General features: G+C 42.9%; 4 protein-coding genes across 6 annotated transcripts in view; all 4 read left to right on the plus strand.

Moving 5' to 3' along the window:
• The first annotated feature begins 6,405 nt into the window (after positions 1 to 6,405).
• On the plus strand, positions 6,406 to 28,867 carry LOC138953348 (neogenin-like). The gene is made up of 5 exons (XM_070325147.1): positions 6,406 to 6,604; positions 22,624 to 22,771; positions 25,594 to 25,769; positions 28,091 to 28,222; positions 28,689 to 28,867. The coding sequence occupies exons 1-5, from the start codon at positions 6,406 to 6,408 to the stop codon at positions 28,865 to 28,867; spliced, it is 834 nt and encodes a 277-aa protein (XP_070181248.1).
• A 6,747-nt stretch (positions 28,868 to 35,614) lies between these two features.
• LOC138952596 (protogenin-like) lies at positions 35,615 to 75,706 on the plus strand. The gene is made up of 15 exons (XM_070324287.1): positions 35,615 to 35,714; positions 38,221 to 38,372; positions 40,957 to 41,080; positions 42,275 to 42,403; positions 49,675 to 49,827; positions 50,741 to 50,926; positions 59,915 to 60,019; positions 61,646 to 61,865; positions 63,202 to 63,329; positions 63,749 to 63,961; positions 67,166 to 67,285; positions 70,222 to 70,342; positions 70,835 to 70,895; positions 71,227 to 71,400; positions 75,632 to 75,706. Exons 1-15 carry the CDS (start codon positions 35,615 to 35,617, stop codon positions 75,704 to 75,706), a joined length of 2,061 nt encoding a protein of 686 aa, XP_070180388.1.
• Positions 75,707 to 102,634: 26,928 nt separating this feature from the next.
• On the plus strand, positions 102,635 to 139,142 carry LOC138952035 (GDP-D-glucose phosphorylase 1-like). Of its 2 annotated transcripts, none has more exons than XM_070323611.1 (12): positions 102,635 to 102,944; positions 103,217 to 103,303; positions 104,182 to 104,298; positions 104,877 to 105,056; positions 108,193 to 108,312; positions 108,713 to 108,823; positions 109,381 to 109,439; positions 110,884 to 110,986; positions 111,717 to 111,817; positions 112,929 to 113,074; positions 134,738 to 134,803; positions 135,553 to 139,142. In XM_070323611.1, exons 1-12 carry the CDS (start codon positions 102,798 to 102,800, stop codon positions 135,693 to 135,695), a joined length of 1,380 nt encoding a protein of 459 aa, XP_070179712.1. In that variant the 5' UTR covers positions 102,635 to 102,797; the 3' UTR covers positions 135,696 to 139,142. The 2 variants fall into 2 exon arrangements, with proteins under 2 accessions (XP_070179712.1, XP_070179713.1); XM_070323612.1 differs by having other exon boundaries at positions 102,803 to 102,955.
• A 640-nt stretch (positions 139,143 to 139,782) lies between these two features.
• LOC138952037 (thyroid receptor-interacting protein 11-like) overlaps positions 139,783 to 144,179 on the plus strand; it is a 77,397-nt gene continuing 73,000 nt past the window's right edge. The window contains exon 1 of one of the 2 annotated variants that reach the window (XM_070323613.1): positions 139,783 to 140,056. In XM_070323613.1, coding sequence (XP_070179714.1) covers positions 139,951 to 140,056 — 106 coding nt within the window. In that variant the 5' untranslated portion in view covers positions 139,783 to 139,950. The remainder of the gene's footprint in view (positions 140,057 to 144,179) is intronic. The other variant, XM_070323614.1, reaches the window with a different exon arrangement.

Consider the following 144,179-nt stretch of genomic DNA (forward strand, 5'->3'; position numbering starts at 1 on the left):
AAAATACAGGTGAATGAGCAAGAAGGCAGAAAAAAGAAAGGAATTCATGAAGAAAAAGAGAGCATGACAGGAAAGAGGAACCAAAAATCTACCTAACAGCAAACTAGAAAGCTCCTGCGGTTCCAAAAACAGGAGGGGCTTTTAATTTCATAACCGCAGTGCCCCACTGCGGGAAATTAAATCAATTGTTTGCAAATCAAATAAAACTTTTTATTTACTGCTGCTTACAACTTTCGGTTGCGATAATGACGTTCGTAGATTCGAAAATCGAGGGACGTATCGTGAGTTCGCTGGAGACACAGGGAGTTACGATCGCTATGGACGTTTTTGACGTCAAATTTTGCCAATAAACATCTTTTTTTTCGTAGACATTATCTTTTCGTGGTAATTTAGGGTACATTTATCAATATTATGGGCACTGTTTCTAACTTGCCGACGGAGATTTCTGGACCGCGGACGAACAAAACACCAAGTACGGAATGTCCCACTTTTAAGTCGCCGGATTTGCTCGCTTCGGCTAACATTTTAATTTTTTTCATGTAGGTGTAATGCATGCAAGCTTCTGAAACTGTCTTTGCTATGTCTTTAACATACATGCTTTCAAACTGTTCAGTGCTTTTTGCGATTGAAAGTGCGGTTGATGAGCAGTAATGCATGAATATGTCGGCTCTTTCGGCAGACCACGTTTTGGCACAGGCTCATATATATGTCGGAGTCAGTTATTCGCTGCGATCACGTGTTTCCTGTTTGTACTAGGTAAGGGGCGCATTTAACTCTTCCACAAGGCTTGTAAATCCAGACAGAGTTATTTCCGGAAAACGTCTGTTAATGTAGGAATTCAAACTGGCACTGTAACTAGTAGCAGAGAATGTGGTATTGCACAAGTGCATTTTTAAACACATTAGAAAGAGGATACTCCTGTGGGAAATGTAAGACTCTTAAAACAATTAAAAACAACTAAGGAAATAAAATTAAAAAAATAAAGAAAAGGATCAAAGAAACAAAAAGTATAGTAGATACCCTTTTAAAATGTAAGAATCACCCTCCCCCCCCCCCCCCAACTATCTAAGACACTGCTTTCTCAGATTTTCTCTGTTTAAATACCTGATTTTCCCCAGATTTTTAGGTCTTAAAATGGGTTTTTTGAGCAGTTGCCTTCATCTCTAGTTTCTAGCAGCACGTGCACCAGGGCCGAGGTACACAAAAAAGTTACTAACCAGGTAGGACCCAGCCGCGGTGTTGGATTGGTTGAAATTGAGATTTGTTGTGATTTCAACTAATCAGACCCCGAGATTTTTTCTCACCCGTTCGGGTGGCACCCACTTTTGCTTCATGAGCCCCTGGAGGTAATCTTGAGTAAGCTTGCACATAAAAAAAAAAATTTTTTTAAAAATTTAAAACTGTATTAAGTTTCAATTCAAATCTATCACATTTGTTTCAACAGAGAGGAGGAATGTAAAAAACGCTGGCGCTGGATCCGAGTACGCTCCCCCAGTATGAAAGTTTTTGTCTTGTGCACGTGGATTAAAAAAAATAAAAATAAAAATATTTATTTTACACAATTAAAAAAATTATTAGAGTAAAACAAGAATTAAAAAAAATAAATAAATAAATAGACCGCCCATGCCGGGAATCGAACCCGGATCACTTGGATTAAAAAAAAAATATATATATTATTTATTTATTTTACACAATTAAAAAAAAACTATTACAGTAAAATAAAACATTAAAACGTTCATAATAAACAAAAGTAAACAAGAATTAAAAAATTGTAAAAAAATAGACCGCCCATGCCGGGAATCGAACCCGGATCACTTTGGTCACTGTGTGTCCCTGTCGCTCTCTCTCGTGCTCTCTTGTCTCTCTTTCAGTCTCACCGAGACAAACACTGCATTGTTGTTTCTTTGCCGAGACCAAAATATCCCCGCACCCGCTGGCTGGCTTGTAAATCACGCTTTTCTCGTCACTCCGTGACGTGTTCGGCTGAGGCTGTTCGCAAAGCGACCAGCCTCCCACCGTTAAGAGTGGCTTTTGTGTTTTTTGGGGCATTTAGGTCCCAGGTAACATTATGAAGTTTTAATACGATCAATCGGACCTATTATCAAGTTAGTGTATCAACTTTTGAACGAACTGCGCCCAGTACGTTTCCCAGCAATAAGCTGTTAAGTCGAGACGAACAGACAGACAGACACACAATTAAAGTCTGCAGGACCCTAGTACTGCGTACTCGGGGATAACTGATAATTTCAAGTGGCTATCAGTTGCAGGAAGCAGAAAATGTCAAGAGGTTTTTGAATCCGCTAAAACAATGATGTCAAGAATGAATTATCTAAAATACCGACTGTCAGTCAGAAGGCTACTATTTCATTTATACGCATTCGTTATTCTCCTCCGATTCATTCCAACAATAAAAGAAAATACGTGGAGCTCAATATGTTTATATAGCTCACTGGTAAAGCATGTACATATATATATCAAACGTTCAGGATTCACACACACATATACACAATACGCCCAGGGTTCTAGATGAGTAAATTAATGTGTTACCCCACCACCAGAACAGCGTAGTGTAGTTCATCTGTTTCTCCATCACCCAGCCGACGCGGCGACTCCTGGCGTGGTCCATTATAGTCCGGTTAAGATCACGTCGCTCTGCTTCGTGCATCTTCATCTCTTCATGCGTCTGCTTGAATGGTCAAACAAGCTCTCGCGAATTCCGTCTTCTGTCTCTGGGAAGACTCCTGTGAAAGTAATTCTTGAGTCAGTATTTCCATAGGCATAACACACACAGCAATTCACTCATCATTCACCCTGGGCTGTAATTACACTCTACATTCAACCACACGCACACGAATTCTTAAATAACTACTGTCAATACTAATATCAATTCCCATCCATGTCCGAGTTATTTATCCACACATTAACAACTATTCAGAATATCCAGATTAAGAACTAGTACAATGAACACTTAAGTTAACATAACAGCGAATATTAAGAATGATTATTCATAAACATACTAATGTTCCTTAGCGAAAACATATGAAAAATAGTTTACCTGAGCACGCGAGCAAAGAATCTTCCCCGACTTGCCGCTTACATGTTCAATGGGCAAGTGAAGCCAACAGCTTAGGTGACTGGCGACACAAGTCTAACAGCTCACCTTACAAAAAAAATGGACATTCAGGTTTTTCACCTGTTGCACGTGAGTGCGTGGAGACTCGGCTCTACAGGTAACAGTACAGGCCCCATAATCATGGTCCAACAGGCATGCGAATCAATAATAATGTCTTTCGCGATACGAATCTACTTCTGTCAATTAATGCATACTAATAACAGCATCATTTCATCATTAATTAAGTACTCATATTACATACATGTTCATACATAAAACCCATAAATGTCATATCTGACAGAGGATATTCACATAGTCATAGATGTTTTGTAGGAGACAAATCGGGTTTGATCCCTATGCTATGAATAACTTCGTGATAATTATGATGCTTTGCTGATCCCTCTCTCTTTCTCTTTTTCTTCCCCCCCCCCCCCTCTCTCTCTCTCTCTTTCTCTCTTTCTCTCTCTCTCTCTCTCTCTCTCTCTCTCTCTCTCTCTCTCTCTCTCTCTCTCTCTCTCTCTCTCGGTGGTCTGCCCTTACCACCAGAGAAGGACGCAAATTTCGGAGCTCCGCAACATTTGATAAGTATCTTCTCCTAAGCTACTATTGCCGACCAAAAATGTCACAAACGGGACTGCCACATCGCCTGGAACAGTTCCTGATCAACTTAGTGGACGAAGTTGGGCTATCTTCTTGGAAAATCCAGGGGGAAGGTGACAGTACAACAGTTGTTTTGAGGTTTGCTGGGCCGCCATCAGACCAAGCCAACATAGCTCACTACAGGAAGAAAAGCAGGTCACAAGTAAAGCGTGATGAAACAAGAAGAAAGAACTTCGTGCAACGCAAAGCAGCTGAAGCGGAACAGAACACAGCGTCATCCGCGGTAGAGGCCCCTGTCAACAATAGCCGTGCTTCTTCTACCCAGCACGTGCAGGATGTGCAAACCAGTGTCACTCACGCACCTGCCCACTGTGACACTGCAAGCTCAACCACGTGCGAGAATGTCAACCCTTTGGTGTGTAGTGCTGTGACGTCACAGACAGCAGACGACGGAACCACTACAGCTGAACTGGCAGCAACGGACCGTGAGTTTGAACCAGATGATGTCTACGACTTAGCCTCACACTGCTCAAAGAACGTGCGACTTAGAGAGAAACTGTTAAACAGAAAGAGGAACCGCACTCTCACAAAAGTAGTGTGCGAAAGAAAAGGTGGAAAGAAGACGCTGTTTGCAAGGGGAGACGACTACGTCCTGACATACGACTGCGAAACAGCACAGACAACGTCATTCCGAGAAGAGGAGGAAACGCCCCCGTGTGTCCGGCGTCTGCCCCAAGTCGACCGCAACGTCTTTAGAGAAGAAATCGACCATCTCACTACTGACCTTCATGTCGTGTCTACACTGGTACAGTGCTACCTCCGTGCCATGCCAGACTGACTGTTGTCGCTAAACTACAGGGCACACATATTTCATGTGTGTTTGTGACAAACCGCGATCAATATGGAACAATACCGCGATCGATATGGAACAATACCGCGATCGATATGGAACAATACCGCGATCGATATGGAACAATACCGTGTTCGAAACGGAAAAGTTATTTCCCGACTTGGATTACAAGTTGGATGCTTCGGACCGAATCACGATGCATTGTTTTTGTGTAACCAATATGTACACTGATGTTCGTGGATCGTTCGATTACCCAACCCCCCAGCACCCTTTTGCTATAAACAATATGAGTTTTCGCAAATAAACATTCTGATTCTGATTCTGATTCTCTCTCTCTCTCTCTCTCTCTCTCTCTCTCTCTCTCTCTCTCTCTCTCTCTCTCTCAAGCCAATCAAATGCAGAAATACCCTGAAGATTCTGGAAGAATACCAGTAGATTCCACTGGCTAAAAAATCAGTTATTGCGTATGTGGTAGGCATTTTCTTCCGGGTATCTTGAATAGCCAATGACGGAGCTTTCTGCTCCGTAAAAAAAAAACCACTGGTATCTCAAGCTCCCATTGGCCCAGTTTATAAATGTACTGTTATTGTCAAGAGAGCAAACTGAGTGAAGATTCTACAGTTTTGTCGTTCCATTTGTATCTGTGTGTCGCTTGTCTCTCTCTATTTCTCTGTCTCTGTCTCTCTCTGTCTCTCTGTCTCTCTCTCTCTCTTTCTCTCTCTCTCTGATCTGTCTATAAAATATTAATTAATTTATGTTTACTCTGACAATGCCCTCGGAATGAAAGAAAATCGGTTTATGTTTTTAAATTAGGTTTTATGTTGGCATACTTTGCTGAGACCAGCTCGGCGAGCCAGGATATTGACGTCTCGACGAAGACTGATCCCAGGGCCGAGGTGCACGAGACAGGTACCAACCGGGTGGGAACCAGCTGCGTTGTTGGATTGGTTTAAAATTGAAATTTGTTGTGAATTCAATGAATCACACCTTGCTGTTTGTTCTCACCCAGTTGTGTGGCACCCATTTTTGCTTAGTGCACCCCAGCCCAGGTTGTCAGTGTAGATCTTTTAGGTTCAGGCTGACAGACGGACTAAATGTTTATCTGATATTGCTTGACGCGACTTGTTCTTTCTTTCTGCAGATGAGTTTGGTTCAGGAGATGGTTGCTGTAATGATGACTATGCTGATGACCTTGACCCTGGGTTCGGTCTTCTGGCAGAGCCCCGTGTAGTGGTGACGATGCGAAGGTCATCTCTGTCTCTCAATTGCCCTGTGTCTGCTGAGCCGCAGTTCGGCAACCTCACCTACACATGGAGGAAAGATGACGAGGAAATTAGATCCAGGTAAAGTTTTCCTTATCCTTATCCTAAAGATGACGAGGAAATTAGATCCAGGTACAGTTGAAAACTTTGTGTTGCCAGATTCACACTAGGCTAATCTTCTTCTTCTTTTTCTTCTTCTTCAGCGTTCATGGGCTGAAACTCCTATGCACACTCATGTTGTTTTTGGCACAAGCGGGTTTTTACGTGTGTTACCGTTTTTACCCCGCCATTTTGACAGCCATATGCCGCTTTTGGGGGAGGCATGCTGGGTATTTTCGTGTTTCTATAAACCACCGAACTCTGACATGGATTACAGGATCTTTTTTGTGCGCACTTGGTCTTGTGCTTTCGTGTACACACGAAGGGGGATAAGTCACTAGCAGGTCTGCACATAAGTTGACCTGGGAGATCAGAAAAATCTCCACTCTTAACCCACTAGGCGCGGCTGGGATTCAAACCCACGACCTTCCGCTTTGTAGGCTGATGTCTTATCCTCTAGGCCACTGCACCAGTCTTGTATAATGAAGTGTCCGTTTTCCATTACTGCCAGGTCACCCCGAGGGCGACGCTACGTCTTCCAGAACGGCACGCTCCACATCCGCAAGGTTGTGCATCGCTCACGAGGAGCGACCCGAGTGTCCGACGATGGGATCTACGAGTGTTACATCGCCAACTCCTTGGGCACGGTTCTGGCGCAGAGAATACAGCTCGTCATTGCCAGTGAGTCTATATTACATACGCTATATGACATTTTACGCAGATCAAAACAGTCAGTGTTTCTCCGAGAGTGCATGGTCCAGGTGAACAATGATATCGTCAAGATCTGTGTAAAATTTAACATTTTGAATTTGATCAAAAATATAAATAACATTTATTTATCGATCGATTTTTGTTCGAATTTCATTTTTTCCGATTGAATGTACTACACAAACATGCACTCTTTTGTAGTCTCGGCGAAGTGCCTAAATATGAGTTTTTATCAGACGTCACATGGCTCAAATAAGAACAAGTCGCGTAAGGCGAAAATACAATATTTAGTCAAGTAGCTGTCGAACTCACAGAATGAAACTGAACGCAATGCCATTTTTCAGCAAGACCGTATACTCGTAGCATCGTCAGTCCACCGCTCATGGCAAAGGCAGTGAAATTGACAAGAAGAGCGGGGTAGTAGTTGCGTTAAGAAGGATAGCACGCTTTTCTGTACCTCTCTTTGTTTTAACTTTCTGAGCGTGTTTTTAATCCAAACATATCATATCTATATGTTTTTGGAATCAGGAACCGACAAGGAATAAGATAATAATAATAATAATAAAGATAGCTTATATAGCGCCGCTTCACAAATTTAACTATGCTCTTAGCGCTGTACATCGAGATATAACAATTTCAATAATATAAATACAAAGATGATATTATAATAATACACATTTACAAATATCACTCACGTGCATACATCCTCGTGCACACCACGCGCATACACACTCCCACTCATTAACAAGTGCTTCCATCCCCCTGCCACTGAGATGTTCATATACCCCCCTGGACAAGCTCACACCATGTCCGTCTCCTCTCTGGACTGTACATACACTCAGCAAGAAAAAAAAAGACTAAATGCAAATTTCATACAGAACCCTATAGCTCAATCAAAGCTGAAGCAACTATACAAAAAAGACACATTCAAACAACAAATCTAACTTCACCTCTAACAGTCTATAAAGATGGCAAGGACAATTTACAAGGATTCGCGAAAAAGGTGCGTTTTAAGGGAACTGCGGAAAGAGTCCTTAGAAGCAGAATGGCGAACGGAGGAAGGGAGAGAATTCCAGACAATGGCAGCCGCAGAAGCAAACGAGCGATTTCCAAAAGAAGGCAAGCTTCGCTCGAGAGTTTCCAGTTTGCGACTGTCAGATGAAAGTGTTTTTAAATTGATTTGGACAATTTAATTTTGATAATAATTTTTATATATTTAATTTTCAGAGCTTGTTTTTAATCCGAATATAACATATTTATATGTTTTTGGAATCAGCAAATGATGGAGAATAAGATAAACGTAAATTTGGATCGTTTTATAAATTTTTATTTTTTTTACAATTTTCTGATTTTTAATGACCAAAGTCATTAATTAATTTTTAAGCCACCAAGCTGAAATGCAATACCGAACCCCGGGCTTCGTCGAAGATTACTTGACCAAAATTTGAACCAATTTGGTTGAAAAATGAGGGCGTGACAGTGCCGCCTCAACTTTCACGAAAAGCCGGATATGACGTCATGAAAGACATTTATCAAAAAAATGAAAAAAACGTTCGGGGATTTCATACCCAGGAACTCTCATGTCAAATTTCATAAAGATCGGTCCAGTAGTTTAGTCTGAATCGCTCTACACAGACACACACACACACGCACACACGCACACACACACGCACATACACCACGACCCTCGTTTCGATTCCCCCTCGATGTTAAAATATTAAGTCAAAACTTGACTAAATATAAAAATGATTCGATGTTTATTTGATACAGACCTATTCATGCTCCTCCTCTCTGCCAGTTTTATTGGAAAGCCACAACTGACTTTTTGCCGGGTGAAATCTTCCGGTATCCTAGAAAGCTAACGGTTATCTCTGCACTCTATTGGCGCTCTCAACAAAGTTGGTTTAAATTGGGCCAATGGTAGCCTGAGATACTCTGTAGTTTTTTTTAACCAAGCGGAAATCTCCATCATTGGCTGATCAAGATACCCATAAGAAAATGCCCCCTCGTGCGCCAAAACTGATATTCTCCTGCAATTATTCGGGTATTTCTGCTTTTGACTGGCTTGTGGGAGAGAGATCTGATACCTGGTAGATTGCAGAAGGATACCAGTAGCAGGGGCGGATCTGGGTTTTGAAAGGGGGGGGTGCAAAGTTCTTTCTTTTTTTTTTGTATCTTATCAGCGAAGGCGCGAAGCGCCGAACCGATGGCGCGAAGCGCCAAGCATGCTAGGGGGGTCCGGGGGCATGCGCCCCCGGAATTTTTTTTTAAAAAGGAAGCAAAATTGTGCAATCTGGTGCAATCTGAGCCTGTAAAGTGCTATTTTCAGGTGATACATTTTTCTTCTTTTTTTTTCTTCTTTTTTTGTTTGTTTTTGTTTTGGTCCCGCTGGGGGGGGGGTGCAATTGCACCCATTGCACCCCCCCCCCCCCCAGATCCGCCCCTGCAGTAGATTCTACCAGGTCAAAAGTCAGTTCTGGGATACCATAAGCTTTTATCCCTCTCTATCTCTCCCTTGCTCTTTTATATCTCTCTCATGCTCTGAGCCTTTGCTCTCTCTCTCTCTCTCTCTCTCTCTCTCTCTCTCTCTCTCTCTCTCTCTCTCTCTCTCTCTCGATCTTAACTTTCTCTCCATTATTTGTCTCTGTGATAACTTTCTTTCTCTCTTTCTCTCTCTCTCTCTGTCTCTCTCTCTCTCTCTCTGTCTCGGTGTCACTCTCTCGCTCTCTCTCTCTCTCTCTCTTTGTTGATACTACAATTCATTCTAGTCACAAAGATCTAAGTGAGCTAGCAAGAGTCCTCCAAGAAAACATTGATCGATTGCTGGAATGGTCAGAACTAAACCATATGTCACTGAACCCAAATAAAACTAAATGCATGCTTCTAACCACTAGACAAAAACGACAAAATCTATCATCAAAATTTCCTAAACTACAAATACAAAATCAAGATGTAACTGAAGTTGATAACCATAAGGTTTTGGGAATAACCATTGATAATAATCTGTCTTGGTCAAAACATTTAGATACACTTTGTAAAAATACTTCTAAAAAAATATATCAGTTATCAAAAATTAAACACTTTCTAGACCTACGCACACGGAAACTGTTTTTTCAGGCATATATTCAATCAACTATTGATTATGCGTCCACAGTGTGGGACTCTGCATGTGCATACACTTTGAAACACTTGTGCTCTTTACATAGACGAGCTGTAAAATTAATTCTTTTAAAAAATGCATCTCTCTCTATGTCTGATTATAAAAAATTAAAGATTCTTCCTATCAAATCACGATTCATCTATAACAAAGGTGTAATGATGCATAGAATTATGTCAGGGAATGCACCTACATTCATTGCCTCAGATTTCAAACTGAATAATTCAATAAAACTAAACAAATGAATTACCCCAACCCCTAGAATTGACCTTTACAAATCAAGTCTTTCTTATTCTGGCGCCTTATTGTGGAACTCCATTCCTGATTTAATTAAAATGCAATTCAGTGAAACTTCCTTCAAAGAAATGTATATGCTGTTTCTCTTGGAAACAAGTAAATAATTATGTGATAATAATACATCATTGCTTGATATTCATAATGCATTTTGAATGTCTTTTTAACTGTTTGACATGTTAATTATATACATTGTATTGTAATTAACTTAACTTCTATTTCTTCTTGTTATTAATCGAGTTACCCTCAATGGGCGAGGGCCGGACGAAAAAAAGCATGTATATTTTGCTTATTCTGTTACCCTCGATAAATAAATAAAGTTCAAAGTTCAAAGTTCTCTCTCTATTTTTTTCTCTCTCTCTCTCTGTCACTCTCTCTCTCTCTCTTTCTCTCTCCGTTTGTGTGTGTGTGTGTGTGTCTCTCTCTTTGTCTCTCTCTCTCTCTCTCTCTCTCTCTCTCTCTCTCTCTCTCTCTCTCTCTCTCTCTCTCTCTCTCTGTCTCTGTGTGTGTGCGTGAGTGTGTGTCTCTCTCTCTCTTTCTGTGTGTGTGTGTGTCTCTCTCTCTCTCTCTCTCTCTCTCTCTCTCTCTCTCTCTCTCTCTCTCTCTCTCTCTCTCTTGTCACTTGATTCAAATGGATGATAAACGACTTCCGAAACAGGCATACAATCTGCTTTTAACTTTGGACATTAACCGAAAGGAGTGTTGGGTATCTGATATTCGATTGATATTGTCAAAAAACATGTTTTTATTTCGTCTGGTTTCAATACGGTGTTATGGGCGGGGATGTAGCTCAGTCGGTAGCGCGCTGGATTTGTATCCAGTTGGCCGCTGTCAGCATGAATTCGTCCCCACGTTCGGCGAGAGATTTAATGCTCAGAGTCAACTTTGTGTGCAGACTCTCCTCGGTGTCCGAACACCCCCGTGTGTACACGCAAGCACAAGACCAAGTGCGCACGAAAAAGATCCTGTAATCCATGTCAGAGTTCGGTGGGTTATAGAAACACAAAAATACCCAGCATGCTTCCTCCGAAAACGGCGTATGGCTGCCTAAATGGCGGGGTAAAAAAACCGGTCATACACGTAACATTCCACTCGTGCAAAAAAAAAACACGAGTGTACGTGGGGGTTACAGCCCACGAACGCAGAAGCAGAAGAAGAAATAGGGTGTTGAAAACATAAACATGTTTTTGCGCGTATTTAAGTAAAATTAATGGATATATATGTTTAAGCAGGAGTGGGCCGAAACATGAGTTTGTTTAAAAGATGGTCATAGTTTTTATTGTATATTTAAGGATATGTTGTGAGTTGAATTGTATATATTTCAAATGTTATTATTTATTGTTTTTGAGTTTCGCTAGCCTAGTTTAGATAATGGAAATTTGAAAAGGGACAGCAATTGTGTTACAGCTCGTGATTGCATTTTTGCGGCAATGTGGAAGAGAACAAACACCGCTTTTTATTACATTGTCCATTGTATTCTGATTTGAGAATGAGATTTCTTTATAGTTTTGGAAATATGCCACTTTCTTCAGTTGTAAAATGGAGAGACTCCATACGGTGTAGATCCCTTGCAAAATGTATGTATTAATATGTGATCAGACGAATACATTTGTTTTCATAGGTTGAATATGTTGATGTTTAATGTTTCCTAAGTACAAGTATGTATCAGCAAATTTTTTCCACATATATTTCATGTTTCTGGGTGTTTTTTCCTCGTGTTTAACAAAAAAATTCTTCCCCCTAAATTTTCAATCTCCCGTCCCCCTCGGTTTTTATATGAGTCTGTGGCCTTTGTACATTAAACCATTCTGAGTTCTGAGAGTTCTCTGTTATCCCTGTAACCTTCCTCTGTCTGTCTCTGTCACCATTGCAAAATCTAGACATCTCCGCGCTAAGAAAAGGAGGACTGCTAAACAGGTTCATGTTTTATGAATTAGTGTTAGGAAACGCTGCCGTTGCTGAACTTTGGTTCAGTTTTGTGTGTTGCATGACAGTTGACTTATTTGTACTTTGTGGGAAAGTACCGATATTATATTTTGTAAACACAATATTTATGTTTGGACGAGAATGCAGGTGAACTTTCTAATCCTGTCAAAACAAGTTGTTTACCACGTTGTTTTGAGTCGTGGGTTTGTGACGTTCGCTCGGATTAAGTGCGTCGGCGCTTTTGATGTACGTCACAGAGAATGTCACTATTCTAGTCCATGGACAGTTCATCTAATTGTTTATATAGCATTGAAAAGTTAAAGTAGAAAGTAATCTGATACCAATTAAAATGATCGGAAGAATCTCCTCTAGTGTAATCCGATACGCACATTTTGATAATGACCGTAACAGCTCGGGACCAGACTTTTTCAAAACCAATTTATTGTGAAATTCCACAGTTCATATGGAGGCTTATAAACTCTAGCTCCAAAGTTAAGCAATCTTTTGTTTAAATGAACACATTTATGACTGTGTGTAATAAATGAGCTTTATCTCATATTCTAAGCATGTCCAACTGGTTTTCAATGAGTACATAATCACGATTTCCAAAGGGGGTTGTCACTTAGGCAAAACACACATTTTGGTAATTGATTTTTGTCAATGGTATGGTATGGAGAAGAAAAAAACTGATTCACTGAGGTGGTAGATGGTTGGAACTGCATTTGTAAGGCAGTTACAGATTGGCGTGTTTGTGTAACTGCATGCTGCTGACATCTTACAAAACAACTGTAACGTACAATATTCGGCTGGATGCTTCGTACGGATGTTCAACAATCTGAAAATAGTAACGTCATTAGGTGACATTATTCAGTGTGTAGGAGGCTTAGTTTGCACACCAACATCCACCCTAAAGGTTGTTTAAGGCCACATTAATGTCAGCAAGTGTAAGGATGGAGTCCCGCGTACCCTCATCGTGCTTCTTCTTCTTCTTCTGCGTTCGTGGGCTGAAACTCCCTCGTACACTCGTGTTTTTGCACGCATGGATTTAACGTGTATGACTGTATTTTACCCCGCCATTTTGTCCCGCAGTGGGGTACTGCGGTTATGAAATTAAAGGCCCCTCCTGTTTTTGGAACCGCAGGAGCTTTCTAGTTTGCTGTTAGGTAGATTTTTGGTTCCTCTTTCCTGTCATGCTCTCTTTTTCTTCATGAATTCTTTTCTTTTTTCTGCCTTCTTGCTCATTCACCTGTATTTTTTCCAAAAATCTCTTCTCTTGCCGCTTGTCTCGCGATTCATGTATAGTTTAATCTGTTAGTGTTCTGATGTAAGTCCAGCAGTAGATAGGTTAAGCCTATTTTAACATACTGGAAACTGGTAATCTTCCAGTAGGTATTAATTTAGTTTTACTAAAGCCTGCTGGGACACAAGTAATGGGTTAGTGCATTTGTAAACAGGAATCGCTTGACAAGTGGCCCCCTTCATCCCCCCTTCCTCGTCCTGATATGGCTCTGCGTAGTCGGCTGGACGTTAAGCAACAAATAAACAAACAAACCCCGCCATTTTGGAAGCCATACACCGCTTTCGGAGGAAGCATGCTGGGTATTTTTGTGTTTTTATAACCCACTGAACTCTGACATGGATTACAGGATCTTTTCAGTGTGCACTTGGTCTTGTGCTTGCGTGTACACACGAAGGGGGATAAGGCACTAGTAGGTCTGCACAAAAGTTGACCTGGGAGATCGGAAAAATCTCCACCTTAACCCACCAGGCGCGGCCAGGATTCGAACCAACAACCTCCCGCTTTGGAGGCCGGCGTCTTACCACCAAACCATTGTGCCCGTCACATCATCGTGCAATTTCTAGGAAGGCTGCTTTGCCTTGGACTTTACAACTGCAGAGGATGGTGTCAAATATGATCATGCAAGAATCGTAACCTTTTGGCACAAGTTTATTTGCGCAAAGCAGAGATGATGAGCTATTATATTTCTTCCTGGGATTGGTTGCAAGCAGATATTATTATTCTCACCTTTCTACTCATGTTTACATTCTTACTGGCCAAAATTCTAGGTTTACAATATCTCAAAATACTGAAAATGAAATTAGTGCAGACAGTCATACAAACCCGTTGAAATTGGTTGTCTTGACCGACATAAGATTTAACACTATTGTGACTAGCACTGCCACGGCGTTAACGTCCTGCCTGCCCAAGCTTGCCACCAAGAAACTTCCCAAAAATCAGTAACTGTAAAGAAATCTGTCTAGCAAGCTTGAATTAAGTCCAATCACCACCAAATTTTGTGTACTAATTCAAAAATGGATGCCCAGTTCTGTCGTGCTATTTATAAGTTTGTCACGCGATTTGTTTTAGCAAAGGGGGGTGAAAGGGGGATAATTTGTGTTTTTTAACGTTTTTTTGTGTGTGTTTTATTTTCCACTGCTTTTTTTAAAAGTTATTTTTTAACAGAAAGTATTATAAATATTGTTATAACCAAACAAGGTGTAAAACCTATGAATTAGCTGAAATATTGTTAACATTGTACACAGAAATAAGGAGACAGTACAAAGAAAAAAACAAGCAAATCACGCATTCACTCACAGCATCCTGACTCAAATGAAACAAAACTGTAACACTCACCAAATGATGTCTAGGTAATCCATATGGAATATAAGTCACATTTTCACAACAAAGTACCAACTGTACACCTATGAACAATTCCAAAAGGATTTGAAGGCTCCAGCCATCCATTGTTATCAGTGCTGCCACGCCCCCATAGCTCCTGCACGATTCGATATATATGTTCGTCTAGCAGTATCACCGCCTACCACGTGTAGTTTGCCGACTCGTACTAGCAACAACGGGACTGTTTCTTCCTCAATATCACTGCTATTATCGCTTTCTTGAGGCTAAAACGACACGATGTATCATGATCTACAGGATCCTCAAGATCCAACATCCGGAGAATCTCCTCCCGTGACAAGGCTCGCCTTCGATTCATTTTTTTTTGTTCGAAAACACCACGCAAATCTGCACTAATTTGATCAAGCCGGAAGAGAAAACCACGTGTATCAAGGGAAACAACTCAATTTATTGCAATCTTCAAAAACCGGGAAGCAATCACGAGTCTTGTACCTTGTATGACTGGTACTGAAAAATGCGCGTCCCGTCCATGTGCGTGTCAGCGCGGTTACTGATTTATCAGTGTCCCGTCGCGAAAGTGTCATGTGTTTTAGACTTGTTTTCCGGCTTTGCACTTTTTTTGTGTCTATATGTTCTGAAAGTGCTTTTATGTGATTTTATTTCGTACACGAGCCAAAAGAAACATTTCTGTTTCTTGCACTCAGATAATCAAGTTTTATTGAATTGAATTGCATAGAATTTTTTTGAACAGACTGACAGTTTTCTGTGAGAGCGAGGATTCGCACTGGCAGAGAAATGGGGATTGTAATTTAATACAGATGGCACTACTGCTGGTTAATACTACATGCAGCAATTTGTTTTAATCATTCTGAGTTGAGTAAAAGGGATAGAGAGAGAGAGAGGGGAGGGGAGTGTTGATGGACTGAGGTCCATTTCCGTATCCAGGTTTTAGACTTGTGTTTTGCATATACACATGGGAGGCTACGCTGAGCTAGCTCCTCCTCATTCATGAGTTGTGTCCCTTGTCGTCTTCGAGAGTAAAGATGTCGGAACTAGAAGCCTCGAGTCTGTCCTTTGTTTGTCTGTTCAAGACAAGTTAACATGGTGGCAGCGTAAATAACACCTGAAGTGAAAAGACAAGAGCAACCCACGAACTACGAGAAGATGGCCGAAGCGGTGAGTCCTTTTCGACAGCCCCCCTCTCTTGATCTGTCCGACGATAATCTGGCAGAATCATTTCGCACGTGGCGGCGGCAGATGGATTTTTACATGAGAGCTTCCGGTGCGTCGGAAAAGCCGAAAAAGACACAGACTGCCATTATTCTACACTGCGCTGGTCCCCAGGTTCAAGAAGTGTTTGAACATTTTGTATTTGATGAAAATGACGACAAGGAGGACCCCATCAAAGTGTTAGGCAAGCTACATGAGTTCTGTAGCCCTCAAACGAGTGAGGTCATTGAAACCCACCGATTTTGGAATGTCTCATACAGAGCACCTTTCGATGCGTTCCTCACTGACCTGCGCACCAGGGCAAAATTGTGCAATTTCGGTGCAATGAGAGACAGGATGATAAGGGACAAGATTGTGTTCTCCGTCACCGGCAAAGTGCAAGAGCTACTTCTTCGAGAAAGACAGCTAGATCTACAGAAAGCTGTTGACATTTGTCGGGTATTTGAACTGACAGCAAAGCAAACAAAAGAGATGTCAGAAGCCTCTGCACATGTAGACAAAGTGACAAAGGACAAAGACAATCTTCCAAACGAATCAAACACTGACTCACAGAGAAAAAGAGGGGGGGGATGACAGAGATAGCAGAGCGTTTGTGCAGGACTGCAATTTTTGTGGTCGATCACATGAGAGGAAGAAAACAAGTTGCCCAGCATGGGGGAAAGTCTGCAGCAAGTGTTCAAGGCGAAACCATTTCAGTATAAAATGCCGCAGCGTCAACGCCATTGAAGCAAACAGGTCTACAGAGACTGTGAACGAAGAAAGAGACCAGCAGTATCTGGCTGCTGTAACATCAAAGAACAAACAGAGAGTGACAGCCTTGATGCGTATCAACGACTGCGAAGTTCGTTTCCAGCTGGACAGCGCAGCAGATGTGAACACTATTTGTGCAAGATATGTGAAAAAGACGCAAGTATCACCAGTGAAACACAGTCTTACAATGTGGAACGGTACTGTTGTGCAGCCTTTGGGTGAGGCTGTGTTGGACATTGTGAATCCCAAGACAGGTGTCTCAGCCAGTGTGCGTTTCACTGTGGTGGAGAACAGTTTCAGCTGTTTGTTAGGTGTGTCGACCATACAGGAACTGGGACTGATAACAGTCAACCGTGGTGCATTCATTGCCAGTGTTACAGCAGACACGTTAGGTGACCTGGGAGAAGCATCACTGCGAGTCGACCCACAAGCAAAACCAAAAGTCCTGCCATGCCGCCGAATTCCATTGGCATTGCAAGAAGAAGTTCACCAGCAAATAAACAAGCTTGTCAAACGAGGGGTGCTGCTGCGCGTTGAGGAACCTACTGCCTGGGTCAGTCAAATGGCAGTTACTCGTAAAGACAGCGATGGCTCTCTTCGTATTTGCATTGACCCCCAGCCCTTGAACGCTGCGCTCATGAGAGAGCACTTCAAACTCCCAACGCTTGATGATGTCCTGCCCAGCCTGCAGAACGCAAAAGTGTTCACAAGACTTGATGTGAAGGAGGCATTTTGGCATGTGCGTCCGGACGAGCCGTCGAGTCTGTTGACGACCATGATCACACCTTTTGGCAGGTACCGATGGTCCAGACTGCCGTTTGGCCTCTCGGTAAGCAGCGAGATTTTCCAGAAGCGACTCACTGAGGCTTTGGATGGACTTGATGGAGTTGTCTGCGTAGCTGATGACATCGTCGTCGTGGGTCGTGGCGGCGACAAGAGTGAAGCTGGAAAGGACCATGACAAGAATCTTAACGATCTGCAAAAGAGACACATCAAGCTGAATGACAAGAAGGCTGAAGTCTGGAAAGACGAAATCACGTTCATGGGTCACCGTATTTCGTCAACAGGTAAATGATCCAACCAGATCGACAGCAGTAAAGATGGCCTTGGGGCAGCAATTCTGCAAGACGGCAGGCCCCTGGAGTACGCTTCAAGAGCTCTGAGTCCGGCTGAGAAGAACTGGGCCCAGATTGAAAAAGAGACACTCTCTTTAGTGTTTGGCTTGGAGCAGTTGACCAGTATACCTTTGGTCGCAAAGTTCGTGTCCAGAATGACCACAAACCGCTAGCAGCCATCCTCAGAAAGCCGCTGAGTCAAGCTTCGCGGAGGATACAAGCTCTCATGATGAGACTCCATCGATACGACATTGCCTTCAACTACGTACCTGGAAGTCAGCTCTTTATTGCTGATACACTGAGCAGGGCGTACCTTCCAGACCCTGGAACGGATGTGCGAGTTTTTGCCATCAACTCGCTAATGGACATGCCTGACAGAACAAGGGAAGAGGTGAGAGAAGCGACGCAGAATGACCCAGATCTTCAGACACTGCTACATGTCATCAGAAACGGATGGCCTGAGAGGAAAGAAGATGTTCCTGAGCCAATCAGACTGTATTTTGACATCCGTGACACCCTCGGAGAACAGCGTGGTATTCTTCTGAAAGGAGAGAGAGTCCTGATTCCCAGAGCCATGAGAGGAGAAATGAAGAGGAGATTACACGCAGCTCATTTGGGATATGACAGCATGCTGAGGCGGGCCCGGGAACTACTGTATTGGCCAGCCATGGCCAAGGACATCAAAGACGTGGCAGATCACTGTGAACCGTGCCAGCAGATGAAGCCAGAGAACCAAAAAGAGACGCTGACACAGCACAGTGACGGGAATGCACCATGGATGAAGATCGGGATAGACCTCTTTGATCTCGATGGACGTCAATATCTGGTGACAGTGGACTATTTCACTTCTTTCATCGAAGTGGATCAGCTGAAAGGTACCACTGCGAGTGATGTGATCGTGAAACTGAGAGTTTTGTTTGCACGTTACGGTATTCCAGCTGAACTGATATCTGACGGTGGTCCCCAGTTTACTGCTGCAGAATTTCAGTCCTTTGCCAGTCGTTGGGGCATTACTCATACAATGTCGTCGCCTCTATACCCTAAAGCAAACGGCAAAGCAGAAGCGGCAGTGAAGACGATCAAACACATGATGATGAAATGCCTTCAGGACAATACAAACGTCTACGATGCGCTTTTGGAGCTGCGCAACACCCCACAGCAGGACACGGAGCTGAGCCCTACTCAACTGATGTTTGGGCGGCTGACAAGGTCGAGACTGCCTGCAGCTACGAACAAGCCAGTAAGCAAGACGCAGACACGGAAGGCGAGGCAGAAGCGACAGAGGAGGCGTCGGTCAGTAAAGCAGAGCTACGATAGAGCTGCCAAGGATTTGACCCCGCTATCAAATGGACAGCCAATCTACTACAAGCATCGTGAAGGACAAAGATGGCAGAAAGAGACGGTACAACGCGAGCATTCGAATCGATCTTACATTGTTGAGAGTAGAAGTGGAGCAACTTACAGAAGAAACAGATCACACATTTGCCCTACAAAGATTCAGCCAGAGCCTGTACCTGAAGTGCAACAGAATGATGAAGAACACCAAGTGGTAACTGTCCCTGACAACACAGAAACAGCACTACAACCTACCCAGGATCTGAGACCTGTCGACGTTCCTGCAGAAGTGTCAACCATACCAGTGCGTCCTCAGCGAGCCCGCAAGAAACCATCCTGGATGATTGACTATGACACAACCTAAAGAGAACAATTCTGTGTTGCAAGTGCACAAGACAGTGATATTGAGAACAATTGAAAACAAAGGAGTGACATAAACACTGGGACAAATCAGAGTGATCTGTGTGTAGGAAGAAAACTGTTAGATGGAAGTTTTTAATTTTGTTCATGATTATTTAATCTTCTGTTTTCCTTTTGTTTTGTTTTGGTTTTTGTTGGTCCGTTCGTTGTAGTTTTTATCTCACAATCAGTAAATATTAATGATTTACTTTGCAAAATCAACATACTGTATTGACCATGAGAAAGGGGGATAGTGAGGTGAATTTGCATAAGTATGCAAACAGTTCTAATTTTACTTTGAGCATTGCGTTTTGCCAGACGTTTGTTTACGTATTGTTATTTGCAAGTTTGAATCTTGTTATGTTGGTAAAAGTACAGTAGGTCTTCAGCAAGGGCATGCTGATTCAGTGATTGAGTTTTTAATTTGCATTGTTTTTATTCTTCATTGTATTTTGTTTTGTTACCAAAGTAACTTGTTGAAAGTGAAGGGGATGTTGATGGACTGAGGTCCATTTCCGTATCCAGGTTTTAGACTTGTGTTTTGCATATACACATGGGAGGCTACGCTGAGCTAGCTCCTCCTCTATCATCAGTTGTTTCCCTTGTCGTCTTCGAGAGTAAAGATGTCGGAACTAGAAGCCTCGAGTCTGTCCTTTGTTTGTCTGTTCAAGACAAGTTAACAGGGAGGGAGATAGAGAGAGAGACTCAGACTCAGACTCAGAACTTTATTACAAAAAGATAAAGGTTTTAGGCAAAGCCTATTCTTCCAACATGTCCTTTATACAACACACAAAGACAGACGCACATAACAAATAAAAATTCAATCATATAAGATATAGAAATACATTGTATGTATTGCAAGAGAGGGGAGGGGAGGGAGATAGAGAGAGAGAGGGGAGGGGAGGGAGATAGAGAGAGAGAGGGGAGGGGAGGGAGATAGAGAGAGAGAGGGGAGGGGAGGGACAGAGAGAGAGAAAGATATTGTGTGTGTGTGTGCGTGCGTGCGTGTGTGTGCAAGCATGTGTGTGCATGCATGCATGCATGCGTGCGTGCATGCGTGTGTGTGTGTGCGCGTGCATGCATGTGTGTGTGTGTGTGTGCATGCGCGTATGTTTATGATATACAGATAAATTTCAGAGCGATTCTTAATTCTTAGTTAATGTGTTGCATTTTCCGTTTTAAACTTACCACCACTGTGTTCTTAGAATTTTTTCAATTAAGGATACAGTGACACCCCCCCCCCCCCCTGAATTAAGACTTCCCCCTTTTTAAGACCTTGATTTTTCAGATTTTCTGTTCATGATATCTGTAAATTTACCCTTATTTGAGGACTTTTTCACCCCCCGCGGGTTAGGGGGAAGGATTTACCCCTCCCTGGTCCCCCCGCGGGTTAGGGGGAAGAATTTACCCGATGCTCCCCAGCATGTCGTAAGAGGCGACTAACGGATTCTGTTTCTCCCCCCGCGGGTTAGGGGGAAGAATTTACCCGATGCTCCCCAGCATGTCGTAAGAGGCGACTAACGGATTCTGTTTCTCCCACCGCGGGTTAGGGGGAAGAATTTACCCGATGCTCCCCAGCATGTCGTAAGAGGCGACTAACGGATTCTGTTTCTCCCCCCGCGGGTTAGGGGGAAGAATTTACCCGATGCTCCCCAGCATGTCGTAAGAGGCGACTAACAGATTCTGTTTCTCCTTTTACCCTTGTTAAGTGTTTCTTGTATATAATAATTATAGTCAATTTTTTTAAAGATTTTTAGTCAAGCAGTATGTAAGAAATGTTAAGTCCTTTGTACTGGAAACTTGCATTCTCCCAGTAAGGTAATTAATACATTGTACTACGTTGCAAGCCCCTGGAGCAATTTTTTGATTAGTGCTTTTTGTGAACAAGAAACAATTGACAAGTGGCTCTATCCCATCTCCCCCCTTTCCCCGTCGCAATATAACCTTCGTGGTTGAAAACGACGTTAAACACCAAATAAAGAAAGAAAGAAACACCAAATAAAGAAAGCGGACTTTTTCCTTTTTCAGAACTGATTTTATGAGATTTTTGGAGGTCTTAAAAGGGGGTTTCACTGTAACGGAACTCTATCTGTGTTTTCATTGTAAATTAACTACAGTGGAACCCCTCTTTTAAGACTCCCTCCCTTTTAAGACCCTGTTTTCTTAGACTGTCTATTCATAACCTGTGTAAATCTACCTCCTTTTTATATTTAGTCAAGTTTTGACTAAATATTTTAACATCGAGGGGGAATCGAAACGAGGGTCGTGGTGTATGTGCGTGTGTCTGTCTGTGTGTGTGTGTGTGTAGAGCGATTCAGACTAAACTACTGGACCGATCTTTATGAAATTTGACATGAGAGTTCCTGGGTATGAAATCCCCGAACGTTTTTTTCCTTTTTTTGATAAATGTCTTTGATGACGTCATATCCGGTTTTTCGTGAAAGTTGAGGCGGCACTGTCACGCCCTCATTTTTCAACCAAATTGGTTGAAATTTTGGTCAAGTAATCTTCGACGAAGCCCGGACTTCGGTATTGCATTTCAGCTTGGTGGCTTAAAAATTAATTAATGACTTTGGTCATTAAAAATCTGAAAATTGTAAAAAAAAATAAAAATTTATAAAAACGATTCAAATTTACGTTTATCTTATTCTCCATCATTTGCTGATTCCAAAAACATATAAATATGTTATATTCGGATTAAAAACAAGCTCTGAAAATTAAATATATAAAAATTATTATCAAAATCAAATTGTCCAAATCAATTTAAAAACACTTTCATCTTATTCCTTGTCGGTTCCTGATTCCAAAACCATATAGATATGATATGTTTGGATTAAAAACACGCTCAGAAAGTTAAAACAAAGAGAGGTACAGAAAAGCGTGCTATCCTTCTTAGCGCAACTACTACCCCGCTCTTCTTGTCAATTTCACTGCCTTTGCCATGAGCGGTGGACTGACGATGCTACGATTATACGGTCTTGCTGAAAAATGGCATTGTGTTCAGTTTCATTCTGTGAGTTCGACAGCTACTTGACTAAATATTGTATTTTCGCCTTACGCGACTTGTTAAGACCTTGTTTTCTCAGATTTGTGGAGGTCGTAAAAGGGGGGGTTCCACTGTAACGTAACTCTTATCTGTGTTTTCCAGGTGTGGGAAAGACGTTTACCAAGGAGCCAAGTAACGGCAGCGTGGTGGTGGGGGAAACCTTCTACCTGCCCTGTCAGATTCACGCCTCTCCTCCAGATCTGATGGTCGTCTGGCAAAGGGGCGGGGCTCTGCTCAAAGTCGAAAACAAGTCAGTTAATTGCGTGTGTTGTTTGTTGATTTTACTGTGGGTATCTCTCTCTCTCTCTCTCTCTCTCTCTCTCTCTCTCTCTCTCTCTCTCTCTCTCTCTCTCTCTCCCTCTCTCTCCCTCTCTCTCTCTCCCTCCTCTCTCTCTCCCTCCTCTCTCTCTCTCTCTCTCTCTCTCCCTCTCCCTCCTCTCTCTCTCCTTCTCTCTCCCTCTCTCTCTCTCCCTCTCCTCTCTCTCTCTCTCTCTCTCCCTATCTCTCTCTCTCTCTCTCTCTCTCTCTCTCTCTCTCTCTCTCTCTCTCTCTCTTTTCTCTCATCTCCCAAGTTAACCAAGGACCGAAGGACGATACTACACTACAAAAGGAAACGCCATTTTAAGACCCTAAAAAATCTGAGAAAATCAGGTCTTAAACAGAAGGCCAGTCTTAAAATATGGGGTTTGTTTGTTTGTTCGTTCATGGGCTGAAACTCCCACGGCTTTTACGTGTATGACCGTTTTTACCCGACCATTTAGGCAGCCATACGCCGCTTTCGGAGGAAGCATGCTGGGTATTTTCGTGTTTCTATAACCCACCGAACTCTGACATTGATTACAGGATCTTTTTCGTGCACACTTGGTCTTGTGCTTGCGTGTACACACGGGGGTGTTCGGACACCGAGGAGAGTCTGCACACAAAGTTGACTCTGAGAAATAAATCTCTCGCCGAACGTGGGGACGAACTCACGCTGACAGCGGCCAACTGGATACAAATCCAGCGCGCTACCGACTGAGCTACATCCCCGCCCAAAATAGGGGGTAACTTTATAGAGGTTATAAACAGAAAATGTGAGAAAACAGGCTCTTGAAAGGGAGGGAGTCCCAAGTTAACCAAGAACCATACTACAGTATAGTGGAACCGCCATATTAAGACCCACAAAAATCTGAGAAAATCAGGTCTTAAACAGAAGACCAGTCTTAAAATAGGGGTTATGAAACAGACTGCTTAACCCCCCGCAGTTAGGGGGAAGAATTTACCCGATGCTCCCCAGCATGTCGTATCAGGCGACTAACGGATTCTGTTTCTCCTTTTACCCTTGTTAAGTGTTTCTTGTATAGAATATAGTCAATGTTTGTAAAGCTTTTAGTCAAGCAGTATGTAAGAAATGTTAAGTCCTTTGTGCTGGAGACTTGCATTCTCCCAGTAAGGTAATATATTGTACTACGTTGCAAGCCCCTGAAGCAATTTTTTTGATTAGTGCTATTGTGAACAAGTCGCTCTATCCCACCCACCCACCCCCCCCCCCCCTTTCCCCGTCGCGATATAACCTTTGTGGTTGAAAACGACGTTAAACACCAAATAAAGAAAGAAAGAACAGAGGTTTTGAACAGAAAATCTGCTTATGTCCAACATAGGTCAAACATACAATATGTAAATATATTGAGAAAAAAAAAGAAAAAAACAAGTCGCGTAAGGCGTAATTACTACATTTAGTCAAGCTGTGGAACTCACAGAATGAAACTGAACGTAGTCCGCCGCTAGTGCAAAAGGCAGTGAAAGTGACGAGCCTGTTTGGCGCGGTAGCGGTTGCGCTGTGCTTCATAGCACGCTTTACTGTACCTCTCTTCGTTTTAACTTTCTGAGCGTGTTTTTAATCCAAACATATCATATCTATATGTTTTTGGAATCAGGAACCGACAAGGAATAAGATGAAATAGTTTTTAAAACGATTTTGGAAATTTAATTTTGATCATAATTTTTATATTTTTAATTTTCAGAGCTTGTTTTTAATCCAAATATAACATATGTATATGTTTTTGGAATCAGAAAATGACGAAGAATAAGATGAAATTGTTTTTGGATCGTTTAATAAAAAAATAATTTTAATTACAAGTTTCCGATTTTTAATGACCAAACTCACTCATTAGTTTTTAAGCCACCAAGCTGAAATGCAATACCAAACCCCGGCCTTCGTCGAAGATTGCTTTGCCAAAATTTCAATCAATTTGATTGAAAAATGAGGGTGTGACAGTGCCGCCTCAACTTTTACAAAAAGCCGGATATGACGTCATCAAAGGTATTTATCGAAAAAAAGAAAAAAACGTCCGGGGATATCATACCCAGGAACTCTCATGTCAAATTTCATAAAGATCGGCTCAGTAGTTTAGTCTGAATCGCTCTACACACACACACAGACAGACAGACAGACACACACACACACACACATACACCACGACCCTCGTCTCGATTCCCCCCTCTATGTTAAAACATTTAGTCAAAACTTGACTAAATGTGAAAAGGAACAGCTAGGCTCTTAAAAGGGAGGAAGTCTGAAATCTGGGGGGGGGGGGGGGGTCTTCTTCTTCTCTTCTTCTTCTGCATTCGTGGGCTGAAACTCCCACGTACACTTGTGTTTTTTGCACGAGTGGAATTTTACGTGTATGACCGTTTTTTACCCCGCCATTTAGGCAGCCATACGCCGTTTTCGGAGGAAGCATGCTGGGTATTTTCGTGTTTCTATAACCCACCGAACTCGGACATGGATTACAGGATCTTTTTCGTGCGCACTTGGTCTTGTGCTTGCGTGTACACACGGGGGTGTTCGGACACCGAGGAGAGTCTGCACACAAAGTTGACTCTGATAAATAAATCTCTCGCCGAAAGTGGGGACGAACTCACGCTGACAGCGGCCAACTGGATACAAATCCAGCGCGCTACCGACTGAGCTACATCCCCGCCCTGGTGGGGGGGGGGGGGGGGGGGGGGGGGTTCCACTTCTTCTTTTTCTTCAGCGTTTGACAGTTAAAGAGGGGTTCCACTGTAACAGTATGATGTCCCGTGTTCCAGCCCCAGGTACGTGGTGACCAAAGACGGACTGCTGATCGTGGACGCCCAGGTGGAGGATCGTGGGACTTATCAGTGTCTGGTGACCAACAAGAACTTCTTCCCCTTCGTCAACGACAACAGCTCCTCTCCGCCGCAGTGGCGCATCAGTCGGCCTGCCACGCTGTATGTCACTGAAAGTGAGTATTTCAGAGCAAAATTCCATCATCATCGGGGGGGGGGGGGGGGGGGGGGGGGGGGGGGGGGGGTAGCTCAGTTGGTAGAGCAATGGACTTGTGATCATAAGGTTGCAGGTTCGAATCCGGGCCAGGCCGGACACGGGTCAGCTTTATGTGCAGACTCAGAGACGGTATCCATGTTCCACCTCTGTGTTACCACTGTGGCACGTAAAAAAACACCTCTGTCATTCTGCCTTAAGTGCAGGTGGCTGATTACACCTAAACTGGCATACACGTGGGTAGCGCGACTCTGTTGCTGCTAGCTTTCCACTGGAGGAAGCGACCCGAATTTCCCAGCAATCGGACAATACAGTCATGAAAATGAAATTTACAAAAATGAAAATCATCATCATCGCTCTCTTCCTTACTCCCCCCCCCCCCCTCCCCCCCAAGACTCTGTTCTTAGACTTTCTTTTTTAGTTGAATGTTCTAGGTGCTGTCTGTCCTCTTCTTCACACTGATTTCTCCTTTCTCTTTCTGTCATCTTTCCTTCAATGTATTTTGGGATTTTTTGGATGATGAAGACGTAACGTCGAAACTGCAGGTACGTGTGTGTTCCAGACCTGGGAACCCATATGATTTTGTACGGTTGATTGTGTAAAATACGATCAAGTGCGGTCGGTTGAAAAAAAATACGACGAGAACAATTCTTAACGCTGTTGTTTTTCTGTCTCTTTGATTGAAAATAACTTTATAACTCTGCATTTGATCAATAATTGCAGCTTTTTTCATTACACATTGAAAGAAGCATTTATTTTAAAGGTATTGGTGAACTTAGTTAAAGGTGCAACGGATGCTCGACAAGCATGTTTGAATCATCGTTGTTCAAATAAGAATAAGAATAAGAATACTTTATTATCTCATAGAGAAATTCATGCGTGGTACATAACAATAATACAAACAAGACATTGATTTTACATAAAACATATAGCACTATATAACACCTCCCACAAATGTTGTGTGGAGTACACTTATTTTTCCAAAAATATACCAAGTTTTTTTTTAGATTACTCCAAATGCAAAACAGGGGTTCCCAGGTCTGGTGTTCATTTTTTATTGTCCATGTTTCCATTGTTAAAGGTACTGAACTTGTCAAATCCAGGTGCACGGAGCCCCTGGGGCTTTTAGTCATACCTCAGGCAGCTATCCGTTAGAAGAACTACCAAGTTTCATTGACTTGCACCCAAAGAGTCAAGAACTGCGATTTTTTTACGAATTAATTTCGTACTCGGACCCGGCTGGTCTTGACCTATTTTTGGATCTAAATTTAGATCAGGTAGATCACCACATCATGCACAAAAAGACATGTCACTAGCAAACTATGTCAGACATCATCATGAGTTTGTGTAAAACAAAATGGAAGCCGGAATCACTCAGTTGAATCTAACTCCGACCAAACACCACGTAATAACTAGGTTAATTTATGCACTCGCGTGAACAAGAAACTGTCGAGCTTCACAGATGTCGTCGTTGGGTAGTTTTGGGTTTGTTTTACTACCATATGAGGATTTTTGAACTGTAAATGCACTCAGCTGCACCAAAAACGCAAAACGAAGGCTGTGAGCTGCACTGTGCCTTTAACAAAACGAAGGCTGTGAGCTGCACTGTGCCTTTAATGTTTTCTTGTTCTTGGTCTTCCCACCTGCAGTCTCTTGAATGTAGAAACCTAGCTGGTGGGAAGCGTTTGACATACGCAGGAGTTATGTACGACACTAAAATACAAGTTAAATAAATACTAATTAGAACAAAAATGTCGAATTTGTCATACAAAGTTTACGAATGAAAATTAAAAAAATTAAAAATTATGATCAAAATTAAATTTCCGAAATCGTTTTAAAAACACTTTCATCTTATTCCTTGTCGGTTCCTGATTCCAAAAACATATAGATATGATATGTTTGGATTAAAAACACGCTCAGAAAGTTAAAACGAAGAGAGGTACAGTAAAGCGTGCTATGAAGCACAGCGCAACCGCTACAGCGCCAAACAGGCTCGTCACTTTCACTGCCTTTTGCACTAGCGGCGGACTACGTTCAATTTCATTCTGTGAGTTCCACAGCTTGACTAAATATAGTAATTTCGCGTAGTATTTTCCATGTTTCCATTGTTAATGTTATCTTGTTCTTCTCACCTGCAGTCTCTTGTACCCATTCGATTTCAGGACTGCCAACTGCTGCATAGCATGCTTAGTTTTAAGACAATTTGTTTTTAATCAAAACATGGTACTGTTCAGTTAATATGTTCTTGTTATTTGAGCAACTTCCTTTGCTCTTCAATTTCAGGTGCCGCTGTGGGAGATGCTTATTTCCTGCTGACACCAGACAACATGACGGACGTACTACTGGGGGACGCTGCTGACATTCACTGTGTACCCAGCGTCTACACACCTGGCGTCATTAACTGGACACACATAGGTAAGTCAACCACTAATTGCAGCAAGTGTTGGAAAGTATTTTACATTTTGTATAAGCAACTTCCGTTTTCTTTTTTTTTCTTTTTTTTTACTGCTGTAAATGCTGGAGCCATCTTGAGTGTGTGTGTGTGTGTGTGTGCATGCTTCATATTCATCTGTCAAATTCTATCCTGGAATTTATTATGACTGTAAATGCTGGAGCAATCTCCTGTGTACGAGTGTGTGTGTGGATGTGTGTGTGTGCGTATGTGTGTGCATTGTTTATGCTTAATATTTAACATCTATCAAATCCTTTCATTCGTAAACTTTGTATGACAAATTCGACATTTTTGTTCTAATTAGTATTTATTTAACTTGTATTTTAGTGTCGTACATAACTCCTGCGTATGTCAAACGCTTCCCACCAGCTAGGTTTCTACATTCAAGGGTGTACCTGAATCTGTTTTCTTTTTCTTATTGGCTTGCAGCTGCGTCGAAAGCAGCCAGACCTGTAGCCGTACAGAATTCAAAACATATTTCCCTCCTACCTGGCGGCATTCTGCGTATCCACCAAGCCACCAGGGACCACGCTGGCCAGTACATCTGCACCCATAACTTGGTGTCATTGTCTGTGTCTGGGTATCTGCAGGTGCTGGGTGAGTGTTGATTTTCAAGATTAAAATATAAAGAGAAAAAAATTAGATTTCGACCAAACAAAAATATATGTTGGTTTCGGTAGGTAGGCTTTCTTTAAATTTTTGAGTCACTTGAGAAAAAGTGACTCTATGTAATCGGTCAGTGTTAGTCTGTCCGGCCGGCCGGCCGTCCGTAGACACCACCTTAACGTTGGACTTTTCTCGGAAACTATCAAAGCGATCGGGCTCATATTTTGTTTAGTCGTGACCTCCAATGACCTCTACACTTTAACGATGGTTTCGTTGACCTTTGACCTTTTTCAAGGTCACAGGTCAGCGTCAAAGGAAAAATTAGACATTTTATATCTTTTCTCGGAAACTATCAAAGCGATCGGGCTCATATTTTGTTTAGTCGTGACCTCCAATGACCTCTACACTTTAACGATGGTTTCGTTGACCTTTGACCTTTTTCAAGGTCACAGGTCAGCGTCAAAGGAAAAATTAGACATTTTATATCTTTGACAAAGTTCATCGGATGTGATTGAAACTTTGTAGGATTATTCTTTACATCAAAGTATTTACATCTGTAGCCTTTTACGAACGTTATCAGAAAAACAAGGGAGATAACTAGCCTTTTCTGTTCGGCAACACACAACTTAACGTTGGGCTTTTCTCGGAAACTATAAAAGTGACCGGGCTCAAATTTTATGTGAACGTGACTCATTGTGTTGTGAATAGCAATTTCTTCCTGTCCATCTGATGCCTCATATAATATTCAGAACTGCGAAAGTGACTCGATCGAGCGTTTGCTCTTCTTGTTTATTTTTTATTTTTAGTCTGGGTATGGTTTGCAAAATGTGCCAGAGGTATGTTTTTAACACACAAAAAATGAAAAATGAACAAAAAGTTTTAGAGTAGGCGGGAAAAAATAGGGTCGGTTGGGTTACTCTAAACCAACATATATTTTTGTTTGGCCTTAAAAAAAATAGGTTTAAAAAAAAAAGGAGGTAAATCAATGTAACTTTTCATGAAATACAATACTGAATACAACATGATATTCTTGATCTACGAGAGCTTACCTCTTATCAAACATCACACACCACAGACAAATAACAATAAGAAAATGAAACTGAACACTTAGCAACAGTTTTGGCTTTTTACATTTTTTTTTAGCAAGCACGCCTCTAGAAATTGTCTTTAGTAGAGGTGAGATTTTTTTAAATGTTGAAACTTGCAAACCATTAGTACTCTTTTTTGGGCAGTAGACGATCTTTGGAAATAACTCTTTCTGTTTTTTAATGGTTTGTGGGATAGTTGCTTCTCCTTGAAAATACTGGGTCAAACGAACCCACGTGGCATTGTGGTCCAATCACCTGCAAATGGTCTGGGTGGCCGAGTGGTCTTCTTCTTCTTCTTCTTCTTGGCGTTCGCAGAGGTTACACAATCAGTCCAGCACTGGTGATAAATGTTGTCGTTTTCTCCAACTCCTGTCGACTGCCGTATAGTTTGGTCTGCAAGGGAGTTGGTGACGGCCACACTTCTTTTGCATGACCTGAAAAGGTCGCTGCTGACTGGGTTTCTTCCCGGTTGTGGTGGTGCCAGTCACTTTCCTCCCGCGTCCCCTGGCGTGACAAGACGGACGGGAGGGACCTCCAGTAGTTGGGGCTGGGTCCCTTTGAGGCATGGGACCCGACGCTGCTCCACCCTGGGGGGTCCTCAATGGGCGAGCGCCATTTCCATCTGTGCTGGTTGATTGTGTCATCATTTGCGTAAGTGCGTGTACCCGTGGTTTGTTAGAATGCGCCGTGTGGCCCGGGTCCTCCGTCTTCAGCATTCGGGGTTTTCTGTCGGGGTTACCTCACCCTTAGCTCATGGCCCGTACGTCCTACCCTGAGAGCACAGGGGGGAGGATTTTACGGGAGCCAGTTTGGTCCGCGGCCGCAAGCGGCTGATCTCCATATCTGAAGACCGTTCCCCTATCCGCCACCCGGGGACGCGCTGGGTTGGGGGTGGTCGCCCCACTGAAAATCCCACACTGGGTTAAGAAAGATCAGCCTGTCCCAGGGCCGAGTGGTAACGCACTTGCGCTCGGAAGCGAGAGGTTGCGAGTTCGACCCTGGGTCAGGGCGTTAGCAATTTTCTCCCCCCTTTCCTAACCTAGGTGGTGGGTTCAAGTGCTAGTCTTTCGGATGAGACGAAAAACCGAGGTCCCTTCGTGTACACTACATTGGGGTGTGCACGTTAAAGATCCCACGATTGACAAAAGGGTCTTTCCTGGCAAAATTGTATAGGCATAGATAAAAACAAAGTCCACCAAAATACCCGTGTGACTTGGAATAATAGGCCGTGAAAAGTAGGATATGCGCCGAAATGGCTGCGATCTGCTGGTCGATGTGAATGCGTGATATATTGTGTAAAAAATTCCATCTCACACGGCATAAATAGATCCCTGCGCCTTGAGTCCGAGTCTGGAGATACGCGCGCGATATAAGAATTCATATAAAAATAAAAATGAAAACTCAACTTGGTATCTAACACTATTTCTGAACACTGTAATCACTTTAATCAATGTTTGTTGGTGTTCCATGCTTCAAATTGAGCTTCAAAATGGATACAAAAGGATTTTTTTCCAAATTTTTTCACAAGTAAAATCACTATGTTTAATGTTCTATTTTGCTTCCCTATTTCTCTTCTTCAGTTTGTGATCATCAGATGTTATTTTGTTTACATTTTCACAATACAATATTGCAACTTATTCAGTGGTGTTTGCGTGAAAAAATCTGATACCTATGCTTAAACATCAGTCGTTATCTTAAAATTTTGCCCGTTAAGCCCTTTATATTTTGTATTTTCCTGATAAAGCAAACATTGAACTAACAGAAAAAGTAACTTTTAAAACTACCTAATCACTTTGAAATTGGGCCTCCATAGTATACTCCAGCCTTAAGACTCCCTCCTTTTTAAGACTCTGTAATCTCAGATGTTCTGTTCATAACCTCTGTAAATTTACCCCCATTTTAAGACTCCCTCCTTGTTAAGGTGTAGTTTCCAGAAGAAAGTTAATTTAAACTAAGAGTGTATGTTGCTGTGTGCAGGAAGGGGAGGGGGGGGTGAGGGGTTGGGAGGGGGGGGGGGGGCGGGGGCGTAGCTGTGGTGCCACCGTGAGAAAGTTAATTGTGAGAGATAACAGATGTCGGTGTGTGGTCAGAGTGGTCTAGCACATGGGGAGGGGAGGGGAAGGGGGGAGGGCGGTGTTGAGGTAATAGGAGAATGAGCAACGAATAAAAGGGAGGGGGGAGGGGGGCTGTAGTGGAGGGTGAGAGGCAGAGATATAGGTTGGAAGGAACCGTATGGGTTCAGTCCGTTTCCCAACAGCAAGAGCGCAGCAGGACCCAGCAAAGTGAAACATTATGGCGTTTTCGTTTAGTGAATGGGCGGAGGAGGGCGAACTTTCTGAGGAAGTTTTAAATGTGCTGCAGACGGAAAATCTGCAGTCAAAAAGGGCGCTTGTGCTTGTCTATGAAGAGGACATAAAAGAACTAAAGCTGAAGAAAGGGGACCGTCTTCTCCTCACAGCGGCTGTGACTCCCTCCTTGTTAAGACCTTGTTTTCTCAGATTTATGAAGATCTTAAAAGGCGGGTTCCACTGTATTTGCAAGGAAATGTAGCTCTTACACAACCCATGCAGAATAATTGGTATTTTTTACATTTAGTCAAGTTTTGACTTAATGTTTTAACATAGAGGGGGAATCGAGACGAGGGTCTTGGTGTATGTGTGTGTGTGTGTGTGTGTGTGTGTGTGTGTGTGTGTGTAGAGCGATTCAGACTAAACTACTGGACCGATCTTTATGAAATTTGACATGAGAGTTCCTGGGTATGATATCCTCAGATGTTTTTTTCATTTTTTTGATAAATGTCTTTGATGACGTCATATCCGGCTTTTCGTGAAAGTTGAGGCGGCACTTTCACGCTCTCATTTTTCAACCAAATTGGTTGAAATTTTGGTCAAGTAATCTCCGACGAAGCCCGGACTTCGGTATTGCATTTCAGCTTGGTGGCTTAAAAATGTATTAATGACTTTGGTCATTAAAAATCTGAAAATTGTAAAAAAAAAAAAAAATTTTATAAAACGATCCAAATTTACGTTCATCTTATTCTCCATCATTTTCTGATTCCAAAAACATATAAATATGTTATATTTGGATTAAAAACAAGCTCTGAAAATTAAAAATATAAAAATTATGATCAAAATTAAATTTTCGAAATCAATTTAAAAACACTTTCATCTTATTCCTTGTCGGTTCCTGATTCCAAAAACATATAGATATGATATGTTTGGATTGAAAACACGCTCAGAAAGTTAAAACGAAGAGAGATACAGAAAAGTGTGCTATCCTTCTCAGCGCAACTACTACCCCGCTCTTCTTGTCAATTTCACTGCCTTTGCCATGAGCGGTGGACTGACGATGCTACGAGTATACGGTCTTGCTGCGTTGCATTGCGTTCAGTTTCATTCTGTGAGTTCGACAGCTACTTGACTAAATGTTGTATTTTCGCCTTACGCGACTTGTTTTATATTGTCAAGTATCTGGTTTTTTGACTCACATGCGAAGCAAAAGTGAGTCTATGTACTCACCCGAGTCGTCCGTCCGTCCGTCCGTCCGTCCGAAGTTTTTGAGATTGAATACCTCACCTATATATGATATATAGGGCAAAGTAAGCCCCATCTTTTGATACCAGTTTGGTTTACCTTGCTTCAAGGTCAAGGTCACAGGAGCTCTTCAAAGTTGGATTGTATACATATTTTGAAGTGACCTTGACCCTGAACTATGGAAGATAACTGTTTCAAACTTAAAAATTATGTGGGGCACATGTTATGCTTTCATCATGAGACACATTTGGTCACATATGATCAAGGTCAAGGTCACTTTGACCCTTATGAAATGTGACCAAAATAAGGTAGTGAACCACTAAAAGTGACCATATCTCATGGTAGAAAGAGCCAATAAGCACCATTGTACTTCCTATGTCTTGAATTAACAGCTTTGTGTTGCATGACCTTGGATGACCTTGACCTTGGGTCAAGGTCACATGTATTTTGGTAGGAAAAATGTGTAAAGCAGTTCTTAGTGTATGATGTCATTGCTAGGTTTAGTTGTTTGACCTTGACCCTGAAGGTCAAGGTCATATCAAGGTCAAGCATGTGAGTCGTATGGGCTTTGCCCTTCTTGTTTTTGTTTTTTTTTGACCTCAGTTGCATGCAGGCTGCTGCAACCCTTTTTTTTTGGGGGGGGGGGGGTCATGGATCTCTTTTTTTTTCTACTTCTTTCCGCTTATCCTTAATACCTAGCCTGGACATGTATTCATATGATGGACAGTTTTTTTTTCTTTTTTTTTCTTCATTACAGTTACTCTATCGTCACAGCTGTTTCATTCACCTTTGCTATGTCTAGTAGTTTGTGCGTTTGTTTGCGTGTATGTGCGTTTGTGTGTGTGTGTGTGTGTGTGTGTTGTTGTTGTTGTTCCCATATTTCTGTTAAATAATACCATTTTCAGCGGGACAATACATAACAAGTTAACTTATTAACTTGTCAAGTATCTGTTAACTCTTTTGTCATTTACAGTCGAACCTGTCTATATAACCACCGTCAAAGGGGCGGGGACGTAGCTCAGTCGGTAGCGCGCTGGATTTGTATCCAGTTGGCCGCTGTCAGCGTCAGTTCGTCCCCACGTTTGGCGAGAGATTTATTTCTCAGGGTCAACTTTGTGTGCAGACTCTCCTCGGTGGCCGAACACCCCCCCCCCCCCCCCCCCCCCCCCTCCGTGTGTACACGCAAGCACAAGACCAAGTGCGCACGAAAAAGATCCTGTAATCCATGTCAGAGTTCGGTGGGTTATAGAAACACGAAAATACCCAGCATGCTTCCTCCGAAAGCGGCGTATGGCTGCCTAAATGGCGGGGTAACAAACGGTCATACACGTAACATTCCACTCGTGTAAAAATCACGAGTGTACGTGGGAGTTTCAGCCCACGAACGCAGAAGAAGAACACCGTCAAAGGAACCAAACCTAAAGCGGACCTTTTATGATCATTATATAGACAGGTTTGATTAACTCTTCTCTGAATGCACAGAGCTGTTAACTCTTCTCTGATTGCACAGAGCTGTTAACTCTTTTGTGAATGCACAGAGCTGTTAACTCTTCTCTGATTGCACAGAGCTGTTAACTCTTTTGTGAATGCACAGAGCTGTTAACTCTTCTCTGAATGCACAGAGCTTGCACAGAGTTGTTAACTTTTCTCTGAATGCACTGAGCTGTTAACTCTTTTGTGATTGCACAGAGCTGTTAACTCTTTTGTGATTGCACAGAGCTGTTAACTCCTTTGTGATTGTACAGAGCTGTTAACCGTTTTGTGATTGCACAGATCTGTTAACTCTTTTGTGATTGCACAGGGCTGTTAACTCTCCTTCGATTGCACAGAGCTGTTAACTCTTCTCTGATTGCACAGAGGCGCTAACTCTTTTGCGACCCCCGTGGCGCAGTGGTTAGCGCATCGGGTTGCGGGCCGGGAGATCGTGGTTCGAATCCCATAAGGGGTGCGTGGGTTTTTTCGAGCTTCGATCGGCTCCTACCCAGAGTGGAAGTGCTAAAGTTCCAATGGGGAGGCTGGGATCACACAGCCGAGTGTCATTCACTTTACAAATGCGATTGACTCTGAAAGCGCGAAAAAAAAACCCAACTTGTCTAGATTCTTGTGACCCTTCCTGCTCAGGGCTCTCATGGTGACCTTGGTCCCAGTGTTCCTGTTCCAGCCATTCCTGAATATTCTGCTGCCAGCCTGGGATGCTCCAGGGGGGTTGACGGAGGGACGCAGTGGCGGTCTGCTCTCTGAGGAGACGCTCACTCAGTCTGGCTCCGCGACTTAACAGTCAGTGTCGTAAGTAGAGGGCTTAGTAGGTAGCGGTGCCTGTGTCCCTGGCCAGGAACAGGACCAATACTGAACACCGTCGAAGTGACTCAGCAGCAGTGCAGTGTCATTTTCCGAGGGTAGCCTACCGCAGCGGCCTGACATCCTTCCCTGGAGTGTCTGTAAAATTAGTGAGGGTGCCCTGGGCTGAGGTGCACGAAGATCGAAGCGGGTGACAACCATTGGGTGGTAACTTGGTGAGAGTTGTCACCTTCTTGGGGGCTAACCGACTTGGGTCTCTCCCTCCCACTTGGTCGCGGTGCACGAAGCCGTCTCGGTCATTTACCCTACTGTGTCGGAGGTTATAAATAGATTCGGGAAAGTGACTTCAGTGGCCTTAGTGCGCATGCGCTGATCATGGTGTTTACCGTGGAGCCATCGGGAATCCAACGGAAATAAAAGAAAACTTGACTATAATTATCAGAAAAGGGACGGGCAGTGACCAAAAATAAATGATACAATATTTGTAAATGTGGATAAGCACTGAGGCGAAAAACTAACGTGTGTCTGTTTTTGAGCGCTTTTAGGGCACATCAATTAGGGTTGGGGTTGGGTGAAGAGGGAGATGCACAAAAAAAAAATAAAAATACTGTGAATTTTGGTTATTTTTATCAAAATTCTCTTTGTTTTATAAAGTTATATCTGAGGTTTCACAGATTTTCAATGTGCACTGATACACTGGCCTCGAATGAATCCCTCGGTAATGCTTTTAGGTCTACGACCGAACCAAAATCATCCTGTTTCTTAATGTTTTGAGCAATGGGTCTTTTTTTTCTTTACATTTTAATTCAGCTTCATTCTACTCAGAAGAAATTCTTTCAATGTGATGACAAAAACATTAGATAGACGTTTGCTCGGAGAACGTTTGTCAACACAGCAACATTTAAAAAAAAAAAAGGAGGACGATATAGATTGTTAAATAAAAGGATCTGTGCTTTAGCATTCTGTCTCATCGTCATTGTTAACTGTTGCACTTCACACACACACACACACACACACACACACACACACACACACACACACACACACACACACACACACACACACACACTTTTGCTCCAGTTACAATCATGTACTTTGTAAGGCTTTATTCAAGTTTGTCTCTTGTTCTTAAACATCCGAATTCAAAGCACACGTCTGAGCTGAGAATATATACATGAATGTCTGCCGCCATTCAATGTGAAATAATGTTGATTTGTGATCCAAACACTTCCGAAAAATGCTGGATCGTGTGTCTTCAGTCAACCGGCGCCGCATCATCACAACTCCACCCCTGCCTGCCTGCAAAAATACAAACATAGATGGTGACACACACAAAATTCAACCCAATTTTTGTTTTTATAATTTCTACATCCGTTGACCGAATTAGTTATCATTTGGTGTTTATTAACTACAGCTTATGCATGACGAAGGTCAACAAAGTTGTGAGTTTACATGTTAAATGGAGGGGTACTTTGGAACACTTTTGAAAGAAGCTAAAGAATCGGACCATGAAACCTACAAACAGGAAACTTCGTGGAATGGTGATGAACAAAGTGAAATTCATGCACAGCAACCATGAAGATATTCGCCGAACACGATTGACTGGAAAAATGACCCCTTCATGGTAGAGTCACACTTGCGCAAAATTAACCGATGACAGGAACGCAATCCTCTATGGGGATGCCCTCCTCCTGCCTGTAATGGCTGTACTCAAGTCACTGATTGTCTAAGGTTGTTTATGGTATACTACGTCCTTCAAATAACCCCAAAAATATCAATCTTGAAGAATTAAATCGGGTTCGTTAGTCTACCGCTCCATTTTAAACCTCGAACTGTTGAGTCCATCCCCGAATTTGGATTCTTTTTCGAAAGACAACCAAAGTCAGACCATTTCACCTACAAAATAGCATCTTTCGGGACTAGTCATGCCGAAGCTGAAATTAATGTACACCAAGTATGAAGTATACGAAATACCCTTACTTTCTTGCAGACACCTCAGTTAGCTATCATGCATGCAACTGACTCAAGAAGTCTCACTGGGGAGTTGGAAACTGTGTCGTCTTCAGCCGATTAATAAATTACAATATATCAGTAAACACACACACACACACACACACACACACACACACACACACACACACACACACACACACACACACGCACACACACGCACACACACAGAATTACAGTCAGCATTGCAAAAAATAAAGATGAATTTTCTTATACATAATGCCAAAGAAGGCAAATTAGTCTGATTTTTGAATTTAAACGAATGATGCAAACAGAGCAGAAGGAACAAGCGTCGGGACAAGCAGAAAGAGGATAAAATAAAATAAAAGAAGAAAAAAAAATAATAAAAAAATCTTTTGTGAATGCACAAAGCAGTTAACTCTTCTCTGATTGCACAGGGCTGACATCTCTTTTATGATTGCACAGAGGAGCCGGTGATTGAGAACAGCTCCCCCAGTCGCTCCTATCCCCTGGCCAGCATTATCAAGTTCAGCTGTCATGTTGCCGGGCAACCACCCCCCACCCTCCGCTGGCTCAAGAACGGGCAAGAGATCACTCCGGTTCGCCACCGAGTAGAGGTCAGTGTGTGGGTCGTTAGTATAATGATAATGTCGTTAGTATAATGATAATGATAATGTCGTTAGTATAATGATAATGTTGTTAGTATAATGATAATGATAATGTCGTTAGTATAATGATAATGATAATGTCGTTAGTATAATGATAATGTCGTTAGTATAATGATAATGTCATTAGTATAATGATAATGATAATGTCGTTCGTATAATGATAATGTCGTTAGTATAATGATAATGATAATGTCGTTAGTATAATGATAATGATAATAATGAATGACTTTTTTTCTCACAAATAGCTCCAAGCACTAACCATTTCAATGCCAAAACATTAAAAAAAATAAAAATTTAATTCGACAACCGGCAAATAACCAACCAAACGAACTGTTGTGCAAAAGCATACAAATCACGGAATATATAAAAAAGCAAAATGAACTAACGGCACACTTAGTGTGAAACAAGATCCATCACATGGAAAAACAGCACACATTCAGGATTACAAAAACAAGTGAGAAAAAAACACATTCCTAGAAACACACGTAAGTAAAAACTGAAGTTTTCTCAGATGTTTTTGAAGCTAGAGCCTTGAAATTTCACACACTTGTAGGTTTTGATGATCACCAGACATGGCCAAAATTTGGCTTGTTTTTGTCACATTCGTCAGCATGAAAATAAAACTGCATCATAATTATTAAAGCCAGCGAAGATTTTAGGGAGATCTCGGATTCAGGATTGCATGAGGATTGTCATGATAGTGGTTTTATTTTGGAGACTTTAGTGTATGTGACATATGTGAGCCTCCACCACGAAATGAGTCGCATGTCACCTCGTTCGGTTCTGCGCTAGGCTTGATATAAGTCCGGGGAGTGTCTGGTAACAGTGTGAGGGTCACCTTAGTCACCTGCTTATAACTCAAACTCAAAGTTTTCGCTCTTTTCTCAAACGGTTTTCACCACTGGATAGAGCATAAAAAACTCTGTAGGAAAATGTAAAAATATGAAAATGCTGCTAAGGTGACATGCGACTCATATGTGCGATTTTGGAATGTTATAAAAAATGGTGGCTTTTACAAGAGGCTTGAAGCAACATAGGCTATTTGAGGAGACAATGTGATGTACTTATCAAAGCTAAATTGCAAGATTAACTTTCATGTACCTACCTATGGTAGGTCAACTTGCAGAGAGCACTGGACTTGTGATTCTCGGGTCACATGTTTAAAGGTGGTCGTCTACATTTTTGCTTTTTTTCAATAATCTTATGGTTAGATTTAGCTAAAACGTTATGACAGATGATGAATGAACCATGGGGAAAAAAGTTATAGAAAAAAAAAGATGGAAGTTTTTATTTTGGGAAAATGTTAGTAACACTTCCAATGTTTTATTTTCCATGTGCAGAGACCAAGTGCTTTGCCTATAAATATCGACTAATCAAATTCATGTCACTATACTGACAGCCACGCCCACACAATCTCAGCAACAGTTTGACACTGGGTATTGGAGCTCTGTCCACGACTTTTTTTAAACAAACGAAATGCACAGTATTCGAGAGGAGTTTTGCCATCGGCATTAGCCAAATAAGGATATCCTACTATGCTGGAATACTATAATGAATTTTCAAACGGCTAACCTGGCTTCGTCCTTCCTGATCGAAGGGGGGGTGTATTTTTGATATTTGCAGGGAATAGACTCAGTATTGTAATGGTCAAATGTCTATTTTTGTATAAACATGTAGAAAAGGAGCTTTAAATCCAAGCGGGGACAGACACAGGTCTACTTTTCACAATGGTATCCATGCCCCACCTATGCGTTACTGCTGTGGCGCATACAAACTCAAGAAACCTGTCATTTTGCCAAAAGTGCAGGTGACTGACTACACTTAAACAAGCACACACCTGGGTTGCTGCTAGCTTTCCAATATGACCAAGTGACCAAAATTTCTCAGTAAAGTCACATGAAATTAAATGTTTGTGCAGACTGAACAGAAAGCAGAGCTGCCAACTGTTGCGCTACGCTGTTGTGTCAAGTCTAGAATTGCCACGCTCAAACAAATAATCACAAGCATGCAACAGTTTGCTCTTTCTTGCTGAAAAGTGGCACCGCAGACACTCTATTGGTCATTATGTTTCTTTTTTCTAAATAAACTTTTTTAGAAATGTTAATATTTGTGCACAAAATAGCCTAGATGTGGATGTGCAAATTCATTTTTAGACAATGCTACACTAACATTTGCTTCGCTAAACATTTAAAAAAAAAAAGTAAATTGCTACACTTGAGTTTGTACAAGAGTTGGCAGGTCTGAGAATGCTTCAACCTTTTTTTAACAATTTTTTTTTTTTTTTATTAATTTATTTTTTTTTTTTTAACATAAACTTCTGTCTAATGTTTAACTCTAATTCCAATAAAATACGTAAGTCTAACTTCTTCCCATACTTAAATTTTCCTATGGTCATTTTTGTTATCAAAATACAATAATTTATAAAGTAAATTTGATCGTTTTTAAATTTTCATTCCAAAAACCAAATAATATATCTGTTTCATCCAAGGAAAATGCTTAAACCTAATTGCTTTCACTATTTTTCCTCCTACAGTTTCTGAAGGACATGATGTTTATCTACCAAGGCAACCAGGCTGACTCAGGGTACTACCAGTGTTTGGCAGAGAACCAAGTGGGCTGGGCCCTCAGCCTAGTTCGGGTCGTCATCAAACTGGAACGTAAGCTTTTTCAGTCTTTGTACTGTTTTGTTTGTTTGTTTCTTTGTTTTTGTAAGACCACCAGAAATCTGAGAAAACCAATGTCATGTCTTGAACATGATGGGGTCTTCTTCTTCTTCTTCTTCTTCTGCGTTCGTGGGCTGAAACTCCCACGTACACTCCTGTTTTGCACGAGTGGAATTTTACGTGTATGACCGTTTTTACCCCGCCATTTAGGCAGCCATACGCCGCTTTCGGAGGAAGCATGCTGGGTATTTTCATGTTTCTATAACCCACCGAACTCTGACATGGATTACAGAATCTTTTTCGTTGCGCACTTGGTCTTGTACTTGCGTGTACACACAGGGGTGTTCGGACACCGAGGAGAATCTGTACACAAAGTTGACTCTGAGAAATAAATCTCTCGCCGAACGTGGGGACGAACTCAAGCTGACAGCGGCCAACTGGATACAAATCCAGCGCGCTACCGACTGAGCTACATCCCCGCCCATGTTGGGGTCTGAAAATGGGGGGAAATGTACAGAGGTTCTGAACAGGGCGGGGTGGTGTGCTGTTCCACTGTTTTTGTTTTTGTCACTTTCTCTGTTACTCACTTTCACTCTCTCTCTGTATCTTTTCTTTTCTAACCGGCACGGTTGGCCTAGTGGTAAGGCGTCTGCCCCGTGATCGGGAGGTCGTGGGTTCGAACCCCGGCCGGGTCATACCTGAGACTTTAAAATTGGTAATCTAGTGGCTGCTCCACCTGGCGTCTGGCATTATGTTATGTTATGTTATATGAAGTCTTATATCGCGCGCGTATCTCCAGACTCGGACTCAAGGCGCAGGGATTTATTTGGGGTTAGTGCTAGGACTGGTTGGTCCGGTGTCAGAATAATGTGACTGGGTGAGACATGAAGCCTGTGCTGCGACTTCTGTCTTGTGTGTGGCGCACGTTAAATGTCAAAGCAGCACCTCCCTGATATGGCCCTTCGTGGTCGGTTTGGCGTTAAGCAAACAAACAAACAAACAATCTTTTCTTTTCTCCCCCCCCCCCCACCCCCTCTCCAAGTACAATGCTTTTACAGTGGGGACCCCCTTTTTAGGGCATCTCTATTTAAGACCTAAGAGATACTGTAAATGAATATAACTGTTTGTTTTGTCAACCATTAAACGTTCCAACAACCTACAATTCTTGTTTTTTGGTTGTGTTTTCAGTGGAGTCGCCATCACCGCCACACAACCTAACAGGGGAGGCCATCTCCAGTTCTCGCATCAAGGTGCTGTGGCAGTACGAACCCTCCCCCGACCTCATCGGCTTTACCGTGCACAAGGGTCTCGATCACGGTCAGTACCTTTTTTGACTCCAAGATATTTATTTTAAACCCACCATAGTCCTCATAAAGTAAGTTAAAGCCCATCCTTAAGTATACTTCGCGTTGTCGACTTCGCCTAGTTAAGGACAGGCTTAACGACTTCGCCTAGTTAAGGACAGGCTTAACGACTTCGCCTAGTTAAGGACAGGCTTAACGACTTTGCCTAGTTAAGGACAGGCTTAACGACTTCCAATAAAATCTTTATTCTCTGCCCCGTTTTGAAATACAGCTTTCCAATAACACCGATCGTATGTGCTCTTTGTTTTGCATGTATGTCTTGTGTTTTGTCTCCCCCCCCCCCCCCCCCCCCCGCGGGTTAGGGGGAAGAATTTACCCGATGCTCCCCAGCATGTTGTAAGAGGCGACTAACGGATTCTGTTTCTCCTTTTACCCTTGTTAAGTGTATCTTGTATAGAATATAGTCCATGTTTGTAAAGATTTTAGTCAAGCAGTATGTAAGAAATGTTAAGTCCTTTGTACTGGAAACTTGCATTCTCCCAGTAAGGTCATATATTGTACTACGTTGCAAGCCCCTGGAGCATTTTTTTTATTAGTGCTTTTGTGAACAAGAAACAATTAACAAGTGGCTCTATCCCATCTCCCCCCCCCCCCCCTTTCCCCATCGCAATATAACCTTCGTGGTTGAAAACGACGTTAAACACCAAATAAAGAAATTGTGTTTTGTCCCCCCACATAGGATATTGACTCTACCTGTCCAAATATAGGCCAATTGGTCCTTAGAGGACCTACTGATCAACTAGTCGGTTGACTATTAGGGTTTAACTGACTATTAGGGTTTAACGTCCTCTTAGACCAACTGGTCTATATTGGGACAGGTATTGGTAATACGTTGAAGATATGGTGTGATACTTTGATTCGAACAAGCCCTCTGTGGCTGTCTTCTTCGACACACCAGCATTGGGTTTGTCTCGTCAAAGTATCGAAATACGATCATGATAATCGGAGACGAGAGATGATGCATGCGTGTCTGCGTGTTTTCCAAGCCCTGAGACTTTCGCTGTGAATGTGGGATCTTTTTCGTGCGCATGTGTGCACACGGGGGTGTTCGGACACCGAAGAGAGTCTGCACAAAGTTGACTCCGAGAAATAAATCTCTCGCCGAACGTGGGGATCGAACCCACGCTGATAGCGACCAACTGGCTACAAAGCCAGCGCGCTACCAACTGAGCTACGTCCCCGCCCCCATCAGGGGAGTCTTAGTAATGAGCAGTATTGGGCCAGCTGTGCCTTGACAAACAAATGAATGTTGAGTTTTTCTCAGATGTTTTTGTAGCTAGAGCCTATACATTTTACACACTGGTAGGCTTTTGATGATCTTCAGACAACTTTGGCTCATTTTTGTCAAACTTGAAGGTCACAGCATTAAAGTGTTTGCTGGAGAAGATTTATTTTATCTATGGGATATTCGTGGGATGAAATAACTAAATGAATTGATGCAAGTTGCAAGGGAGTCAAGTTTGAATCAATGAGAAGAAAATCACCATTCTTTTGACCATTATTTTATGAAGTCAAGTACCACATTTTTGTTGTTGATTCATATAAAGTCATATACCGTCGAACCTGCCCTTAAAAGACCACCTGTCTAAGGAGACCACCTGTCTAAGGAGACCACCCCAAAGTATCCCCAAGGGTTTTTACTATATATACATGACCTGTGTAAAGAGACCACCTGCCTGTCGAGACCAAAGACCACCCAATTTCGGTCCCAAAACACAGTTTCAACCTGTCGTGGGAGACCACCCGACGTCTTTTCCAAAACAAACCCACTTGACATTACAGGGCAGAACATGAGGACAAGTATGGTCCATGACAGTTTAATGTTCTGACCTGATCTCATTGAGGCGTGACAGTCACTCCTCCACCCCCCTCCGCACATGGCTGAACAAGAAAGCAGCGAAGCAACAACTGTGACTTAATAATAATAATAATAATAATGGACATTTATTAATCGCCCCTTCTCACAAGAGCTCACGGCGATTTACATATTAATTTCTGCCGTGTGAGATGGAATTTTTTACACAATACATCACGCATTCACATCGGCCAGTAAATCTCAAGCCATTACGGCGAATATTTACTTTTTACGGCCTGTTATTCCAAGTCACACGGGTATTTGGTGGACAATTTTTATCTATGCCTATACAATTTTGCCAGGAGAGACCCTTTTGTCAATCGTGGGATCTTTAACGTGCACACCCCAATGTAGTGTACACGAAGGGACCTCGGTTTTTCGTCTCATCCGAAAGACTAGCACTTGAACCCACCACCTAGGTTAGGAAAGGGGGGAGAAAATAGCGGCCTGACCCAGGGTCGAACACGCAACCTCTCGATTCCGAGCGCAAGTGCGTTACCACTCGGCCACCCAGTGGACACAGAGGCGGTGAATCGCTGGCCTGTGACAGAGACAGAGGCGGTGAATCGCTGGCCTGTGACAGAGACAGAGGCGGTGAATCGCTGGCCTGTGACAAGACACAGAGGCGGTGAATGGCTGGCCTGTGACAGAGACAGAGAATCGCTGGCCTGTGACAGAGGCGGTGAAGCAAACTTGATCCATTGTTTGCAACCTGAACTCCTGATTAGCTTCAACAAAAGGTTACACCTCCACTTGTCCACCCCAAATAAACAGCAATTGTTCGGAGGACAAATGAGAGGATGTCGAAAATCTTTTAACTGCGCTGGCATAAAAACCAAGCCGATACCCGCCCGGAGGATAAAACAAGTCGCGTAAGGCGAAATTACTACATTTAGTCAAGCTGTGGAACTCACAGAATGAAACTGAACGTAGTCCGCTGCTAGTGCAAAAGGCAGTGAAAGTGACGAGCCTGTTTGGCGCGGTAGCGGTTGCGCTGTGCTTCATAGCACGCTTTACTGTACCTCTCTTCGTTTTAACTTTCTGAGCGTGTTTTTAATCCAAACATATCATATCTATATGTTTTTGGAATCAGGAACCGACAACGAATAAGATGAAATAGTTTTTAAAACGATTTCGGAAATTTAATTTTAATCATAATTTTTATATTTTTAATTTTCAGAGCTTGTTTTTAATCCGAATATAACATATTTATATGTTTTTGGAATCAGAACATGATGAAGAATAAAATAAAAGTAATTGTAATTACAATTTTCAGATTTTTAATGACCAAAGTCATTAATTAACTTGTAAGCCTCCATGCTGAAATGCAATACCGAAGTCCGGCCTTCGTCGAAGATTGCTTGGCCAAAATTTCAATCAATTTGATTGAAAATTGAGGGTGTGACAGTGCCGCCTCAACTTTTACAAAAAGACGGATATGACGTCATAAAAGACATTTATCGAAAAAATGAAAAAAAACGTCTGGGGATATCATACCCAGGAACTCTCATGTAAAATTTCATAAAGATCGGTCCAGTAGTTTACTCTGAATCGCTCTACACACACACACACACAGACACACACACACACACACACACACACACACACACACACACACACACACACACACACACATACACCACGACCCTCGTCTCGATTCCCCCTCTATGTTAAAACATTTAGTCAAAACTTGACTAAATGTAAAAAAGATAAAGAAAAAAACCAAACTTATACACTGAATAAAGAAAACTTTTCTTGCTTCAGTGTTTGCGTTCTCGTTTATTCTTTTGTGTGTTTTTGCTGTTTGTTCATGTGCCGATTAGAAATGTGAGTTAATTGTGATTGGGTAGACGTCATCTGTTTGAGTGAGATCATATAGAATCTAGTTAAGCACAAGGATGTGTTTCTGTGCAGTAGGATATAGCTCAGTTGGTAGCGCGCTGGATTTGTATTCAGTTGGCCGCTGTCAGCGTGAGTTCGATCCCAGGTTCGGCGGAAATTTATTTCAGAGTCAACTTTGTGTGCAGACTCTCTTCGGTGTCCGAACCCTCCCCCCGTGTACACTACATTGGGTGTGCACGTTAAAGATCCCACGATTGACAAAAGGGTCTTTCCTGGCAAAATTGCTTAGGCACAGTTAATAATTGTCTACCTATACCCGTGTGACTTGGAATAATAGGCCGTGAAAGGTAAATATGCGCCGAAATGGCTGCAATCTACTGGCCGTATAAAATTTCATCTCACACGGCATCACTGCAGAGCGCCTAGAACTGAACCCACGGAATATGCGCGATATAAGCGTCATTGATTGATTGATTGATTGAGTAGGAGATGTGTGTGTGTGTGACATACGTTCAAGTGTATCTGGGAAGATGGGAGTTTGCCAAATGGCGAACCTGTCTAAAAAGACCACCTGTCTAAAGAGACCACTTTTTCTCAGTCCCTTGGGTGGTCTCTTTAGACAGGTGGTCTCTTTAGACAGGTGGTCTCTTTAGACAGGTGGTCTCTTTAGACAGGTTCGACTGTAGTATGTCTGACAATAGGTGAGTCATATCAGCATTTGCTGTTCACGTGTGATGCATGGGAAGAATGGGATATGCGTGCATCAAACCTTGCAAACGTGTCTGGATTGATTTGAACAATTAGTGTTGGATTTTGGAGTATGTTAGTGTGGAAAATTCCAATCTGGTGTTAGTGATGATACAGTGATGATACAGTGATGATCCAGTGATGATACAGTGATGATCGATAGATTGAATCTGAATATACTTCCGTGCATGCGTGTGTGTGTGTGTTTGTGTTTGCTTGTGTCTGTGTTACCCCACAAATCATTTCAAGTTCCCGACAGCTTTAGGACTCAGCTTTTATTAAAGTTGTTTTTAAATCGGCGCAGCACAGAGGTTGTGGCATCGTGTGATTGGTTTTGTGTTTTAATTGGAACAAATATAATTAACTTTGTGGTAAAGTATTAAAAGAGATTGTAATTCAATCAAGTTGGCGTTTTAATGAAACAGATACTGTGATTGGTCAGAATGCTCTAACTAATTCAAAATTACCTGTCACTAATTGTCGATAACCACTCGCTAAAAAAGCCATTAGCTACCTGCTGGCAAGGCGCATTAATACAGCCTCAACTATAGTCTCGGTTAGCTTTGAGGGTCATTTTACAAGGAAATATGAAGGCCAGTGAAATACCAAGACCATAAGGTATGCGAAGTGATGTAAGTTGATGCATGAATTCTTCCTGACTACGTCAGTCAATTCCAAACATCGCTTTTGTGATGAAAAGAATTGTTTTGAGTTAGCTGTCCAGAAACCCGTCAAAAAATAAGGGAAAATGTATGTGAAAGAAAACAAAACAGGAGCAAAGTGATAAGATAGGAATACAGAGACATATTTCTTGGGACTTGACCCTTGCAGTTGCAGGTAGGTGGACTGAAAGTAGTGTGTGAACAGAACAGAACCAATTCTGTCTGTTTACCATCGCATTAAAGCAGGAAAGAGATCGTCATCAGATTGAATTACAACATAATCCCTCTGTCAGGCTTCAATTAGCTTTGGTCGGGCGTCAATCCACGATGACGACCTCTAAGTTTCAAATGGAAGCATGTTAATGTGTAATTATAAAACACTTAGACATAGAAATCTTCATTATTTGAAAAATGAAATAGCCTAGATGTTGTAACTTAGCACACGCCTCAACATATCTTCATATAATTAAAAAATGAAACATCACAAATTAAGATTATTTAATCCAAACGGAGACTTCTATTAAAAAGATAACTCATGACAATAAAAATCAAAACTTTACTAAATGTAAAAATACCTGATTTTTGTGTGTGTACTTGTTTGTATTTCTGTTCTTTCAGTCCTTCCCGATTCTCTCTACTGCACATTCAGTCAGAATGTGAAGAAAAACACTCCTTGTACTTTGATAATAAATCAGAACAGCCATTCTGAAAAAGACCCCCCACCCCACTCAAACATACACTCACATATTACAATAACTGTACATTTACACCTTCTGAAGATGGCATTTTTTCCCATTGCTGGTCAAAAAAAGGGGAGGGGTCCAAAACAGCACATTTGTTGTGCTGTCTCTGTCACACACACATTCACACACACACACACACTCACACTCGATCACACACACACTCACATCATAATCATTAACATAAGTACTTGCCATGTTAATAACTTCATCCTTGCCTCGATGATAACTTGTTAATAATTTTTCCTTTCGATTTATTTACAACCAATCAAAAAAAAGCTTTCTATTATTCTTTTTAACCAATCGAAACGTCACGCGCTTTTTGACTGCCGATTGCAGGCGGAAATGACCTCCGTCCGAAGGAAACGGCTGAGTCAAAATATTAAGCGCAAAGAGAATGTTTTGTCTATCATTTCACGTGTTTGGGGGCTCCTGTGTCCCTCATCAGTTATATTGGACTAATTGCAGGCCGCTAGAATGTTGTACACCCTTGAGAGCGTACGAAAAGCGGAAAACATCAGCGCGAGTTCCACTTTCGATTCGTCGAGGCTCGAGGTTCCTCTCATGGAGTGGTGTGGACACCGAGCCCGTTCTTGACAAACTTCTCGAAGTTGGTGAATGGTTATTTCGAGTTTGTTGCATGAAGTGAAAGCTTAATCATTTTTGTTTGTGTGTGAGGTTCGTGCGTTCGGGAAGGGGGTGCAGAAAGTGATGTAGAAAGCTTGAAACGGAGCGAGTCGGCAGTGCGGAGCACTCTGCGTTATATTCCTTGTAGTATATAGTAGTAGTATGTCGTAGTAGTGGACTGTAAATAATGATCGACCGGCGATTTGATACAAGCTCCTGTGATCCGACAGACGCTATCTGTCAGCTCGTCGCCAGTTTTTGTATTGATCTTCATTATCTTCCAATGGCCGCTCTCCGCACGGACGATTCTATGATGCAAACATTCGAAGAGTTTGAGACCGCTCTGGCCACTGCTACGCACCTTGAAACCCTGGTTGTGTTGGATTTAAAAACTTGGGGGGCGGGAAGCTCAGTTTCAGAATAGTTACACAGGGATGGCTAAATCTTTAAATTTGTAATCGCCAGCCGGGTGAGTAACTTCAAGAAAGTCACTTGCCCGCCAGAAATTTTGCTGGCCCGGTACATACCACAGTTGCTGCATCTGCAGTGTTTATATGACTTTGAAACTCGATATTACAACCAAAAGTGTTGCATTTGGATCAGAATTTACACTGGCCAGCTGGGCGAGTAATACTAGGTGGTTTCTACAAGTCCGGCAGAATTTTTACTCGCCCCTGGCGATCGGGCGGACAATTTGGCCATCCCTGGTTACAACAAACAGTACAATTAAATATGTGTTGTATGCATGCAGAGGAGGTTGTGGAGATCGTGGCCAAGGAGCGTCGCCAGGCGGTGCTGTACGACCTTACCCCCGACACGCAGTACAGCATCCGCGTGCGAGCCTACAAGAAGCAGGGCGCCAGTCCCAGCTCTCAGCCCGTCCTCATCGCGACTGACCTCACTGGTCAGTTACTTGTCCACACCTTTCATTACATCGCTTTTTATAGGCAGTGATTAAATCTGTAGCTCTGAATTTGTGACTTTTTATTTTAGACAGACACGCAGGCTCACACATATGCACGCGCACACATGCATGCATGCACGCATGCAACACACGCACGCATGCATGCACCAACGCATGCACGTACGCATGCATACATACACACAAATGCAACACACACACACAAATGCAACACACACACACAAATGCAACACACACACACAAATGCAACACACACACACACACACACACATATGGCCCTGTCACACGACCGTTTTAAAGCCTGCGTATGCCGACCGTATGGGACATTTGAATAAGTACGCTGGCGTACGTCGAATACGTTATGGGTACGTTTTGTATACGTTAAGAGGACGCTGAAGCACGCTGGCATACGTCGTAGTACGCTGAGCACGCAGCAAAGTTTTGTGCATGCACAAAAATTCTCGACGTATGGTCAGCGTATACGACGTATGCCAGCGTGCTTCAGCGTCCTCTTAACGTATACAAAACGTATACAAAACGTACCCATAACGTATTCGACGTACGCCAGCGTACTTATTCAAATGTCCCATACGGTCGGCATACGCAGGCTTTAAAACGGTCGTGTGACAGGGCCAATACACACACAAATGCAACACACACACACACACATACACACAAATGCAACACACACACACACACACACACACACACACACACACGCAAATGCAACACACTTCCACACACACACACACACACACACACATGCAACACACTTACACACACATGCAACACACTTACACACACACACACACAAACATGCAAACACACACACACACACATCACACCTTTTCACCACACCAACAGCACCCTAATCAAACTGTTCTCCAAACAACAGGTTATCCCTCCGTCACTCTTACCTACATCAGCAACTCCTCCATCTCTCTCAACTGGTCGGACTTCCACACGCGTCACCGTCGCAAGGATGACATTGCCGCCTACCAGGTGTACTACGGCCTCATCAACTCCGACCACGAGGATGAAGTGGTGTTGGATTCCTCGCAGGACAGTCTGCTTGTGACAGGTCAGCATTTTTGCTTACTAATGGACACGTTTTCCCTATTACATAAGGCAAACAAAACAAAATGTTGGTTTAGGGTGACCCCTGGTTTAGGGTGACCCCCCAAAACATAGGGTCGGTAGGTCTGGTTTTCTGGTTTTTATTTAGTTTTTTTTTTTTTTAAATTTAGTCGAGTTCGGAGGAGGTTACTTCCCTTAGTCTCGGTATGGTTCGCAAATTGTGCCAAAAAAATTAGAAATAAAAAAAAAAGTTTTAGGGTCGGCGGGAAAAAATATGATTGGTCGGGTTACCCTAAACCAACACATTTTTGTTTGTGTTGCCTAACAGATCATGTGATATTCCTACAATGGAACCCCAATTGTGACCCTCCACCACGAAATGAGTCGCATGTCACTTTTGCGTGATTTTCATATTTTTACATTTTCCTAAAGAGTTTTTTATGCTCTATCCAGAGGTGAAACCCGTTTTAGAAAAGAGCGAAAACTGAGTTATAAGCCTGTGACTAAGGTGACCCTCACACTGTTACCAGACACTCCCCGGACTTATATTAAGCCTAGCGCAGAACCGCGCGAGGTGACATGCGACTCATTTCGTGGTGGAGGGTCACAATTTCCGTGCGCACTTGGTCTTGTACTTGCGTGTACACACGAAGGGGGTCAAGTCACTAGCAGGTCTGCACATAAGTTGACCTGGGAGATTGGAAAAATCTCCACTCTTAACCCACCAGGCGGGAGCGACCGGGATTCAAACTCATGACCTCCCGAATAGGAGGCCGACGTCTTACCACCACGCCACTGCGCCCGTCTTGACCTCTTTGTGTGCAACTGTTAGCTCACCTTGTTTTCTAGATCCGTGACTGTGTACGTGCAGTGAGAGCTGTTTTCAAGTTTTGTTTCCTTCATTGCAAGCAATAGCTTTGGGGTCATTTAATCACATATTCTTACTCCAATTCTTATGAATGCATTGACTTTAGTCCCACATGCTAGATGTCGAAAAAACCACTCAAATTACCTGCCCTTAGTAGGGTGGTAACCAAGCTAAAAGCGACGCCATAGCCGTTGCTATGGCCTGACCTTGCTCAGTTACCCATAACACCCTGCGCACCACGTGAGCGCCAGCATCCGTATTAATCATTCTCGACTTTCGACAACACACGGTGGACGTGTCGGATTTTTGTCACTCACTTTTGGCCTTCACATGCCTGCTCGTCCGTGAGACTAGCCGGTTTCTTGTGGGTCTACCTGTCCGTCTACCTTTTGGTGAGATCTTTCCTGTTTATGTTTGGTATAAATGTTGATAGCTTTGTGTTGGACACGCACGCAGAAGTTTTTCGTTCTGGGTGACTGTTTTTCGCCGGTCTTAAAATGGCCGACAACAAAGCTAAACTTGGCGCGAGACTAGAAGGTGACAAGGCTCTTAGCCCGTTTAAGAAAACTATACCTAAGAGTGGCCTAAGAACTTTGATTTGCCTATTATGCGGGTCGTAGATCCGTCAAACAGCACTTCTTTTTATGTTCCTATCCCTCCGAGGGCGGGTTCAGTTCTTTCACAGCTCGCTTCCCCTGTTGGGGTTAATTAGCCTTTAGGCTCCTTATAGACTTTTTGTTGGATCGTCGTCGGTGCGACTGATGGGGGGGGGGGGGGGGGTGGCCGTGTGGCTATTCTTTCCCCTTTCTCTGCGTAAGAGGAATCAGTCAATGTCCTCCTTTTGGGGGGGACTTAACGATGTTTTGTGTCTTTATTCTCAGCTGTTTCAGGCGCGATCGGCGGTTCCCGCCCTCCCGTTCGTCAGCTTCGCACTGTGGTCTAGTGCAAATGGCCTGTTCGGTTCAGCCCGTTTTTTGCCTCTGGTGGCTCTGGGCTGTTCTCGAGCACCCCTTCCTTTTAGGAGGGGGGGCCTGCTCCCTGCCTGCGTCTAACCACTCTGATTACCTCCGGTACTTCACAGTGTGTTACGCAGCCCCCCGCCAATGGGGGGGGATAGGGGGGGCGCTCCTGCGTCGCACCGTCGTCTGGTGCAAACTGCCAGTTCGGTTCAGTCCTTTCTGCCACTGGTAGACTGGGTTGTTCGCGAGCACTCTCTCCTTTAGGAGAGGGGGCCAGCTCCCCGCCTGCCTTGGCCGCTCGGCTTGCTTTAAAACAGCACTGCTGGGTCGGTCGTGCAGCCCCCTTACCGTGAGGAAGGGGGAGTGGGGGGGCACGGTAAGTCACGGCCTGGCCTTGGTCCATCCCTGTCCCATTGGGGGCAGGGGGCTGTGTTAGCTTCCCACCCTTTCCCGCCCCCCGGGCGTGTTCGGGTGAGGGGGCACGGAAAGTCACGGCCTGGCCTTGGTCCATCCCTGTCCCATTGGGGGCAGGGGGCTGTGTTAGCTTCCCACCCTTTCCCGCCCCCCGGGCGTGTTCGGGTGGAGGGGGGGGGGGTATCAGTGACTCACTCTTTCCCGCCCACCGGGCAGGATCGGGTGGGGGCTGGAGCAGCGTTCCACCCTTTCCCTCCCTCTGGGTTGGATGGGGTGGGCGCTGTTGGACTGTCTTTACAGTCTGTGCCTCTATTGTCCTGGCCCGACAATCGTTCTCCTCCCCTATCGGGGTGGGTGGGCGGTGGGCTATAGGACTACGGCAGGTGGACGGAGGGGGGTCGGCCATTTTTCGGTTCGTCTCTCTCCGTCGCTCTTACTGCTGTGACGAGCCACCCCCCTCCCCATCTGGGGCATGGCGTGGCTCAGGCCTTTCTTCACAGCGGGGGTGCTATGTACGGCTTTCCAGGCTACGTTACATACTCCTTCTCTGCTCCATTTGGGACAGGTGGCTGTGTTAGCTGCCCGCGCTTGTCGCGGGTAGCGGTCGCGAAACAATGAGCTTGACTCTCTTTTGTTCTCGGCAGGGTGTCTCGCGCAGTGGTCAGGGAACAATGAGCTTTGCTCCGTTTTGTTCTCTGCACGGGCTGTGCCGGCTGTCTACCTGTGACAGGCGGAGAGAACATACTTTTTCTCTCCAGTCTCCCATTCTTTGTATTCACAATGGTCTGCGGGGACTCGGCTATAGTATCGCCTGGCCAGTGGTCATTGTCCTTAGCCAGCATAGGTCACCCCCCCCCCCCCTCCTGGGGGTGGGTGAGTGATAGGGCTACTTGACTTCGGCAGGTGGACGAGTGAGGATCGGCCGTTTACGGCCGTTTCTCTGTTTCAGTCTTTACCCCCTCTAGGGGTTACGGCTTTGCTGGACCACCCCCCTCCCCACTTGGGGTGAGTTGTGGTTCAAACCAGGTAGTCTGGTTCTTAGCACTGGGATGCTTCTCTCGCACAGCGGGTGGGGTAAGACGCGCCGGGCCCGGCTTTGTCCTGTTTCCCCACTCTCTCTCCTTCTCGGCAGGGAGCTGTGCCAGTTACCAACCCCTCTTCCCCCCACCTCTTGTTCAGGTGGGCGGTTTGGGTTGGCAGTCAGAGACTGATCACGCTTTTCATCCACACTCTTGGCGGTGTTATCGGCAGGAGTATTTAGTGCGCGACCTCCCCTGTCTCCCCTCCTTTTGTGTTTTTACACAACTGGTGGTTAGGTTTCGGACTCCTTGTTTGTGGAGGGGGAGTGTATAGGGCTGCCTACTGGTTGTAGGCTTCCCATACATAGAGCGGCTGCTGTTGCAGTTTACTTTGTCCCGGATAGGTTGGGGGTGTCTCTCTTCCTTCCTGTTCCGGGATGGTTTTGGGTTTTCACAGGCTTTCTTGCAATTGTTTCATTTGCTGAGTCTCTGGTGATTGCCTACCACATGCCACACTTGTTGGCTTGATCCGCACCTTAGGTTAGTGGTCTTCAGCCTACACCTTTCCCGCTGCTTCATACGCAGGGAACTGCTGGCTTCGGGGTTTCAGGCTGCTTCGTCCTCACTTTTAGTGCGGAAGAAGATAGCAGGGAATTTTCAGGCTCAGGGTCTGATCCGGACTTTTTTATTGCCAGGGGCTAGTTTCCTGGCTTCGCTTACAGACCACAGGGAACATGGGGTTTTCATGATGTTACTCCTCCCTCTCCTCTCTGGAGGAGCTAGGATGGCATGGTTTGGAGTTTTCTGCTTTGGCTGAGACTCTCTTCTGTGTTTTCTTATAGGCAATCTTATCCTCCCTGAACGCTCTTTTGGGTTAGGGAGGATGCCTTGGATAAGGCTTTAGCCAGGCTGCTGGCAGCTTGGGCTGGGGTCGTCACCGAGCGGAGGAGTTTCTCGGTGACGTTTTAGGCCCACACTGTTTTTGCTTGGTGTGGTCCCCTTCTTTTACAAGGGGTTTGATTTCACGCTGGTTGCAGGAAGCAGGGGTCAGGCTTTTTCGGGGGTTGTTAAAACCTACTCAATAGCTGGAATCTTTTCCTTCCTTATTGCACCGCTGGCAGCGCGTTTATGCGCTCCCGGTTACAAAGGGGTGTTTTGGTTCAGTGTCTCCTCCCTCTCTGCGGGAGGTGGGTCGGCATGGGCTAGAGCTTTCAGCTTTGGCTGAGATTTTCCTCTGTGCTCTCACATGAGCTTTCCTTCTGCGTTTCTGCACACAGGAAAGGGCTCGGTTTCTGGAGGGTGTTGGTCTCCGGACGATCTCGGGGGCTGGTTGAGCTTTTTCAAGGTCAATCAGCTTGTCAGCTGCACTTTCTTTTGGTGTTGAACCAGGCTTTTTGCCTGGTGCTCTCAGTAACCAGGCGAAATTCCGAGCTGTCTTTATCCCAGGTTTTTTCCTGGGCATGCTGTTCGACTTTGTCTCTTGGAGGGTTTGTTCTTCACACAAGAGAGAATAGGGAGGCTTTAAGCTCTTTTCACTGCCAGACTGGCAGGAGAGCAGGCCTCTGCGGGGTCTTTAGACCCGGTCTTCGGTCGGACGGTATCGATAGCTATGCTGGCCCTCTAGTCTTTCCTCAAGTTTTTTGGGGGGTCTGGGACATGAGGGTCCTCCTCCAGAGTGGGTTCCTCCACGCGGGAAGGTGGCTGGAATCCTTTTGGATCGCTCAGGGTGTTTTTTTCCCCAGCTTTGTTTCCCCCCGGACTTAGACCGCTTTATGGATGCGTTTTCGTCTGGATGGGGCCTGCACTGGCAATTGCAGTCTTGAGGCTGTGATGTAGACGCAACTCCTTGGGCTTCTCTTTTGCCTGGGGTTAGGAGCAGTAGCTCTTAGTCTACTAGCCTTTCTTTTTGGCTATTTACAGGCATGTCCTGTTGCATTCGGGCAATTTTTCTGTTGCTTCTTATGTGAACTAGCTGGGAGGAGCAAGTTCTCACTCCCTGTCAGACAGAGTATAAGGGATTCTGATTGGGGTTTCACACTAAATCATTTTCTCAGGGGAATATCTCCCCGGCCAGCTCTGCGATCTGGCCGACTCGCTCAACAGGTCCTCTCAGGGCTTGCACAGGGGTTGGCCCATCTGCTTACGGGTCTGGAGGCGGGCTGTTTGTGTTTTAGATCATGGGTTCTGACTCTGGTCTTTGGGCATGAAGCATATATTTCCTCCACTTTATCTGTGTATGCTCCTTTTTTGGCCTCCTTGGCCAATTGGGGATATAGAGCGGGGGTGCATCTCCTTAGCGCCCCTCTCTCAAGCCAGGTGGTTTTTCACTTCTGTTTCAGTTTTTGGCTTTGGGCAGCTGGGCCTCTTCTTTGAGGTTCCGGCGTCTTGGCTATCTCAGCTGTTTTGAGACAAATAGGCCTCTCTTCTGTTGCTCATGGCGCTCTTGTGGGCATGATCAAAGGACCTTGTTTTACGAGGTTTAGAGGCTCCCCCTTGTTTAGCGCGTTGGACTTTGTTCTACTTACTCTGGGCCTCAGCCCTTTAGGGCAGTGAGGCGCATGCGTTTTTGGGGTTTGCCAGAGGATGTAGCCTTAGGGTTTTTGGTTCCGTTTGTTCACGGTTTTTGGCCAGGTTTTGGGGTTTCAGAAACCTGGTCAATATCCTCTGGTGTTTGATTCCCTCCTCTCGGGACGATTCTCGCTCCGGGAGATTCGGATTTTCTAACTGTCTGGTTAGACTTTTTAAATCCCTTTTTATATTTAGTCAAGTTTTGACTAAATATTTTAACATCGAGGGGGAATCGAAACGAGGGTCATGGTGTATGTGCGTGTGTCTGTCTGTCTGTCTGTCTGTGTGTGTGTGTAGAGCGATTCAGACTAAACTACTGGACCGATCTTTATGAAATTTGACATGAGAGTTCCTGGGTATGAAATCCCCGAACGTTTTTTTCATTTTTTTGATAAATGTCTTTGATGACGTCATATCCGGCTTTTCGTGAAAGTTGAGGCGGCACTGTCACGCCCTCATTTTTCAACCAAATTTGTTGAAATTTTGGTCAAGTAATCTTCGACGAAGCCCGGACTTCGGTATTGCATTTCAGCTTGGTGGCTTAAAAATTAATTAATGACTTTGGTAATTAAAAATCTGAAAATTGTAAAAAAAAATAAAAATTTATAAAACGATCCAAATTTACGTTTATCTTATTCTCCATCATTTGCTGATTCCAAAAACATATAAATATGTTATATTCGGATTAAAAACAAGCTCTGAAAATTAAATATATAAAAATTATTATCAAAATTAAATTGTCGAAATCAATTTAAAAACACTTTCATCTTATTCCTTGTCGGTTCCTGATTCCAAAAACATATAGATATGATATGTTTGGATTAAAAACACGCTCAGAAAGTTAAAACAAAGAGAGGTACAGAAAAGCGTGCTATCCTTCTTAGCGCAACTACTACCCCGCTCTTCTTGTCAATTTCACTGCCTTTGCCATGAGCGGTGGACTGACGATGCTACGAGTATACGGTCTTGCTGAAAAATGGCATTGCGTTCAGTTTCATTCTGTGAGTTCGACAGCTACTTGACTAAATATTGTATTTTCGCCTTACGCGACTTGTTTGTCTTTACTGTCTTTTGGAACCACGAGCTTTAGTTCAGATTCTTATTTCTTTACAATGGGGCGAAAGAGACATCTTTTATTTGTCTCTCTCTAGAGGCTCTGCTACATTCATAGGACAGTCCTATGAGTGGTGCGTTTTGAACAGGGTGGGGGGGGGGGGGGCGTTCAGTCCTCCCTCTATTCCTTTTCAGGTGTTAGGGAGTCCAGAGTCTGGTGTTCTTCTCTGGCTGGTGGTGTTCCTCTCGCCTATACGAAGTTTGCCAACAGCTCGGGTACAGATTTTGTGCTTCCTTTATTGCCGTGTTGCGTTCTGGTCGCCTAGGCGAAGCTTTGCAAACGGCTTACTGGAGATCAGTCCATGTGTTCATCGGTTTCTATCTTCGGGATATCTCCTGCACGCGGCTAGACGGCTCCAGTTCATTGCTGGCTTTAGTTGCTGCAGGGCAGGTTCTTGCAAGGACATAAGTAAGTTCCCTCCGCCTTTAGGAGGAATCTGCATTCATAAGAATTGGAGTAAGAATATGTGATTAAATGGAAAATTTTTAATTAAATTTTCATTTAATATAATATACTTACCCAATTCTTATAGTTAATACCCTCCCATCCATCCCCGCTGGATTATGTCCTTGGGGGTGTTTTTTATTAATAGTCTCGAATGATTATTACGGATGCTGGCGCTCACGTGGTGCGCAGGGTGTTATGGGTAACTGAGCAAGGTCAGGCCATAGCAACGGCTATGGCGTCGCTTTTAGCTTGGTTACCACCCTACTAAGGGCAGGTAATTTGAGTGGTTTTTTCGACATCTAGCATGTGGGACTAAAGTCAATGCATTCATAAGAATTGGGTAAGTATATTATATTAAATGAAAATTTAATTAAAAATTTTCCAAATAATTCTTTCTTCTTCTTCTTCTTCTGCGTTCGTGGGCTGAAACTCCCACGTGCACTCGTGGTTTGCACGAGTGGAATTTTACGTGTATGACTGTTTTTACCCCGCCATTTAGGAGCCATACGCCGCTTTCGGAGGAAGCATGCTGGGTATTTTCGTGTTTCTATAACCCACCGAACTCTGACATGGATTACAGGATCTTTTTCGTGCGCAATTGGTCTTGTGCTTGCGTGTACACACGGGGGGGTGTTTGGACACCGAGGAGAGTCTGCACACAAAGTTGACTCTGAGAAATAAATCTCTCGCCGAACGTGGGGACGAACTGACGCTGACAGCGGCCAACTGGATACAAATCCAGCGCGCTACCGACTGAGCTACATCTCCGCCCCGAGAAAAAAAAAATTCTTTCTAAAAGTTGTTTCAAATCATTAACCTCTTCACTGCCACAGTATAACAGCATTTTGGTATTGCTGTGCGCCAGGGCAAAATTTTGCTTTCTTCGGTAGGTTCACTAATCTGTTCACTGCTCGATCATTTATTGAGATATCTCTTAGATCTTTGGCATGTGTTTTGCTTATACCCTTGGCTATTATAGGATGACATGATCATTGGACTTTGTTTGTGATTGTTATAGTAAAAATTGATATAATGACCATTTTTGTCAAAAATTACAGTTGCCGGCATTACACACACACACATTGCAGCACATAAAACCACACAAAACACTGCTAAAACTGGTGTCAAACATCAGGTACTCACATTACAGCCCATAAAAGTATTCTTCTGTGTGGTAATCCATAAATCACTTCTTGTAGAGCTTCCAGAACACTGTAACGCTTGAAAACAGGTCTACGAGTTGAGGTCCGACTTTCGGCCGCCATTGTGAATACTAAGATCGGTTCAACATGTCTTGGCAAAGTGGTGAGTTGTCAACACGTGGTATAGTAGCTTATCCGAACGGTCTATGGGAAAGAACTGTGTTTAGAACCCCTACAAGTACTTGGACAGTGGTTACCTCCCATTTAGTTTTCAGAAATGTCCTGAAATGTTGGTGACACAAATCCCACATGCGAGATACGGTTATGGGCGTACGACAAACCAAAAATGACCACGTATTACATACGGGGTGGGCAGTGAAGGGGTTAACAGGCAGGTGGATGCGTCAACGAAACTTTTCATTTTCATGGACAATAAAGGGCTTTTATTGTCATTTTGTCAGAACTGGAAGAAAACAGAGAATACCGTGTGCGAATGAAGGCCCTTTTCAAGGGAGACAACCCCCATGTGCACGACGAGGCCTGGCCTTGGAGTTACATTCGTACTGGTGAGTATATGAACGCTAATCCAGCTCTTTTTGATACAGCAGTGCCCGAGGTGTCAGGCCTCTCCCTTGATGGGATTACACCTTCCAAATAAAGGACATGTTCTGTTTACGGTCTTGACCAAAATATAGCTGATGGGATCTATGTCGACCAAAAGAGTGGGATTGCCTGTAGGTGGAGTTCCTGGAGGGGGATTCCCAGTACACAGGGAATCCCACAGGGGGGAGTTTTTCAATAAAACTTGCAAACCATATTCGAATTTCTAAGAAATATCAAAAAAGATTGAAAAACATCAAATTCTACAGATGTCGCCAAGCATCACGTGACTTTCAGCGATATCAGCGACACGCTACAGGAACTAAATCCTGTGGTATTCCCTGTATACAGGGAACCCCCTCCAGGAACTCCACCTACAGGGAATCCCACTCTTTTGGTCGACATAGACCCCATCAGCCAAAATATACCTGTCACGAAACAGGCGAATCTGCAGCATAGGGACACTGTTGGATGGTGTCCTTTCGTTGCAGGTACAGTGGTACCTTTGTTTAACGCCTTTAAAAATACCCCCCGCGGGTTAGGGGGAAGAATTTACCCGATGCTCTCCAGCATGTCGTAAGAGGCGACTAACGGATTCTGTTTCTCCTTTTACCCTTGTTAAGTGTTTCTTGTATAGAATATAGTCGATGTTTGTAAAGATTTTAGTCAAGCAGTATGTAAGAAATGTTAAGTCCTTTGTACGGGAAACTTGCATTCTCCCAGCAAGGTCATATAGTGTACTACGTTGCAAGCCCCTGGAGCAAATTTTTGATTAGTGCTTTTGTGAACAAGAAACAATTGACAAGTGGCTCTTTCCCCGTCGCGACATAACCCTTCGTGGTTGAAAACGACGTTAAACACCAAATAAAGAAAGAAAGCCTTTAAAAATGTAACCAAAATTTGGTCGTTATACTGAGGGGTCATAATATAGGGTTTGGGTTAGTTACGTCCATGTCGGGGTCAGTCAAATAATCCGGATTGACATGGGCGTTTTGCTTGATGCCGCCTGCAGTGTGATGATGTTCTTATGGTAAATAGTTGGACTATTAGATCAATTATCCACACATATATTTTTGCTTGTTTAATCCGACCCGGTGACTACTCAGCAGTTCATGTTTGTAATAACAGGGGTTGAACGAAAGCTTACATGATCAATGTGGTCTTATAGTACTCATATGATACCAGGCAAAGTTTGGATAGAAAAAAAAAGACTGTGTCCCAAACGCAAGTTAACCCTTTGCAGTTGTATAGAACTGCAGCAGTGTGTTGAAACTAATACAAAATTGTAGCAAATAGCGTCAATTTATTCGATGGAATTGGACTTCTTCTGAAAATGTTATTTTCATTTTCAAGGGACATAACTACACTGCAGACGGAATTAAGTAATTTAGGACACCACACAACACTTCACTAATGCAATTATGCGGAGAATTTGTTGATTGAAACGAAAGATTGGTTGATATCGGTCACTGGGTCATGGATGAGGGGAAAGGAAACGGTCACCCTCCGCGCATGCGCTCTTTTCTATGTGAGTTCAATTCAAGTATTCTTAGAAATAGTCATTTTACTTGTAAGAAATACATGTATTACAGGCAACGTGACACTGCCAGAAACAGACACGCACCTGGCAGCGCCAGAGAAGCTACACGCGTTTGTCTTGAAGTCTGACGCCATCTCCGTGTCCTGGTTTTACGGTGGGGGGAAGCAGAACGCTGCGCTGCCGGTGACCCACTACACCGTGCGCTGCGAGACCATGCTCTTGGGACGCAGCTCTCAGAAAGTCACCGCCAAACACGTCATCCTCAAGATAAGGTTGGCCATTTTTTTGAGTCACTTGAGAAAAAGTGACTCTATGTAATCGGTCAGTGTTAGTCTGTCCGGCCGGCCGGCCGGCCGGCCGTCCGGAGACACCACCTTAACGTTGGACTTTTCTCGGAAACTATCAAAGCGATCGGGCTCATATTTTGTTTAGTCGTGACCTCCAATGACCTCTACACTTTAACGATGGTTTCGTTGACCTTTGACCTTTTTCAAGGTCACAGGTCAGCGTCAAAGGAAAAATTAGACATTTTATATCTTTGACAAAGTATCTCGGAAACTATCAAAGCGATCGGGCTCATATTTTGTTTAGTCGTGACCTCCAATGACCTCTACACTTTAACGATGGTTTCGTTGACCTTTGACCTTTTTCAAGGTCACAGGTCAGCGTCAAAGGAAAAATTAGACATTTTATATCTTTGACAAAGTTCATCGGATGTGATTGAAACTTTGTAGGATTATTCTTTACATCAAAGTATTTACATCTGTAGCCTTTTACGAACGTTATCAGAAAAACAAGGGAGATAACTAGCCTTTTCTGTTCGGCAACACACAACTTAACGTTGGGCTTTTCTCGGAAACTATAAAAGTGACCGGGCTCAAATTTTATGTGAACGTGACTCATTGTGTTGTGAATAGCAATTTCTTCCTGTCCATCTGATGCCTCATATAATATTCAGAACTGCGAAAGTGACTCCATCGAGCGTTTGCTCTTCTTGTTTTATTCCTTTTTGCTTTCTGAGCTTGTTTTCAAAGGGGAGCAAAAGTAAAACAAAACTAGGTACCGTACTTTCGGTTCACAGCAAGACCACGGCAATGACCACAATTTCAATAACACAAATCCAGCAGTTATAGAATCACTGGCATGTGAGTCGATCCTTCACGCGACTTCACTGTTACGTAGATTTCCACAGTATTTCCAAGGTGAGCAACTCGCGACAGAATTATTTCCGACCATCGTCTATTGAGGCCTCCTCTGGCCACTAAAAGGAAGACAGTATTGTTTTCAGTCACAGGGGGACCGGGTAGCTCAGGTGATCAAGCACTGGACATGTGATCCTAGAATCGCGGGTTGGCCCGGCCCGGCCCGGACACGGGTCAATTTTATGTGTAGACCCAGAGACGGTATCCATGTTCCACCCCCGTGTCACCACAGTGGCATGCAAAAGATCTCGGTCATTCTGCCATAAGTGCAGATGGCTGATACCACCTAAACACGCATATACTTGTGTATCTCATCTAAAGTCGGGGTAAAACCTGGAAACATGCCCCTAATGGCTTTGCTGTGAGGGCGTAAAAGTTTAAAACTTGAATTTTTTTTCTTTCTCAGTCACACTAACTTTGCCACGGTGGACAAGCTTCAGGCCTTCACAATCTACAACATATCAGTGTCGGCAAACAGCGACAGCATTCAGGGTCCCTACAGTCGTCCCATCTTGGCACAGACCAAGAAGGATGGTGAGTTGTTTCCCATTGAGGGGGGGGGGAGGGGTTGGGGGGGGGGGGGGTGGTGTGTGATTGGGTTTGGTGGGAGAGAAAGAGAGAGAGTGTTGTTGGGTGGAAAAGAGAATATTAGGTGTGTGTGCGTGTGTGTGTGTGCATGTGTGCAAATGCGTGTGTGTGTGTGTGTGTGTGTGTGCGTGCATGCGTGTGTGTGCATGTGTGTGTGCGTGCGTGAGTGTGCATGCGTGTGTGCGTGTGTGTGTGTGTGTGTGTGCGTGTGTGCGTGCGTGTGTGTGTGTGTGCGTGCGTGTGTGTGTGTGTGTGTGTGTGTGTGTGTGTGTGTGTGTGGCAGAGAGAGGGTCAGGGGTGGAGGAGTGGTGGCGATCTTGAAAGGGTGTTCCTTTGTATTACTACAATTCTCTCTTTCCTTACAGTCCCCTCCAAGCCTGAGCACTTGCAGGCCAAGGTCATATCCCAAGGTCAAGTTCATCTCCAATGGCAACCACCGTTGTGGCCCAACGGCCTGATCCAAGGTCACTTTATTCAGTATGTCAGCCGACAGTTCGACGCCCTGGAAGAGATCAACATCATCAGCACCAACGACAACATGCTGAAAAACGCCAGCTGGGTGCAAGTGTACCAGAGAGGTAAGGCTGTGGCAATGGTGGGGTTAATTTTCTTTGGCGAAATGACGGTGTGCTGAGCTGAGAAGAGTTCATCAGAATATCGGATACAATCAAACCTGCCATTGGCGACCACCTCTCGTGAAAGACTGCTTGCCCCATTACCACCACCCCAAAAGACCCCCAACACGTATTTTGTTCCATGTAATTCATCTTTCAATAGCGACCACCTGTATTATTACCTGCACTTTTGGTCTGTCCTTTGGTTGGTTGTTATATATATAGGCAGATAAGGCTGTCGTAGATTTGTGGTAAACGCACATGTCACCTTTGAACAGAGAGATAAGGAGTGTTTAATAAACTGTGAAAGATCTGTAGAAATGGTTTTTTTCTCCATTTACTTGTGTGTATTGAGGATTCAAATTGAGTCAGAAATCATAATCTAGGACTCTGGCTTTTTTACATTTAGTCAAGTTTTGACTAAATGTTTTAACATAGAGGGGGAATCGAGACGAGGGTCGTGGTGTATGTGTGTCTGTGTGTGTGTGTAGAGCGATTCAGACTAAACTACTGGACCGATTTTTATGAAATTTGACATGAGAGTTCCTGGGTATGATATCCCCGGACCTTTTTTTCTTTTTTTCGATAAAATACTTTTGATGACGTCATATCCGGCTTTTTGTAAAAGTTGAGGCGGCACTGTCGCACCCTCATTTTTCAATCAAATTGATTGAAATTTTTGTAAAGCAATCTTCGACGAAGGCCGGACTTCGGTATTGCATTTCAGCTTTGTGGCTTAAAAATTAATTAATGACTTTGGTCATTAAAAATCTGAAAATTTTAATTTTTATATAAAAACAATTTCATCTTATTCCTTGTCGGTTCCTGATTCCAAAAACATATAGATATGATATGTTTGGATTAAAAACACGCTCAGAAAGTTAAAACGAAGAGAGGTACAGAAAAGCGTGCTATGCAGCACAGCGAAACCACTACCGCGCTGAACAGGCTCGTCAGTTTCACTCCATTATGCGCAAGCAGCGCACTACGGTCATTGTGATAAAATGCAGTGCGTTCACTTTCATTCTGTGAGTTCCACAGCTTGACTAAATGTGGTAATTTCGCCTTACGCGACTTGTTTATTCTCTCCTGACATTTTTTTTCTCCCTACTGTCACCCCTGGATGGTACATTTGTGGGAAACGCGCATATAATCTATATTGCCTGAACAGAATAGCATTCCATTTTTTATGGGAGCATAAACAGAAAAATCTTTGGCTTGCAGAAATGGTATCTTGCATCAACATACCTAAGACTTTAAAATTGGCAATCTAGTGGCTGCTCCGCCTGGCGTCTGGCATTATGGGGTTAGTGCTAGGACTGGTTGGTCCTGTGTCAGAATAATGTGACTGGGTGAGACATGAAGCCTGTGCTGCGACTTCTGTCTTGTGTGTGGCGCACGTTATGTCAAAGCAGCACCGCCCTGATATGGCCCTTCATGGTCGGCTGGGCGTTAAGCGAGCAAACAAACAAACAAACAAATCATCATACTCAGGCCCCGTTCTTTTTTTCGTCACACCTAAAACCGTTATTTCTTGTGAGCGGCCCTGCATTATCTACGACTTACAAGAGATCGTAAATCTTGGTCAACGACACAGGCCCCTGTCCCTTCGTGTTCCTCTAGAAAGGGAGACAATCATTCAAGAACGACGGAGTTATCTCCCTCCAATTCGCAATCGTACAATCAACATCCCTTTGGTTTCATACTTGACAGTAATGTCTTCGGGTTTTTTTTCAATCAAATACGGTGGAAACCCCCTTTCAAGACCACCCAAAAAGTCATGTCTTAAAAAAGAGGTAGGGGCGGGGATGTAGCTCAGTCAGGGCGGGGAAGTAGCTCAGTCAGGGCAGGGATGTAGCTCAGTCAGGGCGGGGATGTAGCTCAGTCAGGGCGGGGATGTAGCTCAGTCAGGGCAGGGATGTAGCTCAGTCAGGGCAGGGATGTAGCTCAGTCAGGGCGGGGACGTAGCTCAGTCAGGGCGGGGACGTAGCTCAGTCAGGGCGGGGACGTAGCTCAGTCAGGGCGGGGACGTAGCTCAGTCAGGGCGGGGACGTAGCTCAGTCAGGGCGGGGATGTAGCTCAGTCAGGGCGGGGATGTAGCTCAGTCAGGGCGGGGACGTAGCTCAGTCAGGGCGGGGATGTAGCTCAGTCAGGGCGGGGATGTAGCTCAGTCAGGGCGGGGACGTAGCTCAGTCAGGGCGGGGAAGTAGCTCAGTCAGGGCGGGGATGTAGCTCAGTCAGGGCGGGGAAGTAGCTCAGTCAGGGCGGGGAAGTAGCTCAGTCAGGGCGGGGAAGTAGCTCAGTCAGGGCGGGGAAGTAGCTCAGTCAGGGCAGGGATGTAGCTCAGTCAGGGCGGGGAAATAGCTCAGTCAGGGCGGGGACGTAGCTCAGTCAGGTCGGGGCGGGGACGTAGCTCAGTCAGGGCGGGGACGTGCTCTAGTCAGGGCGGGGACGTAGCTCAGTCGGGGCGGGGACGTAGCTCAGTCGGGGCGGGGACGTAGCTCGGTCGGGGCGGGGACGTAGCTCAGTCGGGGCGGGGACGTAGCTCAGTCGGGGCGGGGACGTAGCTCAGTCAGGGCGGGGACGTAGCTCAGTCAGGGCGGGGACGTAGCTCAGTCAGGGCGGGGACGTAGCTCAGTCAGGGCGGGGATGTAGCTCAGTCGGTAGCGCGCTGGATTTGTATCCAGTTGGCCGCTGTCAGCGTCAGTTCGTCCCCACGTTCGGCGAGAGATTTATTTCTCAGAGTCAACTTTGTGTGCAGACTCTCCTCGGTGTCCGAACACCCCCCCGTGTGTACACGCAAGCACAAAAGTACAAGACCAAGTGCGCACAAAAAAGATCCTGTAATCCATGTCAGAGTTCGGTGGGTTATAGAAACACGAAAATACCCAGCATGCTTCCTCCGAAAACGGCGTATGGCTGCCTAAATGGCGGGGTAAAAAATGGTCATACACGTAAAATTCCACTCGTGCAAAAAAAAAAACACGAGTGTACGTGGGAGTTTCAGCCCACGAACGCAGAAGAAGAAAAAGAAGATAATGGAGGTAAATTTACAGAGGTTATGAACAAAAAAATCCTACAAAGCATGGCCTTAGAAGGGGGGAAGTCTTACACTGGGGGAGTCTTGAAAGGGGAGTTTTACTGTAGTCTCTGTTTGTGCGTTGCCAGGTAACATGACGCAGGCTACAGTGGGCAACCTGACCCAGCGGGGGTACATCTTCCAGGTGATGGCGTGTACGAACGCCGGTAAGGGCGACCCCTCCACACCCGTCTTCGTTCACATGGGAGGTAGGTACCGTGGCAACCTCTCCCCCCCCCCCCCTTTAACCTGTTCGCTGCCAGCAAATATTTGAATACAAAGCTACGACTTACAATGTGCCATTGCTCTTTGATGTATAAATCTTAAAATGAATACACCACTCACACGCACATTGTATGTTTGTTGTTTTGTGAGAGTGTGTGTGTGTGTGTTTTGAATGGTTGTATGTGTCTTTTTCTGTGTGTGTGTGTGTTTGTATATGAATATGTGTTTGTGTGTTTGTCTGCATGTGTGTTTGCATGTGTGTCTGTCTGTCTTTGTGTCTGTAAATGCACTTTTAATATCGTACCTACAGTGAAACCTGCCCTGGCGATCACCCCTCCATCACGACCACCTGCCCATTAAGACCCCCCCCAAAGGACTGGGTGGCCGAGTGGTAACGCACTTGCGCTCGGAAGCGAGAGGTTGCGAGTTCGACCGTGGGTCAGGGCGTTAGCAATTTTCTCCCCCCCTTTCCTAACCTAGGTGGTGGGTTCAAGTGCTAGTCTTTCGGATGAGACGAAAAACCAAGGTCCCTTCGTTGTACACTACATTGGGGTGTGCACGTTAAAGATCCCACGATTGACAAAAGGGTCTTTCCTGGCAAAATTGTATAGGCATAGATAAAAAATGTCCACCAAAATACTCGTGTGACTTGGAATAATAGGCCGTGAAAAGTAGGATATGCGCCGAAATGGCTGCGATCTGCTGGTCGATGTGAATGCGTGCATGTATTGTGTAAAAAATTCCATCTCACACGGCATAAATAGATCCCTGCATAAATAGATCCCTGCGCCTTGAGTCCGAGTCTGGAGATACGCGCGCGATAGAAGACTTCATATAACATATAACATAACATCCCCAATGAGATTGTTTTCATATAATTCACCAATCCATAGCAACCACTTCTGGTCAGTCCTGTGAGTGGTCGATACAGACTGGTTTGACTGTACTACCTTTCTTTTTACCTTGGTTGTACAGCGCCTTCCCCCCGCGGGTTAGGGGGAAGGATTTACCCCTCCCTGGTCCCCCCGCGGGTTAGGGGGAAGAATTTACCCGATGCTCCCCAGCATGTCGTAAGTAGCGACTAACGGATTCTGTTTCTCCCCCCGCTGGTTAGGGGGAAGAATTTACCCGATGCTCCCCAGCATGTCGTAACTGAGAGGCGACTAACGGATTCTGTTTCACCCCCCGCGGGTTAGGGGGAATAATTTACCCGATGCCCCCCAGCATGTCGTAAGAGGCGACTAACGGATTCTGTTTCACCCCCCGGGGGTAGGGGGAAGAATTTACCCGATGCTCCCCAGCATGTCGTAAGAGGCGACTAATGGATTCTGTTTCACCCCCCGCAGGTTAGGGGGAAGAATTTACCCGATGCTCCCCAGCATGTCGTAAGAGGCGACTAACGGATTCTGTTTCACCCCCCGCGTGTTAGGGGAAAGAATTTACCCGATGCTCCCCAGCATGTCGTAGGAGGCGACTAACGGATTCTGTTTCTCCCCCCGCGGGTTAGGGGGAAGAATTTACCCGATGCTCCCCAGCATGTCGTAAGAGGCGACTAACGGATTCTGTTTCTCCCCCCGCGGGTTAGGGGGAAGAATTTACCCGATGCTCCCCAGCATGTCGTAAGAGGCGACTAACGGATTCTGTTTCACCCCCCGCGTGTTAGGGGAAAGAATTTACCCGATGCTCCCCAGCATGTCGTAGGAGGCGACTAACGGATTCTGTTTCTCCCCCCGCAGGTTAGGGGGAAGAATTTACCCGATGCTCCCCAGCATGTCGTAAGAGGCGACTAACGGATTCTGTTTCTCCCCCCGCGGGTTAGGGGGAAGAATTTACCCGATGCTCCCCAGCATGTGGTAAGAGGCGACTAACGGATTCTGTTTCTCCCCCCGCGGGTTAGGGGGAAGAATTTACCCGATGTTCTCGATCCAGCATGTCGTAAGAGGCGACTAACGGATTCTGTTTCTCCTTTTACCCTTGTTAAGTGTTTCTTGTATAGAATATAGTCCATTTTTGTAAAGATTTTAGTCAAGCAGTATGTAAGAAATGTTAAGTCCTTTGTACTGGAAACTTGCATTCTCCCAGTAAGGTAATAATATTGTACTACGTTGCAAGCCCTTGGAGCAATTTTTTGATTAGTGCTTTTGTGAACAAGAAACAATTAACAAGTGGTTCTATCCCATCTCCCCCCCTTTCCCCGTCGCGATATAACCTTCGTGGTTGAAAACGACGTTAAACACCAAATAAAGAAAGAAAGAAAGAACAGCGGCTAGAGCAGGGTCTCCCTGTGGTTTATAAAGATGATGTATTGTTCAGACTTAAAACATTCCTAGACTACTTTCCTTCACAAGCGCATCCCGCAACCGATCCAGTGTTTTGACACATGATAACAGCTTTTGTCAGTAGACATAGGAAGAAGCATTTGTTTTAAATGTATCGGTAAACTTAATTAACAGTGCGACGGATGCGTGTAAAGCATGTTTGAATCATCAGGCATGGGAATTGTCCGCCAAAAGGCAAACTTCCGCCGATTTATTTTTTTTTGTTCCGCCGAAAAAGCAAAAGTGTCCGCCGAAAAAATAAACGAGGGAGGCAAAAATGGTTCTAAAAACTTAATTTAATGGCAAACTTGGAGCTCAGATGACACCAAATTGCAAAATTTGGGTTCTTTGGAGAGAAAAAAATTCCGGTCGGGCATGCCCCCGGACCCCCCTAGTATTCAGGCTAGGTGCTTCGCGCCGTCGACTTTGCTATTACTTAAATATTTTCAGCCTTTTTGACTTTTTTCAATTCCCGTGCCTGAATCATGGATGTTCAAATTCTGTGTGGAGTACGCTCATTTTTCTGAAATTACACCAAGTTTAAAAAGTTTAAGTGCAAAACAGGGGTTCCCAGGCCTGATGGTTATTACATGTATGTGCAGATCAGGGAAGTGGCAGTAGCAAGAGTGGTTTGAGCAACCGACACCTTGGGATCCTCGGTGGCTCAGTGATTGGTCTCACGAGTATCATTTTCACTGTCATCGTCATTGTCTGCAAACAGAGGTATGTGTGTGTGTCTTTGTGCATGTTTGTGTGTGTGTTCATGTATGTGTATGTGCGTGTGTGTGTGTGTGTGTGTGCATGTCTGTGTGTTTGTTCGTGTGTGTGTGTGCATGCGTGCGTGCGTGCGTCTGTCTGTTTGTCTGTTACTTGTCTGTCTGTCTGTCTGTTACTAAGCTACTATCTGTCTTTTCCAGGCCAGATCCAATGAACTGTATCTTACAACACATACGTTCTTGCATCAGTTGTCCTTATATTTAGAAAAGAAACAAGGCTACCCATCAAGTAAGGGAATAACTGTGCAGAGAAACACAAAAAAAAACCCCACCTGTACTTTCAATAACAACAGCAAAATGTTTATGTTGACAGGGCATATGTCACAACAAAGTGGAGAGGGTTGGGGGGGGGGGGAGGGGGGGCATGACTATTTTACCTGGTTTTGTGTGTTATAGGCAGGTGTCTAAATGTTCACCGTTACTTTTTTTGTCGTTGCAGGCAACTACAGAAGGAGCTAAGGAGCGAGTTTTCGCGAGGAACAGGGTTGAGGTACGGTAGGGTCACTGCGCATGTCTGGTTTTTTTCTTCGCGGAAACGCTGTTGGGTTGTAAGGAAGGGAGGAAGGAAGGTGTGTTAATATGTGTTTCATACGCCGGTCTGTGTCTTGCAACCTAAAAGAGATGACTTATGACTGACGATCATTTAAATCGTACGTACATACACATGTGCATGCACACATATTTGCACACACACACACACACACACACACACACACACACACACACACACACACACACACATACATGCACGCACGCACAAGCATGCACACTCACACACATAAATGAACACACACATACACTGACACACCTTCCTTCCTCCCTTCCTTACAGAGCGAAGAACTCGAACAGCTGCTGAGCAGTGGGACCCCTTCCGCTCCTCCCTTCCAAACAGTCATCCCCCCCACCGCCACCGCCACCGCCATCATCGACAACGATAGCATGGACAGCGGCTGTTCTTCCATGCCGCCACCCACCGAAGGCAACAGTGTTGCTGTTGACGAGGATGTGATTGACGAAAACCACTGTTTGATTGAACGAAGGGTGGACAAAGGAGACATATTACAGGGTGAAAATGCTACGTCTGTCGCCATGGTTACAGCAAACAGTGCGGGACTTTGTGTGGAAGATAGAGAGACAACTTGCTGATTTGGTGCTGTCGACAAAACGTGTCGGGAGGTGTTTGCTGCGTGGAATTGTGTATCACGAGAGAGACAATGTGTTGAGACTGTTCTGTGTCGTCTTAACGTGTTCGAATTCGCTGCGTGGTTTTGTGTGGACAAGAAAGACGTATTAGGACTGTTCTGTGTCGTCCTAGCCGAACTTCGGTATTGCATTTCAGCTTGGTGGCTTAGAAATTAATTAATGACTTTGGTCATTAAAAATCTGAAAATTGTAAAAAAAACAAAAAAATTTAAAACGATCCAAATTTTTGTTCATCTTATTCTTCATCATTTTCTGATTCCAAAAACATATAAATAGGTTATATTTGGATTAAAAACAAGCTCTGAAAATTAAAAATATAAAAATTATGATCAAAATTACATTTTTGAAATCAATTTAAAAACACTTTCATCTTATTCCTTGTCGGTTCGTGATTCCAAAAACATATAGATATGATATGTTTGGATTAAAAACACGCTCAGAAAGTTAAAACGAAGAGAGGTACAGAAAGGCGTGCTATCCTTCTCAGCGCAACTATTACCCCGCTCTTCTTGTCAATTTCACTGCCTTTGCCATGAGCGGTGGACTGACGATGAGCGCACTACGAGTATACGGTCTTGCTGAAAAATTGCATTGCGTTCAGTTTCATTCTGTGAGTTCGACAGCTTGACTAAATGTTGTATTTTCGCCTGTTTTGTTTTTCATTTACACAGGCGTATGTGGCTTTTCATTGGCCGGAAATCGCTCAAACAGTGCCCCCTGGATGTGGGGGAAGAGTAGCTCTTCTTGCAAAGTCTGCAAAATTGAATTTTGTCCTTCATAACAAAAATATGTTTTTGATGGGATGGATCCAAAACACGTTCTAGGGTTCGGAGGAAAAATTAATGTCGGTCAGGGAATCGGAAACAAAGAACTCTTTTTTCTTCTGGCCTAAGTGAGGGGGGGCTGGCTGAAGACTGTTGCTGGAGGTTGGTGGAAATGAGGGCCTTGCAGGGATGTTTCTACTATTTCCTTTTTTTTTAGCAGGTTTTGTGAAACGGCCATAAAAGTTTCAGCATATTTCGGAAAGTTAGGGCAGTTCAAGGCATCTGTCCCCTTTTCCTATATCATGGAACATTTTTGACAGTGCTGCCAAAACGACAGCAAAGATTTTTGGGATGTAAAATTAGTTGAGGCGACTACTGATGATTACCGATGATAAGCAAGTTAGCAACATCCTGCTTTTTTTTTAGTGGAGGGGGGGAGGTTAAGCTACAGTACATGGAGTAAATTGCCTGTTAGAACTTAACAGCAGCAGAAAGAAGGCAGCTCATGAACTCTCAGACAAAACACGTATACCTCTGGTTGACCCACTTGGTCAACACTAGTTGCAGGTAATAATTAAGGCATGCCCCATTGTAATCAAAAATGACAACTCTGTGTCGTGAAACGATTCTGTAGAATTATAGCAGCAGCTTCTGGGCCTGCAGAAAAAGCGCCTCATGTTCAATGCATTGTTGTACGTGAAGGAAGGTGGGGTGGGTACCCTTGATACAGTGAATCCCACCTGTTAACCCCCCCCCCCCCCCCCCCCCCTCTCAATTTAAGACTCCCGCCGCTCATCCCCCTCTCCCACCCTCCTTTATTAAGGCTGTTCTTAATATATATATGCAGTACGCCGCAGCACCGCTAATGCGGGAGACACACATACCTTTTCTACTGCTCAAAGCAATACTTGCCCAGTGAAATTCACTGCACGCAGCTGCATGCAGTAGTTTTTGTACATTGCACGCAGCGTATATTAAGAACAGGCTTGAACGCAATGCCTACCAGTATCGCCCTTTAAATAATCCATGTGTATAGACTACATTACTGCCAGATCAATCATTTGCATCTGTTTGCCATTGCTTATTAATTTCTAATTGACAATTGTTGTTCGACTGAAAGAGCGACCATTTTTTTCTTTTTCTTTTTTCTTTTAATTTTGTATTACAAAGTTCTAGTATACATATGGCTTGATGGTTGATATGAAGAATGTTTTGATTGTGTGTGACTCTCACCAATTTCTTATCTTGCTATTTGGAATAAGCGTGTGCTGCGTGTGTAGCATTATGCGTTTGTTGACTGTTCTTTTTTAAAGATTTTCTTCACTCATGAGCCTTTTGTGATGAGCTGTTGAGTACAGCGGAACCCCCCCCCCCCTTTTTAAGACCCTCCAATTTAAGACTTCTTCCATTTTTGGACCCTGTTTTCTTAGTCTTTCTATTCATAATCTCTGTAAATTTAAAAAAAATAATAAATAAATAAAAAATAAAAAAAATAAATAAATAAATCCCTGCGCTTAGAACTGTACCCACGGAATACGCGCGATATTAACAGCTATTGTGTTTTCAGCGTAGCAATAGGGCCCGATATTTAGACGAGACAAGTATAATGCCGACGAGTCGAAGACGAGTCGGATTATACTTGTTCGAGTCTAAATATCGGACCCTATTGCTACGATGAAAACACAATAGCGTTTATATAGCTATTCTGACATTAAATTCTGTGTTAAAATCATGTTTTTGTCAGCAACAAGTACCAGAATGGTCCATGTCCTTGATTGCAGACGACGGTTCCCTTTCCGCATGAAGCCACGGAAATAACCGAACATTGAAAAACCCACGGACATGTATTACGGAGAAAACTCGAGATAACCGGATGTTTAGCATTGTTATATCTTTTAGTTAGATAGATTGCACACAGTCCATGCATCCAATGATACAAATAGATTTGATGGGAGTTCGTCCAGGTTTATTGTAGCCTGCAGCCATGTTGGAGTACACAATGCAAACGTGTCACGTGGTACTGTGACGTCATGTAATTATGCATACATGTACACACATAGGCCTATATGTTACATCCCCCTTTTCCAGTTAACAAATAAATTTGTTGCACATACAACTTGAACTCACAACTTAAAACTCACACACTATCAATCATCCCAGGGCCGGACTAGGCAAAGAGGGGGGGGGGGGTTGCCAGTGGTGGCCCAGGGGGATGTCCCCCCTGGCGGCAGGGGCGGATCAGTTCATTTTATGGGTGGTTTTTTTCAAAAGTATATTGTGAAGATATGGGTGTGAAGGCGCAAAGCGCCGAGCCGACGGCGCAAAGCGCCTAGCTTGCTAGGGGGGTCCGGGGGCATGCCCCCCCGGAAAATTTTGAAAAAAAGGATGCAAAATGGTGCAATCTGGTGCATTCTGAGGATGATCATTACCAGTTTCAGGCAGCAGATTTTGTCACTGATTAATACCCCAAAAATTGAAACTCAATGTAAAATAAAGAAATGCATGCCTCATTCAATATTTTTATTTTTTGGCTGGGGGGGGGGGGGGGGTACGGAAACCCTAGAACTCCCCTCCCCCCTTGTTGTGGGGGTCAGGGGGCAAAGCCCCCTGAAGCTGATGGGTAGGTCATATTCTGAGATAGGAAAATGGTCGCTCCTTGCATGAAACGGCATAAAATAAGCAATAATAAAAAAAAAATTAAATAAGTAAGGTACATGTTTAGGCTAGGGGGGGGGGGGTTGCGCAACCCCCATAACCCCCCCGGTAGTCCGGCCCTGCATCCACAAACAATGTAAATAAAGTCCCAAGTAGTAATTCCAATAAACTTCACTTGGAATGTCCATGGATTCTTCAAATAAAATAAATGTTCATTGATGTCCTTGGAAAGTCACATTATTAGTCTCTTCATGTTCTGATTGTCCATTCACCTTTTACGGTGTGACCGATTGTCCTGAAAGTGAAACTTGAAGATTATAACACTCATAACATTTTACACAAAATCAATTAACATTGTCCTTTGCATTCACACGCATGATTGCACACATAATCTCCCATTTTCACAGGTATCCTCACAATTCTACCACTCCTGGTAGCTACAGGTGCTTTCGGAGTTTCCGCATGCATGTGGCTTGGTGCTTGTGTGGGTGTGTTGCTTGTCTGAGCTTTGCTTTTGATTGATGAGTGACTTGATTGCTTTTCGCACTGTGAGCTACTGTTTCTATCATCATTGTGATTAGTCATAGCTTGAGTTGTTTGGTTTTGTATGCCAGGAGTCTGTGACAGTGGTTTTTGCTTGCCAGGAGTCTGAGGCACTGATTTTTGCTTGTCAGGAGTCTGAGGCATAGATTTTTGCTTGCCAGTAGTTTGTGGCACTGAGTTTTGATTACCAGGAATCTGTGGCACTGAATTATTTCTCTCTGGCTGAGCAGTGTTTTTGATTGGTGTGTTTTCACTGTCTGATTTTGTGCTGACTTTTAGTAGGTCTCGCCTATTTCTCCTGTAGGTGCCAGAGTCAGTCTGTACAAGATATGATCTTGGTGTGTCTGTATGTTTTACAACTGTGGCTGGGCGCCACTTCCCTTTGTCACTGATGTACACCTTGTCATCTTTGTGTAGTGTTGGGAGTGACTTTGCTGTTTTATCATACTGTTGCTTTTGTCTGCTCTGTCTTTCTTTGAGTGTTTTCTTCACTTTGTGTGAGCCCTTGGTTTTTAGTCTGTCTGTGTTGATGTCCAGTCTTGTTCTCAGTTTTCTGTTCATGAGAATCTCTGCTGGAGATGGGAGTGTGCTACTGATAGGTGTGGTTCTGTAGTTTAGAAGCGCTAAGTAGACATCCTCCCCACTATCCTTTGCTTTTTGAAAGAGCTTCTTCAAAGTTTGTACCATCCTTTCAGCTAATCCATTTGACTGAGGGTAAGTAGGGCTTGATGTTGTGTGTTTGAATTCCCATTTGCGTGCAAATTTCTCACTCGAGTATTGTGGTCCGTTGTCTGATACCACTTCTTCAGGAATTCCCTGTCTGGCAAATATGGATTTCATGTGTTTTATCACTGTTTTGCTCTTTGTGTCAGGAAGGAGTGCGTATTCAACAAACTTTGAGTGATAGTCAGTTATCAGCAAGTAGTCACGGTCATTCCATGCGAACAAATCAGTCCCTACTTTTTTCCATGGTCTGTCTGGAATTTCATGACTGATCATTGGTTCTTTTTTCTGTTTGTTTCTGTGTTTGGCCCACACTGAGCATGAGCTGACTATGTCTTCTATTTGTGATGACATCCCAGGCCAAAAGAAAATGACTCTTGCTCTGTTTTTGCACTTTTCGATACCCAGGTGTCCTTCATGTATTCTACCCAGCATTTCTTTTCTCATAGATTTTGGAATGAGAATTTTGTCTGCTTTGAAAATGATGCCATCGATCACACTTAGTTCTTCATTGTATTGGAAATACTGTCTGATCTCAGCGTCAACTTGGTATTTGTCTGCTGGGAAACCTTTCAGAATTTGCTCTTTCAATTCTGGGTCTTTGTCTGTTTCTTCTCTCATTTCCTGCTTTCTGTTGTCTGCTACAGGTAAACTATTCATGAATGTGGCCACATGGATTTTCACCATTTCTTCATTTTCTGACCCTACCTGTGTGTCTGTTTTGACTGACGCTCTTGACAGTGTGTCTGCAACATACATTTCTTTGCCTGGTTTGTATGTGATGTTCAGATCATAGCGCTGTAGCCTCAACATGAGTCTTTGAATCCTAGGCGGACATTTGTTCAGTGGCTTTTTCCAGATGTTCTCGATTGGTTTGTGGTCTGTTTCAACCTCACACTGCTTTCCATAGATATATTGATGGAATTTTTCACAAGCGAACACTATGGCCAACGTTTCTTTTTCGATTTGTGCATAGTTTTGTTCTGCTTGAGTGAGTGCTCGAGACGCGTAGGCTACAGGTCTGTCATCCTGCATGAGTGCACAGCCTAACCCTACTGATGATGAATCAGCTGTGATTTTCACCGGTTTGTCTGTGCTGTAGTGAGCAAGTATGGGTGCTTTAGTCAGCTGCTTTTTGACTGCTTTGAATGCTTGCTCTTGTTCATGATTCCACTGCCAGCACACTTCTTTCTTGAGCAAAGTGCGCAGTGGTGCTGTGAGCTCAGCCATATTTGAGACAAACTTTCCCAGATAATTGACCATTCCCAAAAATCTCTGGAGGTCTGCCTTTGACTGTGGTGACGGCATGTTTTGTATGGCTGCTATTTTGTCTGGATCTGGTTTAATGCCGTCTTTGCCTATGATGTGGCCAATGTATTTGATCTCTGTCTGTGCAAACTCACACTTCTTTCTTTTGAGTGTCAAGTTGCGGTCATTTGCCCTTCTAAGTGCTGCATTCAGCGCTTCATCATGTTCTGTTTGGTTGCGACCCCAGATCAGAATGTCGTCGACCCAGTTGTCGACTCTTGGTATGTCACTGAACATGGCTTTGATGGTTTTGTGAAAAACCTCACTGGAACATGCCAGACCCATGGGTAGTCTTTTGAAAACGTACCGTCCGAAAGGTGTTTGCATACAGCACAGTTTTGAACTTTCTGCATCTAAAGGTATCTGCCAGAAACCATTCTGTGCATCCAGTTTGGTGAACAGTTCTGCACCTTCTAGCTGTGCTGTGACCTCATCAACTGTGGGCATCGCAAAGTGCTCACGCTTGATTGCCTTGTTAAGGTCTTTTGGGTCCATGCATACCCTTAACGTTTTGTCAGGTTTTTCCACCACCACCATGCTACTGACCCAATCTGTAGGTCCTTCTTGTGGCTCAATGACCCCTAATTTTTCCATTCGGTCCAACTCTTCTTTAATTCTCTCTCTGAGAGCGAATGGAACCTTTCTGGGTGGCTGAATGACAGGTTTGACTGATTCGTCAACAACTATGTGGTATTCCGTGCCCAAATTTCCCAGCTCCCCAAAGATAGTGGGAAAATCTTTGTCAACTGTGTCTGCGTCTACGCTGCAGATCTGTACGAGTCTCAGTAGTCTTGATGATGCAAGACCTATCAGCGCTGGTTGATTTGTGTCTACCACATAGAACTTTAACTCTTCACCCATCACATTCAGTGTACATGTGCCTTTAACACTGAGATTACCCCCTGTGAAACTGGTCAATCTAGTTTTGGTTTTGTTCAGAGAGGGCTTGTTGTGAAGACTGTTGTATGTGTGCAGTGGGAGCACATTTCCCTGTGCACCAGTGTCAACTTTGAACTTGACTGTGATGTTTTCTACATCTACTGTGACGAACAACTGATTGTCCTCTACACTGGTCAAATATTCCACTGCGTCAACATAAACATCATCATTTTCTGTGTCTGAACTGATTTCTAGTGCATCAACAAATATTTCTTGCTCTTCTGTCTCAGTGTCCTGTCTTTGCACTATGTGTATGTTGCTTTCTGACTCTGATTCTGACTCTGAGCTTGTGTATGAATCTGTGTCATCTTCATGCATGACATGTACATTTTTCTTACTGCTCCTACAGCAGGCTGCAAAGTGATTGAGCTTTGAACATTTCAAACATTTCATGCCATACGCTGGGCATTTCCCTTTGTCATGCTTTCTAGCACATCTGGTGCACACTACTCTGTCATTGCTAGAAGTAGTACTACTCTGAGTAGTTTTCTTGTCTTTGTATTTCTGAGAGTGAGAATGATGCTTTGACTTTTTGATCTTGTGTACCTTTTGGTCCTCTGTTTTGGTCATGATGTGTGCTTTGGCTCTTTCATGCGCCCTACATGTGTCAACACACTGCTGCAAAGTTAGGCCTTTCACTTCAAGCAATTTCTGTCTGACATCATCATCCTTCACCCCTACGACTATCCTATCACGGATCATTCTGTCTTCTTGGTTTTCAAAATTGCATGTTTTTGCAAGTTGTCTGAGGGCAGCAATGTATGTGTCAATGCTTTCTGATGTTTCTTGGACCCTATTGTTGAACACATAAGCCTCATACACTTCATTTGTCTCACCAACAAAGAAATCATCAAACTTTTTGATAACAGTGTCAATGTCATTCTTTCTTTCAGTGTTAGTGAATGAGAAACCATCAAACAGTTCATTGGCTTCTTCGCCGATACAAGTCATGAAAACAGCACACCTGTACTCCTTTGTCTCGTCCGACAATCTTGTTGCTACTTCGTAGTTGGTCCATGCTCTCTTGAAGCGTTTCCATTTGGTCTGCATACCACTGGACGACAACACAAGCTTGGAAGGTGGAGGAATACTGGATGAAAATCTGTGTGGTCTCCTCTCAGTACCACCAGCACGGTTGTGCTCCGCCGCCGGCTGTGCTTCGCCTTCGTGGTCGGACATTTTGTTTCACGTGTTCCACGAGTTATTTCCCTTGGTCCGCTGCCGGTACTTTTTCGGGAAAGTTCTTTTTCGCGCCCACTACAGTTGCGTTTTGACGGCAAACTGAAGCGTAGCTGAACCTCGTAGGCATCCAAAAGTGACTCCAACCCCCAGTTCTGACACCATGTTATATCTTTTAGTTAGATAGATTGCACACAGTCCATGCATCCAATGATACAAATAGATTTGATGGGAGTTCGTCCAGGTTTATTGTAGCCTGCAGCCATGTTGGAGTACACAATGCAAACGTGTCACGTGGTACTGTGACGTCATGTAATTATGCATACATGTACACACATAGGCCTATTCAATGTTACAAGCATTACGTCAATATGCTAGGAATCATATGACGTCATGACGTATCATGCTTGCCTACATATATTGTATGTTCGAAAGTCTGACTTCTGTTGGGAATTCGCGTGGTGAAGACTGCGGTAAATCTGTAGATGATAAGAGAACAAGGATTGTCTCAGAAGAAACGACTAAATGTTTCAGACCGGTAACTTCATTTCAACATTGCACTATACAATGGACGTTCTATGTGACAGGAGAGTTTGCTGATTTTGTGTTAAACATTGGAGAGATCGTCTGCTATAATCAGAGATAGGTCGCTTCAGATTGCAGCTTCTGGAAATTTGCAAGGTTTGTTGCCTGTTAAAGAACTGGATTTTACACGTAATGTATGTCATGTACAGTAAGCAACAACAAAAACACACACAAAGCAAATGGCATCGTCTGTCGACTTGTCACATAAACAAACCTGGCGAGGTATGCGTGTACTTTATACACGTGGAAGAAACCGGAACCATGCGTCTTTGTTATTGACAATATGCTTTTGGATATTGAGAAAAATGGCCGACTTCCGTAGCATTATGCTTTGATGATCGGAAGAGACCATCCAATCACAGCCCCCGAATTCCCCCACGTGTTCATCAGAATAGCTATATAAGCCTCATATTCAATCAATCAATCAATATGAGGCTTATATCGCGCGCATTCCGTGGGTACAGTTCTAAGCGCAGGGATTTTTTAATTTTTTTTTAATTTAAATTTTTTTTTTTTAATGCAATTTATATCGCGCACATATTCAAGGCGCAGGGATTTATAAGCCTCATATTGATTGATTGATTGATTGATTGATTGATTGATTGAAGACTTCCTCCTTTTCAAGACCTGACTCAGATTTTTGGAGGTCTGGAAAGGAGTGGTTCCACTGTACAATGTCTGAATGTGCTGGCGTCTTGTAACATGTTTCATGTGCTGCGCGTCTTGTAACATGTTTCATGTGCTGCGCGTCTTGTAACATGTTTCATGTGCTGCGCGTCTTGTAACATGTTTCATGTGCTGCACGTCTTGTAACATGTTTCACGTGCTGCGTGTCTTGTAACATGTTTCATGTGCTGCATGCGCGTCTTGTAACATGTTTCACGTGCTGCGCGTCTTGTAACATGTTTCACGTGCTGCGCGTCTTGTAACATGTTTCATGTGCTATGCCTTTTTGATCAGTGTAATGTACTCGTGTATGCTTCGTCTTGGACATTTTATCGTGTAATCTGTTTTGCTATTGTGTCTGAAAGGTCCATGCAATCCTTCTGGTGTTAAAGCAAGCAGGTACCCCACCACAGATCATCTCTACGTCCAGACTTTTACAGGGGACGCACTGGCCTGGTGGTAGCTCAGTTGATAGAGCACTTGCAGACTGGGGATCCTAAAGGGTGGCGGGGTTGGAATCCAGGTCGGGAGGGATACTGGTCAACTTTATGTGCAGCCTCAGAGACGATATCATGCATGTTCCACCCTCGATCGTGACTCGCTGCCGCAGTGGCACGTACGTCAAAGATCTCGGCCATTCTGGCAACCAGAAGTGTAGGTTGCAGATTGCCCCTCAATATGCACCCACACACATGGGTGCATGCGCAACTCTTGTTGCTGCTGGCTTTCCATAGGGTGGAGCAACCTGAATCAGTCTGCGAAATTCATCCATCCAAAATACACACAAAAACTTGAATCCCTCTCTGCACTTCAAGCTGTAGATTGTTGGTGTGCGTCGTAAATAAGGAACGCTCTTGTCATCTGGTATTCTCATGAGGCTGGGAGATAACTCAGGCGCTGGCTACCGGCACGGTTGGCCTAGTGGTAAGGCGCCCGCCCCGTGATCGGGAGGTCGTGGGTTCGAACCCCGGACGGGTCATACCTAAGACTTTAAAATTGGCAATCTAGTGGCTGCTCCGCCTGGTGTCTGGCATTATGGGGTTAGGGCTAAGATTGGGTGGTCCGGTGTCAGAATAATGTGACTGGGTGAGACATGAAGCCTGTGCTGCGAATTCTGTCTTGTGTGTGGCGCACGTTATATGTCAAAGCAGCACCGCCCTGATATGGCCCTTCGTGGTCGGCTGGGCGTTAAGCAAACAAACAAACAGGCGCTGGCTTTGAAACCAGTTTGTTGCTGCATATATGGGTGGGTTCGATTCCCAGGTTCGGCGAGGGATTTATTTTCTGGAGTCAACTTTGTGCAGACTCTCCTCGGTGTCCGAACACCCCAATGCGCATGTGTCCTCACGATGAAGATCCCAAGCTCACAGCGAAAGCCTCAGGGCTTGGAAACCTACACACATGCATGCAGGAAAAAAGAAATAAAACAAGTCGCGTAAGGCAAAATTACTACATTTAGTCAAGCTGTGGAACTCACAGAATGAAACTGAACGTAGTCCGCCGCTAGTGCAAAAGGCAGTGAAAGTGACGAGCCTGTTTGGCGCGGCAGCGGTTGCGCTGTGCTTCATAGCACGCTTTACTGTACCTCTCTTCGTTTTAACTTTCTGAGCGTGTTTTTAATCCAAACATATCATATCTATATGTTTTTGGAATCAGGAACCGACAAGGAATAAGATGAAATAGTTTTTAAATCGATTTCGGAAATTTAATTTTGATCATAATTTTAAAATTTTTAATTTTCAGAGATTGTTTTTAATCCAAATATAACATATGTATATGTTTTTGGAATCAAAAAATGATGAAGAATAAGATGAAATTGTTTTTGGATCGTTTAATAAAAAAATAATTTTAATTACAAGTTTCCGATTTTTAATGACCAAACTCACTCATTAGTTTTTAAGCCACCAAGCTGAAATGCAATACCAAACCCCGGCCTTTGTCGAAGATTGCTTTGCCAAAATTTCAATCAATTTAATTGAAAAATGAGGGTGTGACAGTGCTGCCTCAACTTTTACAAAAAGCCGGATATGACGTCATCAAAGGTATTTATCGAAAAAGAGAAAAAAACGTCCGGGGATATCATACCCAGGAACTCTCATGTCAAATTTCATAAAGATCAGCCCAGTAGTTTAGTCTGAATCGCTCTACACACAGACACACACACACACACACACACACATACACCACGACCCTCGTCTCGATTCCCCCCTCTATGTTAAAACATTTAGTCAAAACTTGACTAAATGTAAAAAATGGGTTGTGCCAGATACTGTATTTGGCAGCTCGCTTTTCCCAAGCAGAAAGCAACCCTAATTTTCATGAGAGTTAACCTCACAGGACTATATGGATGTACCTGACCTAACCTGACCTTGACCCGACCTGACCTGACCTTGCTTCCCAGGCAGAAAGCAACCCTAATTTTCATGAGAGTTAACCTCACAGGACTATATTGATGGACCTGACCTTGATCTGGTCTGACCTGACCTGACCTTGTAGGGTAAAAGTCTGGTCAGATCTGTGGTGCAGTACGTGGTTGCTGTCACGGGAAGGGTGGCTACAAATGTTCCCAGTGTTTTAAAGATTTAGTTTGAATTTCTACCTCCGTTTGGTTACTGGTACCGTACGATGAACCTCAGTTTCATTAACGCTTTAATGTCCTTTTTTTCAACTTTTATTTTTTCTACGTCAAGTCAGGATTGGGAGTTTGTGGAACAGTTATAGTTTCAGTTTAGCCGCCTCGATTGCTGTGTACAGTCGAACCTCAATTTAAGGTTTCCCTCTTTTTAAGATGTTTTTCTGATTTTTTGTTCATAAAGTCTGTAAATTTATACAACACCCCCAACCCCCCCCCCCCCCCCCCACCTCCTTTTTGACACCCCCTCCCCTTATTGAAGATCTGATTTTCTCAGGATTGTCGGAGGTCTTAAAAGGGGGTTCCACTGTATTCAGACAGCTTCAGGGATGCAGCACTTTACATAAATATTTCTGAGGATTTCCTCTTGATTTGATTTTGGAGTGCTCGCTCGTCTTATTGCTAATTCATGTTCTGAGAGTATGAACCTCACATTGTTATTTACACTTTTCACCCAGTCTGCGGGCAAAGCAGATAAATTCAGACTATGTGGTAGCTATGAATTATGTTTCAGGAATCCAGAACTTGAACCTCAGTTGATATCGATATTACTGTTTTTGTGTCAGTGCAGCAGACATAAGACGTCAAAATGTACAACTGTAACTTTCACTTTTTTCTGCACATGAACTGTTTCAGTTGTCATACATGAGCCATTTTGAGATTTTCAGCATTAATGAAACATTTTGTAAATTAGTTTAAATGGGAATCAGATTTCTGGGTATTTGGTATAGATATGTAAAAATGTCACTGTAAAATTGGTGTTATCAAAAAAAGTTGGCGTGTGTTTCATTAAAACATTGTTTTTCACTGTATAACACTTTAACAAAACAGTTAGTGTTGTTAGAAACAAAACTATCAGTGCTGTTAGAAACAAAACTATATCAGTGCTGTTAGAAACAAAACTATTAGTGCTGTTAGAAACAAAACTATCAGTGCTGTTAGAAACAAAACTATCAGTGTGTTACACGACACTTGAGATTGCCACAAGTTCCCAAACGTCGTATAGTTGTGTTCTTTTATTCTACGTCGCCCGTCTTCGCAGCAACAGAAAACAACTCGTCAAATTGAGTTCGAGGATTTATTTAGCATTACATACATACAACTGCACATCTAGCAGAACTCAAATAGAAGCTTTTTTAACATTCAAATCGCGCTGGCATATATAGTAAATACTCAATCTCGAGAATATTCCAGACCGAACATGATACAACTACATTATACGAGCCGTGCATGGACTAAACTAGCGACATTCTCTATGACGTACATCAAAAGGGCCGACGCACTTAATCCGAACGAACGCCACGAACTCACACTAAGAACAGCATGGTAAACAACTTGTTTTGACAGGACTAGAAAGTTCACCTGCATTCTCGTCCAAGCATAAATATTGTGTTTACAAAATACAATATCGGTACTTTCCCACAAAGTACAAATAAGTCAACTACATGCAACACACAAAACTGAACCAAAGCTCAGCAACGGTAGCGTTTCCTAACATTACCCCCAACACCAGAAGAAATTTACCTAATTTCTTTCAATCATTGAAACGCTACCTGTACACATATTATGTATACATAACAGATTGAAATCCAGGTATGTACATTAGTCTGTTGGAGAATGAACACAGTTTTACTCACATACTCGGCTGAGAAAATCTGCTCCAACATTGTCTGAACCTTTGATCGATTCCACTCGCATATCAAAGTTCTGCAAGTACATCACCCACCTCATGATACGATTATTCACAAACTTCGCAGAGTTCAGGTAGGTGAGGGGTTTGTGATCAGTCTGAAGCACGAATTTCACCCCTTGGAGGTAGAGTTCAAATTTCTTGATTCCCCACACGATGGCTAAACACTCTTTCTCCATGGTTGAGTAGTTCTTCTCGGCTTCTGACAGCTTCTTGCTGGCATAGCTGACCGGAAACGGTTTACCTCCATGCTCTTGCATCAGCATGGCGCCGATCCCTTCGTCCGATGCGTCTGTACGCAAGATGAACTCTTTGGCGGTATCAGGAAGGCATAGCACCGGGTCTCGTAACATCAGGTCGCGCACGGTCTGGTATGCCTTCTCCTGAGCTGGTCCCCAGAGTATTCGGTTGGGGCATCCTTTTCGGGTCATGTCCGACAAAGGCGCCGTTATGGCGGCGAAGTTTGGAATAAACTCTCTGTAGTACCCAGTCAATCCAAGGAAGGATCGCACCTGCTTCTTGGTTTCAGGACGTGGCGCATTGAGGATCTTGGTGACGTTTTCCAACAAAAGCCCCTTTTGACCTTCCTTCAGTGAATGACCTATGAAGTCAACGTTGTCGGTCCCCAAAATGCACTTGCTGGGTCTCACGGTCAGATTGGCTTTTGTCAGGCGGGAAAACAGTTCCCTCAAAGTCTCCAGATGCTCCGCAAAGGTCTCCGTGTGGACTAGCAGATCATCCCAGTAGTACACAACATTCTTCATTCCTTTGAGCATTTTTCGCATTCCCCTCTTAATAAGGGTAGCACCACTGTTCACCATGCCAAAAGGCATCCGCAGGCACTCATACGTTCCGTCTGGAGTTGCAAAGGCGGTCTTTGGTATGTCCTCTTCACGCACAGGAATCTGCCAATATCCCTTGCTGAGATCGATCTTTGAGAAGATCTTACTGCCAGTTAACCGTCGGAACAGATCAGTTGCCGTCGGCATTGGTTCAGGGTCAAACACGGTGATCTTGTTGACTTTCCTGAAGTCAATGCATACCCTGTTTGTGCCGTCTTTCTTCTTGACAACAACAACGGGAGATGAGTAAGGGGATGATGACTCACGGATGACCCCGGGCATCTTCAACATGTTGTCGATGTCCTTCTTCAAGGATTCCCGAGCCTGAAACGGGATAGGGTATGGTTTTGACCGAACAGGAACGTCAGATGTGAGGTGGACTTCGTGTTCGACCAAGGACGTAGAGCCTGGAACATCACAGAACCTATGGGTGAAGTCGCCCATAAAATCATGCAGCTCCTTCTGCTGATCTTCTGTCAGGTCAGGTCCTAGCTTGACGTCATCCATTCCCTCTTTCTTGTGGAGGTCTCCCAACTCCAGTAGTTCCTCACCGTCGAACTCGTCTAGTTCGGCTGGTTCTTCCACCATTACTGCGACCCGTACTGCTTCCGGAGGTCTCTCCACATACAGTTTCAGGAGGTTAGCGTGGTAGATCTTGGACTTCTTGCCGACATTCACCTTGTAGTCGTTGATCCCTACCACGGCCTCAACCTCGTATGGGCCTTTCCACTGCATCAGTAGTTTGTTGTGATCAGTGGGAAGCAGTATCAGCACTTTGTTACCTGGTGTAAACTTCCTGTTTACGGCTTTGCGGTCGTAGTAGTGCTTTCCACTATCCTGAGACTTTCTCAAGTTCTCTCGAGCAATCTCGAGAGTCTCCTCCAGTTTCTCTCGCAACTCGAACACGTACTGGTAACTGTTCTTCACTTCAGGTGTGTCCACATCTTTCGTCCACAATTCCTTTAGTATCTGCATCGGGCCTCTCACGGTCCGCCCGTACATCAGCTCGAACGGGGAGAATCCAGTGGACTCTTGTGGCACCTCCCTGTATGCAAACAGCAAGGCATTGATGTAGCGATGCCACTGCCTTGGCTGCTCACTGCATAGTTTCTTCAGCGTGGACTTCAGCGTCGCATTGAATTTTTCTACCAGCCCATTGCACATCGGGTGATAAGCTGTCGTAGTCAAGTGACGAATGCTCAGCAGCCTGTTGACCTCTTCCATGCATTCAGAGACAAACTGTGTCCCCAGGTCTGTGAGGATCTCTTCAGGAACCCCAATTCTGCTGAAAATGTCCACAAGTGCCTCGGCAACAGTCTCGGTGTCAATTTTCTTCAGAGGCACGGCTTCTTGGTACCTGGTTGCATAGTCTTTTTTTTTTTTTTTTTTTTTTTTTGACCTCAGTTGCATGCAAGGTTGCTTCAACCCATCTTTTTTGCCTCTTTTGTCTTTTTTCTTTTTTTTTTTCTTTTTTTTCTTTCTTTTTGGGCGGTGAGCATATCCTTCTTCATTGGTCTTTTCTTTTTTTTTTCTTCAATGAAATTTTAATTTTGTTTTCTTTTGCATTACAGGTTACATTTCCATTAAATTACTTTTTAATTCAACAGCAATCTAGCTAAGGACAATGGGGATACACCTTTCGTAGCGCAAGTTCTTGTTGAAATACAATTTCCAATGGAATAGGCGATTTAGTTTTCTTAACTTTGCTAATGCACATTTTTGCTATTAATAAAACATGGTTAATTAACGCTGATTCCTGACATTTTTCGATTCCGAATAATACATCTGTAGTAGACAATAAGAAAGCCTGACCTGTCAGACTGTTCAACATTTTTTCAATATAAGTCCAAAACCTTCTAATTCGGGGACACTCATAGAAAAAGTGTTCCATGACATCCAAAATATGTGGGCACTCGTTACAGTTTTTTGTTTGACTTACTTTCATTTTATGTAATAAAATATTGGTGGGAAATAAATTGTGACAAATTTTCCATTGCAACACACGCAGGCGCACTTCTTTTGTCACCTGTCGGGGCAACAACCACGTCTGTTCGACAAAAACAAAATCTAGTTTTCTTTTCCAAAAATCGATTGCATGAGATTTTTCAATGCTATAATTCCGTTTTTTCTTTAAATATAACTTAATTAACTTGGGTTTGCTTTTAAACACATTCAATTCATCATCAATTATATCTACATTAACTATATGTGCTGGGTTGTCTACAATCCAATCTTTCCATTGTTTTGGAATTGCATTCATCACAGCGTTGTATTCAAAAAAGGTTATTGCAGGGTTTTGCTGCACAGTGATCTGAACATCTTCACATAACAGAAACTGATTTCTTTCAACATTCAACAAATCATTTATAACATTAAAACCTTTCTGGCGCCATTTTACAAAATCCAACACTTTACCTTTAAACTGAATCAGTCTATTATTAAATAACAGTTGATTACCAACATCATTTCTGTCAACTTCCTCTAAACCTACTTTATTTTTATTATCAAGATATGTCAAAAATACCTCTTTCCAAAAATCATTTTGAACTTTTTCGATTCCTTGTAATTCCTTTTGTGTGCAATTAATTTTTGCCAGGTGATTAAAATCTGTTAATTGTTGAATGTGCCATTTTGGGATTGCACTCCAATTTTCTCGACCTGCTTCATGCAACCGTCCAATCCAATTTAAATAAAACACTTTCTGTATATCAAACATATTGATCATTTTCAATCCACCATTCTCATATTCAGACTCCATAATTTTCCTTTTTATCTTTTCAAAAGCTTTTTTATTACTATATTGTTTTTGCCATACAAATTTGTATAGTTTCGTGTTTAGCTGTGTGAGAACTTGCTTTGGAAGACCAACAGACTGCATAATATACACAAATGGGGAAGTCATAAACGTTTTAATAACTGTTATTTTTCCCTGTATACTGAGATCTCTTTTACTCCACTGTTTAATCATGGCATCAAGACTCTCCATTTTGAATTTCCAGTTTTCCTCGATGTCTTTTGCCATTTTACAACTACTAAATTTAATCCCTAAAATTTTAATCTCCTTAACAACGTGGAAAGGCAGATTAGGTTCCGTTGGTTCTCTCCCCATTCTTAAAGCTTTCGTTTTATCTAAGTTTAATTGTAGCCCTGAGACTTTGCTAAATTGGTTCAATATGTTCATTGCCATGTTAGCATCATCTCGATTTTTTAAAAACAGGGTTGTATCATCTGCCATTTGTTTTATCTTTATGACCGTACCATCCTGATTAATCATGTTCGGTGTAATTATTCCAACTATAGGGCTGTTTCTTATCTTAATCGCCAACAATTCTACCGCCAAGACGAAAGCCAACGGCGAAAACGGGCAACCTTGTCGAATCCCACTAAATACGTTAAAACTCTCCGATAACCAACCTCCATGATTTATACAGCTTGTAGTACCTTTTATCAAAATCTCCACCCACTTTTTAAAACTAGATCCAAATCCAAATCTGTCAAAAACATTAAGAAGTAGTGACTTTGATACACTGTCGAAAGCTTTTTTAAAATCCAGGGCAAGCAGATAACCCGCCTTTCCACTAACATTAAAGTAATTAACCGCATCGTCAATCGTTCTAATCACTGTTGATATATTTCTGTCTTTTAGGTAACCAACCTGATCTACACTGATTAGTTCATTAATTACTAAACCCATTCTTCTTGCCAAAACTTTAGCTAGAATCTTATAATCAGTATTAGTTAAAGTAATTGGTCTCCAATTACTTAATCGTTCTCTATCCAAATCTTTTCCTTTATGCAACAATATTATCACCCCTTGATTTTGCGTATATGATAACTCTTCCCTTTCAAATGATTCATTAAATGAATCAACAAGCAATCTGCTTATCTTGCTCCAAAATACTTTCATGAAATCAATAGAAATTCCATCAGCCCCGGGGGCCGAGCCATTTTTCATGCTACACAGAGCGTCGGCTGCTTCTGCGGGATTTACTAACCCCTCACATAAACGTGACTGTTCTTCACTAAGGCGTGGAACAAATTCTTGGGACAAAAATTCCAAACTATCTTTTACCGTATTTTCAGAATCAGTTTTCAGACTATTACACGACTGTTTTTTACCAAATTCAATGCAGAAGTTTCTTATCTGTACTTTTGCCAATTCCCATCTGTTTATTGCTGAGGCATCATTCTCGGCTTCTTCAACCAAAACATCCAGAAGTGAATTCATTTGTTCAAGAAAATGTTGATTTTTCAAATAACTGTTGTTGAACCGCCAGTAACCTGGACCTCTAATAAAATCCTTGTCATTCATTTCGACAACAACAGCTTTGTGATCTGAACTTGGGACACAAATATGATCTGCTGATACACACGATAACAACACTCCTCTAGATACAAAACAATAATCAAGACGCCTGGCAACAAAGGGGTTAAATCTGTTCCAGGTATAATCTTTTTCATCATCATGAAAGTATCTCCATATGTCAGTTAAGGTATTGGTTAAATCTGTGAAAACTTCAATTTCTCTGTTACTATGAGGCCGGCCAGAAATTATGTCAAGTTCATTGTTGACCACACAGTTAAAAACACCACATAAGATAAACTGGTCGGTTTCAAGTTCATCCACAATATTTCTAATAGAATGAAAAAATGCCATTTTCTCATTTGATTCATTTGGAGCATACACATTTATAATATTAATGCACTGTTTTCTGTATTCTACAGAGATAACAACAACCCGTTCTTGTTTTTTTACTAATTCAATTTTTCCATCAAAATGTTTTGACGTCAAAATGACCTCACCCTTACTGTAACATGTTCCAGCTTGTGCAAATACTTCCCCTCCCCATTGTTTTTCCCACAATATTACATCTTTACAACTTATGTGTACTTATGTGTGTTTCTTGCAAACAAATAATATCAAACTTTTTTTCTCTCAAAAATTTAAACAACGTTGTTCTTTTCCATTTGTTTCTCAGTCCTCTACAATTCAACGAACATATACGCAGTTTACTCGCCATTAGGGCATGATACGTTGGTAGTGAACGTAGTCATATCAAGTCTACACAGACCAAATACCAAAATCGTGATCAAAGGGCTCGTCCGTAATCCAGTCCAAAATCGAAATCCAAGTCCTGACACTGACAACCCGTTATCCCCACCTCTCTCTTTCATCAGGTACCTCTCCTTCACCTTCTACCCATCCCTCTCCCTCCCCCTGTTCTTCTCCGTTGTCACTGTCTGTTTTATCACGTCTTGGAAACTTGTCCACGGGTGAGCGGTCCTTCTCTCCAGAAAGGCGACGCTTAGGTGTTGTTGATCGGTGTCTTCCGTGCTCCACGCGTTGCATACTCATGGATAGGGTGAGCTGTCTCCTGTCGACTGGTGTTTTCTGCTCTTTTCTCCCTCTTGACAACGCCTGTTTACCTCCACCTCCCTTCCCCTTTGTTTTGTCTGTACCATGTTCGTCTTTGTCAGTTTTGCTAACGCTTGGCACGTGCAGCGCGCTGTCATGTGTGGCTGCACTAGTGTCAATGGAAGACTGAGCCTCCACTACCGTCAGTGCGTTCGTCTGTGCGTTCGTCTGTTTGTCTCTGTCTTGTCCTGTCATGTTCTGCACTGTGTTGTTTCCGGAGAAAGCACAGACACTGTCCCCACGCTTATGCCCCGCCAACTTGCAAGCAAGGCACACCACATTGGTTGCATAGTCTACCAGGGTCAGTACCCAACGATGACCCGCTTCACTTGGCGGTTTGATCTCGCCGATGAGGTCAATGGCCACCCTCTTGAAAGGTCGGTCGATCAAAGGCATCTTCTGCAACGGCACTTTCGGGACCCTTCCTCGAGGTATGGTTTTCTGGCAAATATCGCACGATCGGCAGAATCGAGTCACATCTGCATGCAGTCCTGGCCAGTAAAACGCAGCCTGGATTCTGTCCGATGTCTTCTTGACACCCAGGTGACCTCCCATAATAGAGTCGTGGGCCACCTCCATCACCTGGCGCCTAAGTGGTTGAGGCACCAGAACTTGACGTAATGGCTTCCCACCGTTGACTCTCGGGTGCTGGAACACTCTGTACAGGATCTTGGCCTTTACTTCAAAGTGCACAGTGCCTTCGCCCTTAGTCATCTCCTTGACAGGACGACTCCTGTACTTTGTCAAGGTCAAATCAGCTTCCTGTAGCTGAATCAGCCGATCCCTGTCCACGACAGCAGTTGCAGAACTGTTGGTGACCCTGAGTGGCGTGGTTGTTTTGTCCTTCTTCGCATGGGCTCTGGTCGTCACAGCACTCACAACCTGCGGCTGGTCGCGGCGATGCACAGTGGCTCTGTCATCTCGTAACAGTTCGCTGATATCTTCATTCGCGAATGGCAGTGGGTCTTCCTCCTCAGCGGCAGGCTGAGCTGAGCCCATTCTCCATTCAACATCAGGGTCATCAGGACGTCTCGCACCCCCAATGTTCCCAATTAATAGATCGTTCAAGGGCTTCTTCAGGCAGACGGCCTCAACTTCTCCGGTGAAGTCTGGAGTATCGATCTGGTCCTTCCCGTCAGCAAATGCTGGAAGTTTCGGTGCCCTGTGTAGCATTTGCTGCTGGTTATCTCTTAGGCGTGGTGCCTCGTGCTCATTTTGAACACGCACCATTTCTGTCTGAAGCTCTAAGCGCTTCATCTCCATTTTTATTTGGAGCTCTAAGCGTTTCAGCTCTATTTGCCTTTTTTCACGCTGTGCTTCTCTTTCTCTTTCTTCACACTCACGCTGCGCTTGTCTTTCTTCACGCTCACGCTGCGCTTGTCTTTCTTCACGCTCACGCTGCGCTTGTCTTTCTTCACGCTGCGCTTGCAGTTGTGTCTGGGACTCGACGAACTCCGTCAGCTGCTTGCCTTTTAGTCCCAGTTCAACTCCTTTTGCCCAGAACTCAGCCATTCTGGTCTTTTCCGGTGCGTTCGTCTGTATTCTTTCACAGCCACGAACGTAGACGAATGTAGTCTTCTAAAAGAACACAGTCTCTACTGCACCTCCGATGCTTCTCTCGTCGCTGTTCACCTTCGTAGACGCAGGCTGCCACCCTCCTCGTCTAACGTGACGGCGCACTCTGCTCACGATACGTACACGACGTACCCCAGTCGTATTTCGTAGTATTAATGCACTAGCTCCGCGACGAAGTCCGTCTCGTCCAAACGGCAGCTAACCTCTGTAATCCCGATACACTCCGGTGTCGCTCACCGTACCGAGCTGCGGCGATTACCAAACTCTTCACCAGTCACACCGAATCCACGGTTCCGTAGTCTCAATACTGATCCCTCAGGATACACCCGATTGATGGCTACCTCCTGTGACTGTCTTGACACTAGTCCTTGTTGCTGGAAAACCCTTGGCGTTAAACGTAGATCCTTGGCTTGGCCCCCAATTGTTACACGACACTTGAGATTGCCACAAGTTCCCAAACGTCGTATAGTTGTGTTCTTTTATTCTACGTCGCCCGTCTTCGCAGCAACAGAAAACAACTCGTCAAATTGAGTTCGAGGATTTATTTAGCATTACATACATACAACTGCACATCTAGCAGAACTCAAATAGAAGCTTTTTTAACATTCAAATCGCGCTGGCATATATAGTAAATACTCAATCTCGAGAATATTCCAGACCGAACATGATACAACTACATTATACGAGCCGTGCATGGACTAAACTAGCGACATTCTCTATGACGTACATCAAAAGCGCCGACGCACTTAATCCGAACGAACGCCACGAACTCACGACTAAAACAGCATGGTAAACAACTTGTTTTGACAGGACTAGAAAGTTCACCTGCATTCTCGTCCAAGCATAAATATTGTGTTTACAAAATACAATATCGGTACTTTCCCACAAAGTACAAATAAGTCAACTACATGCAACACACAAAACTGAACCAAAGCTCAGCAACGGTAGCGTTTCCTAACATTGTGCTGTTAGAAACAAAACTATCACTGTATCAGTGCTGTTAGAAACAAAACTATCACTGTATCAGTGCTGTTAGAAACAAAACTATCAGTGCTGTTAGAAACAAAACTATCAGTGCTGTTAGAAACAAAACTATCAGTGCTGTTTGAAACAAAACTATTAATGCTGTTCAGGCATGGGAATTGTCCGTAATTTTTTTTTTGTTCCGCCGAAAAAGCAAAAGTGTCCGCCGAAAAAATAAAGTGGGGAGGCACACAAAAAAAGCACCGGTTACTTTTGCCTTTGCGCAAAAGTCCGTGAAAACTTTCCGTACTTTGTTCACGCACTGCTACCGCCCGCCTCAGTTACTTGAACTTTTATGTTTGAAAGTAAATCAGATTGCACAGATTGTGTTACAAGTTACATTTTCCTGTTTGTCTGAACAGATCAAATTTTTTTAACAAATTTAAACCATATAATACATGTATATATTTTTTTTCTTCAAAAAAGCAGAAATTGGTAATAAAAACTCCGATTTAAAAACAGAATTTAATGGCAAACTTGGAGCTCAGATGACACCAGATTGCACCATCTGGGTTCTTTGGAGAATTTTTTTCCGGGGGAGCATGCCCCCGGACCCCCCTAGTATGGCTAGGTGCTTCGCGTCGTTGACTTGACGCTTCGCGTCTTCAGTTTTAAATGTTCAGCCTTTTTTACAATTTTCAATTCCCCTGCCTGGCTGTTAGAAACAAAACTATCAGTGCTGTTAGAAACAAAACTATCAGTGCTGTTAGAAACAAAACTATCAGTGCTGTTAGAAACAAAACTATCAGTGCTGTTAGAAACAAAACTATCAGTGCTGTTAGAAACAAAACTATCAGTGCTGTTAGAAACAAAACTATCAGTGCTGTTGGAAACAAAACTATCAGTGCTGTTAGAAACAGAGAATGTTCTTCCATTCCCACATTGTATGGTTTGTATGGCTGTGTGACTTATTACCTAAGCTATACTGTTCAATGATGCACACACACTTTGCTTAGCTTTTACTTATTGCTAAAACTGTTGATTGGAAAACCACACGTTGCATTGTTTCTCTTTGTTTTTTTCTCATTTGTGGCAAGCAGTTTAAGTCGGAGCTGCTAAAAGAAAGCGATTAAGTGACACTTTATCTCCTCTTTCTCAATGTTTACTCTTGTACTACTTCTTGCCATTATAACAAGGACTGTTTCACAGAAAGCTTAATTATGCAAGTACCCCCCGCGGGTTAGGGGGAAGAATTTACCCGATGCTCCCCAGCATGTCGTAAGAGGCGACTAACGGATTCTGTTTCTCCTTTTACCCTTGTTAAGTGTTTCTTGTATAGAATATGATAGTCAATTTTTGTAAAGATTTTAGTCAAGCAGTATGTAAGAAATGTTAAGTCCTTTGTACTGGAAACTTGCATTCTCCCAGTGAGGTCATACATTGTACTACGTTGCAAGCTTCTGGAGCATTATTTTTTGATTAGTGCTTTTGTGAACAAGAAACAATTGACAAGTGGCTCTATTCCATCTCCCCCCTGTCCCCGTCGCGATATAAACTTCGTGGTTGAAAACGACGTTAAACACCATATAAAGAAAGAAAGCGGTGTACAGAAGAACCGGGTTGAAGAAAAAAATACTCGAATACCAGTTTGAAGTGGTATTCTTTGTGGCCATTTCCATAGCAATCGGCCGGAAACACCGGAATACAATTATGGCACGCATTGTGCAATTTGAGGATGTTTTCTCCACTGCTGTGAACATGTTGACAGATGAGAGCATCACAGAATGCGCATAACATGTAGATCAACCAATCAAAATTTGAAATCTAGATCGCATATTGAACAGGTTGAATCAATAAGGCAGAATATTCAACTTTTTTTTTGTTTTGATTTTTTGACTGCATATTCTAGACTGATCGACCAGTCAAAGTTCGAAATCTAAATTGAATATATAGAACAGGTTGGCATGATTAATAACATTGTTACTGTATGGGAAACCATTTTCCGACCTGCCTTTGAAAGTTTAACTAATCCTTGTCTCTTGTTTTGATATAACATGTTTTGTTGCAAGTTCATCCTAAAATTGCCTTCAACAGCTAAATAATCCACAGCAGCACTGTTACGGCTACCTGTTGATTTCAGACTTGCAGCAGAGCGACATCAGGGATATGTCACAGTCTATACCTGTGTCAGGGAATGTAGCACATATATAGTTATCCTAGCGTGATGACAGCGTTCATTGATTGAAATGTTAAGTCCTTTGTACTGGAAACTTGCATTCTCCCAGTAAGGTAATACATTGTACTACGTTGCAAGCCCCTGGAGCAAATTTTTGATTAGTGCTTTTGAGAACATGAAACAATTGACAAGTGGCTCTATCCCATCTCCCCCCCTTTCCTCGTCGCGATATAACCCTTCGTGGTTGAAAACGACGTTAAACACCAAATAAAGAAATAAAGAATGCCTGTCATGACAGGCCACCTGCAATGTAGGGACACTGTTTGGGTGTCCTTTCATCGCAGGTACCACTGTACGTCTTTATGGCTGACTTCTTGTTTTTCGGGAAAAGGCAGAGAGAGGGGAAGATATTAAGAAAGAGGACAAATTGTTACTCATGCGTTACAATTGTAAACCTGCCAGGTCTTTGTGCACACAGGTGTTGTTGTTGTTGTTGATTTTTTTGTTTGTTTGTACGTGGTTTTGGTAATGCAGCGTTCATTTTTGTCTTAAAATACACATCAGATCAACAACATTAAATGACTTTTACCTTGTAGTAGCTAGCCCAGTGTAGTGCAAGTGTTTACCGGCAGTCATGGAATAAAATGTGACCTCATTCTTTTGAATGTGACCTCATGCTCCCCAGCATGTCGTAGGAGGCGACTAACGGATTCTGTTTCTCCTTTTGCCCTTGTTGGGTGTTTCTTGTATAGAATATGGTCAATGTTTGTAAAGATTTTAGTCAAGCAGTATGTAAGAAATGTTAAGTCCTTTGTACTGGAAACTTGCATTCTCCCAGTAAGGTCATATATTGTACTACGTTGCAAGCCCCTGGAGCAAATTTTTGATTGGTGCTTTTGTGAACAAGAAACAATTGACAAGTGGCTCTATCCCTTCTCCCCCCCTTTCCCCGTCGCGATATAACCTTCGTGGTTGAAAACGACGTTAAACACCAAATAAAGAAAGAAAGATGTATTTTGTAACGTCACTGGAAACCCCCTTTCAAGCCCTATAGCTCCTCCTCCGTTTAAGGTTTTTGTCTTTTAAAACCTTGTGTTTTGGAGTTGTTAAAACTCCTTTTTAAGACGTGATGAGACAATTTTGGAGGTTTTATAAAAGGAAGGTCCTATAGTGTAGATTTGACATTTCCCTTTTACCTGGTGACTTACATGTGAATTTCTTAATCTTTTGAGTTAGATTTGTATGCATCTTTATGTGTTTACCAATCGATTATTTGTTAATGTCTTTACTTGTACTTGATTGACTTTGACTGTCCTTTTGATGCATGGACTTATTATGTTCCTGACTGTGCAAGACTGGCTGATAAGGCAAAAAAAAAAAAGGGTCTGTTTACGGTAACATAGGGCAAAAAAATAGGGTCGGTTGGTTGGGATTTTTTTTTTCCCAAAAAACATATTTTTACGTTATTTTGCAAAAAAAAAAAGATTTTTTTTTTTTTTTTTTTTTTCCCAAATGCCAAAAAAAAGTCTAGGGTCGCGCGAAAAAAATAGGGTCGGTCGGGTTGCCGTAAACAGACTTTTTTTTTTTTTTTGCCTAATGAATTGTGATTGCACTCAGGGTTGTCAGTTGCTGGGGTAATTAAGTTGAATGATTCTCTCTTTTTTGGGTAGGTGTGACAGTACTAGCTGTGACATGAATAATAAAAACAAGAATGGTTTCTTAATTGATACAACAACCAATATTATTTTTAGTTGCAGAAGCTTGCCTCCAATATTTGAATTAGAGCTTTCAAGTTCATTAGATTTAGTGAAGATTTTGTTTTAAAGATTTTGTTAGCAAGCTTACTTCCTGCCATTAATACAGTGTTTTATAAGCTTGTAGCTGAAAGATACTGACTGTGTGTGCGTGTGTACGTGTATGTGTGAGTGCATGTTTGTGTGGGAGAAAGAGCGAAAACGAGTCTGTGAAAAAAGTGACTGTGTGCATGAAAGAGAGAGCAAGAAAGAAAGAGTGTGTGTGAGTACCCCCCGCGGGTTAGGGGGAAGAATTTACCCGATGCTCCTCAGCATGTCGTAAGAGGCGACTAACGGATTCTGTTTCTCCTTTTACCCTTGTTAAGTGTTTCTTGTGTAGATTATTGTCCATGTTTGTAAAGATTTTAGTCAAGCAGTATGTAAGAAATGTTAAGTCCTTTGTACTGAAAACTTGCATTCTCCCAGTAAGGTTATATATTGTACTACGTTGCAAGCCCCTGGAGCAATTTTTTGATTAGTGCTTTTGTGAACAAGAAACAATTAACAAATGGCTCTATCCCATCACCCCCCCTTTCCCCGTCGCGATATAACCTTCGTGGTTGAAAACGACGTTAAACATCAAATAAAGAAAGAAAGTGTGAGTCTCCGAGTCTGAGAGAGAAAGAGGAGAGCTAGAGAGGGAGTGTGTGTGTGTGTGTGTGAGAAACACAAAAGAGAGAGAGAGAGCCATGGGGGGGGGGGGGGGAGAGAAACATTACACAGTGAGTATGTATGGGATAGAGAGAGGACGTGTGTTAGAGAGAGAGGGATTGAGGAAAGAGTGTGTGTGTTAGAGAGAGGGATCTGGAAAAAAGTGTGTGTGAGTGTGAGAGACAGGAACTGCATGCGTGCGTATGTGTGAGAGAGTGTACTTGTGAGAGAGACACAGAGAGAGTATGCAAAGCGGTAAATGTATACCCGGTGATAAACTAAAGGGTTTCAAGAGCGCAAGAAACCTGCCCACTATGTAGCTTGCTTTCACACAGAACCTTGCCAAACCTTCAGTCGCACTAGATTGCTTCATAGATCAGGTATGGGAATTTTTCTAGGATCTGAGGATTTCCAAGAAGAGCTACACATTTCCAAGAAGAAGAAAAATTCTCTTCCGAGAAAAAAAAATCAAGAAACAAGAGGAACTAAACTCAAAAAAGACAATTTGCCTAGTATGACCAATGTCCTCCTTTATCAAAACCATCCCCTCTTTTAGTGGGATTCCGCCCACGTGCAGGCATGAAAATTCTCCGTATTTTCCGTATTTTTGAAAAAAGTAAACCGTATTTTTTTTATTTTCCGTATTTTTGGTTGTTTTTTGGGTGGTTTTTTTTTTTTTTTTTTTTTCCTAGTCATAGTTATAGTACAATAGTTTTGGGGCCATGTTTGAATCCAATTTTAAGGCTCAGATAGCCCCAGATTGCACCAAATTGCACCATTGAAAAAAAAAATGTCCGGGGGGGCATGCCCCCGGACCCCCCTAGAAGTCTTGGCACTTCGCGCCTTCGAATTTTTTTTTCAGTATTTTTTTTTTTTCAGTTTTCATGCCTGCACGTGGGTCACTTTTGCAAACAAAGAGTAAGTGTGTTAAAAAATATTAATTCAGTTAAAGGATTATAAAAAGAATCGTTCAGGTTACTGGCAATACAAAACATGTATTAAATTTAGTCTGTTTTTTTTTGCTGTGTAAAGTTCATGAAACATGAACTAGTTCATGAAACTCCCCGGATTGCACAGATTTTAAACTAGATTTCAGAATAATTCTGGGGGACCCGCCTAGTTTTCTGAGATTTTTCTTTCAATCCTTTCCTGGAAGACTGTCTCATTTAGCCTTAATTTGCTTTGTAGCAGCCAGGGTAGATATACTCTTCAAAAAAAAGTTAAGGACTGATCAAGAAAATGTATGATACAATCTTTTTACTATTTTGCTGAAAATCAAGGATCCAATAATTTAATGGAACCTTCCCTTTTTTTTAGATTACACAAGAGGAATGAGCGAGTCTTGCTTTGTAAACATTTATTGAGCGGTTAGGCCAACAAAAAAAAAAGTCTCTTTACGGTATCCCAACCGACCCTATTTTTTCGCGCGACCCTTTTTTGCCATTTGGGGGGGGGGGGGGGGGGGGGAAGTCTTTGGTTTTTTGGCAAAATAACTTAAAAATATGTTTTTTTGGAGGGGAAAAAAAAATCCCGACCTACCGACCCTATTCTTTTTGCCTATGTTACCGTAAACAGACTATTTTTTTTGTTGGCCTTAGCAAACTTGAATGTGTTTTCATGGAATCTACATTTACTTTTTTCCCCTCAAGATTTTCATGTGTACAATTTGGTCATGTTAACGAGAATAGACACTGGTTGAATTTTTTAGGAGACTTCTTTAATGAACTTCTTAAATGCAGTGGAATCCCCGCTTTGCAGACCCCCCCTCCCCCCCCCCCCCCCCCCCCCCCCCCCCCCCAGTATAAGACTTCCTCCCTTTCAAGACCTTGTTTAGTTCACATTTTCTGTTTGTGACAGGGGAGGCTACCGCTCCTTTCACAGCAGACTCTGCACCCGAGTTGTTGGCCTTAAGTCAACACCTCTGGATTGTGGAATTCTGTTTGTGATGGGGTCTGGTGGTTTGGAAACCTTTGGGTTTGCATAACAGTTTTTATAGGGCTAAGAAATTAGCCCTAACATTTTCAATCCTGTTTAATTGCACTTCGCCTCCCGAGGTGATCGTAGTGTTTCGGCACTCGGTTACATGTTCATAACCCCTGTAAATTAATTTACCTCCAGACTCACTCCTTTTTAAGACCTGATTTTCTCAGATGTTTGGAGGTCTTCTTCTTCTTACTTGTCGATCACTCAGATGGAAACGCCGGTTCTCTGCGCAAATGTTGCCGTGCGCTGTAGGTCGTCCAGCTTGCCATAGAGCATCCCTTGCACCGTGGTCGCCTCCGCCCAGATCTGGCTCCTGAGGCCATCGTGTAGTGGGCAAGTCTGCAGCAGGTGTTCCGTTGTCATGCTGCCTGTTTGACAAGGGCACTGGTCTGACTGGCCAATTCTGAACTTGGTGAAAAGGTGGTGGTTCATTCGGTTGTGGCCTGTCCGCAGCCTGAATATGAGGACCTGCTCAGACCTCGTGAGCAGGTGAAAGGCGTCGTATTTGTTGTTTGGGGGTCTTAAAAGGCGGGTTCCACTGTACTCGGCTTATTGGAGGCTTGACTTCTCACTTTTTCTCTTCATGACATTGTTCGATTGTTCGTGTTACCATGTAGTTGTTTTTGTGATCAACCTGATCTGTGCTGTTTTGTTAATTAAGCCACTGTGAACATGATGATGCTTAAAGTGGTGGTTTTTGTGTCACTGTCCGTGATTTTCTGTTGGCGTTGATGAAAAAGGGATAATTAAAAAAAAATAAAATGAAGTATTTGCGTTTATTGTTTATTTCTTCTCAGTTTACTTTCTGTTGTGAACCATACACATGTGATATGCATGGACGTACACATTCATACAGACATGCAGACACGGAGCGATGTGCATGCAGGGGTTCATACACGCTCATCTCATGCACATACAGATCCGTACATACACACAAGCACAGCCAGCCCGACCATGCATGCACACACACACATTCAAACAGTCAGGCAAACACACACACACACATGCAGAACCATACACGCCACATGGATAACCACACATACAGACAGGCATCGCCCACACCCGACACATACACACATGAGCACATACACACACACACACACTGGCATACATACACACACAAACACACACACACACATATGAGGGCCCCAAAGGGGGGGTATCATCACGATCACGGGAAGGGAAATTTTAGCTTTCACGATCACAGTTACCTTGATTTTTGTTTTCACGATCACAAACACCTTGATGAATAGAGGATCATAGAGTGATACAGCTGTGAAAAATGTACGTTGAAAATAAAATGCTTTGCAATAATGCCCATCACGATCACGAAAACAAATGACGATCACGATCACCAGACTTGATTTTTTTGTCATCACGGATCACGGGCAAAGTCCCATCACGATCACAGAAATGGAAATTTCGGCAATCACGGTCACAGAAAGGTCAAAAAACGCCAATCACGATCACGATTTAAAACCCTTTGGGGCCCGGCCTCACATATGCACACACACACACAAACACATACACACATGCATTACAAACACTGCGTTTTCTACATGTATCTATTCTTTGCACTATCAAATACAATCAGTGAAGTGCATGACTGATTGAATGAATGACTTGTCTTTATTTTGTGAGGATAAAACTAAGATTTATGGAACTGGTCTAGCTCGTCTTCCAACCTTTGTATATGGACCAATACAATGAGGAGAATGGATAAATGATATGAGACGATGGACAAAAAGGACAATTTGGAACTTTGACGTAAACGTTTTTGTTTTTTTCGTGTTTGTTTGTTTAGTTCCTAAATGTTTTATTTGTTTGAAAAGAGACTACAGTGTACATGAAGTTATGCACACAAGTGGTTTATATGGATTTATTCGCATATTTCCTGTCTTTAGATACAAACCATGCCTTGAGAGTTACCTCCCTTCCAACTTTCACATTCTTGGTCTTCTTGGAAGTCAACTTCCGCATCGACAAAATAACGATCATTTCGGCCCGGAAAGACCAAGGTTTATTACGACGCAACTGACATTTTGGTTGAGATTATAGTGTCGGCTGTCAAGGGTTAGTTTACCCGGCAGGAAGGAAATCTTCAACGCCAGCGGCCATGACAACTAGAAGGGAAACTGGTGTTGGTGAGGAAGCGATGAAAAGTCAGGAAACTCCCACCAACCGGACCATAACAGAGACTACGGATACTCTACAGTCTTTGACCATAACTACCTGTGAAATGTGTGACGACAAAGATGCTGTTGTGAGTTACAGGTGCGAAGAGTGTGATCAGTTTGCTTGCGAGACGTGCGCTCGATCACATTCTCGCATCAAGGCCACTCGCTCGCACACTCTCACACCAGCGACCACCACTGAGAGAGAGAGAGGGAAGTGCAGAAAATAAAGCGAAAGATGCGGGAGATAAACATTAAACTGTACAATATTTTTTACAATTTTAGTTTATATTAATTTGTCTTCCTCATCTTTAGATTTTCTTTGTTTTTTCTAATGTTACAAAAAACTTGTCTTTTTCAGAATGGCGATGTGTTTGAATACACAGATGGAGAGTTTTTGCACAGCACTAACACATGGGGGCCAAGCTCTGAGTTTGAGCTCAGCAGGGTAGGAATGCTTTGATCGCACAGATTATTCCACTGAGACATTACAAAACAAGGGAGAAAACTATAAAGGTCAAAGTTAAGCAAACAGCAATCACAGAGTCACATTATTTTTGCCCTGTCAAGAAGCAAATAGTAACATTAACAACACTTATTGTCCATTAAAATGGGAATTTTTCTTAGACACATCCTGTAAACATGCATAACTTGAACATGTCATGGGGAGCCGGAGGGGAGGTGGGGGGGGGGGGGGGGGGGGAGTAAACTTACACCATATGTGTAATCAGATTTAAAATGCTTATAGAAAATGTGGTACAGTGGAACCCCCCTTTTAAGACCCCCCTCCCAATTTAAGATTTCCTCCATTTTAAGACGCTGTTTTCTCAATCGTTTTATTCGTAACTTCTGTACATTCACCCCCATTTTAAGATCACTCACTTCTTTTGAAGACCTGATTTTCTCAGAGTTTTGGAGGTCTTAAAAGGGGGGTTGTACAGTATTTATTGCATCATTCAAGTAGTCTTACATCGGAAAAGACTTTTCACTGCTAAGGCCAACAACAACAAAATAGACTGTTTACGGTATCCCAACCGACCCTATTTTTTCGCGCGACCCTAGACTTTTTTTTGGCATTTGGGGGAGAAAAAAAAAAATCTTTGTTTTTTGGCAAAATAACTTAAAAATATGATTTTTTGGAAGAAAAAAAATCCGGACCTACCGACCCTATTTTTTTGCCTATGTTACCGTAAACAGACTTTTTTTTGTTTTTTGCCTAATGGATGCATTTTATATATTTTTTTATGAGAACATGTAAAAATTGTTTGACTGCAGCTGTTATTTTTCATTAAAGATGATCTGTATGGTTGTTATCTGTTTTGACAGTTTGATAAAGAACTCCGCCAGAATTGGGATGCGGCAATGAAGGCTGGAGCTTTCCGCTACGACATCGATCACATCACCACGCGCATCATTCCCGGACCCAAACATTATGTGGCTCAGGTAAACCGTAAAGTCACATTTCATCAACATTATACAATTTTGAAATTCAGGTGTGGTTGTCATAGTTTGCCATTTCATCCTAAAACTGAGATTTTTTCTTTTTTAAATTACTCTTTTTATTTTTATTTTGTTGAGGAATAGCATTTGAGGATCAACAAAGTTTTAACTAACAGATAATTAACAAGTACGAAGCTGCTAAGGCAGAGACAAGAAGCTAAATTGCAATGAATATAGGGGACTAATATGACGCGTAATGTGTGCTCCCAATGAGTATTTTCACCTTAGGAAGTAAGCTATATAAACGCTCAGACTCCTCCGAAAACGGCGTATGGCTGCCTAAATGGCGGGGTAAAAAACGGTCATACACGTAAAATTCCACTCGTGCAAAAAACACGAGTGTATGTGGAAGTTTCAGCCCACGAACGCAGAAGAAGAAGAAACGCTCAGAGTCTATTGGGAGTCTCCCTGAAATGACAACGCTAAAGTTCACTGATTACCACAAGTACAATTAACCAGAAAGGTTGACGTACCTTATTGTGGTTGTGTTCTAACTTATCTTCTCCACTGATTTTCCCCAGCTCAACCTGCTGAGAGCCAAGGAGAGGAGAAAACCTCAGGACATCCGTAGCATCAACCAGCCCTTTAATCCTGACATCTTCAACTTCACCCAGGTGGGGCCGCAAGAACTGGTGTTCAACCTAAAACGTGTTCAGTCAAATTCTAAGTCAAGTTCAAAGCCATCTCCAAACACACTTCAGGTATGTGACAGTAAGCATCTTGTACTGTATGCCTTGATTTAGATCATTTCATTCTGCAATGTTAATTTCACTAACTAGTGTTCAATCTGAAACGTGCACAATCAGATTCTAAGTCAAGTTCAAAACCATCTCTAAACACACTTCAGGTATGTGACTGTGAGCATCTAGCTTGAACTGTATGCCTTGATTTAGATCATCTCATTCTGCAATGTTTTCACTATCTGGTTGAAAAAGGTTTAAGTGTTTTCTTTAGAAGCCTTTTGTGATTTGTTTGAAACATTAACTTAATAGGCTTCATACAGGGAATAGACATGCAGTGTTAAATTTTGTTCTCAGGAAACCATTTCAGTAACTGAGTTGTTAATCAAACTACTGTAGTGAATGGTAGTTACCTTACTTTTCATTGTTTTAAAGCTTGAATACAGAAAGCACAGTTTTGTGACGCCTATACCTCTGAGTGGTTTATTTATCAATGTAGCACGTTTCACAATGCAGTAGTACTGAGTAACACATTGACACTATTAATAACATTAGTTGATAAAAAAAATCAAATCAGTTAAAAAAAAAATCACCCAAAAGCAGCTGTTACTGAAAACTTTCAAACCAAATTTGCAAAGAGATGCTTCAGCTAATGAAAACTCAATTCAAGTGTTGTTTTAATTTCTAGAATGAAGATCCCGTTACAGAAAATACAGCTCGGCTATAAGCGTATAATTACTGTAAGGCAGCTGTGCAGTATCAACAAGACTGTAATCTGCCTAGGAATGTAGGTTTGCCACTAAAAACTGATTGTATCTGTTATGATCTTTGTCAAAGCTCGGCAGAGACATCATGTAATGTTGCTGTAATGGCAGCAGGTAAGTCATGGCTTACCATAATCTGAACTTGGCTTGTAGGTATAGGTACGTGGCGGGGATGTAGCTCAGTCGGTAGCGCGCTGGATTTGTATCCAGTTGGCCGCTGTCAGCGTGAGTTCGTCCCCACGTTCGGCGAGACATTTATTTCTCCGAGTCAACTTTGTGTGCAGACTCTCCTCGGTGTCCGAACACCCCCCGTGTGTACACACAAACACAAGACCAAGTGCGCACGAAAAAGATCCTGTAATCCATGTCAGAGTTCGGTGTGTTATAGAAACACAAAAATACCCAGCATGCTTCCTCCGAAAACAGCGTATGGCTGCCTAAATAGCGGGGTAAAAAACGGTCATCACGTAAAATTCCACTCGTGCAAAAAACACGAGTGTACGTGGGAGTTTCAGCCCACGAACGCAGAAGAAGAAGAAGAAGTAGGTATAGGTACAGGGGAATCCCCACTTAGGACCCCCAAATTTAAGACTCCCTCCCTTTTAAGACCCTGTTTTCTCAGATCTTCTGTTCGTAATCTCTGTAAGTTTACCCTGACTTTAAGACTCCCTCCATTTTAAGACTTGAATTTCTCCGATTTGTTGGAGGTCTTAAAAGGGGGGTTCCACTGTACATGTACTAGTACTGTAGCAGTCTGGGTCACAGCGTAACAGCACAAAATCATGGCCAGCCAAAATGACATCTGCTAGTACTGTAGCAGTCTGGGTCACAGCGTAACAGCACAAAATCATGGCCAGCCAAAATGACATGTACTAGTACTGTAGCAGTCTGGGTCACAGCGTAACAGCACAAAATCATGGCCAGCCAAAATGACATGTACTAGCACTGTAGCAGTCTGGGTCACAGCGTAACAGCACAAAATCATGGCCAGCCAAAATGAAATGTACTAGCACTGTAGCAGTCTGGGTCACAGCGTAACAGCACAAAATCATGGCCAGCCAAAATGACATGTGCTACTCTGGAACCCCCTTTTTGCGACTTCCAAAAATATGAGAAAATCAGGTCTTAAAAAGGAGGGAGTCGTCAAACGGAGGTAAATTTACAGAGGTTATGAACAGAAAATCTGAAAAATAAGACTTGAAAAAGGAGGGAGTCTTAAATTTGGGGGTCTTAGAAGGGGGGGTTCCACTGTTTCTTGGTGACAGTCTTGGTTGCTTTAATGTTATAGGAAGACATAGATGGCCATTTTACTGTTCAAAATCTTGTAGTGGATAATATAGCTATTCTGATGAACACGTGGGGGAATTCGGGGGCTGTGATTGGATGGTCTCTTCCGATCATCAAAGCATAATGCTGCGGAAGTCGGCCATTTTTCTCAATATCCAAAAGCATATTGTCGTAAACAAAGACGCATGGTTCCGGTTTCTTCCACGTGTATAAAGTACATGCATACCTCGCCAGGTTTGTTTCTGTGACTAAAGAGATATATATATAGTCGACAGACGATGCCATTTGCTGTGTGTGTGTTTTTGTTGTTGCTTACTGTACATGACATACATTACGTGTAAAATCCAGTTCTTTAACAGGCAACAAACCTTGCACATTTCCAGAAGCTGCAATCTGAAGCGACCTATCTCTGATTCTAGCAGACGATATCTCCAATGTTTAACACAAAATCAGCAAACTCCTGTCACATAGAACGTCCATTGTACAGTGCAATGTTGAAATGAAGTTACCGATCTGAAACATTTAGTCGTTTCTTCTGATCTGAGACAATCCTTGTTCTCTTATCATCTACAGATTTACCGCAGTCTTCACCACGCGAATTCCTAACAGAAGTCAGACTTTCGAACATACAATATACGTAGGCAAGCATGATACGTCATGACGTCATATGATTCCTAGCATATTGACGTAATGCCAAACATCCGGTTATCTCGAGTTTTCTCCGTAATACATGTCCGTGGGTTTTTCAATGTTCGGTTATTTCCGTGGCTTCATGCGGAAATGGAACCGTCGTCTGCAATCAACGACATGGACCATTCTGGTACTTGTTGCTGACAAAAACATGATTTTAACACAGAATTTAATGTCAGAATAGCTATATAAACGCTATTGTGTTTTCATCGTAGCAATAGGGTCCGATATTTAGACTCGAACAAGTATAATGCGACTCGTCTTCGACTCGTCGGCATTATACTTGTCTCGTCTAAATATCGGGCCCTATTGCTACGCTGAAAACACAATAGCTGGTATTGAAAATTAAATTTGAGTTTATTTGAGTGTTTGTAAGGTATCTATATATATACATGTATATATTTTTTTGTTATCAGGTACAGAAGGCGATGGAGCTTGAACACAGCAAAGAGGAGGAAAATGGCGCAAACGAGATTCCACGACATTCTGGACCATCTGGACTTGTAGCCAATGGACTGCCTCATCCTCCATTACAGGTGAAAGTCTAAAACCTTTTTTAACCCTTTTTAACGCATCCCCAGTTTCTCTATTTCACATATCTTTTGTCAGAAAACGGTGTGCGCATATTTAATTACAGTAGCAGTCGTTTTCAATACACGTTCATTTAAGATACAAAATTCCCCTAAAGACGAAATAGACAAAATTCTGCAAAATTTTAAATGGTATATTAATTGAGTTTTTATTGGTCAAAATTCTGATATTCAGATAGGACATCTATGTATTTGCCTGGAGGACAAAAGTACTATTTATCGGGTGCTTGATAATAAACAATTGAATAAAACGTCCTCCCCACAGAACGCCAAAGGCAAAGATGATCGCCACGCTCTAGTGATTAATGTGAGACAATGATTGAATAAAATATCCTCCTCTCCACAGAACGGCAACGGCAAAAGCAAAGATGATCGTCACGCTCTAGTGATTAACGTGAGCCCCATGGAGTATGGTCACTGTCTTCTGTTGCCACAGGTCGACAGGTGTTTGCCTCAGGTAAAATTGTGTTTTTCTCACCTGATAGTCATGTTTTAGAGTAGCTGGCTTAGATACAAGACAATACAATAATAATTGCACTGCTAGGTATTTTGTTAAACTGGTATTTAATAATTTCAAGAAGAATGCATCGAACAAAAATCAGTCACTCGGTGATGGCAACCGGTCAAATGTGCTGAAATGTAATAGCAAGGAAGACAGGGCGTTTTATTTTCATACAAAAACTTGTCAAATTCAATCAAAACCGATAGGACTGACTGTGTGACGATTTATTGTGGGGGTGTTTTAATCAAAGCCCAGCAAAAACATGGGAATTTTCCAGTTCAAACACTGGTTGCACTCTCAGGTTTACAGCAATACCTGAAGAGTGGACACCTCCCGTGAAAGGTCACCTTCTGGGGTCTCATTGTCTATTATCTTGACTTAAATATACCTGTCATGACAGGTGCCACCTCCAATGTAGGTCCCAAGGGTGTCCTTTCATTGCAGGTACACTGAAAACATTCATCATGGTTAAGTGACTACTTTTTGCATGTGTGGGTGACTTTCTGTTTCAGATTGTGACCGAAACATCCATCAAAGTTGCTCTAGAAATGTTGCTTCTCAGTAAACACAGGTATAGTAATGGCACTTTGATTAATTGCTGTATCTTCAACCTGACAATGATATAAACCTCTGCTGAACTGCAGCTTTTTGAGAAAACCATGATGCATATATATTCTTTCACCTGCCACAAATTTAGCTATGCTATATAATGTGTGAGGTTTGCTCGGTATCTGTCCTTGGCAAGTTTCCACATACTGTATCTGTTTTCACACTCTGCACTGTAGTTTTTCCAGTTTTCATTTAACCTTGTTTATAACTTCTGATTATAAAGTTTTGTCATTTACTGATTTAGAAGTCGGAAGATAGTCAGGTTTCAGTAGAATTTAAACCCCATTTATACCCCCTTGGCATGGAGAGTAATTAATTCAGTTAATTTCAAACGTTAAAAAAGTCATAGAAAAGTATAAGTACTGCAAGTTTTCCGAATTTAATTATAAATGCTTAAACATTGCAGAAAGCCAGTAGATATGGAAACAGATATGTGTCATTGGTATCATGGTGTGCAGCAGGTGTTTTAGGGATCTGCATTTGGGAGCTTGAGTGGGCGGTATTGGGCGCTCTGGGGGGATAAGGGATGTAGCAGGTGCTTCAGGGATCTGCATTTGGGAGCTTGAGTGGGCGGTATTGGGCGCTCTGGGGGGATAAGGGATGTAGCAGGTGCTTCAGGGATCTGCATATTGGAGCTTGAGTGGGCGGTATTGGGCGCTCTGGGGGGATAAGGGGTGTAGCACTGGTGCTTCAGGGATCTGTATTTGGGAGCTTGAGTGGGCGGTATTGGGCGCTCTGGGGGAATAAGGTGTGTAGCAGGTGCTTCAGGGATCTGCATTTGGGAGCTTGAGTGGGCGGTATTGGGCGCTCTGGGGGGATAAGGTGTGTAGCAGGTGCTTCAGGGATCTGTATTTGGGAGCTCGAGTGGGCGGTATTGGGCGCTCTGGGGGGATAAGGGGTGTACAATAGTCATTGCAGAGTTTCTAATTTGGCACTGATATGGTTCAAGATACTGAGTAGGTCTCAGCTTTTTTCTCTCATGCACCACTGCATACCGCCAAAGTGACTTTCTGTTTAAATCCCAAAACAGATAGACGGCTAACATTCCAACATTCAGAATTAAAAAACCCACAAGAATTGTAGGTTATTGGAACGTTTCATTATTGGCAAAACAAAACGGTACAGACAGACAAACACTTATGATATAAATAATGAACTTATCTCAAAATCGTCGATGAATCATTTCGTCATTGATCATTACCTTGCTGGCATCTTGCAAGCGAGTTTTGTCGATGATTTTGAGATAAGTTCATTATTTGTACCATAAGTGTTTGTCTGTCTGTCAGCTTCAAAGACCACTGGGTCACCGTACTGTAAATGTAACGTTCTGTTTAGTCAATAATTAAACATTCCAAGAACCTACAGTTCTTGTTTTTTTATTCTGTCTTTCTGCTTGCTGCTTTCAGAGGGTACCGACTTGGTTTCAACAGTCTGTGTGCCTTTGCCTCAGTCAACCATCTGCACTTCCATGCCTTTTACCTGGAACATGAATTGGTGGTGGAATACTGTGTATGTTCTGTGGACACCTGTAGATACAATACACAACCTTTTCAATATACATGTATATATCTCTTTTTACTTTTTTTTCTTCTCTGTGTTCGTCAAACATGTGTGTTCTAAAAAGCCGCGTTGATAAAGAATAGCAAAAAGATAGTATGAGGTTATTGATACATGACAGTGCTTGGTTATTTCATTGTTGTTTGAAACATCGGTACATCAGCAACAAGCCCATGATTTTAGCTAGGCTCACATCCATGCACACACGCATGCACACACACACTCTGTCTCTTTTCTCACCCCCCTTCTCCCTCCATTACTCATTTTGAGTCATTACTTTACAGGAAAAGAAATGTGATAGTCACACTAGTCTGGGAGGCTAACGTATAATGTTATTTGTTCTTTTTTGTTTGATTTGTTTTAAAGTTAAAAAACAAAGGAATACTGTACTCACCAATACAAGAACGAGACAAGAAAAGTTTTTGTTTTAGTCATCCATTAGGCTCAGCACAGCAAAACTGTAGATCTATAAATGACTGGATGACCCCAATTGTAACTGTAGGTGCATTTTTTCAAAACCTGGTGACTCACTTGAGTAAAACTGTAGATCTAATGAATATATAACCCAAAATGTACATGTTTGCATTATTTCAACACCCGGTGACTCACATGAGTAAAACTAGATCTAATGAATAGATTACCCCAATTGTAGTATTTGTACATGTGTTTGTTATGTTTACAGCCGGTGACTCACCTGGCAGGCGACCTGTATGAGATCAATACCATGCCTGTGCCAGGCTTTGGCTTCCAACTGCACGGTTCCACGGTAGAGGAAGTCAGCAGGTATTTTGTATATCATCTGCACAAACAAGCATACACACATTCTCTCTCTCTCTCTCTCTCTCTCTCTCTCTCTCTCTCTCTCTCTCTCTCTCTCTCTCTCTCTCTCTCTCTCTCTCTCTCTCTCTCTCTCTCTCTCTCTCTCTCTCTCTCTCTCTCTCTCTCTCTCTCTCTCTCTCTCTCTCCCGGAATCAGTTCGAGTCCCAACAAGTCTCAATACTTTCAAAAAACACCTCTCATTACATTTGTCAAATTACGAAAAGTCACAGTGATGGAAGACTTCGTTCTGATTATTTTCATATCGATCATATCTGCATGTCCATAAAGCATCAGTGTTTCATAACGCAAGAATGTATGTATAGCCTACAACGTGTATATAGCCATGTGAATAGTTTTTCTGCCTTTTTTTTATTTTTTTTTTTTCATTTTATTTTTTCTTTTTTTTTTACTGTCATGCTTATCTTTTGTAATTGTTTTACGTTTGTATATATATATATATGTGTATTTAAGATTAGAATAGTCCCTCTCTGGGCGAGGGCTGGTTGAAAAGAAGCTCGTTTATATTGCTTATGCCACAACCCTTGTAAAATAAAATTTGATTTGATTTGATTTGATCTCTCTCTCTCTCTCTCTCTCTCTCTCTCTCTCTCTCTCTCTCTCTCTCTCTCTCTCTCTCTCTCTCTCTCTCCACCTGGCATTGAGTAACTTAGAACTGCATTTTTTTTACAATTTTGTAATCAGTAATCTTTTGATATAGCCCAGTGTATGGTTGGTTGCTGCACTGAGCGGAATGAATCTCTAATGTTGATTCTTATTTCAGACTGTGACGTCACTTCCACAAGGCTAAACAGGGAGTTTTCCTTTAAATCTGTGTTTTTAGGCGCCTACTACATGTATTTCTGAAAGGTTTGACCAGATGCGCATAAGTTCTGATAAAATCTGTGTGACAGAGTGATTATTTTGTCTTCGCAAGAAATTCTATAGACTGGTCCTTAATACATGTACGACTGAATGTACCAAAAATGATACTTCTCATGTATTTGCCATGATAATAACTTGAATTCGAATTAAACCTTTTAAGTTGTGTAGGTACAGAGGAGGATAATTCTGTCAGACAGGTGCACCAGGTAAGCAGCTACTTCCAGGAGGCAGACATCGCCCACAACCTCTTCATCTGTCGGGGCACTGTGTTCGGGGAAACCAGACAGTCCACCAAAACCACCGTCCGAGTCTACATTTGGCCGCGGCGCAAGTTTGTCGGTATGATTTTTGTGGAGATTTTTTTTTTTTTTTTTTTTTTTTTTTTTTTTTTTTTTGCCCTTACACCTGTTCCTTGTCCCGGTGGGCTCTCACGCCCCCCCGTCCCTGCATTCGCTGCTCCATCCACATCTGAATTTCGTTCCGCTGCCAGACTTGTCGATTTTACAGACGCTCCAGGGAGGGATGTCGGGTCGTTGCGGTAGGCTACCCTCGGAAGATGACACTGCACTTCTGCTGAGTCACTTCGACGGTGTTCAGTAGTGGGTCTGTCCCGAGCTAACGGACGCAGCCCACTACCTACTATGCCCCCTACTAACGACATTGACAGCTAAGTCGCGGAGCCAGACTGAGTGAGGGTCCCCTCCAGAGAGCAGACCGCCACCACGTCCCTCCGTCGACCCCCCAGGACGTCACACGTTGAAGACTGACAGCAGAAGTACTATTCAGGGAAGGATGGAACAGGAACACTGAGACCAAGGTCACCATGAGAGCTCCGGGCATGAAGGGCCACAAGAGCAAGGACAATTTATAATTTTGGATGATTAATGAGATGAGGATGATTATAATGATGATGCTATGGATTTCCAATTTGGTTTGAGACTACGTGACAGGGCAGCATTCTACGCTTACTGTCATAATATATCCTGGTGTCAACCAGGCCTAAGAACTGCCGCACCTGCGGTGTTGGTCAGGTAAACAGAACCTGAGCACCCTCAAAGTCGCATTCGTTAAGTGAATGACACTCGGCTGTGTGATTCCAGCCTTCCCATAGGAACCATAGCACTTCCACTCTGGGTAGGAGCCGACCGTAGCCCGAAAAACCCACATGACCCTGATGGGATTCGAACCCACGACCTCCCGGCCCACAGCCCGATGCGCTAACCACTGCGCTACGGGGGCCGGTGTGGAGATTTTGGTTAATGATCTAGTTATGGGCAAATAAAGTAGGGCTAGTTTGTTACAGGGAATCAGTGATTGTGTTAACAGGACATTTCTGGGATTTTACTGGTTAAAATATGGAAATACATGTACAAGAAATCCAATTGTCAACCCCTTGAGTCTCAGATGATTAGTGATTGGATCATTGCATTTGACATGTTTTCTGTATAATCAAGTTCAAGATACCTTCCATCCTTCCTTCCCATGTAAACCAGCATCCAGGCTTTTACATGGAGTGAGAGCATCCTTCCACTTGAACGCGTACCAACAATCAGCATCCAGGCTTTTACATGGAGTGAGAGCATCCTTCCACTTGAACGCGTACCAACAATCAGCATCCAGGCTTTTACATGGAGTGAGAGCATCCTTCCACTTGAACGCGTACCAACAATCAGCATCCAGGCTTTTACATGGAGTGAGAGCATCCTTCCACTTGAACGCGTACCAACAATCAGCATCCAGGCTTTTACATGGAGTGAGAGCATCCTTCCACTTGAACGCATACCAACAATCAGCATCCAGGCTTTTACATGGAGTGAGAGCATCCTTCCACTTGAACGCATACCAACAACCAGCATCCAGGCTTTTACATGGAGTGAGAGCATCCTTCCACTTGAACGCATACCAACAATCAGCATCCAGGCTTTTACATGGAGTGAGAGCATCCTTCCACTTGAACGCGTACCAACAACCAGCATCCAGGCTTTTACATGGAGTGAGAGCATCCTTCCACTTGAACGCATACCAACAATCAACAGCCGGGCTGCTTTCTGTGCAGAGTGAATTTTTGTTGTTGATGAATTATTTACACATTAACATGCTTCCATTTGAAACTTCGAGGTCTTCATCGGGGATTGACGCCCGACAAAAGCTTCGCTCCGTCGGGCTTCAATTAGACTTTGGGAGGGCGTCAATCCACGATGAAGACCGATCTATTTTTAGATCAGTGGCAACTGTGGCACAGGCACATGCAATCTCTCAGAAAAAAACCACTTCTGCTTTAATTGAGAAGCAGGAAATTTATGGTATTTTGGTATTGTGGAGAATATAAGCTACATGTCATTAATTAATTCTGAGGATGAGAGTACAGTCTCGCTTAGGCAAAGGGCGGAAGAATACGCTCTGTGGAAAAGTTAGCGCACTCCAAGAGTGCGCTAACAGTTTTAGCGCATCGCCATTAGCCAATCAACTGGTTCACATCAGTCATGTGACACCAGTACTTACTGACAATTATTATTATTATGTTCTTAATTCATGTAAAAGCCTGAACAGATCTGTGATGGCTGAAATGATGGGTTACATAAGAAGGAAGGTATAGTTGAACCGGCCCTGGTGACCACCTCTCAATAATGACCAAACTACCTCCCCCAAAAGCGCCCGGACAAGTTTTTTGTATTTGTATTTCTTCTTTTTACATTTAGTCAAGTTTTGACTAAATGTTTTAACATAGAGGGGGAATCGAGACGAGGGTCACAGGTGTATGTGTGTGTGTGTGTCTGTGTGTGTAGAGCAATTCAGAGTAAACTACTGGACCGATCTTTATGAAATTTGATATGAGAGTTCCTGGGTATGATATCCCCAGACGTTTTTTTCATTTATTCGATAAATGTATTTTATGACATCATATCCGGCTTTTTGTAAAAGTTGAGGCGGCACTGTCACACCCTCAATTTTCAATCAAACTGATTTTAATTTTGGCCAAGCAATCTTCGACGAAGGCCGGACTTCGGTATTGCATTTCAGCATGGAGGCTTACAAATTAATTAATGACTTTGGTCATTAAAAATCTGAAAATTGTAATTAAATTTTTTTTTTATAAAACGATCCAAAATTACTTTTATTTTATTCTTCATCATGTTCTGATTCCAAAAACATATAAATATGTTATATTCGGATTAAAAACAAGCTCTGAAAATTAAAAATATAAAAATTATGATTAAAATTAAAGGCACAGTAAGCCTCCCGTAAACCATCACAGAGTTCCCCGAGCGTCTACATACAGTACAAGCATACTTCCATTTGAACGCTCACCGAACGGGAACATCCTGGCTGCTTTCTGTCGAGCGTGAGAAATGTTCAAAGAATTTATTTTCGTGGACTTGCTCCTCTACAACAATGGCGCCTCGTTTTGGTGCTGGACGGCTGTTATGAATATTCAATACCGGAAATCACGCCCGGACAGTAAGCCTCCCGTAATCCATCACAGATACTGTCAGGCTTTTACACACAGTACAAACACCCTTCCATTTGAACGTTCACCAAACGGGAACATCCTAGGTGCCCTACGTAAAGAGCGAGCAAATTTTAAAGAATTAATTTTGCAGATTGTCTCGAACACTTTTTGGACCCATCCTGAACTCAGGTCAAAAATTAGTTACTTCCCTTCGGGTCTCATTCTATCGATGTAAACTGGCAATAGCCGTGGATCGATGATTATCAGAATGTTTTTGGACCGTGGTGCGTTTTTGCGATAGACCTAACTTTTAAAATCTAAATAATAAATTGACAGCTTGTTACACAAACATTCTTGCAAAAGAATTCTTTTTTCATCAAGACAAGATCAGTACAATTCGAAGTTGTGAAAGTTTGAAAAAAGAAAAGCCCTGAAGCAGGGTCACGCAAGGGTCGTAGCAGACGACGGTTTATGCATATCGCCGTTCCTCTCAACAGTCAAAAGCCATCGCTAGAGTTCTTGTAAACCACAGCCGTTTGTTTCGTGCATAAAAACGTGCTATTGTAGATAAGCTGACATCGAGTCGCATTCAAATGACTAACTGACGACTACATTGTGAAAAAGAGAAACTGGATCACACGGGTTCACGATGGCTCAGGGGTAAGATAAACCACGCAAAAATAAATTCTTTGAAAATTGTTCGCTCTTTACGGAGGGCACCTAGGATGTTCTTAATCGGTGAGTGTTTGAATGAAAGGGTGTTTGTACTGTGTGTAAAAGCCTGACCGTATCTGTGATGGTTTACGGGAGGCTTACTGTGCCTTTAAATTTCCGAAATCGTTTTAAAAACTCTTTCATCTTATTCCTTGTCGGTTCCTGATTCCAAAAACATATAGATATGATATGTTTGGATTAAAAACACGCTCAGAAAGTTAAAACGAAGAGAGGTACAATAAGGCGTGCTATGAAGCACAGCGCAACCGCTACTGCGCCAAACAGGCTCGTCACTTTCACTGCCTTTTGCACTAGCGATGGACTACGTTCAGTTTCATTCTGTGAGTTCCACAGCTTGACTAAGTGTTGTAATTTCGCCTTACGGGACTTGTTTACATTTAGTCAAGTATTGACTAAATGTTTTAACATAGAGGGGGGAATCGAGACGAGGGTCGTGGTGTATGTGTGTCTGTGTGTGCGTGTGTGTGTGTAGAGCGATTCAGAGTAAACTACTAGACCGATCTTTATGAAATTTGACATGAGAGTTCCTGGGTATGATATCCCCGGACGTTTTTTTCTTTTTTTTGATAAATGTCTTTGATGACGTCATATCCGGCTTTTTGACTCACATGCGAAGCAAAAGTGAGTCTATGTACTCACCCGAGTCGTCCGTCCGTCCGTCCGGACGTCCGTCCGGACGTCCGTCTGGACGTCCATCCGGCCGTCCGGAAAAATTTAACGTTGGATATTTCTTGGACACTATTCAGTCTATCAGTACCAAATTTGGCAAGATGGTGTATGATGACAAGGCCCCAAAAAACATACATAGCATCTTGACCTTGCTTCAAGGTCAAGGTCGCAGGGGCCATAAATGTTGCCTAAAAAACAGCTATTTTTCACATTTTTCACATTTTCTCTGAAGTTTTTGAGATTGAATACCTCACCTATATATGATATATAGGGCAAAGTAAGCCCCATCTTTTGATACCAGTTTGGTTTACCTTGCTTCAAGGTCAAGGTCACAGGAGCTCTTCAAAGTTGGATTGTATACATATTTTGAAGTGACCTTGACCCTGAACTATGGAAGATAACTGTTTCAAACTTAAAAATTATGTGGGGCACATGTTATGCTTTCATCATGAGACACATTTGGTCACATATGATCAAGGTCAAGGTCACTTTGACCCTTATGAAATGTGACCAAAATAAGGTAGTGAACCACTAAAAGTGACCATATCTCATGGTAGAAAGAGCCAATAAGCACCATTGTACTTCCTATGTCTTGAATTAACAGCTTTGTGTTGCATGACCTTGAATGACCTTGACCTTGGGTCAAGGTCACATGTATTTTGGTAGGAAAAATGTGTAAAGCATGTGAGTCGTATGGGCTTTGCCCTTCTTGTTGTAAAAGTTGAGGCGGCACTGTCACACCCTCATTTTTCAATCAAATTGATTGAAATTTTGGCCAAGCAATCTTCGACGAAGGCCGGACTTCGGTATTGCATTTCAGCTTGGTGGCTTAAAAATTAATTGATGACTTTGGTCATTAAAAATCTGAAAATTGTAATTACATTTTTTTTTTATAAAACGATCCAAATTTACGTTTATCTTATTCTTCATCATTTTCTGATTCCAAAAACATAAATATGTTATATTTGGATTAAAAACAAGCTCTGAAAATTAAAAATAGAAAAATTATGATCAAAATCAAATTTCCGAAATCGATTTAAAAACACTTTCATTTTATTCCTTGTCGGTTCCTGATTCCAAAAACATATAGATATGATATGTTTGGATTAAAAACACGCTCAGAAAGTTAAAACGAAGAGAGGTACAGAAAAGCGTGCTATGCAGCACAGCGAAACCACTACCGCGCTAAACAGTCTTGTCAGTTTTACTGCGTTTTGCACGAGCGGCGGACTACGGTCATTGTGAAAAAATGCAGTGCGTTCACTTTCATTCTGTGAGTTCCACAGCTTGACTAAATGTAGTAATTTCGCCTTACGCGACTTGTTTATTTCTTCTTTTGTGGGGGGGTGAGGGTTAGGGGGTTATACATGTACATGTATTTCAACTTCCCATTGCCACCACCTAGCTGTCTGTAACAACCACTTCTGGTCAGTCGATTGGGTGGTTGTTTTAGACAGGTCCGCACCAGACCAATTAAGTGCGCACGGAAAAGATCCTGAAATCCAATTGTCAGAGTTCGGTGGGTTATAGAAACACGAAAATACCCAGCATGTTTCCTCTGAAAGCGGCGTATGGCTCAGCCTAAATGGCGGGGTAAAAACGGTCATACACGTAAAAATACACTCGTGCAAAAACACGAGTGTACGTGGGAGTTTCAGCCCACGAAGGCAGAAGAAGAAGAATAGACAGGTCCCACTGTACCTTCAAGATTGATCAGAAATGTTCTGTTTGTGGAAAGAACCAGTTTAGATCTTGTTATAGGTAGGTAGGTAGTTTTTTTGTTTTTTTTTACCACTTTTCCTTCCCCATTTCTTTCACCTGTCAAGGGAAGCTGAAACATTTGTCTATCCGTTTGTTTATTTTGTATTTTTATTTTTTCACATGTTTATTTCTTGTTAGTTCATCCCAGAGTTCAAAACTAGTGGTTTGTAGTGACTGTATCAGGATTTTTATTTTAGTGAATTGGTCAGTAGTACATGGATAGTATGTTCACTTGTTTTTTTCTTGTTTTCAGCTGCTTACCGTAAGTTATGACATAAAAAGGGGGAATACTACATGGAAAAGATTATTTGACGGATACTGTCTGGTACTCTTATGTCTATATAGAAGCCAAACACACAACACACAAAATGTGATTGTGAGGTTTTAATCTTGCATCTCCCCCGAAATCGGCGTATGCTGCCTGAATGGCGAGTTAAAAACGGGCATACAAGTACAAATCCACTGGTGCAAAACATGAGTGAACATGGGAGTTTCAGCCCATGAAGGAAGAATAAAGATGTTTGCCTCTCTTAAATGGCAAGTGGTTTCAAAGAGAGACACATTATTATTAGATCTTTAAACATCGATCAGTGTGAGGTTCCTGCGATAAAGATGCTTTCCTTTGACTTGGCTTTTGCATGGTACTGGTAGTGTTCAGGCAGTGTCTGCAGACAGTACCCTCAAGGGTGATTTTTGTGTGCTTTTTTATGCACATTTGGTGGATTTACCGTACTTTCCGGGTGACAAGGCGCTTCGTTATACAAGACGCACCCCCTTCTTTTTAAAAAAAATTGTAATCCAGTCACCCATTGGACGCAGGGGGCCGATAGGGCGCACCAAAATGACCCAGTTTTTGCCATGAGAGGTGGTTCCCCTGTCATATCTGAGAGAGGAAACACTTCCTGCACCGGGGTCAGTGACCGGTCAGTGACCGACTTTAACTGAGTGAAAATATGTGTGCTCTGTGTGTGCGGCCAGATCAAAGGCATTGTGATAGCTGGGTGGCCTTGTTTATAGACAGGACCTTCTTCCCAGGGGTCAATGACCCAGTTTTTGCCATGAGAGGTGGTTCCCCTGTCATATCTGAGAGAGGAAACACTTCCTGCACGGGGTCAGTGACCGGTCAGTGACCGAGTTTAACAGAGTGGAAATCTGTGTGTGCGGCCAGATCAAAGGCAGGGCAGTACCTTGTAGCTGAAACATGCATTATCACAAGTTGTTTGACTGGTACTCAAGCGGTCTCTTTGATTTTTTTCGTATTTCATACACGGATTAGGCGCTTCGTTATACAAGACGCAGGGGTCGAACTCGAGGAAAAAAGTCGCGCCTTATGTCCCGGAAAGTACGGTAGCTGTTTGGTTTGTTGCTGGGATTTTTTAAAGGGTTTTACTTTCAGCTGTACACAGTGCGGACGGTATGACATTTTCTTTAAATATGATACACTTTCTAGAAAACAGAGTATAACTGCATGCGTAGATGTCTGGGTGGGGGAAGTGATCATGCACGCAAAGGCGTATGAGTGAATGTGGGAGTTGCAGCCCGCGAACGCAGGAGAAGAAGAAGAATCTGATACACAAACACACAGGACTCTGAAATCTTACACCTGACTATAGCAGATGACATCTTGGCTGGCAATGGCAGCTGAGATCACTAACTGCATATAAAGTCTGAGTGCTTGAGTTGGTTCTGGCAAGGAAAGGATACGGTTAGAGGCTTGACTTTATTTGGCTAATTAAATTTGCAGTTTCCAGTGGAACTCTTTCATGATCAGTGGTTAAATATATCTGTGAAATCTTGAGACACCTGGCATCTAACTGTTACTGAGAAATATATGTTAATAACCATAATGTTGCATTAAGAGGGAGAGAGAGAGAGAATTTTGTTTTGATATTGTCGTCCTAATCTTGACTATTACAAGTGGACTATTTGTGCCTCGATATTTTATTTATGTTCTTACGTTTTATGTTGTATATTGTAATGCTGTATACCCCACACCTGAGTTTCTCTTCATTGAGATAATAAAGTGTTTTATGTCTATGTGTTATAATTGCTGTGTGATTTCATTGAGATATTCATAATTAAATTACATATTCTTACTCCGAATCACATAAAAGCATTGACGCAGTCTTACATGCTACAGGTCTGAAAAGGCTACCCGTCTTAAACAATTTTAAAGGGGAGCAACCCAACACAAAAAGTGTAAATACAGGCATGGCAATGACCACCTACCCGGGGAGTTACCTCCCATCTGGGTTACGTGACGTCACTTCCCCTGTAAACACCACATGTCTTCATACGACATTTCAGCCTACAGCAGAGAGGTCGTCGAATTTTTGGCTCCGTGTGTGGCTGAGTGCTGGTGTTTGTAAGGACACCCACCGGCCGCCTAACCCGTCTTAACGGCTTGCCTTTACGTGTTTGGTGAGCTCTTTCCATTTTGGTCATTATTTTGACAAGAATGTTGTTGTAGTTGCTGACTTTTCGTCCGTTTTGCGGACTTGTAAAAAATTTTTCAGTAACGCATTTTGGGGCTCCATGTTTGCTTGTCAGCTTAGCTGACGGCGAATGTGGCACGGCCTATATTTTGGTTAGGTAAACCTTATTTTACCTCTTTACTTGCCTTCTGCTTTGTTAGTTGGTAAGCGCTTCCTTTTTTAGTCATTAGTTTGACAGGAAGTTTGTTGTAGTTGCTAAATTTTTCGTCCGTTTTGGACTTGTTAATTTTCAGTAACTCTTTGTTTTGCCGCCTGTTGTCTGCGTCAGCGCGTCTGACGGTGAGATAACATGGCTAGGTGTGTGTCATTGGTCTTTCAGACCATTGGCATTTGTTGTTGTTTCGTACTAAGCATGTATAACCGCTTTGTCCGTTACTTATTCTGCCCCAAATGAATTTGGGGGGCAGTTTAGCACGTCTGTGACGTGTCTTGCTTCTTGCTTTCCCTCTCTTGGCATCGGAGCGCGGCGCTCTGGTGTCTATACTGTTTTGCTCTCTTTTTCCAGAGTTTCGCAGTTTGGGAGGGAAGATTGCAGCTTCACACGCCGTCTCCAGCGTTGTACTTCCGCCGGCGGCGGGTGACGGCCGCTCTTTGGCTTCCTGTCGGCCACGGCTTCCGGTCGCGGGCCTTCAGCTGCGTCTGCTGCCTCCTTGGGGGGCATGGACGGTAAGTCGAACTGCTCCACTGGCTCTCGTGAAGCCACCGGACGCTCTCTTTTGAGCAACAGTTCTTGGTCGCAGGCTCACTACCTGCAAACTTCCTGCCCGTCAGGATATGCTGCTCGTCATAGTTCCGATCGTATTGCGAGTAGGGCTATGACTGAGCAATGGCGGCTTCCGCTTGCGGGAGTCGCGTTTCCGGGTTTACCCGGAGGCGAAGGTCAATCTGGCACACCCACGAAGGTCCCTGCTGGTGTCGACTGCAAAACTTCCTGCTAGTCAGGATATGCTGCTCTTTCTAGGCCTGATCGCACAGCGTGTACGGCCGTGACTGAGCAATGGCGGCTTCCGCTTGCGGGAGTCGCGTTTCCGGGTTTACCCGGAGGCGAAGGTCAATCTGGCACACCCACGAAGGTCCCTGCTGGTGTCGACTGCACAACTTCCTGCTAGTCAGGATATGCTGCTCTTTCTAGGCCTGATCGCACAGCGTGTACGGCCGTGACTGAGCAAGGGCGGCTTCCGTTTGCGGGAGTCGCGTTTCCGGGTTTTCCCGGAAGCGAAGGTCAATCTGGCATACCCACGAAGGTCCCTGCTGGTGTCGACTGTGGACTGGCCTTCGGGCCACCGGGCTTCCGGCCCCAGTCCTCGCAGCAGACGCTGCCACTGTATGCGGCTTCGTCCGTTGCTTAATCTTCTGCTCTTTCTAAGCCTGTTTGCATTGCGTGCACGGCTGTGAATAAGCAAGGGCGGCTTCCGTTTTCGGGAGTCGCGCTTACGGGTTTTTCCGAAAACTAAGGTCCTCCATCCCGTGCACTCACAGAGGTCATGGCTGGGGTTGACCGTTGACTGGCCTTCGGGCGTTCTGGCCTCGGCCTTAGTCATCGCAACAGGCCACTGTGTTTCATTTCAGGCACTCTCTGCTCCAGGCTGGCTCCAGCTAAAAATAACCGGCAAGAACCACCCTCATCCCCCTATTTACCCTCCCTTTCCTTTCCTCCCCCCATTTCCCTCCTACCCGGCCCCATTCACAGTGGCGCCTGACAGACGACTCTTTCTTTGTCTGCAGCTAGCGTGGCCAGCAGCTGCTGTGTTGATAAGGTTCTGTAGCTCGCGCGCTCTAGAGAGAGCCTAAAAACAGTGAGAACGTTTTCTGCACTGTTCAGAATGCCTGATAAGTGGCCCTCTATATACTCCCGCAAGGAAATAGTCTCCATGCGTAGGGTGTAATACTTGAAAGTAGAACAGTGGTTATACATTGTATACTCTTGAGAATAGAATAACAGGTGACCTTTCTTTTCCCTTTTGGAGGTTTGTCAATGACGCCGAAGATGCTTACTCATGGCGGTGTTTTCCAATGTGTCACTGTGTGTGTGTGTGCGTGCGTGTGTGTATGTGTATGTGTACATGTGTGTGTGTGTGTGTGTGTGTGTGTGTGCGTTCGAAATATATACAAACAGTAGAGTATATCGTATTTACATACATATTATGCCAAGGACTACTAGTAAAAGTCATTGATGGTGCGCATGTAAAATTTGTTTTGCGTTTATATAATTATAAAATTCAAAATAGTGTAGATATAAAATTCAAAATAGTGTAGATAATGTCAGTAACATATAAGAAAGAAAAAAGATCTTACGGCAATACATGTTCATGAAAATTGTTAGCTGCATGTGAATAAAACAAAAAAGCTTACCTCACGGCCCTCCTATACAAGTCTCACAAACTTGTATATATATATAATATACCACAGGAGAAAAAAAAATAGCTCGCGCGCGCTCACCCAAATCCGCTCGAAGTGCCACATGATATTAGCCCCAGACAACACATAGGCGGATAATACATGTATGTCAATCGTATGAAACAAAACATGCCACAATTTACAAGACAGAAAAAAGGCTAAATGAGAGAATTAAAAAAGGTGTTTGCTCTTCAAGTAAATAATTATACCACACCTTACAGATCTGAAAAACACATGTATGCTACAGTTAAATAAACAGGAAACCCAACATCCGAAAGCACGGCACAATCTATAAGAGGACAGAAGACAACACAGTAAACAAAACATCATAATCAATGTGTCACAATAAAAGAACACAAAATATTGGAAAAAAAGACAAAGGTAATCCCTAAGTACACTGATATATACATGTACAACACTTTACAAAATATATATACAAACAACAGAGTATATACAGTCGTATTTAAAAACATATTATAGGCATGCGTATGGTGCGCATGTGAAATTTGTTTTGCGTTTATATAATTCAAAATAGTGCAATTAATGCCTGTAATATAAAAGAAAGAAAAAACGGTCTTTCAATACATGTTCATGCAAATTGTTAGCTGCATGTGAAGAAAACAAAAAGCCTACCTGACCCTGCAACTGTTGGTCAGTAATCCAATAGCAGCACACAAGTCGATTTGAAAGTTTTTCAACACAGTTTTTCACTCGTATTGTTCTCACAAACTTGTATATATACCACAGGAAAGAAAACTCGTCGATCCGACGACAATTTAACGTTTGTTTCATTATCGCAAACAAAACAGAACAGACAAAACGAAACAAAACAACACAGCACAACAGTTGGGGTTGTTATTTCTCTGAGATGCTGAAGAAAAAAAAGATGACGTGCATTGTAATGGAATAGAGTGGGTGTAATTTCAAACTAAACGGTTCAAATGTGAGTGTAAACACACTCTTTACGCGGGATCACATTCCCTCACACGCATATGAACACACACACACACACACACACACACACACACACACACACACACACACACACACTATGTACATGCTTAAGAACAAAAAAGAAGGGGGAAAACACAAAACAAAACAAACAAGATGAAATGCACGACAGTCAACAGAGCTGCATATAATAGCGTACTGTAGCGAGTGCCTGTTCCGAGAACCTGCGCGTGGGTTAATTCACACAACTTACCCCACAAAAGTGCTTCAGAAATCATACACAAACACCTTTAACCTAACTTGTTTTCACTCTATCACACAGTTAAGACTAAGTACTTACTGATGGCAAAATAAAAACACAGTCGGTTGGGCTGTTATCAGTATTCAGTGTGATTATAAACTGATATACAACGCGCAAATTCTGTTTCTTTTAACAGGAACAAAGAACAAGAGCTGAGTGCCAGTGATATTAGTATTACCACAAAATCAAACAAAACGAGTCGAATGAATAAACTCCAGTTTGCACCAACACAATGCCTGTATATTCAAGTAACAAAATACACAAGATGAACATAATCCCAGGTGTAAGTCACTGAAACGATCCCTTTTTCACACCAAGAATCACGTATATTTTTCAAACTGGCGCCATCGCACACAAGCTCCATAGAGCCTTTGTGTGCTAGAGACAGCGCGCGAAAGGGAATCAAGGTCACTGGCCGCGCCGCGGCACGCTATAAGTGAGCCAACGAGCTGTAAGCGAGTTCAGCTGAAAGTGCAAATCTCGCACCAAATAGAACAGTGTGAGGCGTTTCCGTTTATGCGGCTTCGTCTATACGGAGGTCAGTGAGTGAGGAACAGGATAAGTCCTACGGACATCCGGACAGTCGTCATTCCGGTTTACCGGGAGCTTAGGTCCTCCTTTGCGATTACACTGTGTGTCTCCTGGAGTTGACCGCGGACTAGCCTACGGGCGTTCGGTCTTCTGTCCTCAGTCCACGCAACATTTGCTTCCGCATTGTGCGGTTTTGTCTGTTGCGTTTCCGGCTTTGTCCGGATGCATTGTTCTTCTTCCTAACACTGTTAGCGAAGTGAGGAACATCGGCTGGCCTATGGGCATGCAGGCTTTCAGCCTCGGCCGGGACGGTAGTCACTTCACTGGTCGGGTGTTGCGTCTACTGTCTATTCAGTTCTGGTGGCTTCGGATGTTACCTCCTCTTTGTCTTACCCTCTTATGGGAGGGGTGAGACAGGACGGTTTCCGGTTGAACGGGTTTCCGGTTTTCCGGTTATCCTGTTCAGTAGCTTTCCACTGGCAACTGTGACTTCGGTCAGTGTCAGTTCTCTGGGCTATTCTGTTATACAGTCTTTAGCCAGAGACCAGACACGTTCTGTCGAATCTCTCGGCTTCTCTCAAGGCCTCGATGGAGATTACTTCCAGATTTTTTATGGAGGGACATTGGCTTCCTCTTTGGTTGCATTCAGCGATGTCGGACTTCCGTTCCGCGAAGGAGGAGTTTTTCCTACTTCCGGTTTGATAGTCACCTTCAATGTGGGTACCATCTTCCGCAGGTTTTGGCTGGCCATCTCCTACCGGAAGTGGTATCCACGGGTTCCGGTTCTGCTACTCGGTTTTCACGGGTCAGTTCCGGAACACGCGCAGCCTCGGCTGTCTTCGGCTACACAGGCTTCGTCTTTTGTTTCTTCCTGTCATAGGAAGTTCTCTTGGCTGAAGCTGGGTCGGATTTTGCTGGCGTCTTTGCTCTTCCGCGTACACCTTAATGGGAACGCAGGAATTTAGAGGAATTTGGACGTCAGTTTTTGGAATTTGCCTCTTTTTCGGGGATGATCGTCAGAGCGCTCTCGCGCTCTTTCCTGGAGTCACTGAACATTCCACGCTTAGTGTGTATCAGGACTCTGATGGCATCTCCACTCGTTCAGCCTGGCTAGGGCGAACGAAGAACAAAGAGGCTGTCCTCCCTTCACCTCTCTTTATAGTCGGGTGTAGGGAGGACTTGTTTCTCTCGCATGCTCAGGTCTCTGAGCGGGCTAGGAGGGACAATTGGGCTTTGACCGGAGTAGAGGGATCTGCTTTTTGAAGTTCGGTGTTCTTACCAGAAAAGAAAAGTAGATCCCGTGGGATAGAGATCAGCGGATCTCTGACTTCTCTCTACAAGGGTTAAAGCAGAGCTGGCCTCCTCACGGGAAGCAGGCTCAGGCCTCGGGACGTTTTCAGCAGGCGGCCATTGGGCAGTCTCTGTCTGATTCTCGAGAATTAGATCACCTTTGGGCAGGGAGAAGGGCAGCCTTAGCAGCAAGCCTCTCTCCCCAAGGAAGTGCCCCCGATCACACCCTCCGCCCCCACTTTGGTGATGGCGGGGCGGGTCTCCTCCTTGCAAGTTTTCATTGGATGGTCTCTGTACACAGCCAATAGTTTGTGGGAGTGGTGAGGTCGGGGGACTCCCATTGATCTAATGAGGGCATATTTGCTTATGCGTCAGCCGATCCTTTCACAGTGATCTAGGCCCATCAGCTCGAGCACCCGCTGAGGTCTCTTCTGGTCGGTGCTAGCGCTGTCCTTCGGTTATACTGCTTCAGTCCTCAGTTAGTGTGACAGCAGTTCAGCCACGGGCTGCTGCAGTGGCACTTCCGGTTTTACCGGAGAGGTTGTTTCTTCCACAGACGCTTCATGGGTACGTCTGAGTTTTGGAACAACGGCTGACCTTAGGGCATCCAGGCTTTTTAGCCTCGGCTGGTGCAACGGCCATTCCACCTGTGGGCGGTGATGGTTGTTGTTTTCCCTGTTCTTGTGGCTTCGGACTTCGACTTTCTTTCCTTTATTTCATCTTAGGCAGGAGATGAGATAGGACGATTTCCGTTTGAGTGGGGCTGCTGTTTTCAGGCTTCCCCGTTCTTCTCAGTTTGCCACAAGCTGCTGGACTTGGTCCTGGTCGTCTTTGCAGAGTCTGACTCCGTCTTTCTCTAGCGATCAGACGCGTTCTGATGTTTCGTCCAAGCTTAAGTTGCGCTTGAGTTGGCCTCGGAAGTAACATTCAGATTTTCCTGAGGGGACATTGTCTTTGGCAATGCATATTGGAGGAGTCATTCTTTGTGGCTTATCTCCTCTCTCAGGTTTTTCGCTACCCCTCTCCTTTTGGCAGAGCGGTATCTAATGTTCCCGTTTTCCTTTGCTGTGGGCTTATAGCCCAGCATATTAGGTGGCAGCCGAAACTTATGTTTCGTATATTTACCTGGTACTTTGGGTACTTTGGTACATGGCTGTTCCACGGGTTTTACGGCTCTCAGCCTGAGCCTGTGCTATAGTCTTCTACTCTGCGTGGTTCGACTATGGCATTTTCGGGCTGCGGCGTTTGCCAGTTGATCGCCGTGTCTGACTCTCAGTCTTTCAGAGGTAGACAGACACGGCTAGTTGGTCGGCTGGACTCAGGAATTTCCATATGGCCACTAGTTCCCAATTCCAGTGGGGGAGCTTGTTTATTTTATCTTGTCAGCGAGCCGCGCGGTGATAAATCCCAGCCGCGTAAACATTGCAGCCAAGGCAAGAAGAAGGGGGAAACTCGGGGACTTTTTCTACATTTATGAAGGGTAGGGGGAAGCAGACGACAAAATGTACGCCATCTTGTTATTCAGTTGCCAGGTTGGAAACCTAAAAGTTTGGACTCGATTTGCTTGTTTTTTCATTATATTGATATGTACAATTATTCATATTGCAAAATATAACATACTACAATCCCTTCAAGCTAAAAATGTAGTGTAAAACTGAAGGAACTTGTACTACAGCACTACAAACACAAATTCAGTATAGTTAGAGAGTATTTTACCTGCGTTTGGATTATGATGTTGTTGTTGCAACATTTAAAGCGTGTTCGATGTTTCTGACGGAATCATAAGCGTTTGAAAACAAAAAAGCCTCGGTTTACCAAACCTTTGAGAAAAATGGCTTAGAAAACGAGGATAGTGTATTTTTTGCAAATTTACTGAGACTATTTCTTTACGACAACGACCGGTATCGGACATTCGCTTTGAGGCAAACAAATTCACTCGTTGCCGCCAACTTCATTCAGACAGTGAAACCTGCGAAGATCACAAAGCAGTCTAAATTGCAGACCAACGTGATGCGTACAATGATTAGCAAACTGTTGCTCTTTGAGGTTAAAATTAATTTCTGGAAACAACCAACCCAGTAACCCTTTTGCGTTTTGTAGGAATATTGTAGTTACAGGATTATGGAGATGTGTTTTAAAGAGGGTCTCATCGCAGGTTTCACAGTGACTTTGATCGGTATCTGATTCTGAGCTGCATGGCTTTCCACCCTCCTCAGCCAAGCTAGTGTGCATAGGCACACGCAACACACACTACTTCGTAACACACTTCGCGGCTGTATAAAAGTGCATATATTTGCCTGGAGATAATGAATTACCAAACATCACAAAAAACAAGTTTAGAAACGCTGCTAGCATGAGCAGGTTCTAGAGGGTTAAGTTCTAAGTTCTGCAGTAGTAAGTCGCCAAACAAAGAGTTTTAAGCTGGGGGGGGGGGGGGGGGGGTGTTACACTGGTACGAAACCTGTGAGTGTATGAGTAAAGACGAGCGCACAGACAACATAATATTAATGAATTCGATTTTATTTCAATTAAAAAAAGTCTTAAGATCAGGGGCCTGTTAGATTTTAACCCATCTTGTTTCTGCCAAGGCCTAGTGTAACAGACACAGCGCGCCGACGGTCCGGTCGGTGGGGGGTGGGGGCTTGCCGCTATCGGGTTGTCCAAGACGCATGCCGCGAAAAGATTCCAGGCCCCGATAAGAGTAACAGACCACTTTGTTTATAATAGTGAATTTGGCTCCTCAAGAAGAAGTTATCGCCATATGTCCTGATTTGGCTACGAAGTTTACTTGGGGTTTTTGAGTTTCCTTCATTTACCTTCAAGCAGACTGTTCTGTAACAATCTGGCTTTTAGTCATTTTGTTTAGGGTCACCGGTCACTTCAGTTTTTGACCACGGTGATTTCTTCTCTTCTGAGGCTTACGCTATTTCGTAAGCCTCTGCTTCCTCGTATTGCTTCTCTCTCTGCTTTCGCATTGACTGTTAGGGCATTACGGGCGACCGTCTCTTTTGAGATCTTCCCGTCGAGGGGGGCTCTGGTACCTTGTACTCAGGTGTATCTCTCTCTCTCTTTGTTGGGTATTGGTCATTCTGCCTTGGTTTGACCTTTATCTCTCAGTCCTTTTGGGCTTCACGCCATTCCTAAGTTTGATTACTTTGGCGTGATCGTCTTATGGTCGCCGCGAGGTTTGTCCCTCACCTCACTGATCGGACTACCTTACGCATAGATCGTTTTTCAGTGCATGTGCATTTCCTCCATCCGAAAGGGGGGGGGGGGGGGCAGCTTGTCTTTCCCTCTACTTGGCTCGGCTTAATCCAAGGCTGGGTTCTCTTTCTGGGTCGTTTGGTCCAGGAGATTGGAAGAAGTGCTGGGCACACATTTTTGGCTCTCTGATGTTGTCTTTCGCAACTTTTGCCTGAGAGACATCACGACTGTCAATCAGGATGGTTCTCAGGTCCTTTTCTGCTTTTGGCAGTGGGCCAGTTCCTGGCTAGAGTTTAGAGTGAGTTAGATTTTCTTTCTCACTGGGCCCTTCCCTGACCTTTTGGCAGCAGGCCAGGTTTTTGGCAAGGTTTTAAGAGTGTGTTTGGTTTTTCATTCCCACCGCCTTGTTGAAGCTATCTGCTTTTATGTGATTCGGAGTAAGAATATGTAATTTAATCGAAAATTTTTAAGTAAATTTTCATTTCATTAATATACTTACCCGAATCACATAGTGTATTCCCTCCCGCCAACCCCGCATATGATTTTTTAGTCTATTAAGTCGTATGAAGACATGTGGTGTTTACAGGGGAAGTGACGTCACGTAACCCGGATGGGAGGTAACTCCCCGGGTAGGTGGTCATTGCCATGCCTGTATTTACACTTTTTGTGTTGGGTTGCTCCCCTTTAAAATTGTTTAAGACGGGTAGCCTTTTCAGACCTTTAGCATGTAAGACTGCGTCAATGCTTTTATGTGATTCGGGTAAGTATATTAATGAAATGAAAATTTACTTAAAAATTTTCGATTTTGATTGATGATTTTTTTTCTCAGCATTTCTACGGGGAAATCTGAGACGTTTTGTTTCATCCTTCAATGAACAAGTGGTGTATTGACAATGTTATGCTACCTCATTTGTTCTCTTCTTACATGGTTGTGTTTTGCAAATCCCTGGGTTTTTTTTGTTGATAGATCATAATTTTACATACCGTACTTTCCGGGTCATAAGGCGCGACTTTTTTCCTCGAGTTCGACCCCTGCGTCTTGTATAACGAAGCGCCTAATCCGTGTATGAAATACGAAAAAAATCAAAGAGACCGCCTGAGTACCAGTCAAACAACTTGTGATAATGCATGTTTCAGCTACTAGGTACTGCCCTGGCCAAGTTTCCTCGAGCTCTCAAGCCACCCAGCTATCACAATGGACCTGCCTTTGATCTCGCCGCACACACAGAGCACACATATTTCCACTCTGTTAAACTCGGTCACTGACCCCGGTGCAGATATGACATCCTCTCTCAGATATGACAGGGGAACCACCTCTCATGGCAAAAACTGGGTCATTTCCACTCTGTATTCTTGCTTTGATGTGCGGCTTATTTTCATTCTTTTTGGTGCGCCCTATCGGCCCCCTGCGCCCAATGGGTGACTGGATTACAATTTTTGTTAAAAAGAAGGGGGTGCGCCTTATGCGCTGTAGCGCCTTGTCACCGGGAAAGTACGGTATGTAGGTGGGAGCAGTCTTCACCCAGAGTAATGTTCATAACCTCTGTAAGGTTTTAAAGGGGGGAGGGGGGGGGGGTTGCACTGTAGCAATCTGTTCTTGTAGTCTACCTTTGACATCTGCTAATGCCTGTCTTTTGGTTATTTTCCAGAACTGCTTGTGGTTTGTTTGTTTTTTTGGTTTTTTTGCCAAGCACATCATTGTGGGGCTTTTAATGAATAACATGCATCCGTCCACTCACAATATATTTTCTTTCATCCTTCAACATTTACCACTCAAAAAGTCTATAGTATTAAAATTCATGAAACAAATGAAAGGCATATATGGATGTATAGATACATAATTGACCAGACTCATTTGGAATACATTCTGACATTCTGACAATTCATTATAAAGACATCTTTCTGTACTGATAGAGCGACAGAGAGAGAGAGAGAGAGAGAGAGAGAGAGAGAGAGAGAGAGAGAGAGAGAGAGAGAGAGAGAGAGAGAGAGAGAGAGAGTGAGTGGGAAAGAGAGAGTGAAAGGGTGGGGGGGGGGGGGGGGTAATGATGGTGGAGGTAACATTTACAATTGTTTTTATTAAAAAAAAATGTACTAAATATTTGTCTTGGAACTTTGTAATCAGAAATAAATATTTCTGATCTGCAGTTGCCTTTCGAAGATAACAAAAAGAGGCATTGAAGCGTTGGTTTTCTTATAAATACTTATGCACATTTTAGCAACCAAAATTATACAGTTTAATTCTTTCAACAGAGTTGCATGCATTTTTGACTCACATGCGAAGCAAAAGTGAGTCTGTGTACTCACCCGAGTTGAGACTGTCCGTCCGTCCCGGCGTCCGTCCGTCCGTAAAACTTTAACGTTGGATATTTCTTGGACACTATTCAGTCTATCAGTACCAAATTTGGCAAGATGGTGTATGATGACAAGGCCCCAAAAAACATACATAGCATCTTGACCTTGCTTCAAGGTCAAGGTCGCAGGGGCCATAAATGTTGTCTAAAAAACAGCTATTTTTCCCATTTTTCCCATTTTCTCTGAAGTTTTTGAGATTTAATACCTCACCTATATATGATATATAGGGCAAAGTAAGCCCCATCTTTTGATACTAGTTTGGTTTACCTTGCTTCAAGGTCAAGGTCACAGGAGCTCTTCAAAGTTGGATTGTATACATATTTTAAAGTGACCTTGACCCTGAACTATGGAAGATAACTGTTTCAAACTTAAAAATTATGTGGGGCACATGTTATGCTTTCATCATGAGACACATTTGGTCACATATGATCAAGGTCAAGGTCACTTTGACCCTTATGAAATGCGACCAAAATAAGGTTGTGAACCACTAAAAGTGACCATATCTCATGGTAGAAAGAGCCAATAAGCACCATTGTACTTCCTATGTCTTGAATTAACAGCTTTGTGTTGCATGACCTTGGATGACCTTGACCTTGGGTCAACGTCACATGTATTTTGGTAGGAAAAATGTGTAAAGCAGTTCTTAGTGTATGATGTCATTGCTAGGTTTAGCTGAAGGTCAAGGTCATGTAAAGGTCAAGGTCAAGCATGTGAGTCGTATGGGCTTTGCCCTTCTTGTTCGATTTTTAACTCCAAACATGATTTCATGCACAGTTAACTTTATCTGTTTATCCAAGTGTACCCAAATATAAAATTCAATTTGTTTCCAAAACTCAAGCACCACTGGGCAAAAGAAAAAAAAGTGTTCTATATAGTCAATGCTATTACTACAGTGTGAACAAATATTGTCTTCCACAACTTTCATTTTACATAACATAATATTTGTGGGGTTAATATTGTGAAGTAATTTCCATTGTAATACTCGTAGCCTTGTCTCTTTAACCAATTCAAAACTCATCAGCCAATCTTTCTTGTCAATTTCATAATTAAATTTCCTCCTCCAAAATGCAATTGCACACGGTTCAACAAGTTTCATGCTTACTAATTCTTTTCTGAACTGTTGTGCGTTGTGTACTTTCTTACCACGATAAGAGGGGATATCCATCAAATCAATTTCTTCCTTTTCGTGCATCATCTTATTAATAACATTTACAACAACAGCACAAACCATGTTATATTCCAAAATTCTCTGTGGGGATTTTCCTAAAACATCACAAATGAACTGATAGGAAACAAACTTTTTCAATGTAAAACATCATATTCGCTAACAAGACCCTTTCTTGCCCAATCTTCAAAATACAGTACATTTCCAGCATAAACAAAATATTGGTTATTCCATAAAAGCGGATTAAATAAGTTATCATCAATACATACATGTTATCAAGCCAGGTTTTCAAGACAGTTTTCCAAAATTTGGATTTGACAAGTTGACTCCCTTTTAATCTTCGAAAATCAACATTTGAATAAAAACATTCACAATTTGAGCCATGCATTCATGATGCGGCCAAATCCTGGCTGGTTTTAATAACAGGACTGTCTATCTGTCTTGATGGTTGTGTGTATGTGTGTGAGCAGGCATGGTGAAAGAATGTTAAAAAAATGTAACACCTTTTAAGATAGCAGTAGAGAGACAAAGAGAGATATTGTGTGTGTGTGTGTGTGTGTGTGTGTGTGTGTGTGTGTGTGTGTGTGTGTGTGGAAGAGCATTGACATCTAAATGCACATCAGTTTACTGACAATATTATTTTTTTTCTTCTCTGTCTGTTAATCTGTGTTAAAGCTGTGAATTGTATTTTTTACAGGTACCAAGTCTGCAGAAGAGTTCAATGTGGCAAGCATTGAGTTAGGTGGACACCTACCCATCCGAGGTATTATTGGCCTTTATTTACAGAACACACACACATACACACACACACACACATATATATATATATATACACACACACACAAACACGCACACCACACATTTACACACACACTCATACATGCAATCTGGTAGACACACCCACACATGCATACACACATGTACACACGCACACACACATCCATCCATTATATCATGCTCACACGCACAGCTTCATGCAATTCGAATTTTTATAGACACTACACATACATGTATCCACAAGCAAACAATATGCTTTCCCACCTACCTGCCCATCTACGGACATGTATAGACGATGAGGGGCAGAGAGAGAGCAACAGACAGAGACCGACATAGAGAGCCTGAGAGAAAGACACTGACAGAGAGAGAGACAGATTGAGAGACAGACATAGAGAGTCTGAGAGAAAGAGACTGTGACAGGAAGAGAGAGAGAGACAGACAACAGACTGCAAGAGGGAGAGAGAGAGAGAGAGAGAGATTGTATTTTTATGTGAGTCCTGCTGCCTCCTAAAATTTCGACAGGATACAGATAGAGATTCTTAACGTCATAGACGATTTTCGGAAATAACTCTGTCTGGTTTGTATGTGTTGTGGAAGAGTGATCTTTTCTATGTTTGGCAGAGGTTTTGCAAGAAAAGGTCACTCTCCCACAACACATACAAGCCCGACGGAGTTTTTTGAATTCATGTATTGTTAACAAATACATGAACCTCACAAAACTCTATACATTTTCAGAGCTGGATGGGTACCACAGTCTAACAGAAGAAGCAGTAGACGCCATTATCGCAGACTCACAGCTGCCTGCAGGAGACTACGAGAAGATCAAGAAACACGTGATAGGACTGTTCTCATCCACGTCAGATCAGCCTTCACAGTAAAAAGTTTGATATAGTCGGAACATTAATTTTTATTTTCGATGTGAGAAATCAGGTGTGGAAAACATTCTTCCATGTTTTTATTGAAAATGAATTCCAGGGTCCTATACCCAGGACATGTGATAGGACTGTTCTCAACCCATCAGATCAACCTTCACAGTAAAAAGTTTGATGAAGAATAGGGACATTAATTTTTATTTTCGATGTGAGAATAAATCAGGTTTGGAAAAAATTTGTCGCTGTTTTTATTGAAAATAAATTCCAAGGTCCTATACCCAGGTTGTGATATTCTTTTGTGATACATGCACCAGAGTTGGGGAAAAAACATTGGAGGGAGAAAATATGTTTGGTTTCTGTTAACTAACATTAGGAGGAATTTGTGAATGGAGTGTGCAGTTTGTTCAACTTTATATGTGTGTTAGTGTGCGTGTGTGAGTGTGTGTGTGTTTGGTTTCGGTTCACAAAGGGGAATTTGTAAATTGAGAGTGCATGTTTGGTTGACTTAATTTTCGTGTGGATGTATGTGTGCATGAGAGTGAGTGTCTGTCTGTCTGTCTACATGTGTGTGTTAATCTGGTAACTGTCGTTCATGAACTTGACTGTGCAAGTAAGTGTAGAAGTAAGTTATACATCATGTACTATATGTTGCATGTAGTTGTGTTTTGTGTCGGTTGTGAAAACTTTGATCTCATTCAATGGAAATCTCAAGTGGGGCTATTGTGCAGTGGTCGCCTGTGTTTATTCAAACATATTGTTATTGTTGTTTCTAATTCTACATGAATCTCCGGTCCACCGCTAGCATGGCTTGAGTCCTATCTCATTGGCAGGACTCAGGCTGTGCTTGTCGATGGCCAGATGTCTGCTCCAGCCCCACTTTCTTTCGGCGTTCCTCAAGGTTCAGTACTCGGTCCCATCCTTTTCATCATGTACACTAAGCCCCTCTCCACACTGATTCAAAACCATTCTGTTTTAAATCAGTCTTTTGCTGATGACACTCAGCTGTATAAACCCAGTCCTCCTGGAGAGACACATTCCGCCATCCAGACCATTCAGACATGCATCACTGATGTTAAATCTTGCATGGTCGATAACAAACTTAAGCTGAATGATGATAAGACTGAAGTCTTACTGTGCAAAAAGAAGAACACTATATTTTCCTCTCCCCAACCTGTTTCTGTTAAAATAGGCAACACCGACATTCTTTTCTCACCATCAGCTAGAAACCTTGGATTCACCCTTTCATCTGACATGACCCTTAACAAACATATATAATATCTTTAGTCTGTAGAGCAGCTTATTTTGAGCTTCGTAAGATCAGCACCATTCGCCACACACTCTCCTCTCAAGCAACTATACACTCTTGTCTGTGCCTTTGTTCTTTCTAAACTTGACTACTGCAACTCTCTTCTCTCTGGCTGTCCTCTGTACCTCCTGCATAAACTACAAAAAGTCCAAAACTCGGCAGCATGCCTCATTCTCAAAGCACGAAAACGAGATCACGCAACACCACTTCTTCACACACTGCACTGGTTACCTATTCAAGCCCGCATTGACTACAAACTGTCCATCCTCTGCTTTAACTTCTTTTCTGGCTCGTCTCCTGCTTACTTCTCTGAACTCCTCACAGTCTATTCTCCAGCAAGACAACTCCGTGCCTCTTCTGACTGTCGCATCCTCACCATTCCACACACCAAAACCAAAACATACAGACAACGCACTTTTACTTTCCGCGCACCCACACAATGGAATTCTCTCCCCTTTCACATCCGCCACTCTCAGTCACCCCAAGCATTCAAACGAGCACTTAAAACGCACCTCTTCAAGAAATACAACCCCTGATTTTGTTTTCTCAGTCCATCAGTAGGCTACATTTAGTGATAATGTGATAATGTATATAAACATCTAGGGGTGTTTTCAGTATTGTTGATAACATGTTCTGTTTGATTAAGGGTATTCAGCTGGTATTTCCTTGTTTTCACTACCTATTTTATTCATGTTTTTATTACTTAGTTAGTGGAAGAATCTTTTGTATGTATGTTTGATGGTGTATGCTTTTAATTAAGCGTTGCATGCTGACTATGAATGTAGATGTAAATGCTTGTATAACTGTGTTTTAATTTTAAATGTGCCAAGCGCAAAGAGCATAATTGTATAACTGTGTTTTAATTTTAAATGTGTCAAGCGCAAAGAGCACAATTGTAAAGTTATGATGTTGCGCTATATAAATGCTCATTTATTATTATTACTATTATTATTATTATTTAGTTTTAAATCATGGTGGCATTTATTTTGATACATTAATATGTTTACATAACAGATGTGGTTGAAATACTCACCAGAAATTAACATATGTACCAAAGTGGGTTTTTGAGTCACTTGAGAAAAAGTGACTCTATGTAATCGGTCAGTGTTAGTCTGTCCGGCCGGCCGTCCGGCCGGCTGGCCGTCCGGCCGGCCGGCTGGCCGGCCGTCCGTAGACACCACCTTAACGTTGGACTTTTCTCGGAAACTATCAAAGCGATCGGGCTCATATTTTGTTTAGTCGTGACCTCCAATGACCTCTACACTTTAACGATGGTTTCGTTGACCTTTGACCTTTTTCAAGGTCACAGGTCAGCGTCAAAGGAAAAATTAGACATTTTATATCTTTGACAAAGTTCATCGGATGTGATTGAAACTTTGTAGGATTATTCTTTACATCAAAGTATTTACATCTGTAGCCTTTTACGAACGTTATCAGAAAAACAAGGGAGATAACTAGCCTTTTCTGTTCGGCAACACACAACTTAACGTTGGGCTTTTCTCGGAAACTATAAAAGTGACCGGGCTCAAATTTTATGTGAACGTGACTCATTGTGTTGTGAATAGCAATTTCTTCCTGTCCATCTGATGCCTCATATAATATTCAGAACTGCGAAAGTGACTCGATCGAGCGTTTGCTCTTCTTGTTTTAATTTGTTTTTGTTTTAAGGTTGTAGTTTTCTTGCAAGAACAACTCTGGCGTTCAAGAAGTCTTAATACATTGTGATTTGAATAATTAAAAAAACACAAAAGAAAAATGTATGGTTACCTTTATACAGCTCTAAGTCATCAGACTTTTAGTTCCTTTTAAAAAGATAATTTATCATTGTGCGGATATAGAAAAAAATCAAAATGAATTTGCAGAGAGTATAAACCAACTATAGATACCATTCTTATTGCATGTCCTTGCATGAACATCAACATTCTTTCTTAGCAACAACAGATACATGTAGTAGCATAAGATTCTTAAATAACTCAAAAGTGTGTCATGCCTGAAATGTTATTGAAATTGTGGGAGCCGTGGACATGGATGTGGAAATTGACTTTTGATATTGTTCTTATTTATTATTTTTTAAATTTTTTTATCGAGGCTAAAATTAGAAGCATTACAATGTGTCATGGAAATTAATAAAGGGATTGGTTGCAGTGCCTTTGTTTTCTGTTCCTGTTATTTACTGTGAAAATGATTGTGCATATATTTACCTATATTTCTCTCTGTCCTGTTCTTGTTATCGTACTTGATGTGTGTGTGTGGCTGTGTGTGGCTGTGTGTGTGGCTGTGTGTGTGCATGTGTGGCTGTGTGTGTGTGCATGTGAGGCTGTGTGTGTGTGCATGTGTGTGTGCACTAACTTTCCTGCCATTCTCTTTTCTTTGTTTGTCATGCCTGGTAAAGGAGGAATGTGAATTCACGTGTCTTATTCAGCAGTTATTACATTGCAACAGTGGGAAATTAATCATGGCCATGTATGCAGTCATTTATTACATCATATCATGAAAAAGATTTTTTATGGGGGTTCAGAAAATGCCACCCGCATCCAGACTGCAAACTGTGCGGAACACAAAAATGACAACTTTTTTCACACACAAAGTAGACCACAAAAAAAGAAGGGGAAAACACGTTCTTTCTGTACATTTTATTGTAGTTCTCTGTTAGTATGTACAATGTTCCAACAAAATAATCCGTCTGTGTTCGGATGCGACACTCTTTCAACTCAGGGTAAACAACTGCTACCAGTAAAACAGCATTTGTTTTGATAATGATCTCCCTTCTACCGTTGCACATGCGCAAGACACGTCAATAGTCAAGATGGCCGCCGGTGTGTTGGCAATTGAAATGAAACTACTTTAGAGCAAAACTTTTGGTTGATTCCAGTGAAATGAAAGGAAGCATTTAACATTTTTCATATGCAATTATCTAACAGTTAAGTCGGGTATTTGTTGCTAACGCTTGTCACCATGGCCTGGCTCAGCAGAAGCCTTGGTGACAGCGTTTCGTCGCTAACAGGGCAGCTGTCGAATCTGACCAAAGACATCTTGACTGAAGGGACGGAAGAAGTCAGTGGTGGGTATCAAGCAATGAAGTAATTATGTTCTTGAACATTACGTAAACATGTAACGTATAGTACATAAACGGGCGGGGATGTAGCTCAGTCGGTAGCGCGCTGGATTTGTATCCAGTTAGCCGCTGTCAGCGTGAGTTCGTCCCCACGTTCGGCGAGAGATTTATTTCTCAGAGTCAACTTTGTGTGCAGACTCTCCTCGGTGTCCGAACACCCTCGTGTGTACACGCAAGCACAAGACCAAGTGCGCACGAAAAAGATCCTGTAATCCATGTCAGAGTTCGGTGGGTTATAGAAACACGAAAATACCCAGCATGCTTCCTCCGAAAACGGCGTATGGCTGCCTAAATAGCGGGGTAAAAAACGGTCATACACGTAAAATTCCACTCGTGCAAAAAACACGAGTGTACGTGGGAGTTTCAGCCCACGAACGCAGAAGACAGAAGAAGAAGTACATAAACAGCGATTTTCACACCTTTGATATTGTTTAGATGGTGTTGAAACTTGAATATGAAGCACTGTCAAATATCAAGAGAAATTGTTGGGAAAGCACCGATTTACTTTAGATGAACAGTTTATTTATTTATTTGTGTGTGTGTGTGTGCGTGGGGAGGGGCTGCATAGAAGAGAAGCAAAGACGATAGTCTACATGATTATATGGAAGTCTTTTCACATTATGAATCTTAAACCGCAGTGAAACTGAAAGACAAGAAGAAGCAGTTTTTGAAATTAGATCTTTATTAAATTTAAAGTGTATTCATTTACTGATTCAGTGTTTCAAAAAAACCTTCACATAATTATAGAGATTGCTTTTGAAACTGATATTGAAAGGCCTTCAATGCTTCATACACCTTTCAGAAGCTTCAGTGTGCTACACCGCTAGTACAGGGATGGCCAAGTCGTTCGCCAGGGGCGAGTAAAAAATCTGCCGGGCTAGTAGTAGTAGAAACCGTCTTACCCGGCCCGGCCGGCCAGTAAAAATCCTGGTCAAGTGCAACACTTTTGGTTGTACTATCTGGTTTGAAAGTCATATATATATAACACTGCAGATCCAGGAACTTATGTCGTCTGCAAAAACGCTGCCATGAACATGTATTAGGCCAACAACAAAAATAGGTGTGGTTACGGTAACATAGCCAAAAAAAATATGGTAGGAAGGTAGGCAATCACTTTTTTTTTTGTTTACTTTTTTTTCTAATGTGTACAAATTAAACCTACTTGACAGGGAAATAAGTGTGAGACTCGGGCGCTAAATTTTGCTTTCATTGCGTTTTCTGCACTCGTTTTCTTGGTTTTTTTTTGGTTTTTTTGACAAATGTAATAAAAAGTTATAGGGTCCGCCTCTAAAAATAGGGTAGGTCGGGTTACCATAACCACACCTATTTTTTTTGTTTAGGCCTTAGTGAAACGAGAACAAGGCTCATGTCTCAGGCGTGCTTCGGCTGTTTCAATCACGCTTCGGCTGTTTCTACTTAAAAATACTTTCACTAATGTTTCCAAATTCATAGCAAAGAATAACTTAAAGACTGGTGCCGAGGAAGGAGGAAATTTTTTTATATATAACCAGTAGTGGAAACTGGAATAAGTAAAGTCTAAAGAGATTGATAATTCAAAGTAAGTAAATGCCGATAACGGTGAGGGTAGCTAGTGGACTGATTGATGGTCAGATCATGGTGAGGGGAAGGGGGGGGGGGGGTGTTTCGGTGTGTTTTGGGGGCTGAAAATATCTAAGAACACTGAGAACAAAAATAACGCATTTTAATAGGAACATCATTGTTCAAGTTGGACAATAAATCAAGTCACACGAAGCAGATTGTTCACAAATCTGAGTACATTACTTCCATAAACCTAGACCATTGCAAAATAACTAGACAAGACACTACCTGGGAAATCCTATTCATCGCTGAGCACAGCCTAGTTGTCTGTCATACCACTGGTATTTTAATTGTGCAAAGAAATCTGACGGTTATAGTTGTTTGTTTTTTTGTATTTTCTGGGCCAGTGAAATTTCTAGCAGGCTAGTGACTTTCACATGATTAAGTTACTCGCCCGGCTTATGAGTTTTTTCCGGTTTTTTATTTTTTAAGATTTGGCCATCCCTGTAGTAACAGTCTTCTTGATCTCCAGCTTCCTCAGTACCATTGTATCTCATGGCAGAAAGAAATGTGAGACCATGCTGCTGAAATTTATATATAATTATATATTAATCATATTTCAAGTGCTTGTGGCTGGTGAAATGGTTTCAACATGGAAAGAATGTTTGTTTGTTTGTTTGTTCGTTCATGGGCTGAAACTCCCACGGCTTTTACAAGTATGACCGTTTTTACCCCGCTATTTAGGCAGCCATACGCCGCTTTCGGAGGAAGCATGCTGGGTATGTTGGTGTTTCTATAACCCACCGAACTCTGACATGGATTACAGGATCTTTTTCGTGCGCACTTGGTCTTGTGCTTGCGTGTACACACGGGGGTGTTCGGACACCAAGGAGAGTCTGCACACAAAGTTGACTCTGAGAAATAAATCTGTCGCCGAACGTGGGGACGAACTCACGCTGACAGCGGCCAACTGGATACAAATCCAGCGCGCTACTGACTGAGCTACATCCCCGCCCGCGGAAAGAATGTAATATACTGTACATTACTTTCTTTCAGTTATGAATCAACAGTTGAAGTCAAGAAGTTTGTTGATTTGATCCTGAGCACATCCTGCTTTGGTGAACGGGGTAGAAAGATCAACACTTAAAAACCAGTCATCACCGAAACTTAAAGTAGTAATTAGGCTTGGCTAGCCGAAGAGCGAGACGGGTTATTTCGTCTCTGCAGCGTTTTGAACTTTGCAGATTGTTGCTGAAGGGGAACAATCATTGCTGGTTATGATCAAAGGCTTTGTGTTGCAGGTGGATTATCTTTCCTTGATTGGTATCTTGTGAACCAAACAAAAGGCCTGAGGGGGTCTTTTCTTAAAAGAAATAAATCAATAGATACCCAGCAGGCAGGATTTGCAGAAATCGTTATCAGCAGTTTTACGTGGTCAGGTTAATTCACTGCGTATTGTTATGTTTGAGGAGCTGGAACAGAAAAAGAACATGAATATCAGCATGACATTGACAGAAATAGCAAAATGACAGAACTGTTTTCTGTGTGTTGTGACCTGGGCCAGTGTTCTCAAAGGTGCAAATCAAGGCAGTGCTGATAACGGGGTGACTCACAGCGATTTGTGAACTTTGGCACCTTTTTCTTTTCTTTCCGTGGTTACATTCAAGTTACAGTCACACTGTGTGATTATAATGGTCAAGTACCGTAACTAGGGGTAATGTCAGTTTTCCTTTATATTTTTATTTTTCCTCTGCCTCGTGAACACTGGTCTCTCCCTACTCCCTTTTCTTCAGAACCCTCCCACCCTTTCACATCGCCTTCCTGCTTCCCCCCAAAATAATTTTTAGCAGCGTTACCGATTTTAACTTAGGGCATTGGTAATCAAGCCAGTTCAATCTGACTGTAAAACAATATGCATGGTTAGTTTGGGGTGGGTTATAAAGCTTAGGTCTTGAAGATTATACTGCAGGCCAGGTGCTGGAGCATGAGTCTATTGTTCTGATGCCCTGTGGTAATTAATCTATTATTTGCTGTGCTTGAAAATTCTAATTTCAGTGCTCTCACTGTCAGATAGAGGCATGAAATTACAAGTTGCACTCCAACATTAAGATTTTTAAATGTGCATGCTGCATTGACTTGTCACATCTTGGGTTTGGTTGGCTGGATCAATTTGATCATTATATGTACTGAATTTGCTGGTCTTGTAATTATACCAAGAGATAACAGTTAGCACATTGACTGCTCAATATCACAGTTGCAAGGTTTAAGTTTGAACATGGCAGGTTTGCCCCTGACTGCCTATTTTGCTCTTTTTCTAACAGTAACACCTACAGACACTGTCAACCATTGCATTAAGCCACCATCATCCAAACCCACCCTCCCCCTCCCCTTTCCCCCAAACTCAACTAACCACTTCACCCACCCCTCCCTCCCTCCCTTCTGTCCCCTTCAGTCTACTCCAACTTTCTACATGCACGCTCTCCTCTTATCAGTTACATCCGGGGGCATTTGCAGGCCCTGACTGCGGATT

The sequence above is a fragment of the Littorina saxatilis genome, linkage group LG17 (assembly GCF_037325665.1).
Source record: "Littorina saxatilis isolate snail1 linkage group LG17, US_GU_Lsax_2.0, whole genome shotgun sequence".
Lineage (NCBI taxonomy): Eukaryota > Metazoa > Mollusca > Gastropoda > Littorinimorpha > Littorinidae > Littorina > Littorina saxatilis.

What these genes read in the sequence shown, in the direction of transcription:
- LOC138952035 (XM_070323611.1), top strand. Translation starts at nt 102,798, where the DNA reads ATGACAACTAGAAGGGAAACTGGTGTTGGTGAGGAAGCGATGAAAAGT. An exon ending in CATCTCCAAACACACTTCAG is followed by an intron (nt 105,057 to 108,192) that starts GTATGTGACAGT and finishes TTTTGTTATCAG; the next exon opens with GTACAGAAGGCGATGGAGCT. An exon ending in TCGACAGGTGTTTGCCTCAG is followed by an intron (nt 108,824 to 109,380) that starts GTAAAATTGTGT and finishes TTTCTGTTTCAG; the next exon opens with ATTGTGACCGAAACATCCAT.
- LOC138953348 (XM_070325147.1), top strand. Translation starts at nt 6,406, where the DNA reads ATGAAGTGTCCGTTTTCCATTACTGCCAGGTCACCCCGAGGGCGACGC. An exon ending in AATACAGCTCGTCATTGCCA is followed by an intron (nt 6,605 to 22,623) that starts GTGAGTCTATAT and finishes TGTGTTTTCCAG; the next exon opens with GTGTGGGAAAGACGTTTACC. An exon ending in CATTAACTGGACACACATAG is followed by an intron (nt 28,223 to 28,688) that starts GTAAGTCAACCA and finishes ATTGGCTTGCAG; the next exon opens with CTGCGTCGAAAGCAGCCAGA.
- LOC138952596 (XM_070324287.1), top strand. Translation starts at nt 35,615, where the DNA reads ATGGTGACCTTGGTCCCAGTGTTCCTGTTCCAGCCATTCCTGAATATT. An exon ending in GGACAGTCTGCTTGTGACAG is followed by an intron (nt 50,927 to 59,914) that starts GTCAGCATTTTT and finishes TCATTTTGTCAG; the next exon opens with AACTGGAAGAAAACAGAGAA. An exon ending in TTGGAGTTACATTCGTACTG is followed by an intron (nt 60,020 to 61,645) that starts GTGAGTATATGA and finishes CATGTATTACAG; the next exon opens with GCAACGTGACACTGCCAGAA.